General features: G+C 43.0%; 1 protein-coding gene and 1 pseudogene across 33 annotated transcripts; one reads left to right on the top strand and one right to left on the bottom strand.

The window, feature by feature from the left end:
* Positions 1–15,180: 15,180 nt before the first annotated feature.
* USP28 (ubiquitin specific peptidase 28) lies at positions 15,181–92,637 on the bottom strand. Of its 33 annotated transcripts, none has more exons than XM_077964310.1 (27): positions 92,512–92,637; positions 84,959–85,093; positions 70,218–70,295; positions 68,492–68,624; positions 57,546–57,651; positions 56,484–56,643; positions 53,071–53,157; positions 51,877–52,014; positions 50,381–50,454; positions 49,319–49,395; positions 47,650–47,798; positions 45,670–45,797; positions 41,984–42,079; positions 35,122–35,301; positions 32,665–32,873; positions 31,360–31,430; positions 29,760–29,988; positions 26,131–26,322; positions 25,374–25,513; positions 25,027–25,212; positions 23,578–23,673; positions 21,967–22,145; positions 21,769–21,847; positions 20,906–20,985; positions 20,265–20,388; positions 18,584–18,779; positions 15,181–16,741 (listed from the first exon to the last, which is right to left on the bottom strand). In XM_077964310.1, exons 3-27 carry the CDS (start codon positions 70,284–70,286, stop codon positions 16,566–16,568), a joined length of 3,354 nt encoding a protein of 1,117 aa, XP_077820436.1. In that variant the 5' UTR covers positions 70,287–70,295; positions 84,959–85,093; positions 92,512–92,637; the 3' UTR covers positions 15,181–16,565. The 33 variants fall into 33 exon arrangements, with proteins under 33 accessions (XP_077820436.1, XP_077820435.1, XP_014971232.1 ...); XM_077964309.1 differs by having other exon boundaries at positions 49,319–49,398; XM_015115746.3 differs by lacking the exon at positions 84,959–85,093.
* On the top strand, positions 76,015–76,109 carry LOC114672484 (U6 spliceosomal RNA; annotated as a pseudogene).
* Positions 92,638–130,845: the final 38,208 nt, after the last annotated feature.

The raw sequence follows: 130,845 nt of genomic DNA on the forward strand, positions 1-130,845 counted from the left end.
AATGCTTTAAAACTCATAACCTTAATTACATATTTGATTCTTTCATTACTAAGGAAAAATATATTACAAAATTGCAACCATCAGAGAAAAATCTAGTGTGAATAGGCACTTACTATTCTGTATAGGTTAAAAAAAAAAAAAAAAAGTTGAAGAAGGTGCCTTGGCAAAGGAAAATGAATTACTGGCCCAGAACAGCATCTTAGGACAGAAATCCTCTTTGTGTCCATTTTCAGCCTCAGGTGTACAATTTGAAAGAGAGCTTCGCAATACACCTTTGCTGTTTTACAGATCCTTAATATCCCAAAGGAGAGACAGTCTTGTTTCTGCTACATCGTGAGGCGATGAACAGTCTACTCTGTCTTCGCCACCTGAAGGTTAACAGTCAGTGTGAGTGAGTGGTAGGGTGACCAACTCTCCTGGTTTGCCCAGAACGAGGCACTTTCAGTGCTAAAACTAGGCAAGTCCCAAGCAAACTGGGACACAGTGATTACCTTAGAATGACTGTGTCCAAATACTGCCCAGTGTGCGCATGTATATGAAAGAAGTAGCTTCTCAGAAATGTCTTTTACCTTAATGTGCAAAATCACAGTATAATTCCTTGAATTTTTGTTTTGTTGTGTTTTTTTGTTTGTTTTTGTTTTTGAGACAGGGTCTCACTCTGTTGCCCAGCCTGGAGTGCAGTGGCATGATCATAGCTCACTGCAGCCTCAAACTCTTAGGCTCAAGGGATCCTCCTGCCTCAGCCTCCGGAGTAGCTGGGATTACAGGCATGAGCCACCAAGCTCAGCTAATTTTTTAAATTTTTTGTAGAAATGGGGTCTCGCTATATTGCCCAGCTGGTATCAAACTCCTGGCCTCCCCTTAAATTTTAACCTGTCAGCAGACCTACCCAGGTTGCGGCTACAAATCAAGTCCCTTCCTAACCTAAGTTCCTTTGCTTGCTCTGCCTGCAATGGCAGGCTCTCTCCTGACTACCCCACCTCAGGTCTTCCTCCTGCATTTCTGCAGGTCCTCAAGGAGGAGCCTCCTGTTGCTCATAAACCTGTTTGTCAGCTGCAATTATCCTGCAGCATCCACCTTGGTCCTCTCCCTGCCACCTGTCCTCCACTCCTGTAATCAGTTCAAGAATCACCATTGGCCCTGCCAACAGTTCCCTCAGGAGAGCAGCTAAAGGGGATGGCTCCTAATGCCCCAAGTAGGTCACTTCTGCAGGTTCAGAGGCATGCTGGATTCCTCACGGTACAGGGGACATTCCTCCCTCCCCAAGCTGGTGCTGTGCTTTGTCAGCTCAACTCCGAGGTCTCACAACGCTTCTCACCTCCTGATAAAATAGCCCCAATATCACGAGATAGCCACTGCTCAAGCAAGAATATACACACTCAGACACAAGAGTAAACAAATTTGCCAAAGTAGCCTGGGACAGTTTCCTCCTTAGAAAAGTGCCTTTTTTTCCCCCTGCAGAAATGGAGTCTGCACAGGTGCAACTTCATCTTCTGCAACTCTTACCTTCTTACCCAGAGCAGATTTCTCTGGAAGTCACAGTTTTTCCAGAAAGCTCCTTCTCCTTTTATGGCTGTCCTTTTATGTAGGTCTACTTGGCACGCACAAATCAAAATGATCCCTAGGCAAATACAGCTCTGAGTACAAAGGGCCAGTTTGCATCAAAGGTGTATCCTGGCTTTCCGTGTCTGGTAGGTCAGAAAATGGTTTCTAATGCCTGTTATATTAGCTACTCCTTCTCAATAAAGTTTCAAAGCTCTTTGGACCAAGTTTCAGTCAGGAGTGAGGCTCAATTATCTAAGCATTTTCTTGACCTCCCAGTGTCTACATGAAAGAATCATTTCATTATTCATCCATCTGATCATTTATTCACTCACTTAACAAACATTTATTGAGCACTGACCATGTGTTAGGAACCAGGATAAAATGGTAAGACAAAATATATTCCTGTCCCTCATTCAGGCAAATTAGGGAGACAATTTTTTTCTTTTTTTTCTTTTTTTTTCTTTTTTTTTGAGACGGAGTTTCACTCTTGCCCAGGCTGGAGTGCAATGGCATGATCTTGGCTCACTGCAAACTTCGCATCCCAGGCTCAAGCAATTCTCCTGCCTCAGCCTCCCAAATAACTGGGATTACAGGCATGTGCCACCACAGCCTGCTAATTTTGTATTTTTAGTAGAGACGAGGTTTCACCACAGTCAGGCTGGTCTGAAACTCCTGACCTCAAGTGATCCACCTGCCTCGGCCTCCCAAAGTGCTGGGATTATAAGTGTGAGCCACTGCACCGAGCCAGGAGACAAATATTAACGTAAAATCACTCAAATAAATGTAAATAGTAACTTTGACAACCTTTACAAATTTGGGAAGGTACATGGTTCTATAAAATCATGCAATAGTTTAATCAACTTTTATGAATGTAAAAAAGAGAAAAATATATATACATAAAAAAGATCATGCAATAGGAGGGATTTAACCTAGTCAGTGGTTCACGAATCGATACTCAAAGGAAGCGATAACTGGCTGAACAGTAAAGGGTGGGTAGCAGTTCCAGATGAGGAGGGGAGAGGAAGATGCATAAGGTGAAGCTGGCAAAGTAGGAAGAAGCCAGACCTTGTAGGGCCTTGTAGGCGTCAGTAAGGAACATAGTCTCTATTCTCAGGAACATGGGAAACCAAGCGCATGGTCCGGGAACAGGAGCTTGGCAGCAGTAACCCGCTCTCCCTTTTCTAATGACTTGTCTCTATGAAATTTCCTTATCACACAGTTGTGTTGGGCTTACAGGTTTACAAAGCACTCCTACAAATGTTGGTAGTTTTACTGAACATATCTTGAAAATTTTTTGAGTTTTGGAAGAGCAGATATTATTTGTTTTGCTACTGAGGAAAATGAGATTCCGAGAATTTAGGTGACATGCCCATGGTGAGTAATTAACTGACTCAAGAATCGAAGCCAGGGTTTGGCACCATGGCAGTCTTTCTTCACTTTGTCCTATGACCTCATGGGATGGGTTGCCTAGACAATCGACCAGACCAAAGGAAAAACTCTCGCTGAAGGCCAGGCATGGTGGCGCATGCCTGTAATCCCAGCACTTTGGGAGGCCGAGGCAGGCAGATCACCTGAGGTCAGGAGTTCAAGACCAGCCTGGCCAACATGGTAAAACCTCATCTCTATAAAAATACAAAACTTAGCTGGGCATGATGGTGGATACCTGTAATCCCAGCTACTTGGGGGGCTGAGGCAGAGGTTGCAGTGAGCCGTGATCGCGCCATTGCACTCCAGCCTGAGCGACAGAGTGAGACTCTGTCTCAAAAAAAAAAAAAAAAAAAAAAAAAAACTTCTCACTGAAGTCGATGGAAAAACCAAAGACCTTCAGAATAAAACCCTCGTTTGTGCTTATGCTGAGGTTTAAACAGGGTCTTTGTTGCCAGGTGGCTCACCTGCTCCTGCTGATGGTTTGCAGCCCTCACCTGAATCCCACATTTGCAGGTGCTGATGATATTTTTTCATCAGCAAGTGATTATGGCTTCCTCTGCAGAGAAATGGACACTAACGATTTGTTAAGAAAATATTCTGTCTTCCCAACTCTCTTTATAAAGGACAAAAGGAGTTTTTAAAATGGGTGTGGGCAGAAACTCTTGATGACATACTGGCCATGTGGCCAACAGCATGTCCTTCCCCAAAAGGGAATGTGATCTGCATTCTAGTGGGAATCCGCGTTTAGAGAAAGAGTCTGAGGAAGGAGATGCTGTTCACCTAAAACTGCCACTGTTTTTAGCCACCTGCTTTGAAGGGAGAAATCATGAGAAATAAAAATAGAACTAATTAAATCATAACTTCAACACCGCTTTTTCTCATATAGATCTGTGGCAGATTATTCTCACATCAAAAACATTTCTTTATTGTGGTTACACATGGAGAGGTGTGTAGTCATATGTATCGGAAAGAGAAAGAAACATTAATCAATCAATATTTCAAGCCAGAAGCATTTATTATGTGCAAGGTAGTGGAGGAAAATAACTCAGGGACTCACCGAATTTGATGCAGTTAGAGTTTAGGCATTTGGTGCTATCTTCTCCATCAAACTGTCCCTGGGTTTGAAAATTTCACCATTGGGAGTGAAGGCATTCCAGAAGGTCTCTATTAAAATACTCATCCGTAACCCTTCTGAACTTCTGAATTAGCTCTAGGGAAAAGTCCTAAGGGAACGTGATTTAGGGATGGGAAAGAAGTCAGAATGGTTTCAAGGGCTTCTGGCCGGGAGATGTGTCCTCGCAGCCAGGATCAGGACAATAAGAAACTCAGGAAAATGTTTGTTTGTAGTCACTGGTCTCATAGGGAACTAAAAGAAGATGTAGTTCCCTTTCTACTCCATCACTCAATGGATCTATTATTTTTTAACCCAGTTGTTCTTCTCATGACCCCATCTACGTTTATAGGATGTGGAATGAACTTTTCTGTTGCCCAGAGTTTTGAGTAAAGCCTCAAAGCCCTGTCCCATAGGTGATAGTGCCTTATATTCTAAAGAGATGGGCTGCTAAGAGGTGTCCAAACGGGTCCACCTTCACTCCCAACATCCCACAGGAGAGAAGAGTCCAGACTCATTAAGGGAGGATTCCTGGAAGGGATTTCATAACAGTCTAGAGTATTATTATGTTCTCTATCCTTCCTAGCGAGGAATGGGATGGAGGTGGACCTTGAGAGAACCACTGGCAGGTCCAAGTTGTTCCCAGGAGGGAAGACTGGCATCTGAGACACCCCGCATCCCAAACTGCTGAGCCACAGAAACTCCGTGGGCCCGCTCCTGCTGCAACCAGAATGGAGCCCAAGAAAGCTCTTGGGAAAATCTAGGCAGAGGCCTAGAGGCAGGTGTGTGACCTCCACTGAAGCAGCCTGAAGGCAGGAGGCTTGCTGGAGTGGGACAGCAGAAGCACCTGCACTTCTGCCTTTTACAAGGACAAGGTGGTGAATGTCCTATACCCAAATGGGTGCTGGAGAAGGCAATCGGGGTGATGTTCCAAAGTGCCATTGGAAAGTGTGAATGACCAGGGCAGGACCAAAGAGGAACGGTAAGAGGTCAGTCAGAAAACCCAAAGGTATCAGCGAATGAATGGTGTGAAGGTTTTCTACAGGGCTCTCTGAAGAGCCCATAAAATGCTCCCTGCAAGACCTAGTAATTGGGTTCCTGTCATAATAAAGGACATTGAATCAAGAGAGTATTATAAATGACAGTATTTTTTTAAATTTTATTTTTATTTTTTAATAGAGGCAGGGTCTCACTATGTTGCTCAGGCTGGCAACTGAACTCCTGGGCTCAAATGATCTTCCCACTTCAGCAACCCAAAGTGCTGGGATTATAGGTATGAGCCACTGCATCTAGACAATGACAGGTTTTTTGTTTTTTGTTTTTTTGAGATGGAGTCTCGCTCAGTCGCCCAGGCTGGAGTGCAGTGGCGCAATCTCGGCTCACTGCAAGCTCCGCCTCCTATGTTCACGCCATTCTCCTGCCTCAGCTTACCGAGTAGCTGCGACTACAGGCGCCCGCCACCACACCTGGCTAATTTTTTGTATTTTTAGTAGAGACGGGGCCTCACTGTGTTAGCCAGGATGGTCTCGATCTCCTGACCTCGTGATCCGCCCACCTCAGCCTCCTGAAGTGCTGGGATTAGAGGCGTGATCACTGCGCCCGGCCAACAGTGTTTTAAGAAGTAAAAAATGCCCTTTGCTTTTTTCTCCTATAAACTCTCCTCCCCCAGGCTCTGAGGGAACCAAATTGGTGGTTAGCCAAAGGAATGGGGGAGGGAGAGTGAAAGAAATCCTACATCTCCTTCCTTACTGCTGGTCTGGGAACCACTGGCTGAGGCCTGAACTAAGGACAGGGGAGAAGCACTGAAACGAACGAGAGTGAATTTAGACTGAGACTAGCCTGGGCTCTTTCATACATGAAAATCATTCTGTTTTCCTACTCATACATGACAATAAACCTTTGAGATCTTTTAGATGCTATCAAGGAGAAAGGAAAAGAAAGATCATTTTGAAAGTAATAGTGGGCTGGGCGCAGTGGCTCACACCTGTAATCCCAGCACTTTGGGAGGCCAAGGCAGGCAGATCACGAGGTCAAGAGATCGAGACCATCCTGGCCAATATGATGAAACCCTGTCGCTACTAAAAATACAAAAATTAGCTGGACGTGGTGGCAGACACCTGTAGTCCCAGCTACTTAGGAGGCTGAGGCAGGAGAATCGCTTGAACCCAGGAGGCAGAGGTTGCAGTGAGCTGAGATCACACCACTGCACTCACTCCAGCCTGGGTGACAGAGCAAGACTCAAGAAGAAGAAAGAAGAAAGAAGAAAGAAGAAGAAGAAGGAGGAGAAGAAGAAGAAGAAGAGGAAGAAGAAGAAAGTAATAGTAAAAACAAAAACAAAGCTGTCAACTCACCATGTCCTATCAATCAAGTTCAGGCCATTCAATAAGATGTCTACAGAAAAATATATCTAAAACAGGATGAGTCGATCTGGATTTTTTTTTTTTTTTTTTAAGAAACAGGGTCTCACTCTGATGCCTAGTTGGAATGTAGTCATGCGATCATAGCTCACTGCAATCTTGAGCTCCTGGACTCAAGCGACCCTCCTGCCTCATCCTGTGGTGTAGCTCAAACTACAAGCATGCACCATCATGCTCAGCCCAATCAGATCTGAAATACTGCAATTTTTATATCAAGCATAAGCCCCAATCCCCTCAATAACACTGTCTTCCATCACACTGGCTAGTATGAACACATCCACTTGCCAGAGGCCCATAGCTCCCTGGATATCTTGATAACACACCCCAATTATCTAAAACCCACGTGTGGGCCCTATGCAGGTCAGGATAACCCTTAAAATTCTTGCCCGGATGATGAATTTCCCTGTGAGAACTGCATTTGCATCTGCATCTTTACACTGAGTCATTTCTATGTCTATTCTCTTCTTTAACCCTTAAAACACAGCCCCCAGGTAAATATTTTCATTTTATAGATCAGAAAGAAAGGTTCAGCCAGTATTTGAACTCAGATCTGTCAGATTCCAATGTCACTATTCTTTTTCACGGAACCACATCTTATAAGACATACTGATTCAGTAATGACTTATCAGGAAAGCTGTAGAACTGCTTAACCTATGAATGAGCTCTGGCTATTCCATAAGTAGAGACAGTCGAGATGACTTTGTGAATGACAATACTACTTTCAAGTCATCACTAGGGATTCTGCCCTGGCTGTTAAAATCTAAGTGCTAATTTGGGAAGATCGTCTTCACCATGCAGTGAAACATCTAGCCCATCACCAGGACTCTAGATAGAAAACCAACCATCCCTCCATGAATTCTACTCACATCAGGACCAGCAAATATTTAATTTTGAGAGCTCACTATTGGCATTCCTGGGTACTTTTGTGCCAGCTTATCAATTCCAAGTCATCTAAATTCTTCAGATGGTTTCTAACCTCTCCTTGTACTCAAACTTAATATTCCTGCTCATTAATTATCATAATTTCTTGTCCTGCTGGGATACCAGGGACAACCCAGGCTTATCTTCTTTTGAAAAGGAAAGAGGCCAGGTTTGTGCCTTGTTGGACCCATTCCTGGAATAGATTCTATTCTCCTGTCTATAAATGGCAATCAGATAACACAACAAGGAGATTGAGGGGCCATCATAATTGGCCAACAACTTAATGGGCAATGAAGCAATCAAAGGTGCTGTTTTGCTTTGAGACAGAGTCTCACTCTGTCCCGGCTGGAGTACAGTGGTATGATCTCGGCTCACTGCAGCCTCTGCCTCCCAGGTTCAAGCGATTCTCCTGCCTCAGCCTCCCAAGTACTGGGATTACAGGCGCCCACCACCACACCTGGCTAATTTTTGTATTTTTAGTAGAGATGGGGTTTCACTGTGATGGCCAGACTGGTCTTGAACTCCTGACCTCAAGTGATCCACCTGACTCAGCCTCCCAAAGTGATGGGATTACAGGCATGAGCCACCACACCCAACCGAGGGTGCTAAAAGGAAGACACGGTAACATCCTTAAAATCTCTTAACTCTCACCTATGCTTGTGTACCTTTACTATACACTGACACACACACACACATCTCTCTTAAGCCAGTTCTACTCAGACTTATAGTAAATCAATGTGTCAGTTTATTGTTCAACAACTTAAAAAGAAGGTAGAGAATTTTTTTAAAGGTTCAGGAAAAAGTAATGTAATGATTGATTAGCTCAGAACTTCAACTTATGAGAAAACCTTAAGGAACTGATGAGTTTTTGGTAATTAAAGGAAAGGCTAACTGTACAGAAAATTATATATATATTTCTATATCGCCACTAGAGTCAAGTTTAAAATGAAGAATGTGCAGAAGATAAAAAGTATTAATTTAAAAGGTATGTAATCCTTTTTTTTTTTTTTGAGATGGAGCCTCGCTCTGTTGCCTAGGCTGGAGTGCAGTGGCACGATCTCCGCTCACTTCAACCTCTGCCCCTCCAGGTTTAAGCAATTCTTTGCCTCAGCTTCGGGAGTAGCTGGGATTACAGGCGCATGCCACCACGCCCAGCTAATTTTTTTATATTTTTAGTAGGGACGGGGTTTCACCATCTTGGCCAGGCTGGTCTTGAACTCCTGACCTCATGATCCACCTGCCTCGGCCTCCCAAAGTGCTGGGATTACAGGCGTGAGCCACCGCGCCCGGCCGGTATGTAACCTTTAATCTATCATTGAAGGAGGTTCTACAGACCTTTTATAAAACCATAAAGTGTTGATAATATAAAATCCGTTTTGGGGGGTTTTTTTGGTCTGTGTTTTTTTAGTAGGTATAAAAGTTCTATAGGCCAGGCATGGTGGCTCATGCCTGTAGTCCCAGCTATTTAGGAGGCTGAAGCGGGAGGATCGCTCGAGCCCAGGAGGTCGAGGCTGTAGTGAGCTATGACCATGCCACTGCATTCCAGCCTGGGTGACAGAGTGAGACAGTTTGAGAAAAGAGAAAAAAAAAAGTTATATGAAAGAGTAGGTCTCAGTTGTGACTGTATATCAGAATCACCTGTGATGCTTTCTAAACCATAAAAGTGTCAATGGCCCAGCCCAAGCCTAACAACTCAGTGTCTATAGGGTTGAGGCCTTGGCAGCTGTATTTTTTAAAGTGACACAGCTGATTCTGAATTGGAAGCCAAGGTTAACAACCACCACTGAAAAGTTTTTTATTAAAAATGCAGGAAAAAGGGCTGGGCGCGGTGGCTCATGCCTATAATCCCAGCACTCTGGGAAGCCGAGGTGGGTGGATCACGAGGTCAAGAGATCGAGACCATCCTGGCCAACCTGGTGAAACCCTGTCTCTACTAAAAATACAAAAATTAGCTAGGCGTGGTGGCACACGCCTGTAGTCCCAGCTACTCAGGAGGCTGAGGCAGGAGAATCGCCTGAACCAGGGAGGTGAAGGTTGCAGTGAGCTGAGATCGTGCCACTGCACTCCAGTCTGGGCGACAGAGTGAGACTCTGTCTCAACAATAATAATAATAATAATAATAATAATTTTAAAAAGCAGGAAAAAAACTTACAAAAGGCAAAAATAAACAAAGCTAATAATTACTTGAAAAGACTAATAAACCCCTGAAAAGACTGACTGCAAAATACTGAAAGCAAAAAAGATACAAATCACCCAGTATCAGTAACAAAAAACAGATATTACCATACAGACCCTAATTAGAAATAAAAAGTCGGCCGGGTGCGGTGGCTTATGCAAGTAATCCCAGCACTGTGGGAGGCCGAGGCGGGCAGATCACGAGGTCAAGAGAACGAGACCATCCTGGCCAACATGGTGAAACTCTATCTCTATTAAAAATACAAAAATTCACTGGGAATGGTGGTGCGCGCCTGTAGTCCCAGCTGCTTAGGAGGCTGAGGCAGAAGAATCGCTGGAACCTGGGAGGCAGAGGTTGCAATGAGCCGAGACTACAACACGGCACTCCAGCATGGGCGACAGAGTGAGACTCTGTCTCTAAATAAATAAATAAATAGTTACAAGATAAAATTATGAACTTCCTGTAAATAAAATTTTAATTTTAGATAAAATGGACACACTTCTAATAATTTTCCAAAACTGATACAAAGAAGCAACCATAAAGATCTGAAAACCCCACATATCTGAAAGAAACTACATCTATAATTAAAAGCATTCCCACAAACCAAAATGACAATTCCAGGCTCAGATGGCTTCAACAATGAATTCTTCCAATCAAGGAAGAAATAATCCTATTTTACTCGCACTATTCCAGAGCATAGAAAACGAGACCACTTGCCAATGCATTCAATAAGGCCAGAATAATCTTGACACCAACACCTTAACAAGCACATTATAAGAAATGAAAATACGAGGTCAATCTGTCTTACGAATATTCATGCAAAAATCCACCTACATATAAAAAATATCATGGTCAAATTTACCTTATTCTGACAACACATGGCTAGTTTAACATTGGAGATCGAGAAATGTAATTCACACATTAACAGAATAAAGAACGAGATCTATGTAATCATTTTGATATACATACAAGCATTTGATAAAAATTCAAGCTTAAAAAAAACTCAGCAAACTAGTAACAGAATGAATCTTTTTCTACCTAGTAAGTGAAATTTACAACAAACCTACAGCATACTTAATGGTGAAATATTGAACTCCCCCCACCACCAGATACTAGGGGACAAAGATGCCCACTTTTCACCATCTATATATTCAGCATTGTACCAAAGGTCCTAGTAAGTGTAATCAGGCAAGAAACATAAATAAAAATTGTAAGAATTTGAAATAAAAGTCATCATTCACAGATTACCTAATTATGTATACAAAAATCTTTTGAAGTCTATAAACTATTAAACATCAATTCACTTCTAGATATGAGAATAAAAATGCAATCTGAAAAATGACATTTACCAGAATGTCAAAACACAAAAAAACCCAGGCATAAATCGTTTGGAAGAGGTGGAAGAACTTTATATAAAAATTAAGAAAAACCTTTAAAAAATAAGATACACCGGCCGGGCGCGGTGGCTCACGCCTGTAATCCCAGCACTTTGGGAGGTCAAGGCGGGCGGATCACAAGGTCAGGAGATCGAGACCATCCTGGCTAACACGGTGAAACCCCATCTCTACTAAAAATACAAAAAATTAGCCGGGCGCGGTGGCGGGCGCCTGTGGTCCCAGCTACTCGGGAGGCTGAGGCAGGAGAATGGTGTCGGTCCGGAAGCGGAGCTTGCAGTGAGCCGAGATCGCGCCACTGCACTCCAGCCTGGGCGACACAGCGAGACTCCATCTTAAAAAAAAAAAAAGATACACCATGCAGATGTCAGTTTTTCCCAAATTATCTCGTCACTGTAAACTTAATAAAAAATAGCTGGAGATTTGTGTGTGCGTGTGTAAAACTAACAAAATGATCCTAAAATGTATGCCAAAATGCAAAGGATCAAGAATAGCCAAGAGGCCAGCCTCAGTGGCTCATGCCTGTAATCCTAGCACTTTGGGAGGCCTAGCTGGGAGGATCACTTGAGCACAGGAGTTCAAGACCAGCCTGGGCAACATAGTAAGACCCCCATCTCTACAAAAAATACAAAAATTAACCAGGTCTTGTGGCAAGCTACTGTTGTCCCAGCTACTCAAGAGGCCTAGGTGGGAGGATCACTTGAATCTGGGAGGTTGAGGCTGCAGTGAACCATGATCACACCACTGCACTCCAGCCTGGGTGACGAGACCCTGTTCAAACAAACAAAAAATGAATAGCCCACACAATCTTGAAGTACAAAACTGGGGGGAAGTTGTTTTACCAGAAATCAAGAAATAAAGACTTGTTACAAAGCTATACTAATTAAGAAAGTGTGAAGGCCGGGTACGGTGGCTCACGCCTGTAACCTGAGCACTTTGGGAGGCCAAGGTGGGCAGATCACCTGAGGTCAGGAGTTCAAGACCAGCCTGGCCAGAATGGCAAAACCCCATCTCTACTAAAAATACAAAAATTAGCCGGGTGTGGTGGCATGGGCCTGTAGTCCCAACTACGTGAGGAGGCTGAGGCAGGAGAATCACTTGAACCCTAAGGCAGAGCTCGCAGTGAGCTGAGATCACACCACTGCACTCCAGCCTAGGTGACAGAGCAAGACTCTGTATCGGGAAAAAAAAAAGTGTGCTATTTGTACAAGCAGACAAATAGGATAATGGAACAGGCAAAAGAGCCCAGAAACAGACCCCTGTGAACACATCTGATTTATGACAAAACTAGTAGCATTGCAAGGCACTGGAAAATGGACGATATTTTCAATAAACAGGGCTTGGTCCATCAACTATCAAAGGTGAAACTTGCCTGGGCATGGTGGCTCACACCTGTAATCCTAGCACTTTGGGAGGCCGAGGCGGGCAGATCACCTGAGGTCAGGAGTTCAAGACCAGCCTAACCAACATGGTGAAACCCCATCTCTACTAAAAATACAAAAAGTTGCCGGGCATAGTGGCGCATGCCTATAATCCCAGCTACCTGGGAGGCTGAGGCAGGAGAATCGCTGGAACCCAAGAGGCAGAGGCTGCAGTGAGCCGAGATCGTGTCATTGCACTCCAGCCTGGGTGACAGAGTGAGACTCTGTCTCAAAAAAGGTGAAACTTCCCAAAGGTAACGGAATATCTTTATGACCTTGGGTAATAATTTCAAGAGGACATTATAAGCACTAAGCATGAAAGAAAAGATGAATAGATTCAAATATATTAATATCAAAAACTTACTTTCATCAAGACACCAAGAGTGAAAAGCCAGAGTTGAAGAAGATACATGCAATGCATACAACCAATAAGGGGTCCATAGCTAGAAGATATAAAGAACTCCTATAAATCAATAGGTTAGAGACAATAAATCCAACAACAAAAATGAACAAAAGACCTAAATAGGTATTTTACAAAAAAACAATGACCAAAGGCCAGTAAGTACATAGAGAGGCTCGATGTTAGCATTCAGGAAGTGCACATAGAAACCACGAGATTATCACTGTGCACTTTCCTGAATGGCTACAATTAAAAATACTGATAAAACCAAATGTTGACAAGCATATGGAGCAACTGGAACTCACAAACCGATGGTGGGATCAAACTGGTATAACCATTTTGGTTATATGACCTGGTAATTTTACTTGTAGTTATACATCAACAGAAATGCACTCATGTGTGCATCAAGACATGTACAATGAATGTTCTTGGTAGGATTGTGCATTAGCAGCCAAAAATGGGGAGCTCAAAGGACAATAAATGGTAAATATGGTCATACAATGAAATCCAATAAACTGAGCAAGGAAAATAAACTAACAGCTACATGACTTCTGACACCATCCCTTCTATCCTACCCTTGCTACATTCCCAGCACTCCACTTGATCCTTGTCTCTTATTCACTAAATTGTTTTATGTTATCTACCTCATATGTTCTTGAAGTGGATAGGGTAAAAATGAGTTAGCATGCCTGCTAGTTCTTAAAGGAGCTAACAAATCCAAACAGAAGATGATTGCAATTCCAGTTAACCCAGTCTAAATCTAGTCTCAAGAGAATTTATGCTGAGGTGAGGTATCCTGCTCAAACTCTTGAATCATTTTGGGTAAGGGTCACATAGATTTCTTCTTCCCCATGTCCTTATTCTTCTCAAGTCTTTAAAAAGGTAAAAACCAGGCCAGACACAGTGGCTCATGCCTGTAATCCCAGCACTTTGGGAGGCCAAGGTGAAGGGATCGTTTGAGCCCAGGAGTTTGAGACCTGCCTGGGCAACACAGCAAAACCCCATCTCCACTAAAAATACAAAAATTAGCGGGGTGTGATGGTGCACACCTGTAGTCTCAGTTACTTGGGAGGTTGAGGTGGAAGGATCATTTGAGCCCAGGAGGCGGAGGCTGCAGTGAGCTGAGATCATGCCACTCACTCCAGCCTGGGGGATAGAGACCCTCTCTGAAAAGAAAAAAAAAAAAGCTCAGCCTGACAGCTGTGAAAAAAACAAACAAACCAGTCTGAGACCTTAGTTTGTGGAGGCCTTTGGCTGTACCTCAAGGTAGTCAGCTACTGTTAGGAGTAAGAAACTATTAATAGTTCTCAGGACTCCCCCTGGTGGATCCAAATGATACAGACCACTCAGCACCACACACTCCAGATGTCCACCTGTTCCTTTCTTGGCCAACTGTAGATTCCCAATAGCTGACCAGGAAATAACTACTGTGAAGGAGACACAAAACAAAATATATTACATGACTACCAAGGACAGTTGAACAGTTGTTAAAAGCACAGGCTATGAAGTCAGACACACCAAGGATTAGTGTGCTAGTTCTACCACTTACAAGATCTATGACCTTGGATAAATCATGGTCCCTATCGTCACCCCAGTGTTAAGTAAAATAATATAACTGAAGCACTGCACACAGGACTCAATATTGACAGGGCTTAAAAAGTGAAAGGCAAATGGTGGTACACAGAATGTTAAACTGTAAAAGGTAATCAGTAAGAAAACTGATGAACTTCCCATGAAACAAATCTTTGCAATGAGTTTTAAAACACTAAAGCACCTCTGAGTATCTGTAAAACATGGCCTACCATTAATCAAAGTACAGTTTGATCCCTGAAAAACATAGGTTTGAACTACTGAGTCCACTAACATGAAGTTTTTTTCAACCAAACGCAGATTGAAAATAAGAGTATTCACAGGATGCGAAAACCCAAGCATATGGAGGGTCTTTTCCTATATGTAGGTTCTGCAAAGCCAACTACAGAATTTGAGTATGCATGGATTTTGGTATATGCAGGGGTCCTGGAAGCAATTGCCAGTGTCTGCTGAGGGAAGACTATATAAGAAACTCCATTGTAAGAAAATTGCTGGTTTTGCATTCTAAAATTTGACAAATTACAAAGTAGATGAGCTTACATGCAATGCAAATAGCCAATGAGATTAAAGAGTATCAGTTATCACTAGGTGCTGCTCAAGAATTGACTGTTGCCTTTTATTTCAAACACTGGCACTTCAGTCCCCATCAAGTTTATTAACCCTTTAATCTGCTTTTTGGTTTTAAAGAAAAAAATTGGAACAAGACAAATACCAAGTATGTCTATTTCTCAAATGGAAAATACATATTTAAATAAAGACCATACTGCACACCAAAGGTAAAACAAATACTTTTATTGCACATTTATAAAATCTGCATAGTTGTATCAAGAGTTCTTCCCTTTCATGATTCCATTAATCTTTAAAATTTGGTTAAAACACAATATCCAATCAGAAGCCTTTTAAAAATCATCAGTGGGAAGTATTTCTCTACATATACATATATGTAGTTTTGCATATGTATGCTGCTTTTTTCTTTCGCTTTTTTTTTTGTTGTTTTTGTTTTTTTTAAACAAACCCACATCCCTTACTTTTAAGGGCAAAAAAGAAGGCCGGGTATGGTGGCTCGTCTGCAATCCCAGACTTTGGGAGGCTGAGGCAGGCGGATCACGTGAGGCCAGGAGTTAGAGATCAGCCTGGCCAATATGGTGAAACCCCATCTCTACTAAAAATACAAAAATTAGCCAGGTGTGGTGGCACACGCCTGTAATTCCAGCTATTCGGGAGACTGAGGCACGAGAATCACTTGAGCCCAGGAGACGGAGTTTGCAGTGAGCTGAGACTGCGCCACTGAACGCCAGCCTGGGCGACCCAGTAAGACTGTCTCAGGAAAAAAAAAAAAAAAAAAGAGGAAAAAAGAGGAGGTGAACCAAAATAGTCTTTGGACCAGCAGAAGCCTTATCGACTGTTTTTGACAATTTTTAGGTATTAGAAAATTTTACCTAAATGCCTAACAACTATTAATGCATGATCTTCAGTCAAGTTACACAATGCTGTTCTGTCTAAAGTCCTTAACGCTTTCCTTTCTTTCACTGAGGACTGAGTATGAGGTTTTCTGGTTTATTTAAAAGATAGAAAAGAAAGGAGAGACAGGTCTCTTTTGACTTTTCAACATCTTACTGCCATGTGATCTTATATTCTACCCACATATAAAAGGGCGCGGTTCCTCAGCAACCCATTTTGTCATCTCCTGTCAAGAGTCAGGTAAGGTTTGTATTTCTAATCTCTTGCAGTTAAGAATTTTTAAATGTCATCTGTATTTGATAAAATAACTAGTAGATGTTCATCTGGTTTAGGTTCTCATGAATCATTCTTCTATTCTGCTGTCCAAAATATTTATGCCTGAAGGATAATTTTAAAAGTGGCAAGAGGCTTAGAAAAGCCTAAGCATTGTTGTAGGTACAAGGCATTTCAGGTCTTCTGGCGTAATTCAACACCTTAATACACTGCTTTCTGCCTTTTCTAGTGAAATAGCTTTTATAATTTTGTACCTAAAAAGTGCAATTTTATTTTCAATCCTTCTTTACACATGCAGCATGGTTGGGGTCTGAATCGGAATCTTATGTGCCCATCTAATGCTCTTCCCAAGGTGAGCACTGTGACAACGAACTTCTGTGCAAGAGGCAGGCAGCCAGAAACCAAAATGGCCTTGAACATGTGGGAGCTTATTTCACTGTCACAGTTGAAACTCCTTGAATTGACTCCATGACAGCTGCAAATCGGCTACATAGGTCATAAGGAGAATTGGGTCGAATAGTTGGAGGCTCCTTCAAGACGATGATTTCTGCAGAAGGATCTAAAAGTCTGGGTAGAAACTCCCCTAGGCACAGCTGCAGATTTTCTGTGGAGGGAAAACAGATGTTACATATACAGCTAAACAGATCTCTGAGTAAAGGTGAATAAGCCTGAAAGGCCTTCAATTAGCCCCTTACCTAACCTCAAACATCAAAGCATTATGCTGGCCAGCTACTAATAAATGATTATTCCTTCAGGCCAAACCAGGAGCAAAGGCAAATAAACCAAACTTTAGCTCACTGCTTTAGGCCACCTGATGCTGGCAAAATAACACTACATAATTACTTAATTATGAAAGGGTCTTCTAACCAATTGTCTTCTTAAAATACAAGGAAGTAGATATGATACTCTAATATAGATATGATGGTAATATTTTCTTTCAAATGTTTACAATATATCCATGTATACACACGGTTTTAAATCAGGGGTGTACAATCTTCTGGCTTCCCTGGGCCACACATGAACCTCACTAACAATGGCTGACGAGCTTTAAAAAAAAAAAACTCATAATGCTTTAAGAAAGTTTACAAATTTGTCTTGGGCTTCAGGTTGGACAAGCTTGGTCTAAATAAAAACTGAAGACAGTAAAGGGAAAGACATAGCAACTAGCTATTACAGAATTTTAAAATAAATACTATCAACTTAAACACTTGAACAAGTCAATGGAATTTTTTTTTTTTTTTTTTTTTTTTTTTTTTTTTTTTAAGATAGGGTCTCACTCCATTGCCCAAGCTGGAGTGCAGTGGTATGATCTCGGGTCACTGTAGCCTCAGCCTCCCAGACTCAAGCAATCCTCTCACCTCAGGCTCCTGAGTAGCTAGGACTACAGGTGCACACCACTATACCCAGCTAAGTTTTCATTTTTTGTAGAGGCAGGTTCTCACTATGTTGCCCAGGCTGGTCTCGAACTCCTGGGCTCAAGTGAGCCACCCACCTCGGTCTCCCAAAGTGCTGGGATTACAGGCGTTAGCCACTGTGCCCAGCCCCATCAATAGAATATCTTTATGTCAGTGAGAAACTAACAAAGAGGATTCATATCAGAATATATACCAATTTTCCAAGTCTACTGAACTCACCTAAAAACAACCAGCTTTAGGTTCCCTCCTCAAGATGCTTTAAACAAGTAAGGATATTCCACTAATAAACTAATTTTGAAGTCATCATAGTTAATATGTTATGTAACTTCAAGCCACAGAAAAATTTAGTCAAGGCTCCCTCCCATAACCATACTCTGCATGAATTTTTTTTTTTTAATTTTTTTAAATTTTTTTAATGGAGTCTCATTCCGTGGCCCAGGCTGGATTGCACTGGTGCTATCTTGGCTCACTGCAAACTCCGCCACCCAGGTTCACACCATTCTGCCTCAGCCTCCCGAGTAGCTGGGATTACAGGCACCCGCCACCACACCTGACTAATTTTTGTATTTTTAGTAGAGACGGGGTTTCGCCTTGTTGGCCAGACTTGGTCTTGAACTCCTGGTCTCAAGTGATCTGCCCACCTCGGCCTCTCAAAGTGCTGGAATTACAGGTGTAAGCCACTGTGCCCAGTCAGATTTTGATTTTTCAATTATAAAAGAGTTCATCTTTTGGCACATGAGAGAGTAATGGAAGTCTGACATTCCTGGAGAGCAGTGACTTTTTTCAAACCAGGCTTGTTGGCTGCCCATGGAGGTGATTTGGCAGTCACGGGGAAGTTAAAGGGAGGTTAAGAGGGGCAGAGGCCCAGGTTCCCTCCTCTTGTTTCAATAGAGCAGAACCATTTTTAATTTACTTATATGCTAGAAGGTTCCAATTCCTTAAAAAGGTTTGGCAACCAGTGCTATCAAGTGAGAACACTGCAATTTCTAGAATTCTCAAAACCTTACAATACTATTAGCAAGAGCATATACCTGCAATATCTTGCCCAAGGTAAGAGCACCAATGGTTTCTCATGACCTCAATGGCATCCAGGTCATCCTTGGAAATGTCGTTATTAATGATAAGGTGAATGCAGGGGATGATCAGTTCATTCATCACATTAATGCCCTCAGTTACAGAGTGATCATCATTTGTTTCAAAGAGAGAAGCTGCTTTGGCATTCAGCTCCTACAGATAAAAGGTAGAATTAGGTGGGAAAAAGTCTGAAAAAGATAAATATCTCTTTAGTAACAGCCTAAACAAGGGGTTCCCAAACTTTACTGCACATTGGATATACTTAGGGATCTTTAAAAACTACTGATGCCTGGTTCCCACTCCTGATATGCTGACTTAATTAGTGTTCAGATGACCGGGACATTGGGATTTTATGAAAGCTCCCAAAGTGATTCTAGTGTAGCAAAGTTTATGACCCACTGGCCTAAACTTGTAAGTCAAGGTCATGCTTAACACCTGTTTCAACCAAAGACCCGTTCACTGGTTCTCCATCTCCTCTGAGCATCAGAATCACCTGCAGAAGACACCCTGCTGCCCAGGGTCTTTCTCAGGGATTCTGGTTTAACTGTCTAGGGAGAGGCCTGAGCTTCACAACTGTCTGCAAGCTCCCTATATGATTCTGATGCACACTAGGGGTTGGGATAATGGAAAGAGTCTAAATTCCTATTGCTGCATTACTTCAGAAGCTGAGTAGGATATTCAAAATGTCAATCTATTTGGTGACTTAAAATATAAAAACATGGCTCTAATAATATTCAGATCCATCAAATCAACAAGATCCCTTTTCAGTTTCAAAGTGGCCCTGCCACACCTATAAACTAACACAGATGTCAAAGTATAAATCAGAAAACAAAGCTATTGAGTGTATGTCATGACTTAATCTCACCCATCCAGTATGAACAACGTCAAGGCAGTGGTAGAAACATTGCCCTGACTTCTGTGAAGGGCAAATTTGCTGGGTACTGGTGAAAACACACACAAGCCCACAGTCTGAAGGCAGGCCACCGCTTTACAGTTCTCTGAAGGACACACATCACATAAACCCCTGGGGAGGCACGGGGATGTAGGTCTGCCTTTCCATGTAGTTTTACAGTGCAAATCAGGCCAGGAGAGAGTTAGTCTTCACTACTATATGACAATGATGTTATCAAAACAGCAGGACCAATTCTTACAGTTCCTACCTTTATTTTTAAAAAATGGAGTGTCTTAGAAGTCACTAAAACTTTCACCTACCAACTTAAACGTGAACATGGAAAAAATGCTGCATTCCTTCCACACACATTTATTACATGCTTCCTACATGACAGGCACAGAGGAAATGGCTGAGTGAGAAAAGGATCTGTGCTCAAGTAATTTAGAACCTAGTAGGAAAGCAATGTGACAAAATCTATAATGCAGGCATACATGAAGGGCACACAGAGGGATGACTAATTCTCACCTTAACGTCTATCAGTTATCATTGAAGAAGAATGACATTCGCTAAAAGTAACTGAAAAAGAAACCTGTTCCAATGTAAAACTGTTCATGGGATTTGGGCAGGGGGCGGGGAGGAATCTACAACCTGCTGAAGATACTGTTTTGAAAGCCGTATCTTTTCCTGGCTTCAAGGAGCAGAGGTAAACAACAAAAAAACCTTACGGCTTTACAAACAGTACAAACCAGAAGGCATTTTCTTCGGTATAGAGCAATCACGGATTCCTTGACCCCCCGGCGGGGCCCCTTCATCAGCAGGGCGGCATTGCTCTGGTAGGCATACACCAGGTAGGAAAGTGCCTCTTGGTACCTTAGAAAAATGGGAGAAAAACAACAGCTGAGTGCTCTTTTACCAAAATCTAGGGCTTAGACCTCACTTTTCCCCATTTCAAGAATCTACTTGGCTGCAATTATGAAAAAGTGAAGGGCCAAAGACTGTAGCCAGTCTCAGCTCTTCTACAAATTGGCCTAGCCATCCAAAGCAAATCATGAAACTTCCCTAGGCCTCAGATTTTCCCATCTCTAAAACAAGGAGTGCTCACTAGGGTCCATGTCAACTCAAAAATTAATTTTCTGAGTTCATCTTCATTGATCACAAAGACAGTCTGGCACAACATCTCTCTCAGCTAATACATCTCATTATGTGAAGGATGAAAAACCATGTGTGATGTTTAGAGCAAAACTGAAGCACTGGAAGAGAAGAGGCACACTAGTGTATGTGACAAGGGAGGTTATGCCTGGCTGTGACTCTTTAGTATTCCCAGGTAGGCATCTATAGAGAACAGCATCCTGACTAATAACCTTGGTAAAATAAAAGGCCAACATACTTTCCTTTTTGATAGAGTTCTAGGCCTGTTAGTAGATACACAGACACTTTTCGGAACAAACTATAATCTTCATGCCACTTCTGAAAAAGAATGACTACTATTAATAATTATGATCATAATAAATTGTTAGTGTCCTTTCCATCTAAGTTTTAAATTCATTACAAATATTTATTGAGCACATCTGGCTAACCACAAAAATAACAAACAAAAGCTTTCAGATAAAAACCTACTCAACATTTAATATAAAAGTCTACCATTGACCTTAATTTTCAATGTTCTGTTCCTTTCACTTGAGTAACAGAAGTATTTATTTCCTACGAGCTTTGGATTTTATCCTAACAGCTATGCCAAAGATAGTCAGCTCTAACTTAAGTGAATGACCTCTTTAGGACTGGTAAAACCATCCAGATACTGAAAATAAGGAAGGACACGGACATTTCTAGTCATACAGAGCAATGTTCAAGTTGAGTAAGTGTGGTGAATACACCTTGGGTGGTATATAACATTGTTTTACATAGGATGCAATTGAAAACGTGTAGCTATGTATTTCAATGCATATTTTTAAAAATGTATCATTTAAAACAAACCAAAAGCATGATTTCAAGAATTTTACTGCCTAGGACAAGGCTAAAATAGGTATTTAAGGGAAGTGCTGATTCACTCTAACTGAAGAATGAAAATAAAGAGACCTACTATTCTGAGGACAAGAAAATATCATTTATCCATTCTTTACTACGATTTTTGGGGGAAAGTGGGAGAACAAGTCAGTTTGTGATAGCACAAAATCGTTCATTTTGCCTTAGGTACCATTTACCTCAGGAATTAATGCTTTTGCTCTATAGACTTAAAAGAAAAGACTTTACCTTGTACTCTTCCATATTCATGTCATCTGGACCAATTTCCTTCAGTTTCGCTTGAGCCACCTTCATAATGCTGATTGATCTGTGTGGGACAAAGTTCAGAAAGCAATGAAAGGGCACAGGGCAAAACTTCCCCAACAGAGGAGTCGGTCTAGCCTGACCCAGACCAAGGAGGAATTCACCTGAATATTTTCTTCTCACCTTTCATCATAGCTAAGATTTTTATCTGCAAACTGTTCCAGTAGGGTTCGTTCTACTACCCTTTTAGGTGCTTCATTTTGGAAAAAGTAGACAAGGACATGTTGAAGTCGAGGATCACTGTGAGAGGTGGGGGTCTCTTTGGCAAGCTGATAAAGCCTGGAGTATTCTTCATGGAATGCCTATTAAGGGCAGAATCAATAGTTAGAAAATAGTGTGCTGTGGGCTTCTGCACTCAGAAATTGATGACTTAGGAGCTAGGCAGTCTCTTAACTCTAAAAAAAGCAACTATGGAATATTTAAGTCTCTCGCATTTCATAAGGGATGAAACTGTTAGCATTCTGGCACCAAAAGCATACTGTATTTTTTTTTTTTGGGGGTATGTGAGACAGGGTCTCACTTTGTCACCCAGGCTGGAGTGCAGAGCCATGATCACAGCTCACTGCAGCCCTGAACTCCTGGGCTCAGGTGATCCTCCCACCTCAGCCTCCCAAGTAGCTGGGACTACAGGCATACATCACCATGCACAGTTAATTTTTGTATTTTTTATAGAGATGGGGTTTCACCATGTTGCCCAGGCTGGTCTCGAACTCCTGAGCTCAAGCAATCCACCCACCTTGGCCTCCCAAAGTGCTGGCATTACAGGCATGAGCCACTGCGCCCAGCCTGCTGTTCTCTTAAGAAATTCAGTTTTCTCATGAAGTTCTCAGAAAAACAAATATTTAGTTTTAATTTTTATAAAAGGAAGATCCTTACGTGTCAATGACTTAAACTTTAAGCATCTATACAAATGCAATTTTACTCAAGTATGTTTAAAAACATGGCCCGCTTTGTTACGGCCTCAAAATTACAAAGGCACAATCTAAGTCGGTGTTACTAGCAGACAACTCCTAACAACAACAATGAAAAGCCCTCTAGGCTAGGTGCCACAGAGAATGCTACCGCTAGCCAAGGCTGGGTGAGGGTCAAGAGAAGAGAAGCGAACAGCTTGTTCATCAGTTGGACAGGAAAGGGAGTTTCATATCTCACTTCACGGAAGACTTTTTTTTATTTTTTGGAGACAGGGTCCCACTCTGTCACCCAGACTGGAATGTAGTGGCACAATCATGGTTCATTGAAGCCTTGAACACCTGGGCTTAAGTGATCCTCCTGCCTCAGCCTCCAAATTAGCTGGGACTACAGGCATGTGCTACCATGCCCAGCTAATTAAAAAAAAAAAATCCTTAGTAGAGATGGGGGGGTCTCACTATGTTGACCAGGCTGGTTTTGAACTCCTGGCTTCAAGCAAGCCTCCTCCTGGGCCTCCCAAAGTGCTTAATTACAGGTGTGAGCCACTGTGCGCCCAGTCCTTTTTTTTTTAAATTTTTTTATTTTTTAAGAGATAGGATCTTGTTATGTTGCCCAGGCTGGAGTGCAGTGGTGCAATCACAGTACATTTCAGCTTCCAACTCCTGGGCTCAAGTGAGCCTCTACTTCAGCCTCCTGAGTAGCTGGGACTACATGCACACACCACCACACCCAGCCTTAATCCCATTTTTTCCCTTCTTATAGAATTATTTCCCCAATATTATGATGCCTGTGTTGTAAGAATTAGAATTTTAAAAACATTGATACCTTAATCAGCCCTGCTTCAGACCCATCTCGGTCAAAGGTCTGACGGGCTTTAGCTATGGCCAGGATGACCCCTTGCATGGCAGGGCTCAGCATCACCTACCACAAGGGGGCACAAAACACAGAGAGAAAGGAGAGAAGAAAGGTTCAGCAGAAGACTGTATGAAAGCAGGCTGAACAGAGTGCTAAAGGGCAGTAGAGCAGTGTGCTCTTTGGCTAACATGTATTGCAAGCTGAGTTTCACACACCCATTCCTATGTGCACCCACCACCTCTGTCCTTCTATATAATGTCAACACCCTGCCCAAGACAAGCTATTCCTACACTATATGTTCTAATTTAGTAGGATGAAGAAAGATGTACGCCTAAAAATATCTCCCAATATGGCACTGCTGAAGAATTAAGTTAAATTATAGTTCTCAGAGGGGAAGTGTCTAAGGTCAGAATTCCAATTTAGTTCTGTACTTTGGGTGTATATCTTACACACACAAATACTTTAGTTTTACTAGGATGAACAATACATTTAAAAGAGTCTGGAAACTAGGGACTATAAAAATATGACTCCATAAAGTGAAAACTTTTCAAGGATTTTTTTTTGCGGGGATGGGGAGATAGACTCTCGCTCTGTCACCCAGGCTGGAGTGCAATGGTGCGATCTCAGCTCACTGAAACCTGCGCCTCCCGGATTCAAGCGGTTCTCCTGCCTTAGCCTCCCAAGTAGCTGGGATTACAGGTGCACACCACCACACCCAGCTAATTTTTGTATTTTTAGTAGACAGGTTTCACCATGTTGGCCAGGCTGGTCTTGAACTCCTGACCTCAAGTGATCCACCCACTTTGGCCTCCCAAAGGGCTGGGATCACAGCGTGTGCCTCCATGCCCGGCCTTGTCAATGATTTTTTTTTAAATACCCCACAGGAAAAAAATAGAAATCTGAGAGACAGAATTCATTACTGTTTACGTGCAGTGCAATTGAAGAGGAGACAGACAACAAATAACCTGGGGTTCTATAGCTTCTTCCTAAAGCTTTAGAATTAAAAATAACTTTAACCCACATTTGTTCAGCTCACTGGACAACTGAAAAATTTATATCTGGAAGTAAAATAATGGACTAATATCCAGAAAAAAAGATTCCCTACTTTAAATTAGAGGCAATCTTTCATCCATAATACCAAAAATAGAAGTAAATTTTACTTTTCTGAGCAATCTAGACTCTGCAGTGGCCCCATTAAGTATAGGCCTGGGTAGATACACATATGCTAGGAGCGCTATACAATAGAAACACAGCTATCTTTTAAATAATGGTAACTAAGGTTAAAACCAAATAGCCTTTCTTGACAATCATTTGTTGCAATGAGAAAATATCAGCTATTGGCAGATACCTTAAAACAGTCACAAGAGAAGGAAATAAAGACTGACAACAAACAGCTAAATCCTGCACTCATCTCTGTACCTCCTCATCATATCCATCTGCATCAGATCTAACCAGAATCCTTCCCACACTGGGAATCTCGACTTCAGAGACCTCAGAATTAGGCTGGGCAGTAGACTCTGCATCATTAGCCTTTGGGGGCTGTTCTGACTGCTCTGCAAGGTTTGTTTCCTGGGGCATGGGCTTCTTGGGTTCAGCTTCTTTAAGCTGTGGCAGCAGAGTTGGGAGAAAGAGTAAGAAAAAACAGGAGAAATAAAAAGGGGTTGGTTAAATGCAGCAGAGACACAGAATAACAGAAATGTGAGGAAACTGGCCCTTGCTGCTGAAAGCCCGGCCCTCCTGAACTTGGACTTCCCAGTCATTCTCACCTCACTCAGTGCCGCTTCTACACCGCTCTTCTCATAGGCACGGGCTGTGTTTGCAATAGCCTGGGCAGTTTGCTCCTTTACAATCACAGCATGCTCAGATGACAAGCAGCGAACCCCATGAGAAGAGGCTACTGAAGGCTCTGATAAAGAATTGTACAAAGGTCTTAGCATCTGACAATAAATAGTCTAGAACGCTCAGATAAAAAGCAAGCAGAATGGATACAGTTTAATATACAACCCTGTTAACATAGCTTTTTACAAAGCCTATGCAGATTTTCCCTAGAAATTAATAACTATAAGAAATGGCTACTTCAGCAAGAACTCTGATAAAGTCTGCAAATTTTGAACCCACAGATAAGTCTGTAAAATTTAATGCACTCCCAACTTTGTCATATTTGTATACATTAAGAAAACTTTCTACAAACAAGCATCTTTCAGGAAGATCACCTTTGGAGAATGGTTTTCATAAAGTCTACCTATTAATCCTATCATAGTTTCTCCCATAACCTGGGAAATAAGCAAAACTATATATACAGTGAAGGTCACAGGTAGTCTTTCTGATACTGCTTCTGTTCATCAGAAATCATATTTTAATGCCACAATTCATTCCATCAGGTTGTACCTGGCATACCAACTGTATATGAAATATACTGTGAAGACTGTGGCATCACCTAGCCAGTTGAAGGGTATAGGGCTGGCTAGGGGAGTACAGCATGAGACGTTACTGGATCACTGGCATAAATGCCTTCTCAGATACCTTGCGATGTAGAGAAGTCCTGTGATGAGGAGTTGGTGGAGGACTCCATTTGAGGGATTTTGCAAGACTGCTCTTCTTCCCACTCCTCTACTTCCTGCTCAAACCGCCAGTTATCCTCCTGAATGTAATGCTTGAGTTCCACAGATAGGGCTTCCACTTCTGACATTTGATCTGATTCATTAGGGGCTGCCTCTGAGGAAAAGCAAAGATAAAATTAAAAGATCACAAGGAAACAAAGATCACAAGGAACCAAAATATCCTTTTTAGAAAAGAAGAAAGCAGTGTATTTCATCTTTATCTTACTCCTAACTAAAAACCATACACATATAATCCATCAGAAATGCAGGCTGAGTAACTCTTATCCAAAATGCTTGGGACTAGAAGTGTTTTGGATTTCAAAGTTTTTTTCAGATTTTAGAAAATCTGCACCATTAGTTACAGCTGAGCTGTAATCCAAAAATTCAACATCTGAAATTCAAAATGCTCCAATGAGCATTCCCTTTCAGCATCATGTAATGAAAAAGGCTTATAAAGTTTTGAGGATTTTGGAGCATTTGGGATTTTGGATATTCACATGTGGCATGCTCAACCTGTATGGACAAAGTAAGGACAACAATCAATAACAGTGCCTGACATTTAGTAGGCACTCATTAAACATCTGCTAAGTGAATGAATAATACAGAATTAAAGATATGGAAAGTGGGCCAGGTGCAGTGGCTCATGCCTGTAATCCCAGAACTTTGAGAGGCCAAGGCAGGCAGATCACTTGAGGTAGGAGTTCAAGACCAGCCTGGCCAACATGGTGAAACCCTTTTGCTACTAAAAAAAAAAAACAAAAATTAGCCAAGCATGGTGGCACATGCCTATAATCCCAGGTACTCAGGAGGCTGACATGGGAGAATCGCTTGAACCTGGGAGGCAGAGGTTGCAGTAAGCTGAGGTTGCACCACTGCACTCCAGCCTGGGAGAGACAGTGAGACTCCATCTCAAAAAAAAAAAAAAAAAAAAAAAAGATTTGGAAACTGGTCACTGTCAATCACTGGATATACCAATCATTTCAGGGAAATTCAGAAAATCATTAGAGCCAATAAAAATTTCAAGCTAAATAGTTTTATCAATTTAACTACTGCATTTGGTTGATAAGAATGTCCATTTCAAAAAGGTTAGAGATGAATTTCAAGACATTTAAACCATTAACTTTCACACAATTAAGTACTATGAGAAAGCAATTTGATACAATGGTGAAATGGTCAATAATACCTGGCTTTAATGGCAAGGATATCGAAGACATATTAAATTTCACTTTCTAACCCTGTGACCAAAACAGTAATAATTTTAAAAAAGCCTATAGCAGATTAACACCTTCACATACTGGTTGCCTTAGTCAGTCTTTTCACTAAGCAAACGATAGTTTCCACTTGTTTGTTTCTATAACATAAAAATAAACCACGCATGCAATAACAAGGCTCCTATATACCAACAGCTGGTATATTCAAGCAGCTATTCATTCCTTCACAGAATAAATACACAATTTTGACAATCACGGCCGGGCGCGGTGGCTCAAGCCTGTAATCCCAGCACTTTGGGAGGCCGAGACGGGTGGATCACGCGGTCAGGAGATCGAGACCATCCTGGTGAACACAGTGAAACCCCGTCTCTACTAAAACTACAAAAAACTAGCCAGGCGAGGTGGCGGGCGCCTGTAGTCCCAGCTACTCGGGAGGCTGAGGCAGGAGAATGGAGTGAACCCGGGAGGCGGAGCTTGCAGTGAGCTGAGATCCGGCCACTGCACTCCAGCCTGGGTGACAGAGCGAGACTCCGTCTCAAAAAAAAAAAAAAAAAAAAAAAATTTTTTTTGACAATCACTTACTGTTCAATGATCATTCTCTCCATTCCCTAATCCTCAACCACACTAGCAAATCAGAAAGATAATGTGCTACCTGGACAGAACATCTTACATGTTTGTTTTTTTGAGACAAAGTCTCACTCTGTTGTCCAGGCTGGGTGCAGTGGCATGATCTCAGCTCACTGCAACCTTTGCCTCCCAGGTTCAAGGGATTCTCCTGCCTCAGCCTCCCTGGTAGCTGGAATTACAGGTGTACACGACCATGCCCGGCTAATTTTTGTATTTTTAGTAGACACAGGGTTTTACCATGTTGGTCTTCAACTCCTGGCCTCAAGGGATCCGCCTGCCTCAGCCTCCCAAAGGGCTGGAATTACAGGCGTGAGCCACTATGCCCGGCCAACACTTTTATTCTTAACCTGTAAAAGTAATGGCATGAGTCACCATGCCGGGGCGATGTTTCCTTACTTATACAACACAGTAAAGTCTGAATACTAAAAACAAAAGCTTTCTATTATCTCACTTGTAAAATGTTCATTATAAGACCTCTCATAGAGGATGTGAAAGAAAGAATAATGTAAATTGAAAACACCACAGAATTTGGAGAATTGTATTTGAATCTTGGGACTGCCATTTATTTACTAACTATGTGATTAGTCAACTTTAGAACCTCTTGGAACCTGTTATCCAGCTGGAAAATGAAGATAACAACATTTTCTAACTCCTTCCCTTCTTTTTACAGTTGTAAGTTCTTAGAGAAATAAAAGTTTGAAAGCATGCTTTAAGGAGTAAAGTACCAATATAAATGATAATTATTATTGCTCTTTGCATGAGCAGTAGTACTATAAAAATTGTTAAACTATTCAGGCAAATATACCTGTAAAATTTAGTTACTCTGGGCCAGGCTCAGTGGCCCACAACTCTAACCCCAGCACTTTGAGAGGCTGAAGCGGGTGGATCACCTGAGGTCAGGAGTTCAAGACCAGCCTGGCCAAGCTGGTGAAATCCCAATTCTACTAAAAATACAAAAATTAGCTGGGCGTGGTGGTGGGCACCTGTAATTCCAGCTACTTGTGAGACTGAGGCAGGAGAACCACTTGAACCCGGCAGGCAGAGGCTGCAGTGAGCCAAGACTGTGCCACTGTACTCCAGCCTGGGGAATAGAGCAAGACTCTGTCTCAAAAAAAGAAAGAAAAAATTTAGTTATTCTCTGAAGGGTGCAAAAATATATGTACTATCAGCACCATAAGATGGGGCAAGAAAAAAAAATATTTCACTAAAAACACAACAACAACTAGAGAATTAAAGTCTATCTACCGGAGGAAAGTTGAGTAAATTTTAAAAATACGTATATTCCACACAATGAATTATTATATAGTTGTTAAACAGAATGAGTAGATCCTTTTTCTAAAAATATAGAGATTGCTAAATACTCAATTAATGAAAAATGTTCAGAGTTGAATGGAAAAATAATCCCTTTGGGGAAAAGGGGGAGGGGCAGACACAGATAAATAGAATCTAGCATATGTATACAATGTGTCTTGAAGACTATATAAGAAACCTAACATTGTATACTTGGCTGGGGAGTGGGACTTGCGGTCAAGGAAAGAAGTAGTAAAGCAAACTTGTTTTTCCTTTTCATTCCCTTTTATACTGTCTATATTTTCAAAATGTATTATTATATAATAGTAAGTTGTAAATTTTTTAAAAAGCAGTACAAGACTGTTCTTCTCCCTGAGCAGTACAGATTTTCCCCAATCTATAGATTCTGCCAAGATATTTTTACCTGCATTGAAGTAGGGTAGTTTGTCATTAATGTACATCAGACAGTAAGCACTAACATTTCTCAGGCCCCCATAGGAATCTCTTTCAACTTCTTCCCAGGAAGATTCAGTAACAGAGATGTCATTGTACTTGAGCCAGCTCTGTCGGGGCTGATTATAGATATAGGCCCAATAGTGTCCAGCATTTGCTTGTCCTTCATGAACAAGAACTGCATGCAAGCGATAAGGCACCTGTAAGTCAGAATGTACATTCTCCAGTCAGGTGAAGCAAAGTAATCTGATAAAGTTTAGGTTATTAAGAAATAACTATTTATGATGTGATTAATGTGGGGTTCATATTAAAACATCTTGTGGATTCAAGATGAAGTCAACAAAAACACAGCCTTGGAATTGATCAATTATGTCTCAATCCCAAATCTTGAAAACCAGATCATTGAACTACATGACCTCTCTGAAGACTCTTTCAACTCTAAACTCCTCAGATCTAAAACCAAATATAACCTAAACATATGCATCCTTCTAATTCAAAACCCTGTTTATCTAAAAATAGAATCACCTTGACCACTCACACTGAAAATGCTTAGCATATTTGGGACGTAAAAAGGTTAGCAGCTATTTTATTCCACACCTATTTTATTTGGCACCAAAATTTAAGTTAACATATTTAACTCAGCCACATGCTTCTCAGAGTTAAGTGATCACTGATCTATCTGGAGTGAAGACCCTTTTAATGACATACTTATTTGTTACAAAATTTGAAAAGCACATTTGTATATTTTCAATATGGAGAAAATAAAACAATGCTTAAATGCTAATTAAATACTGGTAAAAGAGATGAAAGTCGTCACAGAATCAAATTAAATTTACACTTACTTTGACCTATTTTAATTACTGGTGAAGATTTTTCAATTAACACAAAAGAAAAAATGGGGAAACCTGAGTTTTACACGGTGCATTCCTGTTAAGCAATGGGACTGTGCCTCAATGCCATTCTAGAAACAGGGCTCTCCTCCTACAGTCATTCTGCCCATTCCATTCATTCACACAGAAGACACTGAAAGTCCATGCCCCTAACTAGAATAGGTTCAGAGACACTCCTGGAGGCTCTCTTCCCCTCCATTCCCAGAATTTATTCTAACAAAAATTTCTGTGGATAGTAAGAAGTTCTGTCCTCTCTTTTGGAATTTATTATTATAGAAATAAAGCTTGAAAGCATGTTGTTAAATGAAAGATCTTGAAGAATCATGGAACTTTCGTAAAGAAAGGATAACTGTTCTCTAGTTCAGTTTTTCCCACTGCACTACTTAAAGTACCATTTTGTGAGTAATTTTTATTAGTATCTGACAGCAAACCTTTCTAAAATATGAAAAAATTCCACATGGCAGAATTCAAACAAGTATGTGTTAGGTCCTGTTGTTGATAAAAGGTATATTGCTTTCTTTAGCCTAAAATAAAGAAACAGAACAACATCAATTTCTACCTTAAGTTTATTCTTACATCTTAGGGGAATTCCCATTGGGTTTAAAAGAAAACTATCAAATTTTATTTTTGTATCTACCATTAGCACATGCCTTGACTACTTCCCATCAATTTTCATTCTACCTGACGAAGGAGAGGATCGCAGTACATCTGTTCAATAGTCTGAGTAGTACTTGCAATACAATTCTTTAAATCTGTTTGGAAAAAGAAAAAAGCTTCATTAAAATTATCTCATTCTATGTCACACAGGCTACTTCAACTAAGCAAAGAATATTGCTAGGGTCCTAATGATTGCAGCTTCCCTCTAGGAACCACGAAGCAGTACACAGTTTTAAAGCAGCTAACTTTAAACCTAACTTTAGGTTATGAAGGCTTTTAGTTCAATGTAATTATATTAAGGTTTTAAAAAATTATTTTTTATAATTGGCACCACAATTTCTAAAAGAGTAAGCTGTTTAGGAAAAGATTTTAATGGGTCACTTGGCTGTAAAATGTATGTCTCAGACAGGATCTGAAATGAGAAAGCAGAACAAAGGGTAAGACTAAATTTCTCTGAATAGGATTCTGGGAAGAATCTGGAATTTCCATCATCTTTTTGTTCCCTAGACAAAAGGAGAAAGGAAGGGGGCTAGTCTGAGCAATATGGGCAATGAGGTCAAAGGGCTTTTTAAGAATACAATGCTGAATAATCCAATTTTACATTGTGCGTACTGCTCAAACACTCTGCCTCATTAACCTTCAGTAAAAGCATGCTTCATATAGAAAAGACTGAAGAGTAGAAGTCCAGAAAAGTTAAATGCTAAATCTAGGTCAACTTAAGCTAGAGTTCAGATAAACTACCACAGAGACAGAAATCAGCAGATGCAGAAAAATCTCAGCAAAGGTGATCATTTCCCAGAAATTTTGAGGGGGAGATCCTTCCACATCTGTATAATAGGGGTGTGTGAGCCAAGCTTACAGGGCACTAGAAGTGCAAAAGAAGTCACAATTACCATGTCAAAATTCAAAAGCTTGGGCCAGGCGTGGTGGCTCACACCTGTAGTCCCAGCAATTTGGGAGGCCAAGGCGGGCAGATCAGTTTAGGTCAGTAGTTTAAGACCAGCCTGACCAACATGGTGCAACCCCGTCTCTACTAAAGAAAAAAAAAAAAAAACAGCCAGGTGTGGTGGTACATGCCTATAATCCCAGCTACTTGGGAGGCTGAGGCATGAAAATCGCCTGAACCCGGGAGGCGGAGGTTGCAGAGAGCTGAGACTGCACCACTGCACTCCAGCCTGGGTGACAGAGCAAGACTCCATCTGAGGCGGGGTGGGGGGGAATTCTGTAGCATGTACAGTAATGTCAGGAAGTGCACCAAGGTGCTTAACCTCCAAACAGTCAAAAAACAGAAAACGCAAAGAGTAACTGACAAGTTTTAAAAGAGCCAACCTTGTATATCTTGTTCAATCTCACTCCTCCACCTCTGAAGACAGGTCTTAACAAAGTTTATCTCCTCATCTGTGACTGTTCGTGGAGCTGGCTGTGCAGGCATTTCCATGGAAGACCGAGAAGATGTCAGTGGTTTAGACTTGTGTAGAGAATCTTCAGGAGAAGAAAAGGTACTTTCAACATCCAGAGAAGAGCTTTCTGTACTTGTACTGAGGAAGACAAAAATCATGCTCAGATGATAATTTCCAAAAGACACCTTAGCCTAAATTACGTACTTTGGAAAGCAAGATGCTATATGAAAAAGTACAGGTATTCAGTGAGCATTAACTCTATAAAGGTACGGAGCCAAGCTTTTTCTCTAAATACATCATCTCATGTACCACAACTGGCCTGTGAGGCTATCTCTATTTGACCAACTGCAAGCCTAAGGTTTAAAGAAATTAACCAACATGCCCAAGTTCACCTAGGTACAAGGTAATGAAAACGAATCCAAAGCCAGATCGGCCAGAGTCTTTAGTTCATGTTCTCTGACCACTGATTATTCCTTCTCATGAGGATGGGAAGAGAAGGAAAATGGAAAACAGAAGACTAGGCCTGCAAGAATCAAAGAATCAACTACAGAGTTTACAAGATGAAGGCAACTAAAGTGACACTATCCATCCAGGAACAAAATACACAGAAGCAAGAAAAAGGAAGCATCAGCTGAATATACAACTCACAGGAATACACACTAGGTGACATCTTGGGGAGTTCTGAGAGAAGGGCTTCAAGTCAAACAATCCTAGCTCTACTACTTTAGCTAAATACCCAAGGAAAAGAGTATTTAGCCTCAGGTAAATAATATCTCAACTACAAAATATAAATGTTAAATTCTTTACCTCTTTACTGTAAACTAACAGAGAATAAAGCATACAAAGTAAATGCTAATTTCTCTATTAACCTATTGTCAGAGTAAAACTGCAGGTCGACAAACCAGCAGGAATATAAAATAAGTTTCTAACTGTAGTTAGGTTTCTCTTTTACACCGAAGCTCAAGAATATAAACTTCCTTAATTTTTTTTACTTTAAAAAAAACTCTCACTCCTGCCGGGCGCGGTGGCTCACGCCTGTAATCCCAGCACTTTGGGAGGCTGAGGCGGCTGGATCACGAGGTCAAGAGATCAAGACCATCCTGGCCAACATGGTGAAATCCCGTTTCTACTAAAAATACAAAAATCAGCGCACCTGTAGTCCCAGCTACTCAGGAGGCTGAGGCAGGAGAATCGCTTGAACCTAGAAGGCGGAGGTTGCAGTGAGCTGAGATCACGCCACTGCACTCCAGCCTGGCGACGGAGTGAGACTCCATCTCAAAAAACAAAAACAAAAAACCCTCACTTCCTCCTCACTCTCTCACATGCACAAAATAATGGAGGAAATCTCTTTTTCCTAAGGTCCATATTTATGGAAAAATACGCCCAACAAGAGAATAGATATCTCAGTTTCAGAGGAGATTACACACATACACCTCCCTGTAATTTTTAAATCTAATACCAAGCACTATTATTTTAGTTGATTAAAAAGCCTGCCAAACCACTTTTTAAATTAAAACTATTTACATTTCATAATGTACATAAAAAGATTCTATTTTTTTAAAAAGTGAAAAGTGAAAGCGCAGCCCCACTCCTATCCCCAGACTCATGTCACTCCTTAGAGATAATCATTCTTGACATTTGGTATGTTCTATACAAATAAGCATTTCTATGCATACATGGATGAATAAATATTAATACATGGGGGAGGGGAGGATTGTTGGGGAGAATAGTCAAGATTTTTTGACAAAAAAGTCTAACTTTTTATTGAGTATTAGTGTTTTTATTAGTCAGGCAACACATATCAAATGTCCCAGCTACGTTTCATAGCTCCTCGAGGCAATAAAGATTGTTGCGCATGGCTGGATGGAATAAAATCAGAGGGCTCCTGTGACTTTGCCTCCCTCTTGTCTTTACTAGAGAAGCCCCTCTAAGCTGTCCTCTTATTTCTATCCAGTTCTTTTTCAAGTATTAATTTTCTGTTCAGGAATAAGCCTCCATTTCCTTGATGTTTCTTAGTCATGCATATTTCAAGTGTGGGAGCATGAGATGTTTTGGAAGAGCAGGGCTTGAAGTTTCCTTTGAGAAAGGCCTTTAATGGCAGCTAGCTTGTAGTTTAAAACAAAGCATCACTGGGTGGAGCCTGAACACTATCCTGAACAGTTCGAGAAGCCTCTGAAATAACCCAACCGTCCTATGGATAAGACAAACGCACTGGTGGGCCCACTCCCACCCAAGTGACAGGCAGCAAAACCCTTCCCTTTAAGACAAAGAGCTCACAGCTCCTGTGCTCTTATAGGTAAGTGTGAATCAGGTATAAAGATGGTGCATAGTTTAAATTATACCAGAAAAAACAATACATACCATTAAAAAAAATTGTTTTCATTACCTTTCCTTGGATGTCTGGTCAGAAACTGGGCAGTGCACTGAAGAAAGTGGTAATGTCATGTGTGTGTCACTTTCAGGTGGACAGCTTTCTGAGGCAGGTTTTGTACTAGCAAATTCAATAACATATTTCAGCATGTCCGGGAGCGGGAACCGAGCTGGGCCTGAGCCATATTTCACATACCTAAGAGGCAAAGACATTGGTACTCTACTGCCCGAGTCTGTTTTGTATTTTACGAGTCGCTGACAAAAGATCTGTTTAGCACACGGAGTCAATGAAAAGGCTTATTCCTAGAGGTTATACAATATTTAACAGGGTCCTCAATCTATAGGGTAAAAATTCCGTAACTACAAAACTAAAAATTGCCAACAATCTGAAGTTGTATATCTGGCAGGAAACATTTCGAATGGGCTCCTATTCAAAGTCATGACAGTTACACTTTCTCATGACGTCATATTACATTTAGGTTTTGATCATTTATTTATTTTTTGTTTTTGTTTTGAGACAGAGTCTCCCTCTGTCGCCCAGGCTGGAGTGCAGTGGCACGATCTCGGCTCACTGCAAGCTCCGCCTCCCAGGTTCATGCCATTCTCCTGCCTCAGCCTCCTGAGTAGCTGGGACTACAGGTGGCCGGCCACCATGCCCGGCTAATGTTTTTGTATTTTTAGTAGAGACAGGGGTTCACCGTCTTAGCTAGGATGGTCTTGATCTCCTGACCTCGTGATCCGCCTGCCTCAGCCTCCCAAAGTGCCAGGATTACAGGCGTGAGTCACCGCACTGGGCTTTTTAATTTATTTTTGAGATGGGGTCTCGCTCTGTGGCCCACATGGGAGTACAGTGGTATAATCTCAGCTCACTGCAACCTCTGCCTCCCAGGTTCAAGCAATTCTTCTGCCTCAGCCTCCTAAGTAGCTGGAATTACAGGCGCCTGTCACCTCATCCAGCTAATTTTTGTATTTTTAGTAGAGAGAGGGTCTCACCATATTGGCCAGGCTGGTTTCAAACTCCTGACCTCAAGTAATCCACCTGTCTTGGCCTCCCAAAGTGCTGGTATTATAGGTGTGAGCCACCGTGCCTGGCCAGCTTTGGTCATAAAAATAAATTGTTTCTTAAAGGAAAAGAAATGTATTACTAGTACCCAAATCTGAAGATAATTTTAGTGAACTAGTATCCAAGGTTTTTTTCTTTGCTGCTCTTTAGATTAACTACTTTACAATCAAGCAATGAAAGAAAGCAAGCCAAAAATAGGAAGTAGGTGTTGATAAAGGCCAGAGTTTAAGAAAGTGACAAATCTTTCCTCTGCAGGGTCCAAAGTACCCTATTAGTCATATACTGATTCAATGGCATGGGCCAGGCATAAATTACTGAAGATTTCTTTAGAGCGAGTAAATAATAAATACCAAATACTCCGCCATTACTAGAACATTACGTTAGACTCAGTAAAGAGATTTAGTTTAATGAACTTTAGAGTTCACTCAAGTAGAGAGTCTAAATGGTATGATAATCAACCTGACCTGTTGATACAGGTAACCCCACAATTCTGGGATTCCATTTTACAAGGGAAGAAGGTCACATCACATTTTTCTTCTCTAAATAAAGTGAAATAAAGAAACAGGTACAAAATTTAGAGAAAGAACACCATCTATTTCTACATTTTAAAAAATTATAAAATGAAAGTGGAAAATAAAGCACAATGCAACTCAAAGTCAACTACATGTTAGAGGGTAGACAGCACAGGCACTTCATCTTCACTAATTTAAAGAAGAAAGAAAATTCGAATCTGCTAACTACACAAGTCACAGCTTTCATTTAAAAGGATCTTGGCTGGGCACAGCGTCTCATGCCTGTAATCCCAACACTTTCGGAGGCTGAAGCAGGAGGATCACTTGAGGTCAGGAGGCTGGCCTGGGCAACACAGTGAGACACTGTCTCTATTTTTTTTTAATATAAAAAAATTAAAAATAAAAGGATCTCAAATGTATAAAAGTAGAAGAACCTTAAGAACTGTTTTATCCCTTCCGATCTATCTCCTCGCCTTCACTTCTCCCATTATCAGCTTATCTAAACTCTCATCTTTCAAATTTCATATGACTTTTTTTTTTTTTGAGACAGAGTCCCGTTCTGTCGCTCAGGCTGGAATGTGGTGGTGCTATCTCGGCTCACTGCAACCTCTGCCTCCTGGGTTCAAGCGATTGTCCTGCCTCAGCCTCCCAAGTAGCTGGGACTACAGGCATGTGGTGCCACGCCCATCTAATTTTTATATTTTTAGTAGAAACGGGGTTTTGCTATGTCGGCCAGGCTGGTCTCGAACTCCTGACCTCAAGTGATCCACCCACCCCAGCCTCCCAAAGTGCTGGAATTACAGGCCTGAGCCACTGTGCCCGGCCAACATTTTTATTCTTAAACTGTAAAAGTAATGCACGTACCTGGTATGAAAATTCAAATACAAAAAAGTATAAAACAGACCATAAAACTCATCTACCTCCATCTCATTTCTACTACCTGATGGTATCCATTAACAGTTTCTTTTATATTTTCCCAGGACTGTGTCACACATATACAAGCAGATATGTGTAACCTTAAAAAAAAAAAAATCTGAAATTTACAATCATTTTATTTTTTCCATTATAAAAATGTATCAAGGGAATAATTAGAGTTTTTAGGGGCTTGGTTTACCAAGATAAAGACTAAAAACTTTTTTTTTTTTTTTTTTTTGAGACAGAGTTTCACTCTTGTTGCCCAGGCTGAGGTGCAATGGCATGATCTTGGCTCACTGCAACCTCCGCCTCCCGGGTTCAAGTGATTCTCCTGCCTCCGCCTCCCGAGTAGCTAAGATTACAGGCATGTGCCACCACGCTTGGCTAATTTTGTATTTTTAGTAGAGACGGGGTTTCACCATGTTGGTCAGGCCGGTATGGAACTCCTGATCTCAAGTGATCCACCGTGCTTGGCCAGACTAAAAACCATTAACCCATTTATGGCTAGTGTTCCATTACTGGAATGCTAAGCTTGTGGGAGTTATTTATATCCTACGGCTCAAGGTCATCACCAAGGTCTTATTTTTCACAAAAAAAATTTGCAGCCTCCAGCCTAAATGAGTTAGAAACACTTTACAAATTCTATTTTTTTTTTTTAATTTTATTTTTTGAGACAGAGTCTTGCTCTGTCGCCCAGGCTGGAGTGCAGTGGCATGATCTCGGCTCACTGCAAGCTCCGCCTCCCGGGTTAACGCCATTCTCCTGCCTCAGCCTCCTGTGTAGCTGGGACTACAGGCGCCCACCACCACGCCCGGCTAATTTTTTGTATTTTTAGTAGAGATGGGGTTTCACCGTGTTAGCCAGGATGGTCTCGATCTCCTGCCCTCATGATCCGCCCACCTCGGCCTACCAAAGTGCTGGGATCACAGGTGTGAGCCACCACACCGGGCCTTACAAATTCCTTTTTAACCTACCACTGGAACCTACATGAAATAAATCCTCTATTACCTTAGGAAAGAGACTGCTTTCCTAAATCAGAAAAGCTGATTTCCAAGCTACTGTCTTACCTCCACTGCCTTAGAACCCTAAGGAGAACTAAACCTCACCTGCGATGGCACCTCTGGCAGTCAAGTAGGAAGAACGAGCAATGTCCTGAAACAGGCTAGATGCAGACTGTGATCCAAAAGCAGAGGCTGTGTTAGGAATGGGACCACATAATTTATTATCAAACCAGCATACTTCTGAGAGTGAAAGAAGGTGCTGTTAATTATTCAAGAAGCAGCAGCACAAAATGAGCCATATAGCCACTCTAGTGATCAGGTACTTTGGGAAATTACATTTCCCAGTATGCCCTGTCCCTTGAAAGTCAAAATGCTTCACTGGCACAGAGCACCCTAGGACCTGGGGACAGCACCATGTAAGAGGTAAAAGACACAGGGCTGCTTCTGACATGGATGTTTCCTCCTTCCATGGGACACTTAGCCAGACACAGGACACAACACCAGAGATGGAATTTCAATGGATATTAAATCTAGAGTAGAACTTCTCTCTTGCCAACATTTTTAGCTTCCAAAGATGTGGAGCTAGTTGAGACGTCCATTGGTCTACTTCCCTGTTTCTCCTGGTACTGCTTCTGACTCCCCACGTCACCAACATCCCCACTGCCACCAGTCTTTCGGGGAATTCTGGGCAAGTTGTTCTTCCCACTTGAGTTCAACCAATTTGTATAGATCCATGGTGGCCTGGGTGTCTTCCACAGAGAAATGCCTATTTTCCCAACCCAGATGTCCCAATTCAGCAGATTCTTGATGAGACGCTTCAAAGACATGGTGACGTTCACCGTGCAATCACCCTTCTAGTTGGGGAGGAGAAGGGGAATATGGGAGTTGTCACTGGTGAGGGACTTCGGATGAAAGTACTGAAGGACTTTGAAGTCATCATGGATGGCATGTCCACCACCATCTTCCCTGTATCTTCAAGATATGCCACGAGCAATCTTGAAAGAGCATGGCATTCACTATGTGCTGCTTCTGGACACCACTCCACCTGGTCTGGCAGTTCACAGTGTGGCCGGGGAGGATGTACTCATCATGAAGCACATCTCTACTGTAGCTGACAGTGCTACGTGGAACCAAGAAAGTAACATGCCCCTTGGGTCCTGTGTCCAGCACCTCACAGCCATCTGCCACTATTGTTCCTTGGCAACTTCTAGGATGCTCCAAAGCATTTATTTTGAGTGAGCGCGGGTAGAGTTCTGTGGGGCGCTGACCTGAGAGGATTTGTTCTGTGGGCCTTTCTTCTGGGAGTGGGTTGGGTGGCCATTAATGTTTAGAAGGGCATCTCCAGCAAATCTACTTAGCTGCAACAGAATCAGCATTCTTTGAAGGGGCAGGGGACAGCCAAGACACTGCAGCTTTCCTGTCCAGGGACTCTTCTGACCCACTGCTGGAGGCAGCTGCCTTATTTTCTGGGAATGGAGGGGTCTTCCAAGCGCCATCCACCCTAGGAGTTTCCTCTTTCTTTGGAGGTTCTGAGTGTAACTTGGGCGCCTTGCTAGCGGGCTGGTTCTTTTTATTCAGAAAGCCTCTCTGTTCCAAAAGTTGCCACTTCTTAACAAAATCTGGTGCTTGGCAGTTCCTTCTAATGCCTTTTTGGGAGCAGGTTCCGCCAAATCCAGACTGAGGAGTCAGGTAGATATGGGGACGGTGGGTGGTGAAGGGTGTGAGGGCGGGGTGGGGGAGTGGGGGAATATGTTCCCTGGCCCCTCTGGCCTCATGAAGGTACAACTCGAAAGTCTCATTTTATTTTAAAACAAAAGTATTATCATGCTAAGGAAAATGCTCCTATATTCTATTTTGAAATCCAGAATACCCTGTTGTTTCCTGGTAAATTGGTACTTTTGAACTATAAAACATTGTTTCTTTTTATGTTGTTGTGAAGAGATGGGGTCTCTTATGTTGTGAAGAGATGGGGGCCAGGCGCGGTGGCTCACACCTGTAATCCCAGCACTTTGGGAGGCCGAGGCAGATGGATCACGAGGTCAGGAGTTCAAGACCAGCCTGGCCAACATGGTGAAACCTTGTCTCTACTAAAAATACAAAATTAGCTAGGCATGGTGGCACACGCCTATAATCCCAGCTACTCAGGAGGCTGAGGCAGGAGAATCACTTGAACCCAGGAGGCGGAGGCTGCAGCGAGCTGAGATCGTGCCACTGCACTCCAACCTTGGAGACAAATCAAGACTCCATCTCAAAAAAAGAAAAAAAGAGAGGGAGAGAGAGAGAGAGATGGAGTCTCGCTAAGTTGCACAGGCTGGTCTCAAACTCCTGAGCACAGGCAATCCTCTTGCCTCAGTCTCCCATATAGCTGGGATTATAGGCACATGATACCATATCCAGTTGATATGGTTGATTCTATAAAAATAATTTAAAATGTCCAGCCTTACAAAGTATCACTAAAACTTAAAGGTTTAGTAAAATACTGCCAGACTTAAGAGTCCTGAAAATCACTTCCAGTACAGTATTTGAGGAACCGGTTTTTAGCTTAAGTCTCTATTAAGACAAATGACTAGTCACAATATATCTTGTATAAGCTCTTCTGGAGTTAAGAGCAGAAGCTGCAGTGGTAGCGGTGTGGGTACAGTGCAGGGTCCATCTTAGGCCTGGTATGGAAAGTGTTGCCCTTCAGGGAAATTAATGGCCTAATAAGGGAGTAGGTGGAGGTGGGGTGGTCGTAGAAAGAAAACTGTTAAGTGGATAAAGGGAGGAGAAGCTATTGACTGTGTATGTGATCTCTTAAGTGCAAAATCAATGGGATCTATCTAGACTAGAAAGAAATTAAATTGACTCCTAAGGAAATCACAGAAAATCATTCCACAGAAATAGTGTAAAACCAACAATCAAAAAAGTGAAAATTTCTCAGAAAGAGAAAGAACTCTGTATGCATCAGAAATATTAGCCCTTTTAATCAGCACTGCTCTAGGTAGAAAAGCACTGTTTTTTATCTTTCTTAGACACTTCAGAAACTGCTTTTCCAAAAGTGGACGGGACCATTTGTGACACTTGCCTCTCTCATGTTTGTGAAGAAGATGGCAAGGGGAGTAGGAAAAAGGGCTATAAAATCAGAACTCAGGTTCTCCTCAGTACACTGCAGTAACTGTGTGGCTCTGGGTCACTTAAGTACTCTGGGACTGCTATTTACCCCTATGAATAATACTAGCTGATCTTGAAGACTGCTTTACACTTAGACACAAAATTTTCTTAGCTATTTTATAAAATACTCTAGTTAATATTTAAACGTTGAGTTAATTTTTAAAGAAAAACAAAGTATATGTTTTTAATATTCTACTGTCTTTTACATTTCTAAGCATGAAGGTGTCCAAAACTCACCTTTCCAATTTTTGCTGCAGAATTTTTATTTCCTCCTTCAACTTTCGAATACACTCTCTCTTATTTCGAATAAGCTCCTTGCTCCTGTACATGTACCTAAGTAAATAATCCCACAAACACAATTTATATTTTAAAACATTAATGACATAAAGTCTCAATAAACTAAAGATTCAAGGAAACTTCTTCAATCAGATATAGGGCACCTATGAAAAACATATGGCTGACATTATACCCAAGGGTAAGACTGATACATTCCCCCTAAGATCAGGAACAAGGATACCCACTCTTGCTACTTCTGTTACATATTCTACTGAAGATATAACCAATGCAATAAAGTAAGAAAAACAAACGAAAGGCATGCAGATAGAAAAGAATGAAGTAAAGCTGCCTTTAGTTCCACATGATGTAAGTATCTATGCAGAAAATCTTAAGGAACCTAAAAAAATACATCAGAACTAACAAGTGAGGTTAGTAAAGTCAAAGGACACAAAGTCAATTTAAAAAAAAGAAAAAAAAATCAACTGCTATTCTATACACTTGTAAAGAACAAATGAAAAATTAAAAGCAGGAATTAGAGATAAATTTAATCAAACATGTGCAAGACCTGTACACTAAAAATTACAAAACATTGTTGAGAGGTATTAATAAGGACTTAAATAAATCTCTATTTAATAAATGGAGCTAAACACTGTTCATGGATTGAAGGACTCAATATTATTATTATCTTTGAGATGGAGTCTCACTCTTGTCGCCCAGGCTGGAGTGCAATGGCGCGATCTTGGCTCACTGTAACCTCTGCCTCCTGGGTTCAAGCAATCCTCCTGCCTCAGCCTCCCAAGTAGCTGGAATTAACAGGTGCCCACCACCACGCCTGGCTAATTTTTGTATTTTTTTTAGTAGAGATGGGGGTTTCACCATGCTGGTCAGGCTGGTCTCGAACTCCCTACCTCAGGTGATCTACCCACCTCAGCCTCCCAAAGTGCTGGGATTACAGGCGTGAGCCACCATGTCCGGCTGAAGGACTCGATATTATTATTAAGATGTCGGACCAGGTGCAGTGGCTTACACCTGTAATCCCAGCACTTTGGGAGGCTGAGGCGGGCGGATCACCTGAAGTCGGGAGTTCGAGACCAGCCTGACCAATGTGGGAGAAACATCATCCCTACTAAAAATACAAAATTAGCTGGGCGTGGTGGTACCATGCCTGTAATCCCAGCTACTTGGGAGGCTGAGGCAGGAGAATCACTTGAACCTGGGAGGCAGAGGTTGCAGTGAGCCAATAACACACCACTGCACTCCAGGCCTGGGCAGCAAGAGTGAAACTGTCTCCAAAAAAAAAAAAAAAAGTCAATTCTCCCCAAACTGATCCATAAGTTCAAAACATCACCAAGCAAAATCCCAATAGCTACTGGGTAAAAATTGACAAGCTGATAAACATTTACATAGAAATGCAAAGGACCAGAATACCTAAAACAATTTTGAAAAAGAAGAACAAAGCTGGAGGATTCACACTATCTAATGTCAAGATTTACAATAAAGTCATAGTAATCAAAACAATATGGCACTGGCATTAGACAGAACAGACTCCAGATACAGAACCCCACATATATGTTCAATTAATTTTTGACAAGGTGCCAAGATAATTCGATGGGGGAAAAGGAAATATAAATCAAAGGAAAAATTAAGATATTCCTACACACCCACTAGATGGCTAAAATTAGAAACACTTATAATTCCAAGCACTGGCAAGGATGTAGAGCAAATGGAGCCCTCACACATTGCTAGAGGGAATGAAAAACTGTATAGTCACTTTAGAAAATAGTTTGGAAATTTCTTATAATGTTAAATATACACTTTTCATAGAACCAAGCAATCCTACTCGTACATATTTTACCCAAGAGAACTAAAATCTATGCCAAGGATTATACATGGCAGCTTCATTCATAATAGCCTAAAACTAGATACATCACCAAATGGTGAATGAAAAAAAAACAGCATGGCAGTACATACTACAACAGACTAATAATCAGCAATAAAAAGGAGTAAATTACTTATATATAAACAACATGGATGAATCGCAAAAACATTATCCTAGAGAAAGGACACAACCAGAACAGAGTACCTACTAAATATTAATGTTACTAATGCCACATTCTAGAAATGGTAACATTATAGGGTCCAAAAACATTAAGTGGTTGCCAGGACCTGGGGATGGAGAGAAGGGCACTGATCACAATGGGGCAAGGAAAACCTTTTGGGTGCTGGAAATGTCCTACATATTGACTGTGACGGTGGTTATTTGACTGTATATTTGTTAGAACTCACTGGTTATATGCTTAAAAATAAACCATGGGATAAGAATGACTACATAAAAAATAAGCAAAAGAGGCCAGGCACGGTGGCTCATGCCTATAACCCCAGCACTTTGGGAGGCGGAGGTAGGCGGATCACGAGGTGAGCAGATCCAGACCATCCTGGCCAACATGGTGAAACTCCGTCTCTACTAAAAATACAAAAATTAGCCAGGTGTGGTGGCGCGTGCCTGTAATCCCAGCTATTTGGGAAGCTGAGGCAGGAGAATCACTTGAACCCAGGAGGCAGAGGTTGCAGTGAGCTGAGATGTTGCCACTGCACTCCAGCCTGGTGACACAGCAAGACTCTGTCTCAAAAAAAGAAAGAAAAGAAGAGAAAAGAAAAGAAAAGAAAAAAGAAACTCAAGCCACTACATCTTTTTTTTTTTTTTTTTTTTTTTTTGAGGCAGGGTCTCACTCTGTCACCCAGGCTGGAGTGCAGTGACACAAACAGGGCTCACTGCAGCCTCTACTTCCCAGGCTTAGGTTCAAGCAACTCTCCTGCCTTAGTCCCACCAAGTACCTGGGACTACAGGTGCACACCAGTACACCCAGTTAATTTTATTTTATTTTTAAGAGACAGGGTTTTGTCTTGTTGCCCAGGCTAGTCTTAAAACTCCTGAGCTCAAGTTATCTGCTTACCTTGTCCTCCCCAAAGTGCTAGGATTACAGATGTGAGCCACCATGCCTGGTCTCAACCAGACTTTTATAAAATTAAAATTCTAGGCTGGGCACGGTGGCTCACACCTGTAATACCAGCACTTTGCGGGGCTGAAGTGGGCGGATCACCTGAGGTCAGGAGTTCGCAACCAGTCTGACCAATATGGAAAAACCCTGTCTCTACTAAAAATACAAAATTAGCTGGGCGTGGTGGCACATGCCTGTAATCCCAGCTACTCGGGAGGCTGAGGCAAGAGACTCACTTGAACCTGGGAGGCGGAGGTTATGGTGAGCCAAGATCACACCATTGCACTCCAGCCTGGGCAACAAGAGCAAAACTCTCTCCAAAAAAAAAAAAAAAAAATTAACATTCTATAATGTAAGTCTGCTAGGAGCCCCCCAACCCCTGGAGCTCAGGCAGTTCCTACCCCCAAAAAGAGGAGGGCTTTCACCTAAAGTCTTGCTACTCAAATCATGGTCTGGAGATCAGAAGCAACATGAGCACAACCCTGGGAGGTCTTAGAAAAAGGCAAAGACCCTCAACCTAGACTCACAGAATCCAAATTTGCATATTATCATGACTCCCAAGTGATTCCTATGCATACTATACTTAGTACATGCTCATCTCTACTGCTGCAATACATCAGGAAAAAAAAAAATCAGCCAAGAACTCACCTGTCCATATAAATAATCTGAGGAAATTCCAGCTTATTGTGAATTTTCTCTGGCTGCCCAAGGGACTGATTAAACTCAAATCTTGAGAGTTCAAAGGTCAACACTGGAGGTAGCTTTGTAAACCAACGCTAGTGTCAAGAGTAGAAATGTGAGAGAAAGAAAAATTAATTTTAGTAAATAACAATAGCCAGATTTAAAATATCCCTCATCAACTTTCTTCCTTTGGTATAGAACTTATACTCAAGGCAAACTCATACTAGAACTTTTTTTTTTATTCCAAACACTAAAGGAAATGAACACTTAGAATCTCATTCTCTTACAGAATATGGCTCAACATTTCTCAAGACTCCAAATTTACTAGCCAGTCAACAGAATTTTACTCAACCATCATCCTCAGAATAAACCACCCTTGGATATGTGGACTGCACTAAGCATCTACACAACTCATTCATTACATCATCAGTTTCAAAAGAGGTTTAAAAACTTAAGAAAACAGCTAGCCTAACTAAAGAATATGAAATTATGATCGAAGCAGCATGTAGCTAAAGAGACAACTCCATGGGACAGCTAAAAAGACTCATATGTGTACATGTATTACATGCTGTTTTAGTCTATTAACCATAATTTGAATCTCCTTGATGTGTACAAAATTTGAAATAGCCTCATGGTTTTACAATTTCTCAATTTCTAAGAAAAATCTCTGAATTTCAAAAATTTACAGAGGTCTCATAAAGAAGCCAGTCAAATCAACCTACGATGTTACTTGAGTTTCAAGGAAGGAAGGCACTGACATAAAAAAGACTTAACAGTCAGGGATCACAGGTGAGGAAAAGCTAAATCAGATTTGGCTTTTCTATTCAATTCACCTGTATGTCTGAGGTTCCTGTCAACAGCTTTAAAATGTTTCCTTTACCACAAGTGCAAGCAGCATTCCCTTCAGAGACCCTGTCAGCATAATGAGGTGAATTCAGACAGCCTGTGAGACTACCTCAGGGTGAAATCTAAATGAGCATGATGATTTTTTTGTTTTTGTTTAATTTTTATAGAATTCCCATCCTGGAATACAGGTCTTCACAGGCCTAAGTATAGCTGGTGAACATTTCCTCTTTTTTAAGAGGATGCACCAGGTTTGCACAGATGGTACAGATGACATAATTCCTCCATTAGGAATCAGTGATTTCCTTGAAAAGCCAGGGAGGCAGCAGCTCTCTGAGTTCCAACACTGCTCTACAGTGAATGTATTTTCATATGGCTCATGTTAGGCTCCCTATTTTAATTCAGGAAAGCTCCGCTTTCTCCTATAGTAATTACTGAGTTGGACTCATATATAAGCCACAGTTTTGTCTCAAAACGTATGCTCAATGGAGAACAATCCCAACTGTATAGTGTTAAGAATTATGTTGCAAATGCTATTCACTAATTCTTAACCCAACTGGAATACTGAGATGTTAACTACCCATGCTCTCCCTTTAACTTCCCCCCTTTCTTTCCAACCCAGAAAAAAAAAAAAAAGATAAATAAACAAACAAATGAAAATTAAATTTTAAAAATGTTAAAAGCAAAGGCAGAATTTACAATTGAGAACAGTAAATACTATAACAGGGAAAATAGTCTAAATGGCATACCATAGGAGTTAATCACTGTACTTTTACCCTCCGAAAATATGGAGGCAGTGGGCTCTCCCTACTCAGGTACAGGTAGGCTTCAACAGAAAGAGAGAAACTTGATCATACTTAAAACATCAGAAGCAGCATTCAACCTTTACACGAGTAACTCAAATTCATAGTTTTAGTAAAAATTTTATTTATCAAAGTACTGATACTCACTGACTCACATCAACTGATGAGAGACTTAAGACAAATTCAAGTTCTGCTAAGTGTAAAGTTACTTAATATGTGATGGGAAACTAGTCTGCCCAAAAGCTCACTCCTACTTAACTGGCTTTGTCACTGGCATAGCAAATAAAGATCTCCAACGTACCTCTTGTCCATACTTCACTGAGTGATCAGAGGGAAGAAGCTCAACATCACCCTCCACCATGGCCCCTTCCAAACACTCGTCTAAGTTGCGATAACCGTTTACCTGAAGAGGATACTGGCCAAAGGTCTCATTGTTACAAAAGGGTTTTCCTAGGCAAAGAGAGAGACTTTTTAAACAAGACATCATTATGACTATCTAAAGCCTATCTTCTGGCTCCACAGAGACAACATTTTAAATTCAGCAACTTTCTGACAGCTTGTTAGAAATGCACTTAAGCCTTTATAGCAACCTCTAATGAGCCAGTCAATCCAGACACTGAACACTGACAACCAGTAACATTGGGAAAAGGCCAGGGGCGTGGTGGCTTATGCCTGTAATCCCACCGCTTTGGGAGGCCAAGGTGGGAGGATCACTTGAGGCCAGGAGTTTAAGACCAGCCTGGAAAACACAGTGACACCCCTGTCTCTACAAAAAATAAAAATTATCCAGGTGCAGTAGCACACGCCTGAAGTCCTGGCTACTCAGAAGGATAAGGTAGGAGGATTTCTTGAGCCCAGAAGTCTCAGGTTACAGTAAGCTATGATGATGCCACTGTGCTACAACCTGGGCAATAGAGCAAGAACTTGTCTTTAAAAAAAAAAAAAAAAAAAAAAACTGCAAAAAGAAAGACAACCAGACATTATGTGCTTCCTAATCAAGGGTTTTCTCACCACCTGTGAATAGTCTTGCCAAAAAAAGCCTTACCTAACTCTAGTCAAATCTCCAAATCCAACTGCCAATTTATAAGAGGAGGAGTAGAGAGGAACATGGGGATATGTTAAAATATGTTAAATATGTATCAGAGGACATGCAAACAGCAAAATTTCCGATTGTGGAAATGCTACAGAACAAACAACTCAGTCTCTCCAAAAAATACATTTCAAGGAAAAAACGATGGAGGGGGAGCCTACAAATATTCAGTCATAAATGAATCACACACTGGGGTCCTGATTAAAACAAACTCTAAAAATAAATTTTTCTATTTTTTTTAAATTATGAAAACAAATTAGAAATCTGAACACTGACTAAATATTTGATAGTTTAAAATGCTATTTTTCAGAGTCATATTGGTACTGGGTTGTTTTAAAAAGTATCAGATTGGTAAGAGTGGGGTGGGATGGGGAATGACTGGCTGTGGGCTAAGGCTGTATTCATGGAGGTTTTAAAATTGCTCTATTTGAATGTATTCTAAATTCTCCATAATTAAAAATAAATTATGTGTCTAGCATGCAGCTTAGACAGATAAGCCTCCAGAGTGAAAAGTCTCTAGTCTAGAAAAACATTTTGTGCAGTCTCACTCAATAAAACCTTTTGAGATTCGGTGTTTTATTAGAATAAGCAACACAGAGAAAACTGAGTACAATTACTACCTGACATTAATGTCAGATTTGGGCTGTGCAAGTATTAATATGATAAATCTGAGATAAAGATTGTGCACATTTTACAGATGAAGAGACTGAGGATCCAGAAGCTTCCATAGATTATCCACAGTTAAACAGAGGCAGAACCAATATTCAGACCTGGGTACTGCTGACTCTCAAGCTTTTTCACTGTACTGCCTCCTCAAAGGGACACAGTAATAAAGATATGATCACAGGTCTAGAATTAAAATTCAGAGCAGAGAATTTACCTTCACGAACCCCTTCAGTCAGGAAAGTACCATAGAACAGCTGCACCATTGGATTTTCAGATTTGTTCCTGGGACTGCTGCTTTTAGGAAAAGGAGACAATTCTGGATTGTTTGGATTAAGATATGTGCTACATAAAATCCAAGCATCATTCAAAAGCAAAAATAGTGCATTTTCATCAACCCCCAAAGAGCCAGGTATGATCTAAATAAGTAACAATTAGTTCAGTTCAAATACTTCTTGAACACCTTCTTTCGAGCATTGTGCTAAACTCTGAAGACACAAAGACAAGAAGGTCCAATCCCTGGACTTAAGGAGCTTAAAACCTAATAGCAGAGTCACAAATGCAGACAAATACAGGTATCTGTATGCTTTCAATATATACATCTATATCCAATGATAGATCTATGTAAGGTATAGAAGTAGTATAAACGTAAGAATGAACTCTGTTGCACAGATTTACAAATACAAAACATTTTTCTCCCTGATACAATAGAAATAAAAAGTTTCTTCTTACAAGTCCATCTCAAATTGCTAACTATGTTAAGTTGCTGTTTCCAAAACCATTTTATAGTTACAATTCTTCTACCTAGAATTGAAACCATTTAAAACACAGATTTCTCAGAGGGATATCCATATTGTGCCCTAAATTTCACTTCTCTGAGTGACTGAAATGACTATAGCCTATACTCGACATATTCTAAGTAGACCTCAAAAGGGATCTTAAATTTAAGTATCCGTATTATACCATCATGTTTGCAACAGAGGTTGATTTGACCTTTTTACAAATACATTTTATAGTACATGCTGAGTTTAACAAAGTTAACACTTATAGTCCTTTAGTTGGGGGGGGGGAAAAGCTGCAGGATTAGATGACTGCTATATCCTCAGAGGGGAAAGCTGAAGGTGACGGGGATACACGATGAGGACTACCTCAGTGATTATCCCAGGAGGTGTGGTTAAAAACCAGCAATTTCTACTTAAGAAGAGTAACTTTCCAGCATATAATTCTCACTGCCCCACTGTGAGTTGGAAGGATGTACAAACAAACCCTCAACACTCACTTAACATTAACAGCTAGCTGGAATGCGTCCTCTAGCCAATCCAGGAGCTTGTGTGTGAATTCACTCACATCTTGCTATAAGAGAGGCACAAATTGCATAAAAGTTAGATGCAATACTAAGAGAAATTAAAATTTATCCTTATCCCACCAATGATTTAAGATTATACTACCATAAAAGCATTTCTTTTTTTCTTTTTGTTTTTTGTTTTGAGACAGGGTATCTCTCTGTTGCCCAGACTGGAGTGCAGTGGCACGATCTCAGCTCACTGCAGCCTCTGCCTCCCAGGTTCAAGCAATTCTCCTGCCTCAGCCTCCCAAGTAGCTGGGATTACAGGCACACACCACCACGCCCGGCTAATTTTTGTATTTTTAGTAGAGATGGGGTTTCACCATGTTGGCCAAGCTGGTCTTGAACTCCTGACCTCAAATGATCCACCTGCCTCGGCGTCACAAGTGCTGGGATTACAGGCATCAGCTATTGCGCCCAGCCTGAAAGCATTTATTTTTGGGGGCTGAGTATCATGAAAACATAGGAACACTGAAACTCAGCTACTATACATAAAAAAGAAGGTGCATTAAGCAACCTGTAAGTTGTAGCTAGAAGGAAGCTGGAACTCAACTACTTCCAGCCACATCTACTTATGACAAAGAAAGAAAAATAAACAAAATCTTCCAAGTAGGACTTCTTAAGAAAAAGGCCCAAGGAACTCTAGAACAATACAGAGATCTGAATAAAGAAAGAAAACTTTAATGTTTTGAGAATTTTGTAGAACTGTAGGACCTTCAAATAGAGAATGAAAAAAAATCGTATGAGGAAGAAGCTGATCTAATTAGTGACAGCTTTGTTTTTGTTTTTTAATTATTTTTTCAGAGACGGGGTCTCACTCTGTCACCCAGGCTGGAGTACAGTAGCACAATCACAGCTTATTGCAGCGTCAAACTCCTGGGTTCAGGGATCTTCCTGCTTCAGCCTCCCAAGTAGCTGGGACTATAGGCGCGTACCACCATGCCCGGCTATTTTTTAATAGGAGGTAGGGAAAGCAAAGTCTAGAAGAGAGAAGTTGCTGAGAAAAGCTCCTTCCTGAACTCAGATTTAGATATTTTAAAGCTACAATTTCCATCTGGACCATTCCAAGACAAAGGTGCAGACAAAGGACTACTTTTCTTGGTATCCCTTTTGTCACAGTTCATTGAGGTATTTTCCAATCTCCTCCTTTGCACGTCAATAGCCCCTGTATAATTCTACATTCTTTCTACTACTATTTCTTCTTCTCTTTAGAACTGCCAGACCCGGTGCAACACACGCACACTCTCTCACACACACACACATGCTTTCTCTCTCACCACCTGTTCTGTAGGCAAAATAAAAGTCAGAAACGAGCGCCCACAGTCCTGCTTAGTCATGTTCACAGCTTGTTATGCAGCTGAAATAAAGCAGTACCACATTAATATTGACAAGGCGTGACTTCAAACTCAAGAATAAGGCTTCTTTTGTACCTGCTGTTCCTCAGATGACCGGAATGCTCCCTTTAATAGATCCAGGGCTGCAGACGGGTCTACAAATTTTCTATTTGATCCCATCATTAGAGCAAACAAATACTGAAGCTCTTGCATAAACATGATATTTCTCTTTTCCTGTAGAAAACAAAGCACATGTACTCTTACAACATCTCATTTAGAAAATCAGAATGTGTAAAGAAAAAAAAAGTTTTCGTGAGCCGGGCGCAGTGGCTACACCTGTAATCCCAGCACTTTGGGAGGCCGAGGCAGGTGGATCACGAGGTCAGGAGATTGAGACTATCCTGGCTAACACAGTGAAACCCCGTCTCTACTAAAAATACAAAAAAAAATTAGCCGGGCGTGGTGGCGGATGCCTGTAGTCCCAGCTACTCGGGAGGCTGAGGCAGCAGAATGGCGTGAACCCAGCAGGCGGAGCTTGCAGTGAGCCAGATTGGGCCACGGTACTCCAGCCTGGGCAACAGAGTGAGACTCCATCTTGAAAAAAAAAAAAAAGAAAAAAAGTAAAAAAGAAAAAAAAGAAAGGGGAAATGTGGTCATTTAAGAAAAAAAAGTTTTCAATAATCATGCCCTCATTTATATTTACCTAGATCTAGGTCAAAGCCACAGGGCTATATATGTTACAGGGACTCTGGGAAGGACTGTACTCTAAACTGAAGAGTAACTATGTAGAAGCCAGAGAGACAGCACCGTTGGAAAAACAGAAATGTCCACTTTCTGAAGCTGCTGCCCTCCCTCTCATGGAGAAAACGCATTACGCTAAGGTGAAATCCTGGGAAGGGTTAAATTGCCGGTAGGAGGCTACAACCTTTGGCAAAAACAGAATAAAATAGACAAAGAAGGCTCAGGTCTCTGGCATCAGGGCATCTCTCCAGCATTACATCACCTGAGCAGCTCAGGAAGAGAAAGGATACAACAAGCATAACAGTATTTGGGGTCTCCCCACCCACATATTCTTGGAGCTGTTTTTCTCATTTTATTCCTACTTAATTTTACATTTTTGCATACCCTTATATGTTATCCCAAAAAAGGAAAATGAGCCATTTAGAAATGAAAACAAGTATTAGCACAGGCCACAGAGTATCACGGATATCAGCTTTAGGCAAAAATCTGGAAGCCTCAGGGATTAAAAGGACTAAACAACAGTGAAGAAATTTGTTGACACCAACTTACTGTGTGACTTCGACAATTTTCAAGTACATTTTGTGGCAGATTATAACTGAGAACGAGTCTTCGAAATTCAGGCAATTGAAAGAGAGACTGAAATAAAGAAAGAAAGAGATTCACAGCCTTTCCTGAAAATAACGGCAGCAACATATATATTTTTCACTTTAAATATTTTATTTCATATTTAAAAGTTTGTAAAACTATCAACCTGGCAATTCCACTTACGTTATTTCTAAAGAAATAATGGTTGCGCACAAAAAATTAGCTCAAAGAATATTAATACTTTTAGGAAAAAACTGAAACAACCTAAAGTCTAACAAAAGGAGCAGTTTTTGTTTTTTGTTTTGTTTTTGTAGAGACCAGGTCTCCCTATGTTGCCCAGGCTGGTCTCAAACTCCTGAGCTCAAGAGATCGCTCCTTCGGCCTCCCAAAGTGTTGGGATTACAGGCACAAGCCACCAAGCCCAGCCAAAAGAAGCAGTTTAAATACACTATACTGTGTTTACACAATAGACTATTAAGCAGTCATTGAAATATTGTAAAAAGTGTTTATAAAATGACCTACTATATAAAGTGAAAATGAAAAAAACAAGAGCTATGTGTATCAACAGGGGTAAACCTCAAAACTACATTTTGAGTGATGAAAAGTTACAGAAAAAAAAGTATTATACTGCTTATATTAAGTTTAACAACACGTAAAACAAGACTACATATTGTTCAGGGATACATCCAAGTGTGGTTATGTCTGTGGGAAAGGGAGGATGTCACAACAGGAACTCAATAGAACAGAAATTTGTAACATTAACTTTTTAAGCCAGGTGGTTAGTATAGCAGTGTTTACTATTATCCACTCCTTGTCATAATATTGCATTTTTTTTAAAGTTTAACAGCAGATGGTAGAACTGGAGAGAGGGATCCTTTTTATTATTTGCAAATCACATTTTTCTACTATGAATACCTTTCATAAGTAAATTTTCTTTAAAAATATCTCCTGTATGAATATATAACTCCTCATCCCAACACGCTCCTCAAATGAAAACCCTCTCAGGCCTGCACGGTGGAACTCTTGAAGAAGCATCCTAGGTAAATAATAGGCAAAACTTTGGAATTAGAACTAAATAAAACACCTTCTTGGTATTCTAAAAGCCCCAGGTATATTTCCTAATGTCAACCAAAAAATCCAAGTATCGGTACTTGACTAGAGCCCATGTGCACCTCTCTGGCTTCCCTCACTCTAACACAAGCTGTGGCAGGATTCAGCCAACAGGGTGAGTGTTCACGCGGACTGGAGTGTAAACCCGGGTCACGCTGCGCCAAAGTTCTCTCCGGAACCAGTGCTTGGCTGGTGAGCTCTATCCTCAGTCACTCTCTTCTCTTCCACCTCATCTGTCTACCTAACACACCTGCATTCCTACTCTGCTGGCTACCCTGTGACATTCTTGAGTTTCTATTCTGCTGTGAGAAAAATGGCTTTACATTCTCAGCCACTTAACTCCACCTCTTCACCATCACGAAAATCTCTCTTTTCAGACAAGAAAGAACTGACATGTTCCACATTATCTTCCTACATTCTATTCTCAACACAGATGCCAGTGATCCTTTTAAACTGGAAGTATGATCATATCACTTCTCTGCTCCAAACCTTCCAGTACATTCCTATTTCATCTAGAATTCCCAAATCCTCATCGTGACCACAAGCTCTCCCACTCCAGCTCCACCACCTTTCCTATCCCACTGCTCTCAGTTCTGGATCACTCCATCTTTGCTATTTGCTATTTCTCAGACACATGAAGCAAGCTCCTGAACCTCAGTCTGCTTATTTGCTGTTCATTGTCTGAAATGTTCCCTATGTAATTATATAGCTCATTCCCTGGCCACCTTCAGACCTCAGCTCAAATGCCCACCTCATCAGAAAAGCCATCCCTGACCCTCTGCCCTCTCCAGCTGAACCCTGTCAAATCCCCCAGACTCACTCATTCATCTTTACACTTGTCACCTCCTGATGTTTTGTTTACTGTCTGTGCCACTCTTTCCAAAGTAAACCATGAGAGTACAGGTTTTGTTTTAGTCCCTGCTGTTTCCCCAGAGCCTAAGACAGTACATAGAAGCTGGATGTAGTGGATGTGCAGGAAGGGAGAATTCCATTTTGTAGTTTCAGCAGCTGGGTAGTACCATGATGGAGAAGACTGTGGGGGTGAGTGCCAAGGGTTGCCTTGGGGCTATGTAAGTTTAAGATGCCTGATACTTCTAACTACCCTCTAGTGAATTCATTCACTCCCTTGGTTTTATTTATTCACTCCCTTGGTTTTATTGCTATCTATATGGTGCTGATTTCCAAAACTATATCTGGAGCCCACTACTTTTTCTGAAGTACAAATTCATATAATTGTATGCCTACATGGTATCTCCTTAAACTCAACTCATTTACATTGGAGGATTTGCTGGGTATGTGATCAAAGGACAAAAGGGCACTCTGTGAATTTAATGAAGGGTAGTTAAAACCATAGCATACGCAGACACAGGCACCTCAGACTCAGCATATCTAAAACTGAGCTGATCGCAGGGCGCGGTGACTCACACCTCTAATCCCAGCACTTTGGGAGGCCAAGGCAGGCAGATCATGGGGTCAGGAGTTGGAAATCAGCCTGACCAACATGGTGAAACCCCGTCTCTACTAAAAATACAAAAATTAGCCAGGCCTGGTGGTGCGTGCCTGTAGTCCCAGCTACTCAGGAGGCTGAGGCAGGAGAATTGCTTAAACCTGGGAGGCGGAGGTTGCAGTGAGCTGAGATCACACCACTGCACTCCAGCCTGGGCAACAGAACAAGACGCGTGTCAGAGAAAAACAAAACAAACAAACAAAAAAAACCTGAACTGAAATCCACTTTTAATACACACCCAAATTATTCCTCTTCCAAGGTCAAATGGTACTATAATCCACCTGGCTACTGGAACTAGAAACCTCATAGTCTTACTCAACTACTGCAGGCATATCCTGTATCCAACTGCCCAGCAATCCTGAAGATTTGATCTCCTCGGCGCCTCAAGAATGCATTCACTTCTCTCCTTCCATGATTTCTGCCACTTCTCTACTCCAGGCCACCACTGCGGCCTACCTGGACAGCTATGATAGCCTTCAACAACTGATTCCTCCTTATTCACTCTCACTGCTATAATATAGTATTCACTAAATGCTTATCCAAAACACCTATTCAATATATTTACAACCACAGCAGATTTCTTTTTAGTACTGCCCAACTTAGACATCAAAGCATCTAAATCCAAACACAATAATGCCAGAAAAACTCCCCAGTTTTAAATATCTGTTTCAATTTTTTGAAAGCTATGTTTCTACATTTCAGTTTAATAAATTACAAAGTTACTTCCAAAAGACACAGTTATCTCTTAAAAATATCATACCTGAATAACAGCACTAAACCAACACGTATTGCCAACATTTTTCAGCCCAACTGGCCAACCATCAACTCTCCTCCAGTCATTGGGATTGGGGTTTTCTCCCCAGACTTCACAGCGTTTTCTCTTTGAGCGTTTAGTTTCTGCAGAGGTTGCTTCATGCATCCTATATTGTGCAGCATGGCACACATCAAAAAAGAAAATAGTTAAAGAATAATATAGCATATGGAGAATGCTGTAACCTTTTGTGGATAATTCAAAACGCCAGAAAAAGTATTTACTGGATAATCCCTAGCTATATAAGGAACTGTAAGATTGTAACGCAACTGAAAAGCAAGATTTAAACGTAGAAATGTTAATCCTTCCATAACAGACATTATTACTAATAAGGTCCATGATAGAACTGAGTTGAAACTCAAGACTATTTAAGGCTACCATATTAGAAATTTTAGATTTCAACACAGTGAACTATCTAAGACCTCACCACTGAAAAGGGCAGGAGAGACACTGTGCTAAAGGTAAGAGCCTCCAAATTGCCCAGGACACAAAACACAGCCCTATGTTCCCTGAAATAAACATCTCAGCAGCATATGGGAATAAACATGTCCAGAAACGGAGAGGCCACCACTGGAACTAGATGTTGGTGAACAGTACCAAACAATCACCCAATCAGTACCAGTTCAAAAAAACAGATTCCTTGATCACTTATGAGACAGGGTAGTTGAATAACGCATTTAAAAACGTGCAACAGCATAACCCTCAAAGTTTATAAAAGAGAATATACATTTATCAAATACCTGGACTAGGTTGTTTTTAATTCACCCTAGCAACTGTGAACTGAAATACCTTGCACGCTTCTACTCAAAGACACAGGTTGCAATAAGACCCCTTTCAGTTTGGCTTTTTCAAAAGCGAACCAAAGAGTAAGCTAATGCGAATTCAAAATTTCTTCTAAAAGAAATTTCATTCAGGCGCTCAGCAGAATTATTCCTGAGTGGCATTCACAGAGCTATTGCCTTTGACATACACACAAATGTGGGGGCAAGGATTATAAATTAAATCAATAACCTGTTAAGATCTCTTCCATCAGCTTGAATTTTGGGAGACTCCAATAGACTCAAAGCAATGGCAGCCTGAAGATCATCTTTGTTATCATGTGTAAGGTCTATCACTTCTGTAAGATAAACAGAAATTTAATTAGTCTATATATAGAAAACACTGCCCTTCTGTAATACAAGAAAAAGGTAAAGACATACTCCCTAGCTTTCATTACAACAATTGCTCAACTGTGTAACAATTTTATTACCCTATTGCATAGTCAAATGAGTAACTTCAGCTACACTGTAACCTTAGACTAGCCCACAGTACAGAAATAACAAGCTGCAATAATCAAATGAATCAAATACCCTCTTCTGTATTCTCACTCCACAAAGTCAAAAGTAGATCCCATACATGTGGGTTAAATAGTCTCTATTATCACAAAACATCAGCCAAATATCAAACATCCAGGGAACAGATATTTTCAATTTCATACAAAATATTCCAGAGAATAGGGATATACTCAACTAGTTAAGAACAGTAAGAGAAAGAAAAAGTGAAACTCACACATAATACAAAATATTCACAGATACAAAATACCTAAACAAAATATTAGCAAATAGAACCCAATAATATACAAAAAAATTACATATTAAGACCAAGCTGAGTTTACTGCAGGAAAAAAAATTGAGTTAATACTAGATGGAACAGTAAAATTCACTATCTTAACAATTAAAAGAAAAAAATGGATCATCTTAACAGATACAGAAAATGTATTTGATAACATTCAACTTTCTTTCAGGATAAAAACTGAAAGCCAACTAGGAAGAGAAAAACTATCCTTAGGCTGAGAAAAAGTATCCCTGAGAAGCCCACAGAAAACTGTTATACTTAATGGAAAAACCTTAAGTACATTTGCTTTAAAATCAAGACTAAGACAAACACATCTATTATCACTGCTTTTATTCACCATGGTTCTGGAAGTTCTAGGCAGGCAGTAAGAACTTTTGGGCATGGTGGGTTATGCTTGTAATTCCAGCACTTTGGGAGGCAAAGATGGGAGGATCAGCTGAGGTCAGGAGTTTGAGACCAACCTGGCCAACATAACATGGTGGAACCTCATCTCTACTAAAAATACAAAAAATTAGCTGGGCGTGGTTGCATGTGCCTGTAATTCCGGCCACTTGGGAGGCCGAGGCAGGAGAATCGCTTGAACCCTGGAGGCGGAGGTTGCAGTGAGTTGAGATTGTGTCACTGCACTCTAGCCTGGACAACAGAGTGAGACTCCCATCTCTAAGAATATAAAGGCTGGAAAATAAGAAGGAAAACTGTCATAATTCACGGATAATAATCACCTACAAGGGAAACCCAAAATAATCCACAGCTACTCTGGGCACACTGCCTATGTGGTAGCCCTGTTCCACAGGAGCAGTCAAAAAAATAAAAGAGGCTGGAAGCAGTGGCTCACGCCTATAATCCCAGCACTTTGGGAGGCCAAGGTGGGTGGATCACCTGAGGTCGGGAGTTCAAGACCAGCCTGACCAACAAGGAGAAACTCCCTCTCTACTTAATATACAAAATTAGCCAGGCACGGTGGCGCATGCCTGTAATCCCAGCTACTTGGGAGGCTAAGGAAGGAGGACTGCTTGAACCTGGGAGGCGGAGGCCACGGTGACCCAAGATCATGCCATTGCACTCCAGCCTGGGCAACAAGAGCAAAAACCTCCATCTCAAAACAAAAATTTTTTAAATTAAAAAAAACACAAGTATTACAAAACTGCAGTAATCAAGACTGTGTGCTGCTGGCATAAGGAGACATATACATCAATGGAACCGAATTTACAGTCCAGAAATAAACTCTTACATTCCTGGTCAATTGATTTTCGACCTAAGTACTAAGACAACTCAAGAGGGAAAGAATATCTTTCCAACAAATGGTGCTGTGACAACTGAACACCACATGCAAACGAATAAAGCTGAACTCCTACCTAGCCCCACATACAAAAATTAAGTCAAAATAGATCAAGTCCTCAAAACGAGAGCTAAAATATAAAACGCCTAGAGGACGACACAGGTGTAAATCTTCATGACCTTAGATTAGGCAACAGAATCTGAGATGACACCCAGAGCATAAGAAACCAAAGAAAACATAGAATAAAAAATCTTTCGGGCTTCAAAGGACACCATCAATAAGTAAAGAGACTGCTGGGCACAGTGGCTCACATCTGTAATCCCAGCACTTTGGGAGGCCCAGGCGGGCGGATCACTAGGTCAGGAGTTCGAGATCAGCCTGACAAAAATAGTGAAACCCCATCTCTACTAAAAATACAAAAAAATTAGCTAGGCATGGTGGCAGGTGCCTGTAATCTCAGTTACTTGGGAGGCTGAGGCAGGAGAACTGCTTAAACATGGGAGCCAGGAGGCAGAGGTTGTAGTGAGCCGAGATCGCACCACTGCACTCCAGCCTGGGCGACAGTGCGAGACTCCGTCTCAAAAAAAGAAAAAAAGAAGAAGTAAAGAGACAACTCACAGAAAGGGAGAAAATATTTGCAAAACATGCATCTGATAAGAGATCTATACACTGAACATACAAAAAGAACTCCTGTAACCGAATGAGACACACAAAGAGTGATTTCAAAAACGGGCAGAAAATCTGAATTGACATTTCTCCAAAGAATATACTAGATAAATGACCAATAAGCATAAGATGCTCAACATCACTAATCATCAGAAAAATGCAAATCAAAACTACAATGAGATATCCTTTCACACCCATAGCGACAGCTATCAAAAAATATTATTAATAAGATTGGTAAGGATATGGAGAAACTGGAACCTTTGTGCACTGTTGGTGGGATTTCAAAATGGTGCAATTGGCCAGGGTGGTGGCTCACGCCTATAATCCCAGCACTTTGAGAGGCCAAGGTGGGCAGATGGCTTGCGCTAAGGAGTTCAAGACCAGCCTGGGCAACGTGGCGAAACCTTGTCTCTAAAACATTCAAAAAATAAAAATAAAAAATAAAAAATACCTGGGCATGGTGTTATGTGCCCATAGTCCCAGCTACTTGGGAGGCTGGGGCGGGAGGATCACTTGAGCCTGGGAGGTCTAGGCTGTATTGAGCCCTGTTTGCACAACTGCACTCCAGCCTGGGTAACAGTGAGACTCTGTCTCAAAAAAAAAAAAAAAAACCAAAATAAATAAATAAAATACGGCTCATATTATAGTAATAAAATAAATTACTGGCTCATGCCAGTAATTCCACACTCAGGGAGGCCGAGGCAGGCGGATCACTTGAGGTCAGGAGTTCGAGACCAGCCTGGGCAACATGGTGAAACACTGTCTCTACTAAAAATACAAAACTTAGCTAGGCATGGTGGGACACACCTGTAGTCCCAGCTACACAGGAGACTGAGGCATGAGAATCACTTGTACCCGGGAGGTGGAGGCTGCATTGAGCCAAGATCGTGCCACTGCACTCCAACCTGGGTGACAGAGCAAGACCCTGTCTCAAATAAACAAACAAACTAACTAAATAAATAAGTAAAAATAAATGGTGCAACTACTGCAAAAAAACAGTATGGAGGCTATTCAAAAAATTAAAAATAGAACAACCATATGACCCAGCAATCCTATTTCTGGGTACAGATCCAAAAGAATCTAAAGCAGGGTCTTTTTCTGAGACAGAGTCTCACTCTGTCACCCGGGCTGGAGTGCAGTGGCACAATCTCAGCTCACTGCAGCCTCAACCTCCAGGGCTCAAGGGATCTACTTGCTTCAGCTTCCCAGGTGGCCGGGACTACAGGCACACACCATCACACCTGGCTAATTTTTCTATCTTTTGTAGAGACAGGGATTCACCATGTGGCCCTGGCTCTTGAACTCCTGAGCTCAAACTATCCACCTGCCTCAGCCTCCCAAAGTGCTGGGATTACAGGTATAAGCTACAGTGCCCAGCCTAAAGCAGGGTCTTGTAGAGATATCTGTACATCCAAGTTCACAGCAACACTATTCACAAGAGCCAAGAGGCAGAAACAACCCAAATGTCCATTAATGAATGGATAAACAAAACATGGCATATACATACATACAAATGGAATATTACTCAGCCTTAAAAAGGAAAGAAATTTGAGGCATGCTGTAACATGAAGTCTGAAGACATTCTGTTAAGTGAAATAAGCCCACTGCAAAAGGACAAACAGTGTATTTCTACTTATATGAGGTTCCTAGAAATTCAGAGAAAGAGTAGAATGGAGGAGAGAAAAAATGGGAGTTACTGTTCAATGCATACTAAGTAAATGAAATGTTCTGGAAATGGATGGTGGTGATAGCTGCACAACAATATGAATTTATTTAATACTTCTGAACTGTACATTTAAACAGTTAAGATGGCAAACTATATGTTTTACCAAAAAAGACTGGAAAAAAGAAGAAATACTGTCACATGCTACAACATGGATGAAACTTATGACAGATATTATGCCAAATGAAATAAGCCAGTCACAAAAAGACAACTACCGTATGAGTCCACTTATATGAAGTATTTAAAGTGGTCAAACTCATAGAAACAGAAAGCAGAATGGTAGTTACCAGGGGCTGGGTATGGAGTTCAGATTTGCAATATGGTAACATTCTGGAAGTTGTTTCACAACAATTTGACTATTCTTAACACTCCTGAACTCTATATTTAAAAATGGATAAAGTATTTAAAAATCGAATATTTGTGGTATCTTTAGATTTTATGTAATATGTTTTTTACTAAAATAATAATTTCAAGTAATAAATTATCCAATTATCAGGCCAGGCACGGTGGCTCACGCCTGTAAAACCAGCACTTTGGGAGGCCGAGGCAGGCAGATCACTTGAGGTCAGGAGTTTGAGACCAGCCTGGCCAACATGGTGAAACCCCGTCTCTACTAAAAATACAAAAATTAGCCGGGTGTGGTGCTGTGCGCCTGTGATCCCAACTACTCAGGAGGCTGAGGCAGGAGAATAGTTTATACCTGGGAGGCAAAGGTTGCAGTGAGCTGAGATCACGCCACTACATTCCAGCCTGGGCGACAGAGCGAGCCTCCTTCTCAAAAATAAATAAATAAATAAATAAATAATCAATCCAATTATCACTATAACTATTCCAATTATCATAATTTTGATAGAATATTACCATTCTATTTCCATCTAGGTAAAATTACCTAGATGGTACCTAGATTGTTACCATTTAGGTAACAATCATTAATGGCTGCTGAATATGCTAAGTGAGAAACTTCATAATAGATGAAATAAGCTGACAATACCTAAATACAATTACGATTTTAACAACACAAAGAGGGCAACCAGAAATTATATGCTTCTCAATGTAACAAAATAGAAGATATATACACACCACCACCTATGACCCAGTTGTGCCAGATAAGCATCTGCATTTATAGGAAAGACATGAGACAGAAAAATCCATTGAAAGATACCACAGTAATACAATCGCCAAACTCCAGAATGCGTGAAAATTGACATAACCAAGGACTTGATTTCTTTGGATATTAAGCTGCAAGAAAAGGGGGGGCGGATTTTATAAATAAAGAGAGTCTTAAAAGACACTTCAAACATACTTAATGTTCTAATTTATTTGGATCATTGTTCTTACAAAAACTGCAAACACTGTTAATGAGATAACCAGAGAAATTTCTACACGGGGTATTTGATGATATTAAGGGATCATGGATGATATTAAGGGATTATTTTTAGTGTGATAATGTTGCAGTTTTGAAAAATAAACAGTTCTCTTTTAGAAATGTTACCCAAAAAGCTAAATATAGAATTATCATATGACCTAGCAACTCTATTTCTAGGTATATATACAAAAGAGCTGAAAACGGATACTCAGTGAAATAGACACTGGCTTTATCATGACAGGGATATTCACTCACTGAAAATGCCCATTACCCAGGTCATGCTGGTTAAGGACACCCCTTCAGTGTGGACCCCTCATACAACATGACCATAGCAAAACTGACAAATAGTTCTGGAAGCCTCATTAGATTTGCTATCTTAACTTCCTCTCATGGGTCTTACAGATGCTAATAAAAAACAACAGGATCATTAACAGGAAAATGGAGAAAGGCAGATGGGAAAGTCAAAGGACAAAGGTGGAAATGTTTAAAGGATTATTAAGGAAGTGAGCAAAGAAAATGCTGATGGGGTGAAACTAAGGGGAAAAAGAAAGTTTGAGATAACACAGAATTGATACTGCAGATCAGTGGGGAAATTATAGTCTTTCAATTAAACATACTGATTAAACATTTTAATACAGCACTACCAAAGGTGGCTGGACCAAAGGGAACTCTGCTGATGAATCAACATTAAAGGGCTTCAAACAAGTTTCCTGCATTTACCCCAGTTTGAAGAAACTTTATAAGCTGAAAGGCAGAGACCACAAAGAGAAAGATGACCAACAATTGTGTGGGGCCAATGTTGAGGCAGGTTAATCAAGATAAAGACTGACACACAGCCAAGAGTACTTTGGCTGAATCCCTTGCTGGGGACCCAAAGCCTTATGTACACCAGTGGTGAAGCGGTCAGGGTGGGGAGTAGAAACCTTTCTGGGGCTTCGTAACACAGCAGCACAATGCACTGTGATTCTAAAACCTGTTGATTAAGTCCTAAAGGAGGCTATACTTAGGAAAGTAAGGGTTGATGGAATTAGGACAAAATTTTATAGGCGAGTTGGCATATCTGAACCTGCTTCGATGTGAAGTGGTTCCATCTTTTCTACTTGATTGTATTATGGGGATGGATGCTGTATCAGCCTGGAGAGTGTTCCCTCTACCTACTCCTGTAAAACAGAAGGCATGCAAACTTGTCCTTCAAGCAATAATAATTAGACATGCTAAATGGGAACCAGAAAGATTCCCTGAGCCTACACAATAGAGTGCTGGTAGGGACAAACTGATTGCGGAGTGTTTACCAGGGCTTATGGCAAAAGCCTGTGAGTGCCTCCCAGAGACGACTACTGAGACTTTGGACTAGAGAAGTACCACTTGAGGAGCATTTATTACCTTGCTATGAGACATTAATTGAAGCTACCCTTATAAATGAGGACATAAAATCATCTTGAAACCTGAAATACTCATGCTGTCTTGTTGGGGGATGTCAGAGAAACACTTCAATGAGGATGGCAGTGCCCAAGAGAGTTCCATGATAAAATGGAAACGGTTTATACAGGATTTTGCTACCTGGAAAATGCAAGGAGGTCTTTGCATTCCCCAGGTCGCAGAGCCTCTTTTCCCCTAAGACTGACTCTGGAATTGTGTGAGGAGCTGCTGGATCCTACCCACACTTGGACAGTTTCCCAACAAACAGCTCTCAATAGACCAACAAAGAGCTGCTTAGTTTGCAGATGGTAGTTCCAAGGTGAATGGTTAACATCGTATTTGGAAGGAAGGTCGCCACTGGGATCAAAGAAGGTAAAAACAAATCAGCAGCATGTGTTGATTGCATGCTGTTTTTCTAGCAGTGATGGAAGAATTGAACAGTGATAAAAGCCCCTGTGTTAGGCTTTTTACTCACTCACGAGCAGTGGACAGTGGCCACATGATCAGGCAGGAGAGCAATGGAAAACTGGCCTATTAAAGGGATGCCCATATGGGGCATGGCCCTATAGAAATTTGAAGGGTGCATTAAAGTAGGACATGTTGATGCCAACCAGAAGAAATCCCTTAAGATGAGTTGATATGGGGGTACTGCAGCAGTGCAGAGATGGGCTAAGTCTAGACATGTTCCTTTTCCACCCTCAAGAACAAAATGCCAATAAGAACTGTTCTGTCTGCCAGGAAGAGAAAGATATTGCCGACAGCAATGGGAGGATTCCCTGGTGGCAAGGCCCTGAAGACTGCTGGCCAGTGAGACTAATGCTGGTAACCCTAGGGGACTACAAATGGGTCCTGACAGGTATAGACACTGACTCTGAACTGGGCTTTACTATCCCAACAGACCATGCAAATGCTTTCAGTGCTAAAGAAAACCTGTAACAGAACCACTTAAAAATTTCCACCTTCCTGGGGTGAGCCCTTTGACTCTCCCCTCTGCCTTTCCCCATTCTTTTGTTAATTAACCTAATGTTTTTATTAGCATCTGTAAGACCCATGAGGGGAAGCTGAGGTAGAGCATTTCACATGAGTAGGAAGGGTGACAATTTCCCAATCTAAGATAGCAAATTTGAGAGTAATGGTTACTCTCAAGCCCTGTTAAACAGAGTATGAATAGGTAAAAAATTATTTTGGAAAAGACTGTCATTACCTATAAAGTTGAAGATAAGCGTATCTTAATACCTACCAACTACATCACTGGATGTATACACTAAAAAAACTCTTGCATACAAGGACAAGCAGCATGAATCCGAATAGCTCACAGCAGGCTTGAATAGCAAAAGCTTGAAAACAACCCCAAAGTCAACCAACAAATACATACAATGTGGTATATTCAGACCATGGAATATTACACACCAGTGAAAATTAAAGAACTGCAGTTATAACCCTCCACATGGGTGAGTCTCAAAAAGAACAATGGTGACCGAAAAAAGTTGTAGTGTGTACCAAGAGAATATGAGAATACATGACAATATTCACAGCAGCATCATTCAGAATAGTTCAAAATTGTTAACAGCCCAAATGTCCATTAACACCACCTCGCCTTCCTCCCAGAAGGTTCCAGAAGGTTCTCCTTGGTCTCTCCTCCCAGAAGCCTCCTTGGCTTCCAGAGTCCCCATTTTCCTGGCTTTTCCTGGGCACTCTTCACCTCCCCAGACCTCTGAACACTGGCAGCAACCGGTGCTTAAGCTGCAGAACCTTTTATTTCTCTTATACCCATGCCCTTGGAGAGTTCCTCAGTCTCACAGCTTTACAGAGCATTTACAGGTTATGATTCCAAGTCCACCTACCTCCAGCCTGGACCTCTCCTCTGAACTGTGCACCTGGGTCTCCACCGTCTTGCTGACACTTCTGCCGTACATCTAACAGGCATTTCAAATTTAGTATTCCCAAAACTGATCTCTTCATTTACCATCCAAAATCTGCTCCACCTATAGTGATTCCCATCTTGGTTAAGTGCAACTCCTTTCAGTTGCTTACGAAAAACCATTTTGAGTCACCTTTAACTCCTCCCTCTTTCACAACCCTACCTCCTCAGTAAGTAAATCCTACTGCCTTTACCTTAAAAATACTATATGCCGGAATGCCAGCACTGTTTACCCTCCACCACAGCAGCCCGGCCTGGGCTCCCTGATCTGACCCATGCTCGTCACTGTCCCCTCCCCCACATTCTGTTCTCAACACCACAGTCAGAATGGAAAATGGAAATCAGTTTAGATCATTCCTTTGCTCCAAACTCTTCAAAGGCTACCCACCTAACTCACAGCAAAAGCCAGTACTTAGGAAGGTTCTGAATGATCCACCTCCATCTCTTTCCATGGCCCCATCCCTTTCAGCCCTCCTCACTCACCGAGCCTTACCCCTGGCCTCCTTGCAGTTCCCTGAGCAAGCCAAGGTGCACTCCCATCTTAGGGCCTCAAATGACTTACTCCCTCACCTCCCCTGCACGTTCTTAATTAAAAATCCATCCCGGCTGGGTGCAGTGGCTCACACCTATAATCCCAGCACTTTGGGAGGCTGAGGTGGGCAGATCACCTGAGGTCAGGAGTTCAAGACCAGCCTGGCCAACATGGTGAGACCCCGTCTCTATTAAAAATACAAACAATTAGCCAGGCGTAGTGGCGGGTGCCTGTAATCCCAGCTACTTAGGAGGTTGAGGCAGGAGAATTGCTTGAACCCAGGAGGCGGAGGTTCGCACAATTGCACTCCAGCCTGGGTGACAAAGTGAGACTCCATCTTAAAAAAAAAAAAAAAAAAAAATACTATGCAGCCATCAAAAAGGATGAGTTTGTGTCCTTTGTAGGGACATGGATGCAGCTGGAAACCATCATTCTTAGCAAACTATCACAAGAACAGAAAACCAAACACCGCATGTTCTCACTCATAGGTGGGAACTGAACAATGAGATCACTTGGACTCAGGAAGGGGAACATCACACACAGGGGCCTATCATGGGGAGGGGGGAGGGGGGAGGGATTACATTGGGAGTTATACCTGATGTAAATGACGAGTTGATGGGTGCAGCACACCAACATGGCACAAGTATACATATGTAACAAACCTGCACGTTATGCACATGTACCCTACAACTTAAAGTATAATAATAATAAAAAAATTAAAAAAAAAAAAAAAAAAGTCCATCCATTGGAAATCCAGTCCCCAGCCCTCTTTTTTTTTTTCATTTCTTTCATTTTGTCCTTTTTATCCATGGTATTTATCATATTCTAGTATATTATATAATTTATTTACTTGTTGAGCTTCTCCCACTAAAAAATAAACTACATGCAGGCAGGGATTCAAGAGTGTTTGGTACATAGTTGGTCCTCATTTAAATTAATGCTAAACAATGAGTAAATGAACATACGAAACTTTTTTTTTTCTTTGAGACCGAGTCTTACTCTGTCGCCCAGGCTGGAGTGCAGTGCCGGGATCTCAGCTCACCGCAAGCTCCGCCTCCTGGGTTCACGCCATTCTCCTGCCTCAGCCTCCGAGTAGCTGGGACTACCAGTGCCCACCACCACGCTCAGCTAATTTTCTGTATTTTTACTAGAGACGGGGTTTCACCATGTTAGCCAGGATGGTCTCGATCTCCTGACCTCATGATCTGCCCGCCTCGGCCTCCCAAAGTGCTGGGATTACAGGCGTGAGCCACCGCGCCTGGCCGAAACTTTTTAAGTGCCTAGAATTGTGCCTGCCACATAGCAACAGCTCAGTAATAAGCTGTTATTACTATTATTTTCAAAAGGCTGATGTGATTGACATGGAACTCACATAGACTTGGTTTCTTATTTTCTGCTAGTTCAGCAAAGGACCAAGACAGGATATACGGTACCTACTTGCTAATACTTCCTTGTTGGCAGCACTCCCTTCTACTTCAGATGGTTCTGTAGCAACAGTGTCTTGACTAGGCTCCTTAACTCTCTCATCAGTGAGAAGGCTGACTGCCTGAGTAATGTCACCATTACTGGCCTATGGGAGAAAAAGACAATAGAAATTTCAAAAGTAATCATCATAGAATTTAAAACCAGTTTTGAGTATTAACTTTATTACCCTGCTGACACACTGAGTACTTTCAGGCATAATTCTAGGGTAGAATTATAAGACTATACTGGACAGGTCTAATGTGCTTGAAGCGTCTATCAAACGCCTCGTTACAGGAGTTTCCATGCTCTGATTTCCCACAACACCCAAACAAAAGTGAAATCTCGATGGAGATTTGTTCCCATTGCTTCAGATACTACTACTCATGATTTCTGTGAACAGTCTAAAGTACGATGTGTCAAAAAAGGGGGTTGGCAATTAACATAGACATTCTAAATCAAGTCAGCCCTACAACAAAAATGCCAAGCAGGCCAGGCGCAGTGGCTCACGCCTGTAATCCCAGCACATTGGGAGGCCAAGGCAGGCAGATCGCTTGAGCCCAGGAATTGGAGACCAGCCTGAGCAACTTGGCAAAGCCCCGTCCCTACTAAAAATACAAAAACTAGCCAGGCGTGAGTCCCAGCTACTAGGGAGGCTGAGGTGGAAGGATCGCTTGAGCCCAGGAGGCAGAGGCTGCAGTGAGCCGAGATCACACCACTGCACTGCAGGCTGGGCAACCGAGTGAGATCCTGTCTCCTGTCTCAAAAAAAAAAAAAAGGCCAAGCAGTTACCTATTTTCTAGTGGTGATCTTTCTTGTTTTTAACGTTCTATGAGGAAACATTTCTAACATATATGCCAGGAAAGGGAATAAGAGAACCCCCATGTACCTATCACTTATCTTCAACAATTACCTAGTCACTTAGTCATAACCTTTCTTATTTTCTCTAAACCTCCTGTACTGCCTTAGATATTCTGAAGCAAATCCTAACCATCTTATCACTGGTCAACATTTCAGAATGTATCTTTTAAAAATATAACCCATGGCCGGGCACGGAGGCTCACACCTGTAATCCCAACATTTTGGGAGGCCAGGTCGGGTGGATCACTTGAGGTCAGGAGTTCAAGACCAGTCTGGCCAATATGGTGAAACTCCGTCTCTACTAAAAAGACAAAAATTAGCCAGGTGTGGTGGCACATGCCTGTAATCCCAGCTACTCGGGAGGCTGACTGAGGTGGCAGAATCACTTGAACACGGGAGGGAGAGGCTGCAGTGAGCCAAGGTTGTGCTACTGCACTCCAACCTGGGCATCAGAGTGAGACTCCATCTCAAAAAAAAAAAAAAAGCTATTGTCACGCCTTAAGAGTAACAACAGGTTTTTTCAATATCAGATAACCAGTTCAAACTTCCCTGACTCAAATATCATTTAGTTTGCTGGTTTGGATAAGGAACCATAAGGCTTATACAGTGCACTGGTTGATGTTTCTTAAATCTCTTTTACGCTGCAGGGTTACCCGAACCACAAATCTCCCCCAGCCCCTTATAATTTACATGTTGAAGATACTGGGTCAATCATTTGACCTGTAGAGGTTCTGTACCCAAATGTGCTTTAATTTGGGTACAGAAATAGCTTGAACTGACATAACTATCATATAGACAGCTGCTTGAAAGCCTCTGGACTGGCAGAGATCTGGAAACCAACCTTCAGAGCTTCATGGAGAAAGGAAGGGTCCTGAATGCCTGTGATTTCTCTCAGTTGATTTAACAGCATTTGGCAGCTCTATATTTGCAAAACAAAAAAAAAACCACAAATATGTCAGTCAGAAAGTAAACCTGGGTACATTTAAAGAATAACTAAAAGCATCTTGGATAAACAGGCCTGAGGCTTGCCCAGACTAGAATGCAGTGGCATGAGCTCACTGCAACCTCTGCCTCCTGGGTTCAAGCTATTTTCCTACCTCAGCCTCCCAAGCAGCTGGGATTATAGGCGCATGCCACCACGCCCAGCTAATTTTTAGTAGTGACAGGGTTTCACCTTGTTGGTCAGGCTGGTCTTGATCTCCTGACCTCGTGATCCACCCGCCTAGGCCTCCCAAAGTCCGCTGGGATTACAGTCCGTGGGCCAACGCAAACAGCCCTTCATTTTTTAACTCTAAACAACCAACAAGCTCCAAGTAACAATGTATTGGCTGTCAGAAATACTCTGAAATGCCAAATCTATTTCTCTTTTAAAAGTTCAATCATGGAAAATACCTTTGGTACTTATGAAAGAAACAGATGATAGTAAAATTACAAATATATAAAACATTTAAATGTAATATTCTAGCCTTAATGGACACTTAAAAGTTCCCCAGGTTTTTCTTTTGGTAGGCAGTACATTAAGTAGGTCATATAAGGAGTCTGGAGAATTTGCATGGATATAAAGATGTGCTATTTCAAGCTTTCCTGCACATGCCATTAGTGTGTATCATTTTTCACTGACAATAAGTTTCCAATCATGTAATTAACCAATGATAACACCAACATATTTAAAACTCTGTTTGATTACTTAAAAAGAAGTACAGCTAAAGCTAGAATTTTCTCGATTAAATAAAATATATAATTTCAAAGGGTATAAAGTATGAAATGTTTTCTCTTCATTAACCTAAATCATGGAAAAACCTAAATTGTTAACTTCCAGCTAAGACAAAATCAGTTTACAAACCCTTCAGCCTTAACATCTTCACTCTATCATTTTATCCTGCTTTACACAAAGACAAAATACAAAACACCGATTTGCAAGTACAGCTCAATCTAAACAACTGGCTGGCCCAACTTGAGACACAATGATCTTTTAAGACGAATGCTGAAAACAAAGTAGTTCAAAATTAATTCAGCAACAAGAAATCTAATTTATACCATTCCTAAGATTACGCTTAAATTAAGTTAGTAATATGTCTCAGAGAGATAGTCTACATTTACTCCCAGCTATAATAGAAACACTATCTTATGTTCTTCAACAGCTGTGGGCCCAATGCAACACTAAAGTATTACACAACCAGAAATAACTAACTGAAACATCCCTCTAAAGTCCTGAAGAGGTCTGGCGTGGTGGCTCATGCCTGTAATCCCAGGACTTTGGGAGGCCAGGGTGGGCGGATCACTCGAGGTCAGGAGTTCGAGACCAGCCTGACCAACATGGCCCTGTCTCTACTAAAAATACAAATCAGTTGGGCATGGTGGCACATGCCTGTAATCCCAGCTACTCAGGAAGCTGGGGCAGAAGAATTGCTTGAACCCGGGAGGTGGAGGTTGCGGTGAGCCAAGATCGTGCTATTGCACTCCAGCCTGGGCAACAACAGCACAACTCAGTCTCAATAAATAAATAAAGTCCTCGAAGAAGCATCAACAGTCGTTCTGCTGTAGTTAGACTATAGTCATAGGCTACAAATGGAACCCTACCTTGCTGAGACCAGCAGACTTTCACGCTATGAGTCTTGTCAAATGCAGTCACTGCCTGTGCACTGGGAGAGTGATTATCATACTAAAAGGTATCCAGATTCAGCCTAAGCAAAAACTAAAATCGCAAGCATGTAATTTTTAGAAAAATTAAACACTAGTTTTTTTGAAACTAATTCTAATTGCATTTGATTTTACTGTATAAGAGTGGTACGAATCTGTGTATCTCACAAAAATTGCACATGATTTTCTTTTTTTGTTGTTTTTTTTTGTTTTTTTTTGAGACAGAGTCTTGCTCTGTCGCCCAGGCTGGGGTGCAGTGGCCGGATCTCAGCTCACTGCAAGCTCCGCCTCCCGGGTTTAGACCATTCTCCTGCCTCAGCCTCCCGAGTAGCTGGGACTACAGGCGCCCGCCACCTCGCCCAGCTAGTTTTTTTTTTTTTTTTGTATTTTTTAGTAGAGACGGGGTTTCACCGTGTTAGCCAGGATGGTCTCGATCTCCTGACCTCGTGATCCGCCCGTCTCGGCCTCCCAAAGTGCTGGGATTACAGGCTTGAGCCACCGCGCCCGGCCAAAAATTGCACATGATTTTCTAAAAGATCAACATCAATGTACCCAAAAAAGGGTGGAATAATTGAGACGGGGAATAAGTAGTACATTAATACCAAACTAGCGTCAAGAAGGTAACAATGGGATAATCGCATCTTCATTGGGAATTATTCTGTATAAAAATTAACATTTATGATTCAGAGAAAATAATCCCGGTAAAAAGTAATAGCTGACAGATACTGCTTACTTTTAGCCAGGTACTGCTATAAACACTTGGCATGTATGAACTAATGTAACTCACTGAACCCTCATAACAGACCTGGGACATAGGTATTATGCCCGTCCTACAAAAAGCTGAGGCACAGAGAGGTTAAGTAACTGTACACAAAGTTACTGCTGATAAGGGATGCACTATGCCACGCTGTATTTGAGAAGACAAAAAGATAGGCAAGAATACCTATCTGGTGCAAAAAAATGCAAACATCTTATTCTTGTATTTTATTTATTTAATTAATTAATTTATTTATTTATTTATTTTTGAGATGGAGTCTCACTGTGTCGCCCAGACTGGAGTGCAACGGTACAATCTCGGCTCACTGCAACCTCCGCCTCCTGAGTTCGAGCAATTCTCCTGCCTCAGCTTCCTGAGTAGCTGGGACTACAGGTGCCGGCCACCACACCCGGCTAATTTTTTGTATTTTTAGTACAAACGGGGTTTCACCATGCTGGCCAGGCTGGTCTCGAACTCCCAAGCTCAGGCGATCCACCTCAGGCAATCAGCCTCCCAAAGTGCTGGGATTACAGGCATGAACACGGCACCTGGCCAGTTTTTACTTTCAATTAATTTATTTATTTCTCACTCTGTTGCCCAGGCTGAAGTCCGGTGGCGCGATCTGTGGCTCACTTCAACCTCCGCCTCCTCCTGCCTCAGCCTCCCAAAGTGCTAGGATTATAGGTGTTAGCCACCACACCCAGCCAATTTTTATATTTTGACCTTGATCTTCGCACCCTAACAAGTTTCTTTATTTTAAAATTTTGCTTGTCCTTATATAATCACAAGTTTCATTATTTAGTAGTGCAATCTGTTCTAAACCAGCTATCATCAGAAGTAGAGATGTAAATATTACATTTGACTAAATCTAAGGTGCCATCGGTTACAAACGAAGAAAGGAAAACTGCTGCCACTTAAACTATGACACAATGTCTTAATGGCAGTCCTGGGAGACATATACCACACTAGCTTCTGAAATCTCTGAACTTTTTCATTTATGTTGAGGAATACAGCAATTTCCCCTGCTTCCAGGTGCACCGCCTGGCACGTGATAGGCAATTCTTTCACACGTTTCTCGGCAACAAAACTTAACACAGCAGAATACATCTATAGTGTCTGCCCTTCTGGGTTGCATGAAGCACTTGACTATAGCTCTGCAAGAAAATCTGAAACTGCAAACATTCCTCCAAAGGTAAATATTTTGTTTCATATAAAATCAAATTTATACCCTGCCATTCTGCTTCCATGCCTTGCTTCATATACAGGTTTTTTGGTTTTTTTTGTTTTGTTTTCATTTCAATGTTGAATCACAGTGTAAATTTTTAAGTGACATATGCAATGGCAAGTTAACCATGTATTACTAACAGTACATATAACCTGTCAACTGTTGTTATAACAATAGTAACAGCTATGACCAAGTTCATACAAGTGCAGACAACGGCAACATCACATCTGCTACTTGGATGATAGTAAAAATGTTAAGAACATCTTGATGTCAGAGATCTCAGAATGCCAAATAAATGTGAATCAATGAAATACAGTATTCATATACTAATTTACTAATTATTTACATTTGGCCTTGGATTAAAGTCAGTTATACTGTAATATTCTCATTTATCTTTCTCCATTTTGTAATAGGTAGCAGTGGACATTAATATATCTGGGATAACACAATCAGGAAAGGAAAATAAATTCTTGAGTTCCCTTTTTTTTGAGACAGGGTGTTGCTCTGTGGCTCACTTTTTTTTTGAGACAGGGTGTCGCTCTGTGGCCCAGGCTGGAGTACAGTGGCATGGTACGATCTTAAGCTCACTGCAGCCTCGGCATCCCGGGCTCAGGTGACTCTCCCACCTCAGCCTCCCGAGTAGTTGGGACTACAGGTGCCCACCACCACGCCCAGCTAGTTTTCCTATTTTTAGTAGAGATGGGATTTCTCCATGTTGGCCAGGCTGGTCTTGAACTTCTGGCCTCAAGTGATCCACCTGTCTCAGCCTCCCAAAGTACTGGGGTTACAGGCGTGAGCCACTGCATCTGGCCCAGTGACCTTTTTTTTAAAGGCTACTGGGTAGAGATGACAACTATGTAAAATTATTTTGTATAGCTCCAAGAACAATGTTCTACATGGAAATTCAAATCCAAATTCCTCATCTTGCCATTCAAAGACCATTACCTGATTCCCCGCTTAGCCTGTTCTACCTTTTCTCCTCTCAGTTCCTTACTGCAAACTCATTCTCTCATGCACAGAGTGTTGCTCCTAGAATCACTTGTAACACCACCTACATTATTAAACTATGGTATGCCAACTACATTCAAGGGTTATATTTGTCTTACCTCCTCCATATGAAGTCCTTCTAAGAACTCTGGCCCATACTGTTCTCTCCCCTTTCTCATCTCCCATGTTAAGGAAATGAATAGGCCTGTGACTGAATGTAGCCACTGTCTTCACTTGGCATTTCTCATCATTCTATTCTATTGTATTCTACTCTACTCTACTCTACTCTACTCTATTCTATTCTATGACGGAGTCTTGCTGTCACCGAGGCTGGAGCGCAGTGGTGTGATCTCAGCTCACTGCAAATTCCACCTCTCAGGTTCAAGCGATTCTCCTGCCCCAGTCACCTGAGCAGCTGGGATTACAGGCGCCCACTAACACGATCAGCTTAATTTTTGTATTTTTAGTACAGATGAGGTTTCACTATGTTGCCCAGGCTGGTCTTAAACTCCTTACCTCAAGTAATCCACCCACCTTGGCCTTCCAAAGTGCTGGGATAACAGGCATGAACCACCGGGCCAGACCTGTTCTCTAATTGTTTTAAACATGAAATTCTTGCCTCCTTTAAAGCAAGAATCATGCAATACACTGCCTAATTGGAATCATCCATGGGACAGTGCTGATAATAAAGACAGTTAACATTTATTGAGCAACTACTTTATTATTTTTTTTCTTTTTGGAGATGCGGGTCTCACTCTGTTGACCGCAAGTGGCCTAACTGCTGGACTCAAAGGATCCTCCCACCACAGCCTTCCAGGCTGCTGGGACTACAGGCACACATCACCATACCTGGCTGAACATTTGTCAGGGAACAGGCGCCTTTCATGTATGGAATCCTAATAACAAAGGTAGGCATTGCACACATTAGGAAACTAAGGTTTACAAAACCTATTTATCATCAAATGACTAGAATTAAAAGCTAAATCAAAGATAGCTATAAAACACATAGCTATTAAAAGTCTAAGAGCTTGCTTGAGCAGTGCATTAAAATTGGAACAATACAGAGATTAGCATGGACCCTGTGCAAGAATAACATGCAAATTCATGAAGTGTTCCATAATTTAAAAATAAAAATAAAATGTAAAGAGTATGAATAACAAATTTCACATGCATTATTTATATACATACACAAATGCTATGACATGACCCAGTCTTGTAAAGATTTAGCTAAAGTTCTCAACAGAACCCACACTCCAAATCTTCATAAGTACTATATATATATAAATTAATTTTACAGTAACACTAAACCCATCAAGATCCTACCATATTACTAACTCACTTCTCCTGAACTTCACAGAAAGAGGATTTAAATATTAACTTCACTCTACCTTGCAATATGTAAAGTACACACCCAACAAGGAGACAAGACAAAGCCTGTACTCCTCTCACAATGAAGTCAAATAACTTGCAAGAGCCAACAGGTTTGCATTTCCTGAGTTAAATTCACAATGTTTTCACAAAACAAAAAGCACTCCCTTTTCTTGCCCAGAGGCAGTAAAGAAAGACAGGCAAACACAACCTCTATCAGGAAGGAACTCAAGCTTTTTGACCTCACTGCTACTCAATGGTTTTGATGCAATCCAGCCCACTTCTCAGGAAGGAGATTTTCTTAGAGCAAAAATAACTCACCCACAATCAGCAATTAACAAGATTATTCAGACACTAAAAACATTAAGCTATCAAGTTTTTGTAACAAACAATACCTGGCCTGATCCTACAGTAACTAAGTTAAAACTCTCTGATGAAATAATGCAAAATATTTCATTATTAATCGTTAAAACTCCTAATTTAGCACTGTGATGAGACGCTTTATAGGTTATTCCATTCCTTCAAACAGGGATGCTATTTTCATCATTCTGATGCACATATTTCCTGATCTCAATTGTCTAGTCTTACGAAGACATTTCTAAATTTACAACTATGTAAATAATTAATAAATGTTCCCTTACTCCAAAGAACTACCAAGGTGTGCCTACTAAAATTCCTTCCAAAGCTAAAGATCTGGTTCGCAATTATAAAATAAAACTTAAGTACCCAAGGAAAGCAAAAAAAGAAAAAACAAAAGGAAACAAAACAAAAAACACCTGAAGAGTCAAAGAAAACATATAGCATCAACCCCCAAAACTCTGGCCAAGTGCGGTGGCTCATGCCGGTGATCCCAGCACTTGGGGAGGCGGAGGCAGGAGGATCACAAGATCAGGAGTTCGAGACCAGCCTGGCCAACATGGTGAAACCCCCATCTCTACTAAAAAAAAAAAATATATATATATATATAAAATTCTCCAGGCATGGTGGTGAGCACCTGTAGTCCCAGCTACTCGGGAGGCTGAGGCAGGAGAACTGCTTGAACCTGGGAGGTGGAGCTTGCAGTGAGCCAAGATTGGGCAACTGCACTCTAGCTTGGGCAACAGAGCGAGACTCCAGTCTCAACAACAACAACAACAACAACAAAAGGGCTGGGCTTGGTGGCTCACACCTGTAATCCCAGCACTTTGGGAGGTCAAGGTGGGCGGATCACGAGGTCAGGAGATCGAGACCATCCTGGCTAACATGGTGAAACTCAGTCTCTACTAAAAACACACAAAATTAGCCGGGCGTGGTGGCAGGCACCTGTAGTCCCAGCTACTCAGGAGGCTGAGGCAGGAGAATGGCTTGAACCCAGGGACAGAGGTTGCAGTGAGCCGAGATCGCGCCACTGCACTCCAGCCTGGGCGACAGAGCAAGATTATGTCTCAAAAAAAAAAAAAAAAGAAAAAAAGAGAAAAAAACACCTCTGTCTGGACAACAAAGACAGTTGCTAACCTTTCCAACCTCCATAAAACAAGGAATGGCCCTTAAAAGCCCTAGGATTTTTTCAGTTTTTCTTCCAGCAACAATGCCATGCTGATCCAATTTTGTCATGGAATAGAAACCTAAAGTAGCTGTAAGAATATGGCTGTCTAAAAAAGACAAACAGCAGCTTTCTGTGGACACAGCTAAATTCCCTGAAATGGACTACTTAATAATTTTTGTGAATGATGCAAATGTCAGTACATGATGAAAATGCCTGTTTGAGTTTATCAACTGGCTTAAAGTTTACAAAAACAATTAAAAGTGTTTAAAATTTGGCCACTGTTATATCATGTAAAGGGGTTTAAACTGGGACTTAAAAACAAGAAAAAAAGGAACTAATCATTATTTACTTTTTAATTTTTTCCATCTCTTTCTTCACATGTACTAAGAAATTCCAATAGTACAAAAGGGTATAAAATGAAAAGGAAATCACCTTCTTCCCACCCTAGTTCTATTTCCCAGGGCTACTACCATTAACAGTTTCTGGGCCGGGCGCGTTGGCTCAAGCCTGTAATCCCAGCACTTTGGGAGGCCGAGACGGGTGGATCACGAGGTCAGGAGATCGAGACCATCCTGGCTAACACGGTGAAACCCCGTCTCTACTAAAAAATACAAAAAAACTAGCCGGGCGAGGTGGCGGGCGCCTGTAGTCCCAGCTACTCAGGAGGCTGAGGCAGGAGAATGGCGTGAACCCGGGAGGCAGAGCTTGCAGTGAGCTGAGATCCGGCCACTACACTCCAGCCTGGGCGACAAAGCGAGACTCCGTCTCAAAAAAAAAAAAAAAAAAAAAAAAAAAAACCAGTTTCTGTTATCTTTCCAGAAATTGTCTATGCACATGAATACATTTTTTCATATGCTACATAATGTCCTATGCCTTGCTTTTTCCTTATTTTAGGATATATTAAGAAAATATTTTTTCATTTCTTTGAATACATGTCCCAACTAAATATGAGAAATGAGGCTGAAAAACACATCGAACACATCACCAAAAATGAAGGAAAATACAATTTTTAACAACATATTGGTAGGGCTAATTGAAAAACTGGGAAAATATCAGGGAAAGATATGAGAAATCAAATTTATATGCTTATAGTTTTAGAAATATAGCAATGATAAAATTTTAAGTTATTACTAGGTGGGTGTTTGCGTATAGTTTCTATTTTTAATAAGTAACAGAGATAACTGGGCGCGGTGGCTCACGCCTGTAATCCCAGCACTTTGGGAGGCTGAGGTGGGTGGATCACCTAAGGTCAGGAGCTCGAGACCATCTTGGCCAACATGGTGAAACCCCATCTCTGCTAAAAATACAAAAATTAGCTGCGTGTGGTGACGGGCACCTGTAATCCCAGCTACTTGGGAGGCTGAGGCAGGAGAAGGGCTTGAACCTAGGAGGCAGAGGTTGCAGTGAGCCGAGACTGCGCCACTGTACTCCAGCGTGGGCGACAAGAGCAAGACTCTGTCTCAAATAAATAAATAACAGAGATCAGAGAGGTGATGTGGGATTGGATTACAAAGGGTTCTAAATGTCAGGAAGAATTTAGGTTTGATCTGATGAGCAATGGATAATCACTGCAGGTTCCTCAACAGGGAAGATACATGAAGGAAGAAAAGGCATTTAAGCGGATTAGTCTAGCCCATGTGAACAACTGGTTCAGCGTGGGATGACACTAGGAAAAGAAAGCTTGAGTTATAGTGCTACTGAGTAAACTAACTGTGATGAGAGAGACAGAATGCTGGTAGGCAAAACGTCAAAGTAAGGCATACTCTGAACATCTCAAAGAATGAAGAGAGACAGCTTAGTCACACATTTGCAATGGATGCCTAAGAGAATGCCTTTGTCAATAACATAAAAGGAAACCCAACAATGTGATATAACACCCCAACAGAATGAAGGAGAAAAAGAAAACAATGGTCACCTTGATTGATGCAGAAAAACATTTGACAAAATCCAACACACATTCATAATAAAAACCATCAGAAAATTAGGAACAAAAGGGAATTCCCTCAACATGATAAAGGGCCTTTATAAAAACCCAAGAGTTAACATCATATTCAATGGTGAAAGACTGAAAGCTTTACCCGTAAAATCAGGAACATGACAAAGATGCCCACTTTCACCACTGCTATTCAACACCGTACTGGAAGTTTAAGCCAGAGCAATCAGGCAAGAATAAAAAATAAATGGCATCTAAATTGCAAAGGATAAAAAAGTAAAACTGCATTCACAAATGACATGATCCTATATATACAAAATCCCAAAGAATCTGCCAAAAAGTTACCAGAGCTGGTCAACAAATTCCGCAGCTTCAAGGTAAAGATAAACAGGCAAAATTCAGTTGTGTTTCTATAAAACAGCAGTAAGAAATCAAAAAGGAAATTAAGAAAACAATTACATTTACAATAGCATCCTAAAGAATAAAACACTTAGGAACAAATTTGACCAAAGCGGTAAAAAACCTGGGCTGGGTGCAGTAGCTTATGTCTGTAATCCCAGCACTTTGGGAGGCCCAGGCAGGTGGATCAGAAGGTCAGGAGTTCAAGACCAGCCTGGCCAACATGGTGAAACCCCGTCTCTACAAAAAATACAAAAATTAGCCAGGCATGGTGGCAGGTGCCTGTAATCCCAGCTACTTGGGAGACTGAGGCAGGAGAATCGCTTGAACCCACGAGGTGGAGGTTGTAGTGAAATTATGCCATTGCACTTCAGCCTGGGCAACAGAGCGAGACTCTGTCTTAAAAAAAAAAAAAAGAAAAAGAAAAGAAAAAAAACCTGTACATTGAAAACTATAAAACACTGCTGAGGCTGGGTGCGATGGCTCACACCTGTAATCCCAGCACTTTGGGAGGCTGAGGCAGGCAGATTGCTTGAGCTGAAGTGTTCAAGACCAGCCTGAGTAACATGGTAAAACACCATCTCTACAAAAAACACAAAAATTAGTCAGGTGAGGCAGTGTGTGCCTATAGTCCCAGCTTCTCAGAAGGCTGAAGTGGGAAGACTGCTTGAGCCCAGAAGATGGAGGCTGCAGCGAGCCAACATTGTGCCACCGCACTCCAGCCTAGCAAAAGAGTGAGACCCTGTCTCAAAAAAAAAAAAAAAAAAAAAAAAGAATTTGCCGGTCACAGTGGCTCATGCCTGTAATCCCAGCACTTTGGGAGGCTGAGGCGGGTGGATCACCTGAGGTCAGGAGTTTGAGACCAGCCTGGCCAATATGGTGAAACCCTATCTCGGCCGGGCGCGGTGGCTCAAGCCTGTAATCCCAGCACTTTGGGAGGCCGAGGCGGGCGGATCACAAGGTCAGGAGATCGAGACCACAGTGAAACCCCGTCTCTACTAAAAATACAAAAAATTAGCCGGGCGCGGTGGCGGGCGCCTGTAGTCCCAGCTACTCAGGAGGCTGAGGCAGGAGAATGGCGGGAACCCGGGAGGCGGAGCTTGCAGTGAGCCGAGATCGCGCCACTGCACTCCAGCCTGGGCAACAGCGTGAGACTCCGTCTCAAAAAAAAAAAAAAAAAAAAAAAAAAAAAAAAAAAAGAAACCCTATCTCTACTAAAAATACAAAAAATTAGCCAGGCATGGTGGCACATGCCTGTAGTTCCACCTACTCAGGAGGCTGAGGCTGGAGAACCACTTGAACCCAAGAGGTGGAGGGTGCAGTGAGCCAAGATCTCACCACTGCACTCCAGCCTAGGCAACAGAGTGAGACTCTGTCTCAAAAAAAAAAAAAAAAAAAAATTTTAAAAATTGATGAAAGAAGTTAAAGACCTAAATAAATTGAAAAACATCCAGGTTCATGAACTGGAAAACTGTACTAGTCAGAGTTCCCCAGAGAAACAGAAGGGAAAGGAGATAAATATAGGAGGTGAGACTTATTACAAGGAATTGGCTCACATGACTGCGGAGACTGAGAAGTCTCAAGATCTGCAGTTAGCAAGCTGGAGAACCAGGAGACCAGCGGTATAGTTTTAGTGTAAGTCTGAGGCCCAAGAACCAGGCGAGCTGAGTGTGTAAGTTCCAGTCTGAGTCTGAAGTCCTGCAAACCAAGAGAGCTGATGGTTGTCTAAGTTCCAGTGCCAGGACCGAGGAAGATCAATGTCCCAGCTCTAGCAGTCAGGCAAGCAAAGTTTCCTCTTAGCATTTTTGTTCTATTCAGGTCTTGATTGAATGAGGCCCACTACCCACATTAGGGAGTTCAAACTGCTCTACACAGTCTACCAATTCAATGTTAATCTCATCCAGAATCACTCTCATAGACACACCTAGAATAATGTTTGACCAAATGTCTGCATACCTCATGGCCCAATCAATTGACACATTAACTTAACCATCACGAAGACAGTATTTTTTTTTGAGATGGGGTCTCAGTCACCCAGGCTAGAGTGCACCTCACCCTCCACCCTATGAGCTCAAGCGATCCTCCCTCCTCAGCTTCCCAAGTAGGTGGGAACACAGATGTGTGCCATGAAGCCCAACTAAGATTTTTTGTATTTTTGGTAAAGGTGGGGTTTCACCATGTTGCCCAGGCTGGCCTTGAACTCCTGAGCTCAAGTAATCTGCCCATCTTGGCCTCTTCCCAAAGTGCTGGGATTACAGGTGTGAGGTACTGCGTCTGGCCACAAAGACTTAATACTGTGAAGGTGGTAATACTACTCAAAGCAATTCAAAAGTTCAATGTAATCCCTATCAAAATTCCAAAGGCCCTATGTGTGTGCATGCGGCAGGGGGCTGGGGGGACCTCTAGTGAAAATCAGAAAACCTGCTACACAAATTCTAAAAGCTGCAGTGCTTTGGCCTTTCTTGCAGAAATAGAAAAGCTGATCCTCAAATTCATACAGAATTTCAAAGGACCTGGAAGAACTAAAACAATATTGAAAAGAAGAACAAAGTTGGAGGACTCACACTTCTTATATCAAAACTTAGTATTAATCCAAAGCTACAGTTATCATAACAGTGTGGTACTGGCATAAGGACAGATATATAGACCAATAGAATAGAACTGAGAATCCAGAAATAAACTCATATCTATGGTCAACTGATTTTCAACAAGAGTGCCAAGACCATTTGGTGGGGGAAAAACCATGTCTTCAACAAATGGTATTGGTACAACTGGATCTCCATAGCAGAAGGATCACACTGGACCCCTACCTCACACAATACACAAAATTACTCAAAATGGATCGACAACCTAAATAAAGAACTAAAACTATAAAATTCTTAAAAGAGAACACAGAGATAAGTCTTCATGACCTTGGATGTGTCAATGGATTCTTAGATATGACACCAAGAGCACAAGCAACGAAAGAAAAAAATAATAACACTTTTGAGCCAGGCACGGTGGTGTGCACTTGTAGTCCCAGCTACTTGGGACACTGAAGTGGGCTGATGCACTTTTCTTCATCAAAGGGCATTATCAAGAAAGTGAAAAGACAACCGGTGTACAAATTCAAGAAATAAATACATACATCAAGAAATACAACAAGTAGTATACAGTGCTGGCCGGGTACGGTGGCTCATGCCTGTAATCCAAACACTTCAGGAGGCCAAGGTGGATCACCTGAGGTCAGCAGGAGTTCAAGACCAGCCTGGCCAACATGGTGAAATCCTGTCTCCACTAAAAATACAAATATTAGCCAGGCATGGTGACGCGTGCCTGTAATCCCAGCTTCTTGGGAGGCTGAGGCAAGAGAATCACTTGAACTCAAGAGGCGGAGGTTGCAGTGAACCAAGATCATGTCACTGCACTCCAGCCTGGGTGACAGAGCTAGACTCTGTCTCGAGAAAAAAAAAAAAAAAGAAATATATAGTGTACAAATTATGAAAAAAGTGAAAAGACAATGGGAGAAAATACTTCTAAATCCTTTTTCTGGTAAGGGTCTAGCATCTAGACAATATAAAGAACTCTCTTTGAACTCTCTTTAAGTTAACAACCAAAAAACAGACAACTCAATTCAAAAACAGCAAAGAACTTAAAAAGGTATTTCTCCAAAGAAGATATATAAATAGTCGATAAGTTTATGAAGACAGTTAACATTAGCTGTAACATTAACATGGCCAAATCAAAACCACAACGAGATGCCACTTCACACCCATTAGGATGGCTATTATCAAACAAAAACAAAAAAAAACAAGCGCTTTGATGAGGAAAGAAAAAAACTAGAACCCTTGTGTATTGCTGGTGGGAATATAAAACTTCCACAGCAACCATGGAAAACAGTCTGGCAGTTCCTCAAGAAGTTAAACATAGAATTACCGTAAGTCATCAATTCCTTCTAGGTATATATACAAAAGAACGGAAAACAGGTACTCAAATATGAGTATATGAATATTCACAACAGAACTATTCATAATAACTAAAAGGTGTAAATAACTCAAATGTCCATCAACGGAAGAATGGACAGGCAGAACATGATCTATACATACAGTGGAATATTATTCGGTGATTAAAATGAAGAATAATACATGCTACAACTTGAACAAATCTCAAAAACATTACAATAAATGACAGATGCCACACACAATAGATCACATATTGTATGATCCATTTAGATGAAATCTCTCTAATAGGTAAATCTAGAGACAGAAAGTAGATTGGTATTGCCAGGGGTTGAGGGCAGTGGGGAATAGGGAGTGACTGCTTAATGGTTATAAAGTTTTGAGGGTAATGAAAATGTTTTAGAACTAGACAGAATTGGTGATTGCACAATATTGTGAATATACTAAATGTCACTGAACTTGTACACTTCAATTTTTTTTTTTTTTTTGGAGACAGAGTTTCATTCTTGTCACCCAGGCTGGAGTGCAGTGGCGCGATCTCGGCTCACTGCAACCTCTGCAGCCCAGGTTCAAGTGATTCTCCTGCCTCAGCCTCCCAAGCGGCTGGAATTACAGGTGCTCACCACCACATCTGGCTAATTTTTGTACTTTTAGTAGAGATGGGGTTTCACCACATTGGCCACGCTGGTCTTGAACTCCTGACCTCAGTGAGCCACCGCTCCCAGCCCCACTTTAAAATAATTTTATGTTATATAAATTTTGCCTCAATTGAAAAAAAAAAAAAAATCACCTGGGTCCAGTGGCACACACCTGTAGTGGCAGCTCTGCAGCAGGCTGAGGCAGGCACAATCCTTGTGCCCAGGATTTTCAAACAGTAGTACACCACGATCATGCCTGTGAATAGCCACTGCACTCCAGCCTAGGCAATACAGCAAGACCCCAACTCTACGAAAAAACAAATGAATAAGGAAACCTGTATACATATCCCCATACAGGAAGGAAGGAAGGGAGGGAGGGAGGGAGGGAGGGAGGGAGGAGACATCAGAAAGTACTAACTTGGGCAAGAAGATTGAAAAAGAAAAAGTTGTTTAGAAAATGTTGTTTAGAAAACCTTCTTAGGGTTAAAGTGCCTAGCAGCCATCCTGTAGCATGTAGCTGGTACTTACTGAGGTAGATCTTTAGTTTGGTTTTGTGTGTCTGATATTTTGACCCCTGTTTTATGTAGAAAGCCTAGATGCTGGAAATAGTGCCATGCAGCCCAAACTCCAGCACACATCAGCCTCCTGGCAAATCTCAATCTTCCTCAGCATCAGTTTCCAGAATGGAAAATGAAGTACACCAAAAGCTTTGAGACCCCTGTATGACTATCAAATGAAGTACTGCAAACAGTAATTATTAGCAAAATGAAGACATGCAAAAGAAATGTAAAATACTGGGACTTGCCTGTCCAACTAAACTCCTCTAGAGTTTACGGTAAAAATACTGATATCCTGTGTTATAGTTTTGGTTTTATCACTTACTTACTGTGTCACTTTGCAAATTCTACTTCCTGGTCATACCAAATTTTATTTCATAGAGTGCCTAACAGGGTTCAATGAAAAGTTATTAAAATTATTAAAGTTATTAAAGTGCTTCATAGTCAAGTGGTAAGTCAGAAACTTTAGTTTTAGAAAGGCTTGTACTAAAGTTGGAGAAATGCTATGCTTCAAGTCAGAATGGCTTGAAGTCACAGCTCTGCTACTTATAATTTAATCACAGTTGTAAGCTGCATTTCTCATCTGTAACATAGAAGCAAACGGACTTCAGTTTAAAATCTCACACGAATAAAGAAAAAAAAGAGCCAGGTACCCTGGTTTATGCCTGTAATTCCAATACTTTGGGAGGTTCAGGCGGGAGGATCACTGGAGCGTGGGAGTTCAAAACCAGCCCGGGCAACATAAAGAGACCCCCATCTCTACAAAAAATAAAAATATTAGCTAGGCATGGTAGCACATGTCTGTAGTCCCAGCTACTCAGGAAGCTGAGGTAGGAGAATTGCTTGGGCCCAGGAGGTTGAGGCTGCCGTGAGCCATGACTGACCCACTGCACTACTCCAGCCTAGGTGACAGAGTAAGACCTTGTCTCAAAAAAAAAAAAAAAAAAAAAAAAAAAGACGAAAGAAAAGGAATAAATAAATCTTACATGAGGCCCTTATAAGGCATACTAACATCTGAGGTCGGGCACGGTGGCTCATGCCTATAATTCCAGCACTTCTGAAGGCTGAGGCAGGATGACTTGGTTCACAAGTTTGAGACCAGCCTGGGCAACACAGAGAGACCCCATCGCTACAAAAACTTTTAAAAGTAACCAGAGGCTGGGCGCAGTGGCTCATGCCTATAATCCCAGCACTTTGGGAAGCCAAGACAGGTAGATCACTTGAGGTCAACAGTTCAAGATCAGCCTGGCCAACATGGTGAAACCCCATCTCTACTAAAAATACAAAAATTAGGCGTGGTGGCATGTGCCTGTAATCCCAGCTACTTGGGAGGCAGAGGCAGAAGAATCGCTTGAACCCAGAAGGTGGAGGTTACAGTGAGCACTCCAGCCCGGGCAACAGAGGGAGATCTGTCTCAAAAAACAAAATAAAATACAAGTAGCCAGGAGTGGTGGTGCATACCTGTGCTCCCAGCTACTCAAGAGTCTGAGGATTGCTTGGGTCTGGGAGGTCAAGGCTGCAGTGAGCCTTGATGGTGTCACCACACTCCAGCCTGGGTGACAGAGTGAAACCCTATCTCAAAAAACAAACAAGACATCTCAGTTTCCCTATCAGTAATAAGATAATAGTTTACACCTTGCTGGGTTTTTGTAAATAAAAATGTACGGAAAAGTGCTTAGGGTGACATATAGCATATGGCAGACACTAGTAATACAAGTGTACATTCCCATGCCTAGTATAACCACCCTGGGAAAATAAGTATGCAGCAAATGTTTATAGCCAAGAAGGTTGATATTCAAGCAGAACTGTTCAAAAAGCACAGGGAAACGGAGTATAGAAGTCATATATATAGAACTCAGGATTAGAAATATAGACATGGAGCCAGGCACGGTGGCTCATGAGTGTAATCCCAGCACTTTGGGAGGCTGAGGCGGGCAGATCACCTGGGGTTGGGAGTTGGAGACCAATCTGACAAACATGGAGAAACCCTGTCTCTACTAAAAATACAAAATTAGCTGGGAGTGGTGGTGCATGCCTGTAATCCCAGCCACTCAGGAGGCTGAAGCAAGCGAGTAGCTTGAACCCAGGAGGCGGAGGTTGTGGTGAGCCAAGATCGCGCCAATGCATTCCACCCTGGGCAACAAGAGCGAAACTCTGTCTCAAAAAAAGAAAAGTATCAGCAAAAAAGTGGTAATGAGGGATCATAAAAGCATAAAATAATAAAAGTATGAGGGGGCCAGATGTGGTGGCTCATGCCTGTACTCCCAACACTTTGGGAGGCCAAGGCAGGAGGACTGCTTGAGCCAAGGAGTTCAAGACCAGCCTGGGCAACATAGTAAGACCTCGTCTCTACAAAAAAAATTTAAAAACAGCCAAGCGCGGTGGTGCACACCTGTGGTACCAGCTACTCAGGAGGCTGAGGTGGGAGGATCGCTTGAGCCTACGAGGTCAAGGCCACAGTGAGCTATAATCACATCGCTGCACTCCAGTTGGGTGACAGAGGGAGAGCAGGCTGCTGAGCAGATTCTGATTACATAAAACCACTCACTGCCTTTCAACCTAACCTGCTGCTGCCTAGTCACTCCCTCTGCAGGCTTCTGAACAATCGGCCATTTGCTAGAGCCCAGACTGGTCCACACAGCCATCTAATTATTGGGCTTTTGAGGAAGCTGTCATTGCCACCTTAAGTTCTGTAGCAGAATCTGGGAACCAACCTCCCTCAATCTCCTGTCAGCTAAGAGTTAGTCTTGCTCAGGTCTGTATTTTCCAAGTTTTGTATATTGAGTCTGAATACATCGTCACTGGAAAAATGTTTTAGAAATGAAACAGGTGGGGTTAGAAACTTTGTTCCAAAAGCAAACAAAAGGAGGAAGGTGGAGACAACAGCTGGACTGGGCAGTAGACGCTTTTGTTGCTGTTATTTGGTTTCAAGATAGAGGACAAGTGCATGGCAAAATGGAAAATGCAAATTCTATCCATATGCTTTTCAAAATGTAATATGCAAATAAATCACCCAAGAATCTTGTCAAAAGGCAGAAACTGATTGACTAGGTCTAGAGTGGGGATACAGGCAGTGGTATGCTGATTGGCAGTGTATTGGCTTGTTTCCTTGGTATATATTCCCACCCTGGCACAGTTATCAACATGAGGTCACTGAACACAGAGCTGGAAGGAGATGTACGAAATCAGCTGGAGAGGCAGAGCAAGCTGGCTCTAGCACACTCAACTCTCTGCATTTCTAAATCCTAGGGGATGCGAATGCTGCCGGTCTGTGGACCATAATGTGAGTAGCAAGGGAGAAGACAGTAAAGGTGACTAAGGAGAAGGGACATAATAGAAAGAGAAGAGAGACATCATCTAGATCAGAGTTTGTCAAGCTCAGCACTATTTTATACAATTTACACATAACTCTGTTTTGAGGGGCTTACTCCTGTACACTGCAGGATGTTTAGCAGCGTTCCTGGCTTCTACGCACTACATCCCAGTAGCATCCTCCCTCCGGAGTCACAATCGGAAAGTCTCCAGACATTGCCAAATGCTTCCTAGATTACAAAATCTCTCCCTAGTAAAAACCACTAATCTAGGTTTATCTCTAAGAAATGAAAGTTGGGGGCGGGGGGGCGGGAGGAGGAAGGGAACCTTTTCCACCGAAAATAAGAGAAAAGAGATGAGATGGAGTAGGGATACAGGGACAAAACATGAGGCAGGGAGCTCTTTTTAGACATCAGCGAGTTCAGTCAAGTAGAAAAGATGATTATCTATTTAGAAAGACTGTAGGGAGGACTGGAAGTTTAAAACATTAGGGGAGTTCTACAAAAGGCATTACAAGAGTAGTGGAAAGTCTGTGATTCAGAGCAATGGGTCCATCAACTATGAGACAGGACGAGGGGCGCCTTGGGCTCTTGGGGTCAGAACTGCCTAGATACAATTCCAACTGTATCATATCCTCGCTGGATGACCTTGGACAAATTACTTAGCAAGTATAAGCCTTCTCACAGAAACCTCGTGGAGTTGTGTAAGTACTGAGAGAATGCTATGTTAAGTTCTGAGCACAGAGTCTGGCACATAGTGTATGCTCAATTAGCATTAGCTATTACTATTATCAGCATTATTTTCCTTGGTAAGTACTTGCTTCATTTTACTACTTATTTAATTTATTTGATGAAACAGAACACACGGAGAGATCTTGCCAATAAGATGCTATTGGCCAGTAAGCCTTAAAAATACTGTTTGTATTTGGGGGCAGAGGGGCATGAGAGTTGTGGAACCAATCACTGACTTACTGATGTTTTAAAAATCAGTTAATGAGACAAAGTAAAAGCAAATGAAAGGCCAATAAATCAAAAGAAAGCAAAAAGGGCATTAAATTTTCACTGAAACCGGCAGGTTTTTATAGAGCTTCAGCTGACATAATGAATGTGTGATATGAACCCTCAGTACAGCTGCCAAGAATGACAGGTTTGTAAGAACCAAACCGACTTCAAGTTGTTTCTCCTGTAATAATAGTAAACTTTGCTGCTATAGAAGTCAAGAATTGATTGAAATACAGGAAGCTGTCAGTACGTAATCTCTTTAGATATTCGAATACCAGTTTGCAGTCTGGGGGATTTAGTGAAATCACTAAGTGTCTACTCTCAGATTTGAGTCCATACTGAGAGCGTATTTCAAGAGTACTACATATTTCTCTCACTAAAATTCTTGGGAGGCCATAAAGGGTTTTGTCTGTCCTGTGTACAACTGACCAATAAGGGAAGGGAAGCAGTCTAGGCTTTAAATAGCTTCTGAGTGTCAGGGACGGATAGCTCTCCTCAACTAGAACAATGAAATATCCTTTAAGGGAAAGGTAGAATGCCTGAGAGAGTTCAAAATAAAAGAATCCATTCTAACATGAAACTTACCAAGATGAGGAAGAAGTTATTAAAATCTTTCCTATAAGATGCAAAAGGTACTTTTCCCGGAAGTTTCTTCAACCTATCCTGATAACTTTAAGCTTTTTATTAGCAAAAATAAAAGAGGCGAACATTATCAAGCATTCCATGCTTAACAGCTTTCCGTATAGGGCAAATCACTGGGAAGAACAGTAAATGTCATCACTCTGCAGGTGGCCAGGAATCAGAGTACTCCAGCCAGCCACAGCCACTGGAGTTCCAAGCCTTCCCAAAATAGCTATGACTTACATACAAATGCTCATCAAGTAGCTCACACACAAACTCTCAAATGGAGAATGCTGAAATAGGGTCACTACTCAAACTGCGGCAGACGTAAATGAAGATGCCCTGATTAATAGGCACATGGTCTTAAATGACTGAGCCACGACAAATTTAAATATGACTTCTCTCCCTTAAAATAGTTTCTTCTCTAAATCAATATGATGGTCTCCAAACTAAAATTTTCCCATGTTTTTAAGTCACTGTGCTAAAAACAAATAGAACTGATCTCTGAAGCCAAACAGAGAAAAATCCTGACACATTTCAATAGGCACTTGTGAACATCGAACAATAACATTTCCATTAGAAATCAGTGCACGATATTTTCGTTTTGGAGTCCAGGACCTGGAAGTATATTTTTCTAACATGAGTTTTAAAAAGTGCATCCAGACTGGGGGCGGGGGCTCACGCCTGTAATCCCAGCACTTTGGGAGGCCGAGGCGGGTGGATCACGAGGTCAAGAGATTGAGACCATCCTGACTAACACGGTGAAACCCCATCTCTACTAAAAATACAAAAAATTAGCTGGGCATGGCGGCGCGCGCCTGTAGTACCAGTTACTCGGGAGGCTGAGGCAGGAGTATGGCGTGAACCCGGGAGACGGAAGTTGCAGTGAGCCAAGATCGCGCCACTGCACTCCAGCCTGGGCGACAAAGTGAGACTCCGTCTGAAAAAAAAAAAAAAAAGTGCGTCCAGACTGGGCGCCAGTGGCTCACGCCCGTAATCTCAGCATTTTGGAAGGCCGAGGCGGCGAATCACCTGAGGTCGGGAGTTTGAGACCAGCCTGACCAATATGGTGAAACCCCGACTCTACTAAAAATACAAAAATTAGCCCGGCCGGCGGCGGGCGCCTGTAATCCCAGCTCCTCAGGAGGCTGAGGCGGAGGATGCAGTGAGCCGAGATCGCACCACTGCACTCCAGCCTAGGCAACAGAGGGAGACTCCGTCTCAAAAAAAAAAAAAAAAAAAGTGAGTCCATGCTAACTACTACTGGCCTTCCAGACAAAAGAGTAAAAAAGATATAAAAGGATTCTCACCTGAAGGTATCTATCTGCCAGCTTTGTATGACAAATATAAAGTGTCTCACTTCCAAACTCGTATTTGAATAACTGGCACAGATTTCCCATTTTGTCTTGAAAAAGTGCAGTACTTGAGGGGTGAGGAGGTGGTGTTAAGTTATAACATTCCGAAGTAACACTAGAAGACATGCTCAAATTGCCCTCTTCCCAAGTTTCTTAATACAGACATTAGCTTTTCTCCCAAACCAGGGTTCTTTCACTCTCACCATCTTAACTCAGAAGTCCTTGTATTGATTTCAGTCTTCTTAGACATTGGGAACAGGAGAGCATTATCAGTAGAATTTCTATTCATCACGCTGCTCCTCCCCCTTCTTAAAAATCTAGAGTGATGAATGCAATAATTGGGGAGGCTGCGCTGTTTTGTTTTCAAAGCTGGGTGGGGAGGGAGGGAAGTGGTGGTAACTGGGACCCCTGGTCTTATAGAAGACGGTGATAATTCCGGACTTTAAGTGAAATAACTTCGGTCTGCTTTAACCTTTTAAAAACGCCGCCATAAAACCGATTTAAAAGTCAAAGCAAAACAAAACAAAACCAACCAACGCTGCCGCTTTCGGAAGTTTCTCACCCCGGTCGGGGCCCAGGAGCGCTCACCTTACTGATCCCTGCGGCGGAGAACCCCACGTCCAGCCCTTTATATTTGGTTTTCCAAAATCTGGAAATCCCCCTACAACTTCAGCTCGCCCACGGACGCAAAAATGCAGTCCTCAATCTCCACGGCCCGAGCCCCGCAGAGCCCTCGGCCTTCTCACCCACGCTCGCGGGCGCACCCCCTGTCCCGCCCGGCCGCGGCGCCCTCCGCAGCCCGCAGCCCCGCAGGCCCCGCACGCTCCCCTCAGGGCCTGGAGCCCGCCCCCAGCTCCCGCTCGCCGTCGCTGAGCCCACCGAGCTGTGGCCGTCGGCCGCGCCGGCCGCGTCGTCCTGCTGCAGCTCCGCAGTCATGGCCGAGGCGCCCAGCCGCGGGTCACCCGTCTCCCGCCGCTGCCACCGCCGGCCCAGCCTCTCAGGACTAGACCCCGCCCCCGCCCTCCACCCGGCTCCGTCCCGCCCCCGCCCTCCACTCCGCTCCGTCCCGCCCCCGCCCGCCGCGCGCGCCAGAGGCCCGGCCCACATGTCCCGCCCCCGGCATGCGCGCGCACGCAAGGCGCGTGGCCCGGGGCCGAACAGTTCTGCGTGCTCCCGCGCACGCCCGGCTGACCAGACGTCGGTCACGTGACCCCGGCCCCGCCTGTAGCTCTCGGTGGGCTTCACAGCCCGTGGTGGTTGCCGGCTACGCTGCTAGTACCCGGGAACTGGATTTGCGAATCCTGGGAGCCGCGTTCCTGAGTCTTCTCCGCTCTCTGCCCTCAAAACCTCATTTCTAGGACTGACCTCCGGCTCCACCCTCCCTCCACGGGCGAGTTAAAGCTGCTCCCCCGCCGTGGGAAACTGCCGAATGACCGTGGAATAAAGGATTTGCCACCAGGCTTTGTGGCCATTTCCAACTCCAGTGACGTGAAAAAGTGTTCACCATCTTGAAGGAGAGATGGAGGATGAATGCAGTCGCTTGTCTAAAGCTAACCAAACGGACCAAAGCCTCCGTTCATGGGTGCCCCGCGTGGTGCCCTTAACCTTGATGCTGTTAACCTGGGCATGAAAGGAAAAATTACAGAGTTTTTCCATTTTCGATTTTCAGAAGTTCAAACTAAAATTTTGTGTTACTTTGTTATGTTTGAGGCAGATATTTACGATTTCATATTAAAAGACCACGTGCTCCTATTGAATTGTTTTTTATTTGGTTGTTTGGTTTTGGGGTTTTTTTTTTTTTTTTTTTTGGTTTTTTTTTGAGACAGAGTCTCACTCTGTCGCCCAGGCTGGAGTGCAGCCGCACGATCTTGGCTCACTGCAACTTACGCCTCCTGGGTTCAAGCGATTCTCCTGAGTAGCTGGGATTACAGGCACGCTCTACCACACCCAGGGTTTCACCATGTTGCCCAGGCTGGCCTCGAATTCCTGACCTCCAGTGGTCCGCCCGCCTCGGCCTCCCAAAGTGCTGGGATAACAGGCATGAGCCACCGCGCCTGGCCTGAATTGTATTTTCAACAACTGTGTGGGAATTGTGATTACTCAGCCCTTTAAGATACAAATGTGTCATGATGGCAAACCCACTTGACAGCATGCTGGGTGTCCCAAATCTGCGTAGAGGCTGAGTGTGGAAGGGCATCTTTTAAGAGTAGCACTTACACCCTTGCCCTGGTCTGGTCTGGCTCTCAAGCTACACTTTTAAGTGTGAATTTAACATAGACTGTGGCCTTTCCTATACTCCTGGCATTGTTGTCGCTGGGATTGTTATGTTTCACCTGCAGGCCTCACTAGTCTGCATGCGGGCACAGTTTGTGACAAAAGGAAACAGGTACAAGTCAGGTGCAGCTCCCAGGAGAGGCCAGATTACTCTCGGGCCTGGACTAGGACTGCTGCTACTTCCACCACCTGGAGATACAGGGATCCCCTTCCCCTGGCAGATTAACTGGCAGATTAGCATGGTTGCAGTGATACTACCTTGGAATCTTCCACATTCAACAGGCTGTTTGTGTCTGCGATGTGTAGGACATTTTATGTTTGTGGCTCTGCCATTTTTCTTTTCCTCATGAGTGACTGTGTTTATGGCCTCAACCTGGGTGTCATTGCAGAACAGGTTGATTTCAGATTGATGTTGGTTTTCTTTTTTGTTGTTGTTGTTTTGTTTTTGTTTTTTTGTTTTTTGAGACAGGGTCTCGCTCTGTCATCCAGACTGAAATACAGTGGTGAGATCACGGCTCACTGCAGCCTTGAATTCCTGGGCTCAAACGGTCCAACTGCCTCAGCCTCTGAAGCAGCAGGGACTTCACACGTGTGCCATGCCCAACCAATTTTTGAGTCTTTTTTGTGGCGATGGGATCTCACTATGTTGCCCAAGATGGTCTCAAACTTCTGGTCTCAAGCAGTCCTCTTGCCTTGGCCTCCCAAAATGTGGGGATTACGGATATGAGTCACCACACCCAGCCCACATTGATTTCTGAGTCTCGCTTATTTGCAGCATTGCCTATTTCTACACTGCTAGAATGCTTTATTTACCATGTCTCTGGAGCAACCCTTGTTTGTGTTTACACATGCATTTTAGGAAATTGCATGTTCATTGTGTGTAAGTGGTGTCAAAACCTATAACCCTTTGTATTAGTCTGTTCTCCCATTGCTATAAAGAACTACCTGAGCCTGGGTAAGTTATGAAGAAAAGAGGTTTGACTCAGGAGCATAACAGGAAGCAAGACTGGGAGGCCTCAGGAAATGTACAATCGTGGTAGAAGGCAAAGGGGAAGCAGGCATGTCTTCCCATGGCAGAGTAGGAGAGATAGAACAAAAGCAAAAGTCACACACACACACACACACACAAAGATCTCATGAGAACTCACTATCACGAGAAATGCATGGGGAAAATCCACCCCATAATCCAATCATGTCCCACCAGGTCCCTCCCCTGGCAAGGTCTCTGACATGGCCTGGAGACATTTTTCCCATGGTCTTGGGGATTCACATTAGGCTTCTTGCTACTTATGCAAATTTCTACAGCTGGCATGAATTTCTCCCCAGAAAATGGGTTTTTCTTTTCTTTTTTCTTTTCTTTTCTTTTTCTTTTTCTTTTTTTTTTGAGGCGGAGTCTTGCTCTTGCTCTGTTACCCAGGCTGGAGTGCAGTGGCGCCATCTCGGCTCACTGCAACCTCCGCCACCTGGGTCCAAGCCATTCTCCTATCTCAGCCTTCTGAGTAGCTGGGACTACAGGAACCCGCCACCACGCCCAGCTAATTTTTGTATTTTTAGTAGAGACGGGGTTTCACCATGTTGACCAGGATGGTCTTGATCTCTTGACCTCGTGATCCACCTACCTTGGCCTCCCCAAGTGCTGAGATTACAGGCATGAGCCACCGCGCTCAACCAGGTTTTTCTCTTTTCTATCACATTGTCAGAGTGCAAATTTTCCAAAATTTATGCTGTGTTTCCTTTTTAAAACTGAAAGCTTTTAACAGCACCCAAGTCACCTTTTGAATGCTTTGCTGCTTAGAAATTTTTTCCACCAGATACCCTAAATTATCTCTCTCAAGTTCAAAGTTCCACAGATCTCTAGGGCAGGGGCAAAATGCCACCAGTCTCTTTGCTAAAAGATAACAAGAGTCACCTTTGCTCCAGTTCCCAACAAGTTCCTCATCTCCATCTAAGACCACCTCAGCCTGGACCTTATTGTTCATATCAGTATCAGCATTTTCATCAGAGCCATTCAATAAGTGAGGTTGGGTGAAGGTACAGCCAAACCATATCCAAAAATTAGCCAGGTGCGGTGGCTCGTGCCTGTAGTCTCAGCTACTTGGGAGACAGAGGGAGGCGAATCACCTGAGCCCAGGACGTTAAGGCTGCAGTGAGCCTAGATCACACCACTGTACTCCAGCCTGGGTGATGGATTGAGACCCTGTCTCAAAAAAAAAAAAAAAAAAAAAAGACCACCAGACCTCCTACACCCTTATCTCTGAAAGAGATGTGTACAGGCCCTTTGGTAAATTTAGACCCTGAGTTTTGATTAAACCTCTTTCTGCTGGATGGTTGTAAACAGGGCTCCAGATCTAATAAATATAATTAATTTGGGACTGGATCTGATAAATCCTGTTAGCCTCCTTTAACTTCCACTTGGTGCTGGACATGGTAATCAGCTAGACACACCCTGTCCTACCACAACATTTAATGAGCAAGTCTACATCAGTGCTTGGTCATCAGTTGGCAAGTCTCATAGTGATCAAATATCAAAAGTGGATATCACAGAACATGTGCCGTCACCACAGAAAATCCCATCTCATTCCTCTTAAGGGCTTATACATGAAGGCTCTAGAATAATTCTATTATTAGTCAATAATCATTTCAAGAGTATCCAGGGGAGAAATTAATATTGATAAGAAGCAATAATAAACAATCGGTGTGTTTAAACAGGGAATAATTTGCAGAGTATTCTCCCAGAGAGGAAATTGACTTTTTTTCTTTTCCTGGAAAACCTTTTGTCCCAACGCTAAGTTATTTTTATTTATTTATTTATTTTTCCCGAGACAGAGTCTTGCTCTATTGCCCAGAGCTGAAGTGCAGTGGCGTGATCTCGGCTCACTGCAACCTCTGCCTCCCGGGTTCAAGCCATTCTCCTGCCTCAGCCTCCCGAGTAGCTGGGATTACAGGCATGCACCACCATGCCCGGCTAATTTTTGTATTTTTAGTAGAGACGGGGTTTCACCATGTTGGCCAGGCTGGTCTTGAACTCCCCGCCTCGGCCTTCCAAAGTGCTGGGATTACAGGTGTGAGCCACTGCACCCAGCCTATAAGTTATTTTTTGAGTCAATGGATTTCTCCTCTGATTTACTGCAAATCCAAAATATAATTTATATTATAATAAAATGATCTTGTTTGAATGATTGAATTCTTGTGTGGATTGAGGAGCTAAGTGACAATGAAGGGAAAATGTTAGGAAAAGAATAGAGAAAAGAAGAAATAAAGAAACATGTTTCTTCTCTGCTTCACTCTAAATGTTTTTTGCCAGTGGCTTCTGAGCAACTGGATTTGAAAGCCGCAGGCTATGACTGATTGACAGGTGTGACTGCTCTTTAAGCTATGGATTCCTTTCCAGGAATGATCTAGTCAGAAATGTCCCTAAGGGCCAGCTCCTCAGCAGCTAGGAAAATGGCCTTTGAGGGATAAAATACAGGTATTTCAGTAATAACCCCTAGATTAAAGAGTTTACTTATTTAAGGTTAAATTATAGGTGTTAAGAAAATGTTTCAGAAAAGGATCTATGGTTGGTTGAAAAATAAATGGATTTCCAATCTGCCTCAAATGTGTAATGTAGGCAATGTAGTGTGTGGAGAATTGAAATAGCTTTTGGTAAAGTTAATGAGTTCATTTTAGAAGTACAGTTAACTAGGCTGGTGTGGTGGCTCACGCCAGTAATCCTAGCACTTTGGGAGGCCAAGGTGGGTGGATCACGAGGTCAGGAGATCAAGACCATCCTGGCCAACATGGTGAAACTCCGTCTCTACTAAAAATACAAAAATTAGCCGGGCGTGGTGGCGTGTGCCTATAGTCCCAGCCAACCAGAAATCACAGGCAGACAACTGTTCAAATCATGTTCAAATAAGGCAAATGCCAAGCTGCAACCAATCCAGCTATTTCTGTACCTTACTTCCCTCACTTCTGTTTTCTTTTGTTTACTATTTTATTTTTATTTATTTATTTTTTTTGAGGCAGGAGAATCACTTGAACCTGGGAGGTGGAGGAGGTTGCAGTGAGCCAAGATTGCGCCACTGCACTCCATCCTGGGTGACAGAGCAAGACTGTGTCTCAAAAAGGAAGAAGAAGAAAAAAAAAAGAAGTACAGTTAACGCGTATACACAGGGGATTGATTCCAGGACCTCCACCTGGCTCTACCATAATGAAGTCTGCACATACTCAAATTGTGAAGTTGACCCTGCAGAACCCACTTATAGGAAAACTCTACATACTCAGGTTTTATAACCCTTGAATACTGTTTGTGTGTTGTTTGTTTTTGAGACAGGGTATTTCTCTGTTGCCCAGGCTGGGGTGCAATGGCACGATCACAGCTCACTGCAGCCTGGAATTCCTGAGCTCAAGCGATCCTCCCACCTTGGCCTCCCAAAATGTTGGGATTACAAGTGTGAGCCACTGCACCCAGCCTGAATACAGTATTTTTGATGCACGTGTGTATTTTGATCTGCATATAAGTGGACCCATGCAATTAAAATCCATGTTCTCGGCCGGGCGTGGTGGCTCATGCCTGTAATCCCAGCACTTTGGGAGGCCGAGGCGGGTGGATCACGAGGTCAGGAGATCGAGACCATCCTGGCTAACACAGTGAAACCCTGTCTCTACTAAAAATACAAAAAATTGGCCAGGCGTGGTGGCAGGTGCCTGTAGTCCCAGCTACTTGGGAGGCTGAGGCAGGAGAATGGCGTGAACCCGGGAGGCGAAGGTTGCAGTGAGCCGAGATCGCGCCACTGCACTCCAGCCTGGGCGACAGAGTGAGACTCCGTCTCAAAAAAAAAAAAAAAAAAAAAAAAAAAACCCTGTGGACTCTATTTGGCTTTGGTATTCAGAATATGAACTCTCCGTGGCTGACATTTATAATTCCGGCACCTTGGGGGGTTGAGGTGGGAGGATCACTTCAGGCTAGGAGTTCCAGACCAGTCCAGGCAATATAGCAAGATGCCATCTCCACAAAACCTACAAAAATCAGCTGGGCATGGGTGGTGCACACCTATAGTCCCAGCTACTCCAGAGGCGGAGGCAGGATGATCACTTGAGCCCAGGAAATCGAGGCGGCAGCGAGCTATGATTATGCCACTGCACTCCAGCCTGGGTAACAGGGTGAGACCCTGTCTCTAAAAAGAAAATAATAATTTTATTGATCTGGTACTTAACTCTGGAAGAAAAGAGAACTATTATTATTATTTATTTCTTTTTTTATTTTTGAGATGGAGCTTCGCTCTTGTTGCCCAGGCTGAAGTGCAGTGGCACGATCTCAGCTCACTGCAACCTCCACCTCCCGGGTTCAAGCAATTCTCCTGCCTCAGGCTCCAGAGTAGCTGGGATTACAGGTATGCGCCACCACGCCCAGTTAATTTTGTATTTTTAGTAGAGAGGGGTTTCTCCATGTTGGCCAGGATGGTCTCAAACTCCCAACCTCAGGTGATTTCCCCCCCTCTGCCCCGAACCCACCTCAGCCTTCCAAAGTGCTGGGATTACAGGTGTGAGTCACCGCGCCTGGCCTGAGAACTATTTTTTTTTTTTGAGAACTATTTTTAATTGGGAGGCTGAAGTTCTGGGATCACTTGAACACAGGAGTTCAAGGCTACAGTGAGCCTGTTGGAACCGAACTGTCGATTCCCTCCTGGGCAGGGGTCGCCGCGAAGGATCACCGACACGAGATTCACAGCAGAGAGTTATTTATTACTAGCGCGCTAGGGTCCCAAGCTCTAAGTTGGCCCTGGGACCCCGACTGCTTGTTACAGGCTGTTTATATAGGCAAACACAAGTTCAAACACAGCTTATGGCGCGAAATTCAAACAAAGCTTAAGGCGCAAAATGATTGGGTCTAGCTGTGGCCTGAGCAAGGTGTCTTATGCTAATTGGTTAGAGCAGGACCTTATGAGGTTTTTTTCCTGGAGTTGTTGATTCCGGGAACTTCGAGGCGGGGTGGGACCCCCGGAATTGGCAGGGTGGGACCTCATGAGGTTGTTTCCCGGAATTGGCAGGGTGGGACCCTATCAGGGTGGGTCCCTATCGAGGCAGGGTGGGACCCTATCCAGAGCCACCTGGTGTTAATTTTTTCTATATGAGGCCTAGTTTCTAAGTTTTATGAGGCCTAGTTTCATTCCCTCCTCTTTTTGTGTCAGAGGCTCAATCTTGAGCCTCTTCTTCAGTCCTGAGGGTCTGGTATTGTTGGGTCAGAACCATAGCATGTACTATGTTTAATCTATTTTTAATAAGGGTGAGTAAGCGGTTGAGTATGCATGGCCCGAAAGTCAGGATGAGCGTGAGCAGGATGAGGGGTCCTAAGATGGTGGAGATTAGGGTGCTAAGCCAAGGGGATTGGTTGTACCAATTTTCAAACCAATTTTGCTGAGATTCTCTCTCTTTTTTTCTCTTGTCTAATCTTTCTCTTAGTTTTGCCATAGAATCTTTAACTACTCCTGAATGATCTGCATAAAAACAACATTGCTCTTTCAGGGCTGCACAGAGCCCGCCCTCTTTCAGAAAGACAATTTCTAGTCCTCGTGGGTTTTGTAATACAACTTCAGACAGAGAAGTCAAGGACTCTTCAAGTTTTGTGATGGATTGTTCTATGGCTCTAAGGTCTTCATCTATGGCTACTCTAAGTTGTTGCAGATGATGGTTACCATGCACTAGGGCTGCTGTCCCGGTCCCAACTCCAGCCGCTACCCCAATTCCTAACATTACGGCGAGGGTGAGGGAGATAGGTTCTCTCTTTGGTCTAGTATGAGTTTTTTGCTCATACCGGAGATCAAAGGAGTCTCCAGAGTGATAGTATACTCGGGGAACAACTTGTACCAACACGCAATAGTGGGTGCCACTGCTAAAAACGGCTGTGGATACACAGGGGGTGAGCCCAGTGTTGCAAGCCCACCAGTCCGTCTCGGAGGGGACCAAATAGTGATTGGAGCTGGGTACTGTCAAGGTTACATTACAAAGATGCTGATGACTAGGGGGCACTTGGCCTATGCAGGTTCCCGACCCAGAAACTTCAGCCAGGGTTAGTTTTCTTTGTTGTTCCCATGCGCATCCAGTAGGATTGGCGGAGTTAGTGAAATTATTAGTGGAGGCAATGCCTTCATAGTAAGGGGGGCCTGTTGCCAGACATAGCCAGCAAGAGGAGGTAAATTCTGGCTTTGTCTGGTTTAAAGCGAAATAGGAGCCCTTTATGAGATTTAGGAGCCTGTCACCTATTCCCAGGTCAAGGGGCCCGCGGGTGACGTTTTGAGCTGAGGGTGTGTATTTAGAGGAGGTGGAGATTAGAGGCGGGGAAGTGCTTTTAGGAGCTCTTGGTTGGGGCTCTCTTGGTGCAGGAACCAGGGGCTTCCTTGTTTTTGATAAAACTTGGTTTGGTCCTACTGCGACAGGGGCTGTGATAGGGTTGACTATTAATTTGATTTGGATAGGGATTCCATACAGTGGCTTTTGGTATAAATATAGGCCCCATATTAACCCGGATATCCAACAGTTATCAGATTTTGCTGCATCTTCAAACTTGATGCGGACCAGATTGCAAGTTTTTGAATATCGGGTTCTGGTGCAGCACTGGACAAAGGACATGGTTATGTACCAGGGTTTCGTGGCCCATTTCCATTCTCCATCATTAGTAGTTATACAGGACCAACTAGCGCAAAACAGGGCATCTATTTCTCCACAAGTTTTTCTCATTTCTCCTGTCCTGAATCCGGGACAGGCATAGAACCCGTTCCGGCTTACGGACACCCTTCTAGCCTGTTTTCTCCATTCTCCCCCTTCCATGTCAGCTATCTTTGCTATTTTGTCTAGGTTGAAATAGAGGTCAGGGAACCAAGTCCCCATAGGAGCAATTTTTGAGGTTTTATCTAAGACCTCATGAGTACTAAAATCAATTACCTGCCAGGTCAGGTTATATGGCCGGTGGGGGTTATTACTGTCAGCGACACAGGGAAGGAGGGCTAGTAATAAGCAAGGGGCTAGATACGAGAGAGTCTTATCTTGAGCGGGTCCTCGGAGCGTCGGAGTCTCCATGTCTTAGGTGGAGTTGGTCCGGGCGTCTCTGGAGCAGCCTTGGCGTGGGATGCGTGGATCCAAGTGGAGATTCCGTCAACCTTTATGGCTGTGGGCGTGGTCAGAAGAACAATGTAGGGTCCTTTCCACCGAGGCTCTAGTCCTTGAGTGCGATGCCGTCTAACGTAGACAGAGTCTCCCACCTGGAAGGGGTGACTGGTCTGTGGATGTCCTGGTTGGTACAGTTCTGCCAAGGGGGCCCAGATTTGGGCCTGTACTGCTTGGAGTCCTTTTAGCCGGGCCTGTAGGTCAGTCTTAGGATCGGAGGGGGAGAAGGAATTAAGCAAGGTTGACAAAGGGGGAGGTCCTCCGTAGAGGATTTCATATGGAGTGAGCCCAAAACGGTTAGGCGTATTTCGGGCCCTTAACAGAGCTAAGGATAGGAGGCGTCTCCAATCTTTTAAACCAGTCTCTAAGGTCAATTTAGTAAGGGTCTCTTTTATTGTTCTATTCATTCTTTCTACCTGTCCTGAGCTCTGGGGTCTATAGGCACAATGTAATTTCCAATTAATCCCCAATATCCTGGCGAGCCCCTGACTTACCTGAGAAACGAAGGCCGGCCCGTTATCTGACCCAATTACCTTGGGAAGTCCGAATCTAGGAAAGATTTCTTCCAAAATTTTCTTGGCTACTATGTGTGCCGTTTCTTGCCGGGTGGGGTAGGCTTCTACCCATCCTGAAAAGGTATCTACAAACACCAGTAAGTACTTATATCCAGCATAGTGAGGTTTTACTTCAGTGAAGTCTATTTCCCAATAGACTCCTGGGCGGTTACCACGAGTTCGTTTCCCTTCTGGCACTAGGGTAGCCCCAGCGTTTACCTGCTGACAGACCTTACAGGCAGATGTCACTTGTTCTACGAGGGTACTTGCCTTTGGGATTAGAAAGTCAGTTTTTTCAATCAGTAATTTTAGCTTTCAATTACTCAAGTTTGTCCAGGCATGCATCTGCTGGATCATTGCCAGGGCCTCCTTTTGGGGAAGGACTATTTTTCCTCCTTTTTCCCAGTTTTTAGTGTCTTTGTTTTCTATAGCCCCTATGGCCTTTGCTTCTTCCTGGTCTTCTGGGGTATAAGTATGTTCAATAATTATGTGGCTGGTTTCGTCAGGTTCTGTGGCTAGGGTCAGTACTTCCGCCATGGCGGCTTGCCTGGCCACTTGGTCAGCCTGTCTGTTTCCTACTGCGACTGGATCCTGTCCTTTCTGATGCCCGGGGCAGTGAATTATAGCCACTTCTTAAGGAAGAAAAAGGGCTTTTAATAAGGCAATTATTTCAACTTTGTTCTTGATTTCCTTTCCTTCTGAGGTTAGGAGACCTCTTCTTTCATAGATACTTCCATGAGTATGAGCCGTTGCAAAGGCATACCGGCTATCAGTATAAATGTTAGCTTTCTTTCCCTTGGACAGCTCTAGGGCCTTGGTTAGTGCTATTAACTCAGTCTTCTGTGCAGACGTGCCAGGAGGTAGTGATTGTGCCCAAATGGTGTTGTGGCCATCTACTACCGCCGCTCCTGCCCTCCGGGTACCTGAGTCAAGGTAACTGCTGCCGTCTGTGTACCAGGTGTGATCCGCGTCTGGGAGTTCTTGGTCTTTAAGGTCTTCCCGGGTTCCATGGGTCTCAGCCAGTACTTGCCGACAATCGTGTGGGCTTGGTTGGTCTTCTGGTACCGGCAGCAGCGTAGCAGGGTTTAGGGTGACCGGAGGGCCAAACTGGACGCGGTCCGTGTCCAGTAGGAGGGCCTGGTAGTGGGTTAGGCGTGCGTTGGTTATCCACCGGTCCGGGGGCTGCCGCACTATGGCCTCTAGAGCATGTGGGGTAATAACAGTCAGTGGCTGCCCAAGGGTTAACTTAGCAGAGTCCTTGACCAGCATAGCGGTGGCTGCCATGATACGAAGACACGGGGGCCAGCCGGCCGCCACAGGGTCCAGCTTTTTAGACAGGTATGCTACCGGTCTTTTCCAAGGCCCTAATTTTTGGGTCAAGACCCCTTTGGCAATCCCTTGCCTCTCGTCCAGGAAGAGGGTAAAGGGCTTTGAGGTGTCCGGTAACCCAAGGGCCGGGGCAGACAAGAGTGCTTGTTTTAGTGCCTCAAAAGCCAATTGATGCTCTGTCTGCCAGGTGAAAGGGGTGCTCTCCTTGGTGAGTGCATAAAGGGGGGCGGCCAGTTCAGCAAAACCGGGTATCCACAAGTGACAGAACCCAGCAGTTCCCAAGAATTCACGTACCTCCCTGGGATTTCGTGGTGGTGGAAGGCGAGCCACTGTCTCTATGCGCCCAGGGGTGAGCCACCTTTTCCCTTCACTCAGGATATACCCCAGATATGTTACCTTGGTCTGACAGAGCTGTGCCTTCTTGGCGGATGCCCGGTATCCTTTTTCACCCAGTGCCTGGAGTAGATGCCTGGTACCTTGTATACAGATTTCCTTTGTAGGAGCAGCCAAGAGGAGGTCATCCACATACTGGAGTAGAGTCACGTCTGGATTTTGGGTCCGGAAGTCGGTCAGGTCTCGATGAAGAGCCTCATTGAAGAGAGTGGGAGAGTTCTTGAATCCTTGGGGAAGCCGGGTCCAGGTCAATTGGCCCGAAATTCCTTTCTCAGGATCCTTCCACTCAAAGGCAAAGAGTTCTTGGCTTTGGAGGGCCAGAGGTAAACAGAAGAAAGCATCTTTTAAATCTAATACTGTATACCAGTTATAGCCTGGTTTTAAGGTGCTGAGTAAGTTGTAAGGATTGGGGACCGTGGGATGGATGTCCATGGTTCTTTTGTTAATTTCTCTCAAGTCTTGGACAGGCCTGTAATCCTGAGTACCAGGCTTTTTTACTGGCAGAAGAGGAGTGTTCCAGGGCGAGCGACAAGGTCGCAACACTCCGAGTTCTAGAAATTTGTTAATGTGCTGCCGAATTCCTATATGAGCCTCTCGGCTCATGGGATATTGCTTGATAGACACGGGCACCGCCGTGGGCTTTAAATCAATTATGATTGGGGCTTGATACTTAGCTAGCCCGAGTCCTCCCGTTTCCGCCCAAGCTTGGGGAAAGTCTTGCAACCAAACATCGGGGAGGCTAGTGATGACTGGAGCGTCGAAAAGCCGATGCTCATCTTGCAGAGACACAGTTAAAATTTGGATGGGCTGACCGTCCCGATCTAATACTTGGGCCCCAGTCTCGGAGAAGTGGATTTGGGCTCCGAGCTTGGTCAGAAGATCTCGCCCTAGGAGGGGGTAGGGGCATTCAGGTACCACCAAGAAGGAATGTGTCACCATTCCTTGTCCAAGATTAACTGTCCGGTGGTTAGTCCACTTGTGCAATTTTCCCCGTTGCCCCCTGGACCCAGGATGTGCGGGAAGACAGGGGCCCGTCTGCCTTTGTCAAAACTGAATGTTGGGCCCCTGTGTCCACCAAGAAGGTGGTGGGATGCCCCCCTACAGAGAGAGTTAGCCGGGGCTCGGGGGGGGCTCCAGAGCCTTGACACCCCTATTCGCTATCTTCACCTAGGGTGAGGACAGCGGCAGGTTTCTTTTGGTCTTTAGGACGCTTGGGGCAATCTTTAATCCAATGTCCCCGTTCTTTGCAGTAGGCACACTGGTCTTTTTCCACTTTTGGCCGCCTCCGCTTCTCTCCCTCTCTCCCTGGTCCTTTCTCTCTCACAACTGCCGCCAGGATTTTTGTTAAATGCTTATCCCTCACTCGGTCCCTACGATCCTCTCGCTCCATCTGTTCCTTCGCTAACCTGGCTTCCTTTTCCTCAGGGGTTTCTCTCTTATTATACACTTTTTCTGCCTCCCTAACCAATTCCTGTAATCCATAGGTTTGGATTCCATCTAGCCTTTGGAGTTTTCCTTTTATATCTAATGCAGCTTGGTCTATGAATGCCATAGCTACGGTAGCCTTATGTTCTAGGGCCTCTGGATCGAATGGGGTATACATTCGGAACCCTTCCAGAAGCCTTTCCATGAAGGCTGCCGGGCTTTCGTCCCTTGCCTGAGTTATGGTCCTTACCTTGGCCAAATTTGTGGGGCGCTTTCCTGCCCCTTTGAGACCCGCCAACAGAGCCTGGCGATAGATTTGGAGACTCTCCCTACCTGGTGCCATTTCATAGTCCCAGTCTGGGCGGGTGAGGGGAAATCCCTCGTCTATTTCATTGGGAAGTTGGGTTGGGAGGCCTCCTGGTCCTGGCACATTTTTCCGGGCCTCCAGGAGGACTCGCTGCCTTTCTTCAGTGGTTAGGAGGACCTGCAAGAGTTGCTGGCAATCATCCCAAGTGGGCTGGTGAGTGAGGAGAATGGATTCTATCAACGAGGTTAGGGCCTGGGGGTCTTGGGAAAAGGAAGGGTTATGGGTTTTCCAGTTGTAGAGGTCAGAGGCAGAGAAGGGCCAGTACTGGACCGTGCGATTGACAGTACGGAGGGGAAAAAGGGAGGATTGCCAAGTGGAAGGGCCATCTGGGTCCTCAGTCCGCCGCAAGCGGAGACGTGGAGGTGTTGGCGGCGGCGTCCGAGGGGTGAGCTTGGGCGGGGCTGGAGAAGGAGACGGGGTGGAGGGAGGGGCCGGGCGTGGTGGCTCAAGTCTGTAATCCCAGCACTTTGGGAGGCCGACACGGGTGGATCACGAGGTCAGGAGATCGAGACCATCCTGGCTAACACAGTGAAATCCCGTCTCTACTAAAAAAAATACAAAAAACTAGCCGGGTGAGGTGGCGGGCGCCTGTAGTCTCAGCTACTCGGGAGGCTGAGGCAGGAGAATGGCGCAAACCCGGGAGGCGGAGCTTGCAGTGAGCTGAGATCTGGCCACTGCACTCCAGCCTGGGCGACAGAGCCAGACTCCGTCTCAAAAAAAAAAAAAAAAAAAAAAAAAAAAAAAAAAAAAAAAAGAAAGGGTAGGGGCTGAGGGAGAAGTTGGAGAAAGGGTAGGGGCCGAGGCGGTAGAGGAAAGAGCTGGGGACAAGACAGGGGGCAAGGGTGAAGTGTAAGGTGGAGGTCCCAGAAGGGGGTTCTGAGGTGGAGGAGGCAGGGGGTCAAGAAGGAGGAGATCCCTCTGGGGTTCATCTGGGAGGACTGGCTTAGGCGGGTCCAGATTCCGATTCTTTGGGGCTTCTAAGGCAAGGAGGGTAGATTGGGATGGGGAAGGGGAATGGAGGAAGGGTTTCACCCAAGAGGGAGGATTTCGGACCAGATCCTCCCAAATAATTATGTAGGCCACCTGGTCCTGGTGTCCGAGTGGCCCAGGATCCATCACTTTTGCTTTAACCTGCAAGATAATTGAGAGGTTAAATGTTCCATCCCGGGGCCATTCCCCATGGAGGGTTGGCCATTCGGACGAGCAGAATGTTTTCCATCGTCCCTTACGGACTTCTACAGAGAGGTGGTGGGCTCGAGCCCGGACGTCAGGGAAGTGAGTCAGGGTTAGAGACAAAGGAGTCGTCAACGTCTGTCCCATTTCGTCCACGTATAACAAGGACAAAACGAAAGTAACAAAAATAAAGACCAGACAAGTAAGGAGAAGCCGCGTGGCCAGAGAGTGGTGCCACAAGATCACAAAATATTCAGACGGCAGGGGCAACCTGCCTACAGATTTGAGGAGGCTGACTGAGTCGTCAGCCTTCTCCCAGACTACTGCCAGGGCGTCCCCCGGGGCGTAAGTGGGAAGGTGCCGGACACGTCTGTCCCCCTTCCCCACTTAATTCAGAAGGAGTACTCCCCAGAGTTCAGAGTTAGCCGGCAAGACAGACAGAACAAAACGAAAGTACCTGGTGGGTCCGTTCAGTCAGCAGTCCGTGGCCCGGGCCAGATGGGTCTCCGCCGGATGGGTCGGGGGTCCTCGGACGACCCCACTTCCCGGCCAATGCACCAAATGTTGGAACCGAACTGTCGATTCCCTCCTGGGCAGGGGTCGCCGCGAAGGATCACCGACACGAGATTCACAGCAGAGAGTTATTTATTACTAGCGCGCTAGGGTCCCAAGCTCTAAGTTGGCCCTGGGACCCCGACTGCTTGTTACAGGCTGTTTATATAGGCAAACACAAGTTCAAACACAGCTTATGGCGCGAAATTCAAACAAAGCTTAAGGCGCAAAATGATTGGGTCTAGCTATGGCCTGAGCAAGGTGTCTTATGCTAATTGGTTAGAGCAGGACCTTATGAGGTTTTTTTCCTGGAGTTGTTGATTCCGGGAACTTCGAGGCAGGGTGGGACCCCCGGAATTGGCAGGGTGGGACCCCATGAGGTTGTTTCCCGGAATTGGCAGGGTGGGACCCTATCAGGGTGGGTCCCTATCGAGGCAGGGTGGGACCCTATCCAGAGCCACCTGGTGTTAATTTTTTCTATATGAGGCCTAGTTTCTAAGTTTTATGAGGCCTAGTTTCAAGCCAAGATTGTACCACCGCACTCCAGCCTGGATGACAGAGACAGACCCCATCTATAAAAGTAAATAAAATAAAATACAACATTTTTAGAGGAGGTAATAGCTAACATTATCGAGCACTTAGGTCAGGTGGTTCTCTGAGTACTTTGCACATAGGAACTGATTTTATTCTCACAATACCCTATAAAGTAAGTGCTGTTAGTATTATAGTAGAACCTGCTTTACAAGTGAGGAAACCACCACAGACAGATTAAGTAATTTGCCCAAGGTCTTTCTAAAACAGCACTCTAAATCAAACATTTAAGCTCTCTCTTAAGGAGATTCAGGTTTAGAGAAATCCTAATTGAGAAAGGTGAATAATTTGGGAGAAAACTGCCTCCAAAGACTTCTCTGGCCAGGTGGCAAGGTGGCTCACCCCTGCAATCCCAGCACCTTGGAAAGCTGAGGTGGGTGGATCATCTGAGGTCAGGAGTTCGAGACTAGCCTGGCCAACATGGTGAAACCCTGCCAGTACTAAAAATACAAAAAGTAGCTGGGTATGGTGGCGGGCGGCTATAATCCCAGCTACTCGGGAGCCTGAGGCAGGAGACTCGCTTGAACCCGGGAGGCGAAGGTTGCAGTGAGCCAAGATTGCACCATTGCATTCCAGCCTGGGCAACAGAGCGAGACTCCTGGGGGTGGCACTGGAGCTGAGCTGACAAAGATAAGGAAAACTGAGGGGAAAAATGGGAGTTTTAGCACTGCTAAGTTTAGCTTAAAGCTGCCTCCTTGTATACTTTAAGTTCAGTCCAAAGAGTTCTCCATACATATTAGACCATAACTAACTGGACATGTAAATAGGCTGTTATCTACTCTTTTTTTTTTTTTTTTGTTACCCAGGCTGGAGTGCAGCAGTGCAGTCTCAGCTCACCAGTGGCTGAGACGCAGTGGCTCACGCCTGTAATCCCAGCACTTTGCGAGGCTGAGGCGGGTGGATCACCTGAGGTCAGGCGTTCAAGACCAGCCTGGCAACGTGGTGAAACCCTGTCTTTACTAAAAATACTAAAGTTAGCCAGGCATGGTGGCACACGCCTGTAATTCTAGCTACTCAGGAGGCTGAGGCAGGAGAATTGCTTGAACCCAGGAGGTACAAGTTGCAGTGAGCTGAGATTGAGCCAATAAACTCTAGTTTGGGCAACAGAGCAAGACTCCATCTCAGAAAAAAACATAATAAATAATAAATAAATAAACATTATCTGATCAGGTAGCAGCCCTAGAGTTACTCTGAACTTTTTCTGGTTCAGGGCACTGTCCAGTTCTAGAATTGTTCTTTGCTCTGTTAAACGCTGTTAAATTTGTCTAAAGTTTTTTCTTCTAACAGCACTCATTCAGAAGACTAGTTACAATTAGAGTAACCACAAGTTCCAGTTTGCCTGGGGCAACCTGATTTACCCCTGTTTTCCCAGTATGCTTATCGGTAACTCCTCCTTTCTCAAATTTCCAGATTTGAATAATAAAGCAGTTTCATCTTAAACTTAAGCAATGGTCCTAGAGAATATTGACGTTTTATTCCCAAAAGTCTTTCTTTTTTTCCGAGATGGAGTCTCACTCTGTGACCCATGCTGGAGTGCAGTGGCACAATCTCGGCTCCCCGCAACCTCTGTCTCCCGGGTTTAAGCGATTCTCCCACCTCAGTCTCCCGTGTAGCTGGGATTACAGGCGCCTGCCACTACACCTGGCTAACTTTTGTACTTCCAGTAGAAGTGGCTTTTCACCATGTTTGCAAGTCTGGTTTCAAACACCTGACCTCAGGTGATCTGCCTGCCTCGGCCTCCCAAAGTGCTGGGATTATAGGCATGAGCCACAGCACCTGGCCCCAGAAGCCTTATAGATACAGCTAAAATGCAAATTTTGAGCCAAGTCTGAGAAATATGCTTTATTAACAAGCACTGGTTAATCTGTTTCTAGAGAACACAGACGGGAAGCAGAGGGTACCTCCCTGAGAGTGGATGGGATCATTTATTGCCTTAAGTTTCATTTGCTTAAAGGACTGCAGCTTTTTCACTTTTGTAAAAGACTGTAAACCAACAACTATTGGCATTTAAGGTTAGGATTTAAGGATGTCGGATGGTCATCCCTTGGGAGATGGAGATGATGTGGTGTTGGAAGAAGAGACGGTATTTGATGGCCCCTGCCAGAGGGGTAAAATGCTGAGGACTGAAGTTGAATGGGCCTTTTTGTTTCCATTTGAGAGGAGAGTTCAGAATTTCAGACCTGAAATGGCCATGGAAGAACTCTGAAGTCCTGGAATCATTGTTTTTTTGTGGTGTTTGTAGTCTCCTATACTTCTCCAGGAGTAACACATAGCAAGAAACTTAAAACCAAAGGAACAAGGTGCTTAATAGAAAGACTATTTGGACTCTTCTGCCATTTTTGTGTAGAGAGGGTGTCAGTTGGGCCGGCCGCGGTGGCTCAAACCTGTAATCCCAGCACTTTGGGAGGCCGAGACGGGCGGATCACGAGGTCAAGAGATCGAGACCATCCTGGCTAACACCGTGAAACCCCGTCTCTACTAAAAATACAAAAAAAACTAGCCGGGCGAGGTGGCGGGTGCCTGTAGTCCCAGCTACTCCGGAGGCTGAGGCAGGAGAATGGCGTAAACCCGGGAGGCGGAGCTTGCAGTGAGCTGAGATCCGGCCACTGCACTCCAGCCTGGGCTACAGAGCAAGACTCCGTCTCAAAAAAAAAAAAAAAAAAAAAAGAGAGGGTGTCAGTTGCTCTAAGGAGTACAAGTATTGAATTCTGGAGCCAGCAGATCAGAGAATTGGTCTATGCAAATGAAGACTTTCTGGTAACAAAGAATAAAAAGCTTTAGAAAAGTACTTCAGGGCAGGGTGCAGTGGTTCACACCTGTAATCCCAACACTTCTGAGGAGGCGGAGGTGGTGGATCGCCTGAGGTCAAGGAAATCAAGACCAGCCTGACCAACATGGTGAAACCTAGTCTCTACTAAAAATACAAAAATTATCTGGGCATGGTGGCGGGTGCCTTTAATCCCAGCTACTTGGGAGGCTGAGGCAGGAGAATCGCTTGAACCTGGGAGGCGGAAGTTGCAGTGAGCTGAGATCAAGCCATTGCACTCCAGCATGGGTGAGAGTAAGACTCTGTCTCAAAAAATAAAAATAAAAAAGAACAGTACTTCAGCTTAAAATCGCTAGCCATGGGCCGGGCACAGTGACTCATGCCTGTAGTCCCAGCACTTTGGGAGGCTGAGGCGGGTGGATCACCTGAGGTCAGGAGTTCGAGACCAACTAGCCAGATGGTGAAACCCTATCTCTATTAAAAATTCAAAAAAATTATCTGGGTGTGGTGGCGATTCCCCATAATCCCAGCTACTCGGGAGGCTGAGGTAGGAGAATCACTTGAACCTGGGAGGCGGAGATTGCAGTGAGCCAAGGTCGTGCCATTGCACTCCAGCCTGGGCAACAAGAACGAGACTCTATCCCTAAATAAATAAATACATAAATAAAATTGCTAAATAAAATTGCTAGCCACGGGCCCAGCACAGTGGCTCATGCCTGTAGTCCCGGCACTTGGGAAGGCCGAGGCAGGTGGACCACTTGAGGCCAAGACTTCTAGACCAGACTGGTCAACATGGTGAAACCTCATCTCTACTAAAAATACAAAAATTAATCGGCGTGGTGGTGCACGCTTGTAATCCCAGCTACTCTGGAGGCTGAGGTATGAGAATTGCTTGAATCCGGCAGGCAGAGGGTGCAGTGAGCTGACATCAGGCCACTGCACTCCAGCCTTGGTGACAGAGTGACACTCTATCTCCAAAAAAAAAAAAAAAAAAAAAAAAAAAATTGCTAGCCATGTTTTTTAAAGTGGAAGAGTCTCAACTTTTATTTCCTCAGCTTTGTGAAAAGATGAATAGTGTTACCAACAACTCTTCTGTTATACTAAATATTCTTATTTCATTGGTAAGACAGAATGGGATGATGGCAAAAACCAATCCCATCTGACTTGATGCTGATGAATCTGAATGATCTAGTTATGAGCTTATCTGAAGAACATAATGAAAATATTTTGAACATTATGTGTTGGCACTTGAATACTTTTTAATTTTAATTTTAACTTTTTTTTTTTGGTAGAGACAGTGTCTTGCCATGTTGCCTAGGTTAGTCTTGAACTCCTGGCCTCAAATGATCCTTCCACTTCTGTCTCCCAGAGTGCTGGAATTACAGGCATGAGCCACTGTGCCAGCCAAGTTTTAATTATTACATTTAAAGAAAAAAACCTAAATATGCATTACTCCAACTGGAAAGAGTAAAGAGCCACTTTTCTATCACTTTGAGGACACTACTGAATAAGCATACACATTCAGAGCAGATTCTGGAGATTGCCAGAGAGAGATTTCTTGGAACAAAAGTTTAACAAATGTGACACTTTTGTTTCATATGAGCAAAGTTATGACATATCTCTTGCCTTTTCTACCCATGTACACAGGTGTCTTATTCCATTTGTGTTGCTATAACAGAATGCCACAGACATGGTTACTTATAGAGAAAAGAAATTTATTTCTGACAGTTCTGGAAGCTTTTGTCCAAAGTTGAGGTGTTGGCATTTTGCGAGGGTCTTCTTGCTGAATCATCTCATGGCAGAAGGCAAAAATGAAAAGGCGCTCACGTGACAGCAAGAGTGGGCAAGAGGGGGCTTACCCTGGTTTTATCGGAACCCACTCTTGTGAAAATGGCATTAATCCATTCATAAGGGCAGAACCCTCATGGCCTAATCACTGTCACTCGGGCTGGAGTGCAGTGGCCCAATCTCGGCTCACTGCAACCTCTGCCTGCCAGGCTTAAGTGAGGTTCTCACCTCAGCCTTCCAAGTGGCTGGGACCACAGGTGTGTGCCACCACATCTAGCGAATTTTTTTTGTATTTTTTTGTACACACAGGGTTCACCATATTGCCCAGGTTGGTCTTGAGCTCCTGGGCTCAAGCGACCCACCTGCCTTGGCCTCCCAAAGTACTGGTATTACAGATGTGAACCACTGCACCCAGCCTTCCCAACTGGGTGAGCCACTGCACCCAGCCATTACCATCACAATGACAATTACATTTCAACCTGAGTTTTGGAGGAGACATTCAAACTATAGAAAGATGTTGGGGTCTCTGTGTTGGTTATCATAAAAACTAAAAATCTAGGCCAGGCATGGTGGCTCATGCCTGTAATCCCAGCACTTTGGAAGGGCGAGGCGAATGGATCACCTGAGGTCAGGAGTTCGAGACCAGTCTGGCCAACATGGCGAAACCCTGGCCAACATGGCGAAACCCTGTCTCTACTAAAAGCCCAAAAATTAGCCGGGCACAGTGGTGCACACCTGTAATCCCAGCTACTAACGAGGCTGAGGCAGGAGAATCACTTGAACCCAGGAGGTGTAGGTTGCAGTGAGTGGAGATCATGCCATAACACTCCAGCGTGGGCAACAAGAGTGAAACTCTGTCAAAAAAAAAAAAAACAAAAACTACCGAATGTATGACTTGAAGTACTACTTATTGGAGGATTTTCCTTCACCAGTGTCCTTTGGTGCCATATATACTTTGTCTAAGGATACAGTACATGTTTTGAACCAGAGACCACTCCTATGGTGCTATTTTCTCTATAGCTAGAACACAAGGGTCTGAGAATGAAGGACTGAAAGTAGGAGTGGCTCATAAAAACAGAGTGAAAATAGTTTTGTGGGGCCAGGCACAGCGGCTCATGCCTATAGTCCCAGCACTTTGGGAGGCCGAGGCAGGCGGATCACGAGGTCAGGAGTTCGAGACCAGCCGGGCCAACATGGTGAAACTCTGTCTCTACTAAAAATACAAAAATTAGCTGGGCGTGGTGGCATGCACCTGTAGTCCCAGCTACTCGGGAGGCTGAGACAGGAGAATTGCTTGAACCTGGGAGGCGGAGGTTGTAGTTAGCCAAGATCACACCACTGCACTCCAGCCTGGGTGAGAGAGCAAGCAAAAAAAAAAAAAAAAAAAAGAGTCCTAAATTATAAACAACCCACATGTGCATCAACAGGAGATCAGATAAACTGTGTTGTATCCATATGATAAAATATCATTCAGCAATAAAAATCAATGAATTATTGATACATGTAACAACATATTCAAATTTCAAAAACATTAAGTTGGGAGAAAGAAGTCTGACGTAAAAGGGTACATACTATATAATTCTATTAGATGAAGCTCTGAAACAGGAAAAGGACATGAAGGAACTTTTCAGAAATGCTTTATATCTTGATTAGGGTGTTGGGGTATTGGTTACATGAATGTATACATTTTTCAACACCCAACTGCTATGGTTTGAATGTGTCTCCCAAATTTTGTGTGTTGGAAACTTAATCTCCAAATTCACATGTTGATGATATTTGGAGGTGAAGCTTTTGGGAGGTCATTAGAATTCAATAAGGTTATCAGGGTGGAGCCTCCGTGATGGTACTGGTGGCTATATATATATATATATATATATATATGTATATATATATATTTTTTTTTTTTTGAGACTGAGTCTCGCTCTGTTGCCCAGCCTGGAGTGCAGTGGTACCATCTCAACTCGCTGCAACCAGGTTCAAGCAATTCTCTGCCTCCACCTCCTGAGCAGCTGGGATTACAGCCCACCACCATGCCCGGCTGATTTTTGTATTTTTAGTGGAGATGGGGTTTCACCATCTTGGCCAGGCTGGTCTTGAACTCCCGACCTCATGATCCACCCGCCTCAGCCTCCCAAAGTGCTGGGATTACAGGCGTGAGCCACCACACTGGGCCTAAAATGAGATCTTTAGTGTGGGCCCAAACCTATTATGACGCATGCCCTTATACTATTATGACTCATGCCCTGACACAGAGAGGAGATTAGGACACAGAAAACACAGATGGAGGGCAGCCGTGTGAGGACACAGTGAAAAGGCAGCCATCTGTAAGCCAATGAGAGAGGCCTCAGGAGAAACTAACTCTGCTGACACTTTGATTCTGGACTTCCAGTCTCCAGAACTGTGAGAAAATAAATTTCCATCGTCTAAGCTGCCAAATCTATGATAGAACAAAGTCTACTTTGTTATAGTAGCCTTAGTAGACTGAAATGTACATATTCTATTCAATAAGGCTAATGGTTGAATTTAACAACTATTCATTGAACACACATTTTACTGTGCTAGATGCTGACTGGATGATTAAGACATGGCCTCTTTCCCTTAAACGCAGACAGACATGGTGGCAAGGAATGATTCTGCACAGGCCACCAATGTACACACACTGTCAGCTTATATTCCTCTACATACAGTCATGTGTCTTAACGACAGGGATATGTTCTGAGAGATATGTCGTTAGGCAACTTCATTGTGTGAACATCAGAGAGCGCACTTACACAAACCTAGATGGTACAGCCTACTACGCACATACGCTTTATGGTATAGTCTATTGCTCCTAGACTACAAACCTGTTCAGCATGTTATTACACTGAATACCGTAGGCAATTGTAAAACAGTGGCAAGTATTTGTGTAGCTAAACATACTATGTGTATCTAAACATAGTAAAATATGGTATAGAAATAAAAAATGGTACACTTATACAGGGCAACTCCATTATAATCACTTACATAGGATTATAATCTCTTAACCGGACCCCTATTGTATATGTGGTCCGTTGACTGAAACATCCTTATGTGGTGCATGACTGTACTTTACCTAATAGAAAGATATTGTTTTGGTACAAATATCACACCTGGCCGAATTACCGTGGTTTTAACAAAATCTTTTTTTTTTCTTTTTGAGACAGTGTCGCTCTGTCACCCAGGCTGGAGTGCAGTGGTGTGATCTCAGCTCACCACAACTTCTACCTCCTGGGTTCAAGTGATTCTCCTGCTTCAGTCTCCCAAGTAGCTGGGATTACATGCATGTGCCACCACACCTGGCAATTTTTTTTTTTTTTTTGAGACAGAGTCTCACTCTATCACCAGGCTGGAGTACAGTGGCACAATCTCAGCTCACTGCAACCTCCACCTTCCAGGTTCAAGTGATTCTCCTGCCTCAGCCTCCTGAGTAGCTGGGATTATAGGTGCGTACCACCACACCTGACTAATTTTTGTATTTTTAGTAGAGACAGGGTTTCACCACGTTGGCCAGGATGGTCTCAATCTCTTGACCTCGTAATCCATCCGCCTCGGCCTCCCAAAGTGCTGGAATTACAGGCGTAAACCACCATGCCCAGCCTTAATTTTTGTGTTTTTAGTAGAGACAGGGTTTCGCCATGTTGGACATGCTCTTCTCAAACTCCTGAGCTCAGGTGATCTACCTGCCTTGGCCTTCCAAAGTGCTGGGATTATAGGCAGGAACCACCGCACCCGGCATAACAAAATCTTTTTAATTGTGAGTAACAGAAACCAGCACAAGTAGCTGTAAGTAAAAATGGAAGGGAAGGTGATTTTTTTTTTTTTTTTTTGGAGGCCACAGAGCAGCCTCATAGTGTAGCTAGGCCACACAAGCCGTGAAGCCAGTTCCGAGAGACTCATCAGAAATCAAAATTGCTCCTCTCTTTGAGGCCACATGTGACTTTTCATCCTTGGTCTCTCCATAGACCTGTTTTCTTTTTTTCTTTCTTTCTTATTTTTTTTTTTAGATGGAGTCTTGCTCTGTCACCCAGGCTGGAGTGCAGTGGTGTAATCTCGGCTAACTGCAACCTCCACCTCCCTGGTTCAAGCAATTCTCCTGCCTCAGCCTCCTGAGTAGCTGGGATTATAGGTGCATACCACCACACCTGACTAATTTTTGTATTTTTAGTAGAGACAGGGTTTCACCATGTTGGTCAGGTTGGTCTCGAACTCCTGACCTTGTGATCTGCCTGCCTCAGCCTCTCAAAGTGCAGGAATTACAGGAGTGAGCCCATAGGCCTGTTTTCTTTGCATTTTCTGTAGCCAATGTTATTTGTTTCTCTGTCGAAATGGTGGAAATTGGCATCATCCCAGCCCTGGGTCTACAACACTTCTTATTTCACAGCTACAGCACTGTTAATCAACTGGCTAGTGACTTACTGTCCTGGTTCCAAGTTTTGAGAAAGAGTCTAGTGGTCCGTTTGGACCAGGTGTTCACCCCTTATCCTATTTTCTTTCATCAGAGGAGGCCGAATAACAGTACATACATGGCCAATGAAGCTGGAGAAAAAGAAAATTCTCAAAGAAGGGAATTATTAATAGGGCAGGCGTCCCAAAAAGTTACTTTTACAAGCATCAAAATTGAATTGAATAGTAATGGAATGAAAGGAAATTCATTCCATCCATCAGCAAGTGAATCTATTTATTTGCATTGATTTCGACTTGTGGCTTTCAAACCTAGTTGCACATTAGATTTACCTAAGGAGTTTCAAACACATGTCAGAGCCTGGGTCCCACCTTATACCATAACGTCAGAATCTATAGAGGTGGGACCCAGGTCACTTAAAAATACCCGATGAACCTCATGTGCTGCCATGCTTGCGGATTACTTGCTTAGACATCACACCAGTATAACTTAGACTTCAGATTTTTAAATTTCATATTTTATTCTTAAAATATTTGGTCAAGATAGTAACCATGTGGCTCTGCTAAAATTATGGCAAAGTCATCAACAAATATTTGGGGAAAGAGCTTTTTCCAGGAGGCGTAATATTTTTTTTTCTTCCTTTGAGATGGAGTTTGCACTGTTGCCCAGGCTGGAGTATAGTGGTGTGATCTTGGCTCACCACATCCTCCACCTGCTAGGCTTAAGCAATTCTCCTGCCTCAGCCTCCCAAGTAGCTGGGACTACAGGCAGGCACCACCATGCCTGGTTAATGTTTGTATTTTTAGTAGAGATGGGGTTTCACCATGATGGCCAGGCTGGTATCGAATTCATGACCTCAAGTGATCCGCCTGCCTTGGTCTCCCAAAGTGCTGGGATTACAGGTGTGAGCCACCGTGCCTGGCCAGGAGGAGTAATATTAATTTGAAAAAATCAATGCTGGGTGCGGTAGCTGACTCCTGTAATCCCAGCACTTTGGGAGGCCGAGATGGACAGATCACAAGGTCAGGAGTTTGAGACCAACCTGACCAACTTGGTGAAATCTCGTCTCTACTAAAAATACAAAATTTAGCTGGGCATGGTGGCTCGCACCTGTAATCCCAGCTACTCAGGAGCCTGGGGCAGGAGAATCACTTGAACCCGGGAGTGGGAGGTTGCAGTGAGCCGAGATCGTGCCATTGCACTCCAGCCTGGGTGACAGAGTGAGACTTCATCTTGAAAAAAAAAAAAAAAAAAAAGCAATAAACCAGCTTGGCCAACATGACGAAACCCCATCTCTACTAAAAAATACAAATATTAGCCAGGTGTGATGGTTACAATCCCAAGGATGCCTGTGATCCCAGCTACTCGGGAGGCTGAAGCAGGAGAATCGCTTGAATCCGGGAGGCGGAGGTTGCAGTGGGCCCAGATCGCACCACTGCCCTCCAGCCTGGGTAAGAGACTGAGACTCCGTCTAAAAAGAAAAAAAAAAAAGAAAGAAGAAAAAAGCAACGTAACACAGAAATTAGTCAGGTGGGGTGGCATGCGTCTGTAATTCCAGCACTTTGGGAGGCTGAGGTGGGAGGATCACTTGAGGCTAGGAGTTGGAAACCAGCCTGACCAACATGGTGAAACCTCGTCTCTACTAAAAATACAAAAATTAGCCAGGTATGGTGGTGGGTGCTTGTAATTCCAGCTACTCAGGAGGCTGAGGCCTGAGAATCGCTAGAACTGGGAGGCAGAGGTTGCAGTGAGTGGAGATCGCGCCACTGTACTCCAACCTGGGTGACCGAGTGAGACTCTTTTTTGTTGTTGTTGAGACGGAGTCTCGCTCTGTCGCCCAGGCTGGAGTGCAGTGGAGTGATCTCGGCTCACTGCAACCTCTGCCTCCCGGGTTCATGCCCTGGAGGGCGTGCTCAGCCTCCCAAGTAACTGGGACTACTCCCGTTCAGCCTATTCTCCTGCTCAGCCTCCCGAGTAGCTGGGACTACAGGCACCGGCCACCACGCCCAGCCAATATTTTGCATTTTTAGTAGAGATAGGGTTTCACCATCTCAGCCAGGATTGTCTCTATCTAGGATTACAAGCGTGAGCCACCGTGCCCGACCCAGAGTGAGACTCTTATCTCAAAAAAGAAAAATAAAAGAAAAATTTTAATTATTTTTCTGTATGTTTGGGCTCTGCAAAGTTAATCATCAGGTTCCTGGAAATGTAATTGTCTTCTTTTCTATTTATTTTAATTTTACTTATTTATTATTATTTTTTGAGATGGAGTCTTGCTCTGTCACCCAGGCTGGAGTGCAGTGGCACAATTGAGGTTCACTGCAAACTCCGCCTCCTGGGTTCAAGCGATTCTCCTGCCTCAGCCTCCCAAGTAGCTGGGACTACAAGCGCAGTCACCATGCCTGGCTAATTCTTATATTTTTACTAGAGACGGAGTTTCACCATGTTGGCCAGGCTGGTCTCTTGACCTTGTGATCTGCCCGCCTTGGCCACTCAAAGTGCTAGGATGACAGGCGTGAGCCACCCCGCCCGGCCTATTATTTTTTTTGAGACCAAGTCTTGCTCTGCTGCCCAGGTTGGAGTGGAATGGCACAATCTCAGCTCACTGCAGCTTCCGCCTCCTGGGTTCAAATGATCCTTGTGCCTCAGCCTCCCCAGTAGCTGGGATTACAAACGCATGCCACCATGCCCAGCTAATTTTTGTGTTTTTTTTGGTAGAGACAGAGTTTCGAGACCGGGTGTGGTGGCTCACATCTGTAATTCCAGCACTTTTGGGGGCCGAGGCAAGTGGATCACTTGAGGTCAGGAGTTTGAGACCAGCCTGGCCAAATGGCAAAACCCCGTCTCTACTAAAAATAAAAAACTTAGCCGGGCATGGTGGCAGAAGCCTGTAATCCCAGCTACTTGGAAGGCTGACACGTGAGAATCGCTTGAACCCAGGAGGTGGAGGCTGCAGTGAGCTGAGATTGTTCCACTGCACTCTAGCCTGGGTGACAGAGCGAGACTCTGTCTCAGAAAAAAAAAAAAAAGAAAGAAAGAAAGAAAAAAAAAAGAGACAGGGTTTCACCATGTTAAACAGGTTGGTCTCGAACTTCTGACCTCAAGTGATCTGCCTGCCTCTGTCTCTCAAACTGCTGGGATTATAGGTGTGATACCATGATGCCTGGCCTTCATTGTCTTCAGAAGGAATAAGAAACTTAGTGCCTCCCACGTGTCTGTGCTCTTTCTGAAACAGAAACTGTTAGTCTGCCCAGGAAAAGACCAGGAAATATCTGGGAGTTCACTCCCTGTTCTCCTCAGCCAACAGCTGACAGCGGGGAGTGAGAGTGTGCAGGTTAGCTTCCCTTGTGTGGCTTTCACCGTCAAGTTTCCCTGAGGGTTCAAGCTGAAACCACCCTCCCCTTTCCCAATTTCTGTTGGAAGTATTTCTTTCTTTCTTCTTCTTCTTTTTTTTTTTTTTTTTTTTGAGAAGGAGTCTTGCTCTATGGCCCAGGCTGGAGTGCAGTGGCGCAATCTCGGCTCACTGCAAACTCGGCCTCCCGGGTTCGCCCCATTCTCCTGCCTCAGCCTCCTGAGAAGCTGGGACTACAGGCGCTCGCCGCCGCGCCTGGCTAATTTTCTTTTTTGTTTTTAGTAGAGATGAGGTTTCACCACGTTAGCCAGGATGGTCTCAATCTCCTGACCTCGTGATCTGCCCGCCTCCGCCTCCCAAAGTGCTGGGATTACAGGTATGAGCCACTGTGCCAAGCTTATTGGGAGTATTTCGAAAATAGATTGCTTGTACACAAAACCTTATTACAGGTATGTTTCAGGGAAACCCAATCTAAGACAGTCAGCGTTACAGAGTTTTATCCCCCCTGTCAATATTAAAATTTGATATGGCTTTTTTTTTTTTTAAGTTTTAATTAAATTTTTATTTGACCAAGAAAACACTGTCTAGAATTGTCTAACATTTAAAATCCACTTAAACAAAGCAGATTACAACCTTCAAGCATCACAATTATTCAGCCAGAATAAGACCAGCCTTACTCTACTCAAAGAAGACGCAGACAGTCCCTCTGGGGTCCTATCTTCATAGTAAATCCCTCATATGGCTTTTAATAATATTGTTTATAACTTTTCAGATATGGAGAAGACTTATTCCCATTCTTAGGAAGACAGTAGGAAAGTTACACTGTAACTTTCACCCGTTTACCCTCTTCCCACCCAGCTGAATATCAGTACTCAGCACAAATGCCATTTGTGAAAAGTCACTGAGGCTGGGCATGGTGGCTCACACCTGTGATTCCAACAATTTGAGAGGCTAAGGCATCTCAGTTGAGCCCAGGAGTTCAAGACTAGCCTAGGCAACATAGGTAAACAAAAATAAATAAATCATAATAATTAAAAAATTAGCTAAGCATGGTGATACTTACTTGTAGTCATAGCTACTCTGGAGGCTGAAGTGGGAGGATCACTTGAGCCCAGGAGGTCAAGGCTGAAGTGAGCTATGATCACACCGCTGCACTCTAGCCTGGGTGACAGAGTGAGACACTGTCTCAGAAAAAAGAAAAAGAAAAAAAAGAAGTTACTGAGTCAGTTTCCCAGGAAACTTGGGAACTCCTAGGGACCAAGAGTTTGGAAGAATTACAGTAAGGAGGTAGGAGGAAGGAACTGGCCAGTCACAAGCTGTGTGAAAACAGATCGGATGGGTTGGTGTGGATTGCTGCTGGTGAACGCAAAGAGGAGAATTTACAGCAAAGACAAATAGTGCTGACATGAATAGAGGCATGATATGACTTTGAAATCATCTGAAAGTGCACTGTATGATAAAACTTAAAATGAGTTATGTATGGTCTTCTGCAGCTGTGCAGAATTGGTTGAGGCAGGCACGACAGCTACCACAAGGTGGTGCTCTGACTATATTCACAGCCACCAACTCGACTTCCCTCAACGCTTTACAGTTCCCCACTCTGCTCTCAGTCTTTTTGGGCTGTAACTAGGGGTCTGTCACACTCCAGCCATACTCAGCCAGCCTATTATTAGTGCCAAGCCTTCCTCCTGGCGCAATGACAGTGTAAATTTCAGCAATGGCAGAAGGGAGACAAATACAGCTGTTGTGCATTTTAGAATAATTGCTATAGGACATTTGGAGACAGATTTATAATAACAGCACTTATACAGACTTATACAATATTTCACTTTCCTATTTTATCCCCGCTGAACACTCTGCATCATAAACTTTTGAATTCTTTCAACTCATGTGAGTCTAGTATTATCTTCCCCTAATTTTACAAAGTGAGGCTTGCACCCTCCCCCACGACCCCATTCCCAGAAGGCACCATGCACTCTCATCTCAACCTCCAGCCCTTTCATGTGCAATTGCTTCTGCTGGGAGCTCCGTTCACCCTCTTCCCACCCAGCTGAATATCAGTACTCAGCACAAATGCCATTTGTGAAAGCCTCCACCTACTCCCACTCCAAGTCTGGGCTTCTTTCTTCGCCTGGGTCTTCTCCAGTTCATCCATCTAGAGGCATTTCTCTCAATGATTTCTTATCTCCTCACCTCCAACCCACCTCTCCTGAGCTTTCTTATCCGTAGGCTGTCAATGTCTATCATAATTTCCTACATACTGAGTGGATGAATGAATGAATAAATAAATAAAGTTCTAAAAGATCAAAGATCTTTCTTCATCTTGAGTCATAGCAGAGATGGAAATATCCAGAGATTTACACCTGAACCAGAACATCTCACTGGCTGCAGTAATTGACTGCCTCTCCACAGAAAATGCCTAAATGGAAACATTGGGAGCCCTGCAGTGAGCCACAGTTCAGGGGAGATCCCCCCAGTGCTGGCACAGCAAGACTTCAAGGCCCATAATCTGTGCAGAAGGTCTGAACAACATAGTGTACAGGGTAAGATTGTCTGCCATATATTGTAGTCTCACTAAGCAGTTTCTTGGAACTGATGTCATTGGGAGCATAAACAGAAGCAGCAAGCTTCTGTGTTCGTCCAAGTTCCTTCCACCTTCTATTTTCCTCTAGCTTCTGGGGGACATCTTACCCCCAAGGACTGTAAAATCTCTGAACTTGGGGTACCTTCCGAGTGAGTCAAAGGGACTCATGATCTACCTGCACCGGTGTCTCATGTTTGTCTTTTGCAGTGATTACTCCCTGGTTCTGGAGCAAACCAAATAAAGGCAATCTTGCTGCAAAACTAAGTTGTCATTCTCACCCATCTTTTGTGAAACGGGTGGTGAGTGCATCTCGTCTTGGATGTGGTTGTGAAAAGGCTGGATTCTTCTTGGCATCATCTTTCTGGCATAAGCCAGAATTCTTTTCTGTTCATTTGTTAATTTTTTCTTCCCTGTTTTCCTTCCATCTTTCTGGAACACTCAGTGAACACTCACTAGGTGCCAAGCTCTACGATGGAGATATAAAGCTGAACAACACAACATTGCTCCGCCTTCAAGGTATTCACCAAATTCTAGAGAGACAGAAAAGTGAACAAATACTCATAACACACCTGAATAAGTACTGTAATGTAGGAATAGATGAGGCCTTGTAAGATCAAGGGAGTGGCCACAGCATGTAGTTAGCTGTTTTGAAACCAGCTGATGGGAGTGGTCCTGGTGGGAGTGTTTGCTGATTTCCATGTGACAAATTTACTCATTATGACTTCTTTCCTTCCTTCCTTCCTTCCTTCCTTCCTTCCTTCCTTCCTTCCTTCCTTCTCTCTCTCTTTCTTCCTTCCTTCCTTTTCTTTTTTTTTTTTTTTTTTTTGAGACGGAGTCTCGCTCTGTTGCCCAGGCTGGAGTGCAGTGGCCAGATCTCAGCTCACTGCAAGCTCCGCCTCCCGGGTTTACGCCATTCTCCTGCCTCAGCCTCCCGAGTAGCTGGGACTACAGGCGCCCGCCACCTCGCCCGGCTAGTTTTTTGTATTTTTTAGTAGAGACAGGGTTTCACCGTGTTAGCCAGTATGGTCTCGATCTCCTGACCTCGTGATCCACCCACCTCGGCCTCCCAAAGTGCTGGAATTACAGGCTTGAGCCACCGCGCCCGGCCCCTTCCTTCCTTTTCTTTTCTTTTCTTTCTTTCTTCCTTCCTTCCTCTCTCCCTCTCTCTCTCTCTCTCTTTCTTTCTTTCTTTCTTTTGTTTTCCTTCCTTCCTTCCTTCCTTCCTTCCTTCCTTCCTTCCTTCCTTCCTTCCTTCCTTCCTCTTTTGAGGCAGAGTCTCACTCTGTTGCCAAGGCTAGAGTACAGTGGCACAATCACAGCTCACGGCAGCCTTGACCTCCCTGAGCTCAGGTGATCCTCCTACCTCAGCCTCCCCACTAGCTGGGGCTACAGGCATGCACCACGATGCCCAGCAAATTTTTTGTAGTTTTCGTAGACACAGGGTTTCACTATGTTACCCAGGCTGGTCTTGAACTCCTGGGCTCAAGTGATCTGCCTGAGTTAGACTTCCACAGTGCTGGGATTACAGGCGTGAACCACTGCTCCTGGCTGACTGATTTCAAGTTACCAACCGCTATCACTGGAAACAAATAAAATAAACAATGGCTGTTTTGATCAGTGAGAGCTGGCACCAGCACGTGACTGTGATTTCAGCCTTGTGAGACCCTGAGCAGATCCATTCATTCTGTTCCTGGCCTTTTGACCTACAGGACTGTGAGCTACTAGATGAGTGCTATTTTAAGCCCATAAATTTGTGGTAATTTTTTTTTTTTTTTTTTTTGAGACGGAGTCTCACTCTGTCCCCCAGGCTGGAGTGCAGTGGCCGGATCTCAGCTCACTGCAAGCTCCACCTCCCGGGTTCACGCCATTCTCCTGCCTCAGCCTCCCGAGTAGCTGGGACTACAGGCGCCCGCCACCGCTCCCGGCTAATTTTTGTATTTTTTTAGTAGAGACGGGGTTTCACGTGTTAGCCAGGATGGTCTCGATCTCCTGACCTCGTGATCCTCCCACCTCGGCCTCCCAAAGTGCTGGGATTACAGGCTTGAACCACCGCGCCTGGCCAAATTTGTGGTAATTTTTTATGCAGCCATAGGAAACTAACTCAATGCTGGTTAAACCCTTCTTACAGATGTGAAAACTAAGGCTTAGAAGCAGTAAGGAGTTTGACCAAGGCCATGAGCTTCTAGCAAGTGATGAAGCTAGGATGCACAATGAGATAAGTCTGACGCCAAGGCCTGGGACCTTATATCTTATGTTCTATGAACGCCCATAGAGAACCATGACACATAAACCACAAAAGGCCAGAACCATGAGGGACTCTGTTCCCTTGTTTATTTGTTGACTTTTTAGGGGCCATAAAATGTGCATTATTATTAAAAATGAAATTCTAAGCTAGAGGAAAATCAAATGCTGAGTGTGTCTTTGGACTTGAAGTGCCACCTCTGTGGTTAGCTTGATATTGATTTCAGAGGAAAACACTGCGAAGTAACAGAAATTTCTCATTAAATGTTTGAGTTTGGCTGGAATGTCCATTTCTGCTTTTTTCCTCCAGCCTGACCAGATGTGCTCAGAAAATTTGGTTCCCCGAATATGTACATCTGTCAAAATTCCTGTCAATTTTAGCATGACTGCCAAGGGAGTGAACAAAGAGAGTTAGCGATTAACTTCAAAGAACTTTGTTGGAGAGGAATAAAGATATTTAAGGCCTATTTTGTGAACTAATTGCATTTGCATATTTATGGGATTTACTGATATAGCAGTAATTAAAAACTATTTAGTAGTCTTAAAGGACGCATAACTCAGTTGCTGTTTGCATAATAAACACTTCCTTATTATGTTTGCATAATAAACCCTCTCCCCTTGCTTCTTCCAAAAGACATCGGTCGATCTAATAGGTGCCATATCTTACTTGAAAATAATGGAGAAACACAGTGCAAAGGCTCATGGGGATGTGAAGTGGGGACTTCTAAAAGAAATATATTTTCAGGTACTTTCTTAATGATGGGCTTGGCCTGAACTTCTGTAAGAGAATCACAGATTCAAATCCCAGAGTAAGTCTTTGTTTCCTTTACCCAAGTAATGCTACTTAAGAAGTTCAAATACGGTTGGGTGAGGTGGCTTACACCTATAATCTCAAAACTTCGGGAGGCTGAGGTGGGTGGATCACCTGATGTCAGGAGTTCGAGACTAGCCTGGTGAAACCCTGTCTCTACTAAAAACACAAAAATTAGCTGGGTGTGTGGCACGCATCTGTAGTCCCAGCTACTTAGGATTCTGAGGCAGGAGAATCACTTGAACTTGGGAGGTGGAGGTTGCAGTGAGCTAAGATCACATCACTGCACTCCAGCCTGGACAACAGTGCAAGACTCCATCTCACAAAAAAAAAAAAAAAAAAAAAAAAGAAGAAGTCCAAATGCCTAGCCCCTCATGATTCCAAATTTTGACTTAAATATACTAATCTGCTAGAAAAGCTGGAATGAAACTCACCCCCACACTCATCCTTCTGAGGATGATGTCTGGGGAGTTAGCAGAAACAATGCAGATAAAAAGCTTTCTCTGGGTGGATGTATTAGTCTGTTCTCACACTGCTATACAGGCATACCTGAAACTGGGTATGTTATTTTATTTTATTTTATTTTATTTTATTTTATTTTATTTTATTTTATTTTTTGAGACAGAGTTTTGCTCTTGTTGCCCAGGCTGGAGTACAATGGCACTATCTTGGCTCACTGAAACCTCTGCCTTCCGGGTTCAAACGATTCTCCTGCCTCAGCCTCCTGAGTAGCTGGGATTACAGGCATGGGCCACCATGCCCAGCTAATTTTGTATTTTTAGTAGAGATGGGGTTTCACCATGTTGGTTAGGCTGGTCTCGACCTCCTGACCTCAGGTGATTCACGAGACCGGGTAATTTATAAAGAAAGTAGTTTAACTGACCCATAGTTCTGCATGGCTGGGGAGGCCTCAGGAAACTTACAATCATAGTGGAAGGGGAAGGGGAAGCAAGGCAATATCTTTCACGGTGGAGAGAGGGAGGGAGAGAGAAAGAGAGAGAGTGAGAGAGAAAGAGAGAGAGAGAGAAGGGGGAAGCACCACACTTTTAAACCATCAGATCTCATGAGAACTCACTATCATGAGAACAGCAAGGGGAAAATCTGCCCCCATGATCCAATAACCTCTCACCAGGCCTCTCCTCTGACACATGGGGATTGAAATTTGAGATGAGATTTGGGTGGGGACATAGAGCCAAACCATATTAGTGGATGAAAATTGCTGTATGTAAGAATAGTGAGGAGGGACCATTTTCATGAAACATTAAAGGGCAGGGAGAGGAGCAATACCAAACCTAAAAGTACCGAGTATTAGCCGGGTATGGTGGCGCATGCCTATATTCCTAGCTACTGGGGAGGCCAAGGCGGGAGGATCACTTGAGCTCAGGGGATCAAGACCAGCCTGGGCAACACACTGAGACCTCATCTCTACTAAAAAAAGAAGAAATTAGCCAGGTTGTGGTGGCACACACATATACCCCCAGCTATGGGAGGCTGGGGTGGGAGGATTGCTTGAGGCTGGGAGATGGAGGCTACAGTGAGCCATGATCACACCACTGCATTCCAGCCTGGGTGACAGAGTGAGACCCTGCCTCTTAAAAGAAAAAAAAAAAAAAAAGAGCTAAAAGTACTGAGTAAACGAAGTCCAGACAGGGCACTAAGGTTAGAAAAAGAAAGATCTAAGCCAGCTGACAGTACAGAGCAAGGCTGTCAAGGAAGGATCAGGAAGCATTGTATATAAACTACTTTGAAGACAAGTCACTTACACAAAATCATTCCCATCTTGACAGAATTCATCAGCCAGTAAAGAGCCATAATGGGCAGGATTACTAGACTGTTGTTAAGTTGGCTAATCAAAGTCATAATGTACCTGTATTACACATCATTAGCAATGGTCTTCCAGTAACAGATGGGCATATGAGAAAGTGCAAAGAAAAGGGAGGGAAGCATGTCCCCAGAAGGTTTGACTTAGAGTCATAGCTTACTAAAATACGTGGCAAGAATGCAATGTCGATCATCGCCTTAATTAAACCTTTGCATAAAGGGATGCTTCTGCATTGCTTTCCTGTAAAAAGTGCTACCTACATAGCTATGTTGCCTGTAGCTTGCCTTTCTCTTGTCCTAATTCATTCCATAAGTAGAAGCCGACAATTCAAAGAACTGATAGGAAGAGCTGAGACTTTGAGGGCCAGATCAGTCCTCTATAATCTTATCTCTTGATGAAGCTCCATTTATCTGCTCACCCTCTCTAAAGGGTATTTCTCGGATAAACTTTCCATAACTGTGTACCAAAGTTCCTCCACCAAGTTGCATTTAAATTTCTCATTCTTCTGAAATATTTTCAAATGTATAGCAGAAATGGAGGGATAGTAGAAAGAATTCCCCCAGACCCCCAAATCGTTTGAGAATAAGTTTGCAACATGATGTGCCCTATTTTTTTTTTTTTTTTTTTGAGACAGAGTCTCATTCTGTTGCCCAGGCTGAAGAGCAGTGGCGTGATCTTGGCTCATGGCAACCTCTGCCTTCTGGGTTCACACGATTCTCATGTCTCAGCCTCCCGAGTAGCTGGAATTACAGGCATGTGCCACTGTGCCCAGCTAATTTTTGTATTTTTATTAGAGACAGGGTTTCACCATGTTGGCCAGGCTGGCCTTGAACTCCTGGCTTCAGATGATCCACCCACCTAGGTCTCCTAAAGTGTTGGGATTACAGGCATGAGCCACTGTGTATGATCTTCCCTGATTCTTGAATACTTAGTGTGCTGGTCTTACAAACAAGGACATTCTTTTGCATAATCTCGATACAATTAAAATCAGGAGACCAACATTGCCACATTGCCACATTACTACCATCTAATCCACATACCTCATTCAAGTTTCAATTCTTCCGAAAAGTTCTTTATAACAAAAGGATCCAATTCAGAATCAGATATCGCGCTTGTGTCTCTTTAGTCTCCTTTTGTTTGATAGATTCCTCAGTCTTTCCTTAACTTTTATAACCTTGGCACTTTTGTGTGTGTGTGTGTTTGTTTTTGAGACAGGGTCTACCTCTATTGCCCAGGCTGGAGTGCAGTGGCACAATAACAGCTCACGTGATCCTCCTGCCTCAGCCTCCCAAGTAGCTGGGACTACAGGAGTATGCCACCACATTAAACTAATTTTTTATTTTTGTGTGTGTGGAGACAGGATATCCTTATGTAGCCTAGGCTGGTCTCAAACTCCTGGGCTCAAGCAGTCCTCTCACTTCAACCTCTCAAAGCACTGGGATTAGAGGTGTGAGCCATTGTGCCTGGCTCACCTCAGTACTTTTGAAAATGCCTGCTGTTTTGTTTGTCCCACAGTATGGCATTGTCTGATCTGGTGTTTCCTCCTGAATAGATTCAAGTTATGAATTTTTGGCAAGACTATACCGGAAGAGCTATGGATGCTAGGTGAGCTTGTTACTATCGGGGTGTCATTCTCCTAGGCTGCTAAGTGGACAGAGCTAGGGAATATATGTATATATGAACATGTGTAAACACACATTACATTTGTATTTATTTCTTTTCTTTTCTTTTCCTTTTTTTTTTTTCATTTTTTTTTTTGAGACAGAGTCTCCCTCTGTCTCCCAGGCTGGAGTGCAGTGGCGCCATCTTGGTTCATGGCAACCTCTGCCTCCCAGTTCAAACAATTATCCTGCCTAGCCTCCCAAGTAGCTGAGATTACAGGCATGTGCCACCATACCCGGCTAATTTTTGTAGTTTTAGTAGCGATGGGGTTTCACCATGTTGGCCAGACTGGTCTCAAACTCCTGACCTCAAGTGATCCACTGGCCTCGGCCTTCCAAAGTGCTGGAATTGCAGGCGTGAGCCACCGTGACCAGCTTATTTGCATTTATTTATGTATTTAGCGAATGTACTGAAAACCATGGGTTCACACTGATATCTCCAAAACCAAGTCAACATCACAGGGTTATCCTAGTTTTCTCTCTTTCTGTATATACTGCTCCCTTCACCAATGATAGGAAAGCAATTAGGCTACATTTTATTGGTAGATGAAAATTAGGTGGAGCACTTCATGGACTCTAAACAAAGGGACTGAGTGATGAGGAGATTTGGAATAAAATATATACTTTCTCCCCTTCATTTGGCTCAGTGAAAATTTACATCAAAATTTGCCTCTATAATCTCATTTTTAATAAAAAAGCAGGCAGATGTTGGAAATGATATCTGTTTTTTCTTTCTAGAGCATTTTTGGGGGGGTCTAGAAATGGAAAATAGTGTTATTGTATAAAATTATGCACCTTTTTCCTTAGTAATGAAGAATGAATGGGTATTCAATCAGAAAGTGAAAAAAACTTTTATTAAATGATGTTGAACTTTAATAGTTTTCATCTTCAATAAGCCTAGAAGCATCCTTTCTAGAAGGTTACTTTCTGAACTGTGAACAGTGAAAATTTGAGAAGCCCTCCT

The sequence above is a fragment of the Macaca mulatta genome, chromosome 14 (genome assembly GCF_049350105.2).
Source record: "Macaca mulatta isolate MMU2019108-1 chromosome 14, T2T-MMU8v2.0, whole genome shotgun sequence".
Lineage (NCBI taxonomy): Eukaryota > Metazoa > Chordata > Mammalia > Primates > Cercopithecidae > Macaca > Macaca mulatta.

Coding starts and splice junctions, on each gene's coding strand:
- USP28 (XM_015115744.3), bottom strand. CDS start 92,568: ATGACTGCGGAGCTGCAGCAGGACGACGCGGCCGGCGCGGCCGACGGC. Junction 70,296..92,511: donor CGGCCGACGGCCACAGCTCG/GTGGGCTCAGCG, acceptor TTGCAAATATAG/AGCTGCCAAATGCTGTTAAA. Junction 47,799..49,318: donor GACTGAAGGGGTTCGTGAAG/GTAAATTCTCTG, acceptor CTCTTTGCCTAG/GAAAACCCTTTTGTAACAAT.